The following is a 144,179-nucleotide window of genomic DNA, read 5'->3' on the forward strand; positions in this document are numbered from 1 at the left end:
GACGTTATACTATCACAGATCCAAGATTCATGACAAAGCTAGAGGAGGTTGTGTCCTGCTAGACCCTAAAGGAAATAGATTCTTGATTTCTTGTATATTAGACTTCCAATGCACAAAAAACAATGTAGAGTATGAGGGATTGGTCCTCGGCCTCAAAAAATCCATCGACCTAAATGGAGATTGTTTGAAGGTAATCTGGGATTCTGAAATCATTATGAGGAAGGTTCGCAATACAATTCATTATTTGTCCCCTCACCCCAAGAATTACTAGAAAGAGGTATGGTATTTGATAAACTCGCTTAAATATTTCAATATCATTTATGTTCCTAGATTTAATAGTACCACTGCTAACACTTTAGCTAATGCAATAGCTAGATTCATGCACCTTAGGGACAAATTTTCTATTGAAATTATGTATAAACCAGCAGTGCTTGATGACATAACTAAATTGCATGTTTTCAATGATGAACAATAGATTCTGGAGTTCATGACAAGTGTGGAAGTGTCTAAATATGCAACCATCGATGAAGAAGAACATGAGAGGTCCTACAAGAAGAAGCAGACTCACAGAAAGGAAACCCCATACCTAAAGGGGTGGTCACTTTAGAGAAATTTTTCGACCTACATAATCGTTTTTGAGGCCCATCGAACACCAAGACTCATAGTTCTAATCTCTCACATGAACAGATCAACCTCGAGAATGAATCTAACCCCAAGTGTGTCAACATAGGGCGCGGATGCACCCCCGAAGAAAGACAAAAACCCATTAGCCTATTCAAAGTGTATCATGATAATTTTGCTTGGACATATGATGACCTAAAAACATATGATACTCAAATTATCGAGCAAGTCATCCCTACAAAAGAAGGGGCTAAACCATTTCATCACAAACTAAGAAAAGTATATCTTGCATTACAACCCTTCATCCAGAAGGAACTCAAGAAATTGCTAGATGCTCACATCATCTTTAAGTTCAGACACTCTACTTGCGTATCCAATCTAGTTCTAGTACGAAAGAAATCTGGAGAAATACGTATGTGCATCGATTTTCGAAACCCCAATCAGGAATTAGATAAAGACATCTACCCAATTCCCTCAATGGAACATATTCTCCAAACTGTTTGGGGATTAGAAGAATTCTCCTTGTTAGGTGGCTTCTCTGGCTACAATAAAGTCCTTGTAGCTAAAACTGATCAAATCAAAATAACTTTCAGAACAAGGTGGGGAATGTTTTCATTTGAGCATCTATAGAAGGCTTGTCTAAAACTCTACCAGATATGAGCTACACATCATTAAGAGGAACAATCATATAGGTGGGAAATTTTTGTCCTTCTACCATGTAAGCATTTTGAGGGTTTTTATTGTTGGGGTTCGGCAATGGCTGGGAAGGTAGTTGATTTGTCTTCTGTTGGAATGGAAGTAAGAGTTGAGAATTTGGATTTTGTTGAGGAGGTTTTTGTTGTTGTGGAAATGGAAATGATAGTTGTGGATTTTGATTTGGAAGTTGTGGAGCTTGTTGATTTTGAAAAGATGGAGGATATTGATAAAATTGAGCAAATCTCCCATAAGGATTTTGCATACCTTGTACCCATGATTGAAAAGGATTTTGAGGTTGGGACCAAGGTTGTTGCCAAGGATTCCAATTTGGTGGGGGTTGAAAGTTCATAGAGTTGTTAAACCCTTGATTTTGTTGCCCCTACCAAGGTCTCCTTGCAAAAAAACAGAGAGACTCAATTGAATTTGGATCTTCTTGAAAGACAGCTTTGAGCCTAGGAATTGAAGGACAATCCTTGGTCTCATGGTTTTCTACACAAATCACACATGTTTCTACAACTTTTGCATCCAAGGGACATTCCCTTAGAGCATGTTTCTTCCTACATTTTGGACAAAAGATGGCCAAATCTTCAGTTTCTGCTTTCTTCTTGTTTTGTATCTTAAGGGTGTCTAGTTGCTCACTAAGACTCCCTAAAATATCAATTTTGAATTCATCAAGCATGTTGCCAATCTCAGCCCTACTTGTTCGAAATAAAACTGAGAGGGGGGGTGAATTAGTATTATCAAATTCTTTTCAATATATCTTCCTTATTTATACTTTCAATAATTCTTCAAATATTGATCATTACTTTGTATGTCAGAATCATAAAATAATGAGCAGGAACAAGAAAAGAAAATAGTCACACAAAACAACACCAGATATAAGGTGGAAACCCAATGTGGGTGAAAACCACCTGTTGCAATATGTCTCTATCTTCTTTTAATAAGAAACTCCTTTTACAATGATTTTGTACTGGTGCAGTCCTTTACCAGTACGCAGGCTACAACCTGTAGAGAGCTACAACTCTCTCTCTCGTTTTCCAGTCTCTCCTGGAAGGGAGCTACAACCCCCTACTTCTTTTCTTTCAAGGACCACTTTTCATTAATTTTCAGACTAGATCCAAGAACATCAAAAAAAAAAAACATCAACTACACTTGCATCATCAATCTCTAATTTCACCAAAGCCAACCCGCATACAGATCTGCAAATATTTCCTTATAACTTTGCAGTTGTTCCATACATCAGACATACCCAGATCATAACATGTGTAAAATAAAACATGCATCAATAATTCAGACCCAGATTATTAGATTTATAGATCAAGCGTATGCCACATATCACAGATCAAAATCATATAGAGATACCACTATTCCAGCCTTAAGATTTTGACCCATCAGTAGAACTTATCCTTCTCCTTATGCTCAGGTTCCTTCTTCATTCAAATCCAGATCTGCACCATAACCCAATCACAATATTCCAGATCTAGCACTTTATCAGATATTCAATAATTCGGAAGATGCTTTGTCAAATGATCTCCTTCCTCTTTTATAGCCTTAGTCCTTTCTCAATACCACGGTCCAAAACCATAGGATCAAAAAACTGTTGGACTAATACCATGAACCAACCATGAAAGTGCGTGAGATCAACACTTTTGGATGCAACACCACGGGCCAAAACCATAAGATCAAAAACTGTCGAACTAATACCATGAACCAACCATGAAAGTGCGTGAGATCAACACTTTTGGATGCAATACCATGGGCCAAAACCATAGGATCAAAAACTGTCGAACTAATACCATGAACCAATACTTGGGATCAACACTTCTAACGAGGTACCATGGTCCAAAACCATAGGTTCAAATACCAAGGACTAACTACCATGGACCAAAGGTAATTTCTCCAACATATATGCGCTTTTCCTTGCATGAAAGTGCGTGAACTTTTTCTCTACATGCAATACCACGGACCAAAACCATAATAAACCAATACCACGAACCCAATACTTGGGATCAACACTTCTGATGAGGTACCATGGTCCAAAACCATAGGTTCAAATACCAAGGACTAACTACCATGGACCAAAGGTAAGTTATCCAACATATACGCGCTTTTCCTTGCATGAAAGTGCGTGAACTTTTTCTCTACATGAAATAAACTTTTCTCTGCATAAAAGTGCATGAACTTTTCTCTACATGAAATAAACTTTTCTCTACATAAAAGTGCGTGAAATTTTCTCTACATTATAATTTATTATCTGAGATGAGTGGGTTGCCATCAAGTACAACATATGTATCATAATGCCAACACTACTTACTGATCCAGTTGCAGATTTGTTTGCCTAATGAGAGAAGGATCTCTAGGCCCTTTTCCAGTTTTAGATTTTCCCCTTGAGAGATGGACACATAGCTTTGCTATATCATGAAGTGGAAGTTGAGATATATCTCCTTTTCCCATCATGTTCAAAATACCTATCCATTCATCTCTAATGGATTTTAATAGAAGGCCTTTCAAGGTTTCCTCATCTAAGTTATTCATTTTTGCTTTTTTCAGGTTGTATTGAAATCTTTCAAGTAAATCCTCCAAGTTTTCATCTTCTCTTTGCACCATTTTGAATACCTCATCCTTGTGATTGGTGGGCATACAATAGTCCAGGTATCTATCATAAAATGTTTGTTTCATATCATTCCAAGTCCTAATGGATTGAGTGACTAATCCCATGAACCATTTCAAAGCAGCTCCCTTCAATGTTGAAGGAAACAATTTGAGTTTTTGAGAGTCTTCCAAATAATCATAAGTTCTACACACGACTTCAAACTCAAATAGAAATGTTTCAGGATCCTCATTTTGTAACCCATGAAAGTTTGGGAGGACAGATGGTGAGATTTTTTTCATTGTTGCTCGAGAATCCTCATCAACTATAGGAAATCTGAATGAGTTATCTCCATCCCTATTTCCCCCATTGTTACCTCTACCTCCTCCATTATTTCCTCCTCCTCCTCTACCTCTACCTCTACCAAATCCGTTTACTACTTCCTCTGCCATGATAGTTTCCTCAAAGATTTCAGAGTCCTCTGGTTCCTCTACTAATGGCGAATGAGGAGAATTTCTCCCTCTTCTTCTTCAGGTGATTCTACTTCCTCAATTACAATGTGTTTTCCTGTAGAAGTAGAGAAAGGGTCTCTTCCTAACTCAGATTCGGTGGATAGTGTGGGAGAGTCTCCTAATTCAACTACTGCCTCTTGAATTCCAGGAATCCTAAGGCTAGGAGTGTGAGTTGGAGATGATGGAGGTGTTTCTTGTCTATTCCTTGAAGTATATGGAGTTGTAAAAATTGAACTCTTGGCCCTGGCTAAAAACCTTCCCCTAGAATCTCTTGCTCTATGCATGTAATTTTTTTATTTTTCTTCAAGTCAGGCTAATAATTCTCTTTCTGATCTTCCAGGTCACTCTAGGTGCAAGAAGAGAGCAACTCAAGAAATTATTAAACCAATAACTCTCTTTTCTGATCCTCCAGATCACACTAGGTGCAAGAGGAGAGCATACTTTGAGAAGTTATCAATTTTTACCTTGAAATTTTCTTGTTTTTTTTTAAGAAATTGGCTACCTAGTTTCACTTCCCCAGCAACGGCACCAAAATGTTTGGTCAATTTAGTGTGTCCTACATTGTTATTTAAAATTTCAATCCGAGAGTCGTAAACTGCTGAAGTGAAGTGCACTGTATATGCAAGATAACCGATTTCTTAGTTCTTTGTCGTTTTTGAGTTTTTGGTTTGTTTTTGGGTTTATCTTCTGTTGATTCCCTAATGTGAGATGGCAGAATTGAAAGTCAAGTATGGATGGCCATGGTGATTTCTACAATGATTTTCCAAACTTTAAAGTTCTCAAAAAGGCTGCAAAACTTGTTGTGATGAAATCAATTCCCAAAAGAAAATAAAAATGTACCAAAATAGTGAACTAGTGACAATGAAGCCGAATATCCTTACTGCTGTATAAAAAGAAAATAAAAATTGAACTCAAAGCAATTCAAAGACTGTAAGCAAAGCAAACTAAATCACACTACTTCAACTCATACTCTGACCCCTCACCTTTCGACTCGCTCTAGCTATAGGAGGTAATCATAAACAAATTGAGTAATCTGATATCTAAATTGCAGGAAATGAAATTGCATAAAATGAAACTAAGATTAAACTACTCATTCATACTTCAATCCCTGAAAATGACATAAGTAATCTAATCACTAACTTGCAAGAAAGTAAACTAAATCATACTACATCAAATAATATTTTGATTCCTCACTATTTGAGTCGCTTGGCTATAGGAGGTAATCATAAACAAATGGAGTAATATGATATCTAAATTGCATGAAAGTAAATGAGCAAAACAAAACTGAAAGAAATGACAATGCTGGAATTAAAAGTCAGAAAATAAATCAGCAAAAAGGACAAGATGATTTCATGTCATTAGTCATTAAAATTATGTAAATTGCCCGGTCTGCCTACAAGAACATGAAAGACAAACATTGATCAGTTAACAATCATGAGAAAGCATAAAAGAAAAGATGGACAACAATTAACAGGAATATCATAACAGTGTAATATATACAAGCAAATGATAATAAAAGCAGTAACACAATGGAAGCAAGCAAGAAACTATACAATAGATACAGAGCCTTGGTGTACAGGGGCCCTCTGCAACCTCGGCCAATCAATACTCAGTCACAAATTAAACTTAAGAACGTTGTCTTCTCATATATTAAAGTGCAGTCATAAGATAAAGATATAACACGGCACAGTGGGCTTGTAAAAACAGTCAAGATTACATATATAAAAAGCTAGCTATCAAGCGTATGATAACGCATTATTTATAACTGAAGATACTATAACTAATTCCTAAATTCTGCGCTGCCAAACAGACACGTAAATATCCACGTCCTAAGATCTAGTAGTATGGTAGCCGTGACAAATAAATCTATGGAGTGGTGGCTATTCGATTTGATTCACAGATCGATCCACAGGTGTTAGCACACCTCCGGAGATTGAGGAACTTGCCACACAAAACTTCACATGGTAAAAATAGAGTCGTGCCACCACAAAACTCTTGGTTTAACCACTCCTTTGACCGTCCTTAACCATGGTTGTTTGTGAGTGATTCATCTGAACCAAGGGGACACGCTCCATGTACATGTCATTTGCAGCTTGCCCATGTGGCCGGATTCTCCAGTGGACACCTGTAACATAGTCTTCAACAAAATGGCTGTGGAAAGTGACAAGTTTCCGCAGCTGATTGAACAAAAATCTAAATCAAACAGCAGTCACAAGACATAGTTAGGAAACCATGTTATAAGCTCTTTTTAAACTAATATTCAATGATTTGACAGCTTGGTGGGTCAAGTAAATGGAAAAGAAGGCTGAAAAGGTGTATAGGGAAGATGCAAGTTTGGGACTCAACACAACGGATATCACATTCCAAGATTTAATGGGTCAGATCATCGTGGTCTACCTTGATGTGGTCACCATTTTCTCAAAGAAATTTGATAACCAACTTCACCATTTGAAACAAATTTTCGAATGATCTTGGAAATATGGAATCTCTCTCAACCCCCAAAAAAACATATTCGTGGTTTCTGAGGGAAACATGCTCAGTCACATCATCACCAAAGATGGAATCACCAAAGACCTTGACCGTGTGAAATATATAACACAGATTCCTTAGCAAGCACCTAAAAAGGTATGCAATATTTCCTTGTTAAACTTAATTATCTTTGCAAATTTATTTCATATTTTGCGCAAAATGTCAAACCTTTATAGAATATGATAAATAAATATGTAGTTTCCAAATGGAATCAAGAAGGGAAGGAATCTTTTGATCACATCAAAACAACGATCATTGAGGCTCCTTCCCTTTTTGGCCTAGATTTCAGTATAGACTTCATATTATACACTTTCACCTCAGAATCATCCTTGGTCGCGATCCTCACACAAAAGGATTGTGACCATGATGAACGTCGCATATCCTTCATGAGTACAAGGCTATAAGGCTCATAACTAAATTACTAGGACATCGATAAGTAGGCATATGTAGTCTATAAAGTGGTGAAACACTTTAGACCATACACCCTAAAAAACCGAGCCATAGTAATGGTCCCACACCCGACCGTCAGATCACTCTTCATCTAACAGGAGCTGGGTGAGAGGAGATCTAACTAGATGACCTCCCTCCAAGAGTATGATTTCGATTTCAAACCCTCCCACACCATGAAAGGACATGGACTCTGTAAACTAACCGCTGAGGTAGTAGATCAACAAGTTCCGAAGGAAGATCAATTGGTTTCAGAGGTAGAAGGCTGGTAACATGAGATTGAAATGTACCTGAAGGAAATACTCAGCTCACATGACTCCTCTTTGTGGTACTCTGACATGAGGCAATACCTAGTTTGAGGATCTCTACACGAGACCATGCCTGCCAAGTAGAAGAGAGTTGTCAGGCTTAAGGCTACCTCATATCAAATTGTTCAAGGAAACCTTTTAGGAAACCACCACCTCGGTGTACTGCTAAGATGTTTGGAATATGATGAGGCTCAGGGAGTGCTGAAAGATATACATGATGTACTCGCGGGAGGTCATTATGAAAGTGACACCACTACCCACAAGATCATGTGGGAAAGTTTCTATTGGCCCACACTCTTCAAGGACATGCATGCCTACACTAAGAAATGTGTCATATGCTAGAAGCACACACACAGGTAGGCAATATCTTTTGCTCAACTCCAACCCATAGCAATTGAAGATCCCTTTGAGTAATTGGGGTTGGATGTCATAGGTGAGATCATGCCAACCTCATCAAAACACCACAGGTATATACCCAAGGCCATTGACTATTTCATCAGGTGGGTAGAGGCAATTCCGTTACGAAAAGTCAACGATGATGAGGTAATATCTTTCATTAATCAATACATCATAGACAGGTTTGGTGTCCCAACCTCACTTGTCTTTGATAATGCTATGTATTTTTCATCTTTAAAATTGTATTATTTCACTTTGGAAAACAATATCATGCTAAAGAATTTAGCCAACTACTACCTTGAGGGGAATGGCCTAGAAAAATATGCCAATAAAAACCTCATCTACATCCTCAAGAAAACCCTTCTTTCTCATTAAAGAAACTGGCACAATGCACTCAAAAACACCATGTGGCCTTACTGGGTTACCCCCAAACCATCCATTGGCACATCCCCATACTTCCTGGTTTATGTGAAAGAAACCATATTTCCACCTAACCTATACCTCCTGGCCCTAAACTAGCTCAACAGTCACAAGTCTCCTCATGCCCTACCATTCTGAGTAGTATTGACGCACTTATGAGTTTGGAAGAGGAGAGGCTAAAGGAAAAATAGATATTTTTCATTCACCAAGCTCAGATTAAAAGGTGGTTTGACAAGAAGTGCAGGGACCTATGAATTTAATATGGGGGATTTGGTTCTTAAATGGGATCGGGCCCATGAGCATAGGGGAAAACACACCAAGTTCCAAGCATTGTGGATTGGCCCCTTCCAAATCAAAGATACAATTGGCCAACACACCTTTAAGTTGCAAACCCTAGGAGGGCAAGTTGAACCCCTCCCTTTGAATGGCCAAGACCTTAGGTTCTATTTTACCTAGTAGTCCCAAGGTTGCTAGCCCCATATTGTACCATAGCTCCCTTTTGTTTTATTAGCTATTCATCGTTTTATTTTTCAGTATAATTTGATGTTCATTTCCTTTTAGAATAAAAGTTTGGGATGATAGGTAGAGATTAGAACGACCCTACACATTGGCTTCCACGGATGCTCTATGGAACCATTTACTGAATGAACCTTAAGCTGTGGCCAAGATATAGTGTGCAAGATTGACAATAGTGGGGAACTCAATGGCACACGTGACCTCCTTTCCTTCTCGTGTTAGTTTATCCGAACTACTTGCATCGCCGATGAGTTTGAATTACTCTAGCCCACCTATATTTCTGTGAATGAAGGGGGGACTGAAGAAACCATGTTTTCTCTGTGTCACCTACTGGGATGGATCCTTAACTTACATTGGCACAGTTTCATCTCTGAGTGCATGTTGCGCCCATTGCTGTTCCTGTTCCTCTTGCAACTTATTGGGCTATCTATGTAGCTTCATGTACTTCCTGAGTAGCTACTTCAACACATGCAAATCCTTCCTTGTTCCATCTTTTTCCTTTGCATGATCTTCATGATGTGTCATCACGTCATAGCCTGAGTCTCCAAAGTTGCTTTCATTATGAGTGGATCTACTTGATCTTGCAACTTTGCTCCATGACTATGTTGTTAACAACCTTCCTCTTACATTCACTGCGTTCGCTGCATTCAGGATGCTGCCTTCAGGTGTTGTTCATGATGCTTCTCGTTGTGATGCTGCTACTTGATGTCCTTGTCCATGAACAACTTGATGTCTTCGTGAGCAGGTAAGCCCATGGAAAATTGATCGACTGCATCCCCAAACATGCTCTGAATGGTGTCTTCAACTCTACTCTCATAGACACCATTGCACCTATACTACTGAGAGGCAGATGAATAACTATGATACCTAGAGACATGGAAACACTCATAGCAAGCAATTTGTTTGTCGAAAACCAAAATGAACATGAGAACAGACTTGCAACTACCTGGGTGAATGATCATGAGGGTTGTGCAATTTTGGTCAGGAGGTCGGGAGACCAATTGCCAAGACTACACAAGGCATAGTTCGTGCTTCTGGGAGACTGACTGACTGTTGGAACTGCAAAATGTGCAATCTAGTTTGGCAATTGGCTATTGCGATTATGCAATGCATGATTCTAGCTAGGAAATACTGTTGCCCTAGGGACAGATTTGCGCAAACTTTTGCGCCAAGCATCCATTAACCTCCAAAAATGCACAATTCACTCCAAGAGGCATGTGCTAGGCCAAAATGCACAAATATGGAGAGGAAGGTGAACCATCCTTCTCCAGATTGCGTAATGCAGCCTTGGTGAAGGCATAGGCTAGGACAAGGTTGGCTCGATTCTTGGATGGGAAACTCAAATAAAGTAAGTTGATGAAATGTATGGTGAAACAAATTGATAGTAGAAGTTATTAACAGTGCATGCAAAACATGAATGAAATAATTAGCAAATAGATCAACATGCATGTGGGTGAGGCAGTTCGTCGGTTGGGTGAATGTCCATGAAAAACAGTTTCATGCATGCGATAGTACTGAGATAGAAACAAAAACTGAAACAGAGCTAGGTCAAGCTAGTATACATGTAAATAATAGCAAGTGTTCAAAGAAATCAAGCAAACGTAACTCACACAAGAGAATACACAAAACGCAACAGAAATGCAGCACAAGGCATGGGAATTGAGCTTACCCCAAAACAACTAAGCTGATTGTGTTGACTACTCCTAGATGTGGTATGGGATGTCAGAGCTAAAAGGTAGATGTGAGGAATGACCCCTATAGCATTTGGTTGATGAGTTTTGATAACATCGAGGTTGTGATGCGCATGCCACAAATCTAGGGGAAGTGACACTTGGAGGGATGTTTTTCAATTGTTCCTTGCATGTAACCTCCAACTATTAAAAACAGATCCCTAAAACAAGTGATGCCTTTGCATGCTTCCTTGGGAGAGACAACCCATGCATGCAAGTTTGCTTTTCTCAGTCCTGGAGGGAACCAGTCAACTCAGCTGCACATGCAATGGATTGCTTGACTACTTGAGATAAATGTGAATTCCTAACTGTAAGTTAGGCTGACTACCCAAGGGGATTGTGCAATTTCTAGGCCCAGCAATTGAATCTTGCCCAGATTTGCACAAATCTCGGGCTAAACTCCCTATTGATGGGAAAAATCATGCAAATCCTGCTAGGAGGGTTGGTTGGTAGGATTGTGCAATCCTGGAGCCCAGCAGGCTGTCGGAGGGAATAGTGCAATTCCTGGAGGGAAGGTTGGATGCCCTCTAGGAATATGTAAATTTCACTAGGAAGTTTCTCAACCTACAGCCGGACCAGGTCTGGATGAGTAACCTATGAAGGGAAATGATCAAAATGCGATTAACAGGCTACCTTTGAGCAAGAAAGACATTGAAGCTTGAGCACTTGACGAAGCAAGGAAAGCTTTTGTAAAGGCTGGTAGGGAGGCTCCAAAATAGGCTAAGGAAAAATTTTGGAGGGTGGTTGTAGCCACTACAACACTTGGTGACACACTGATAGAACTCCAGCTCTCTAAAAGACCTTGTTCATGAAAAGAAATTCTAACACCTCCGGAAGTATTGTTTAGCTCTCATCTTATCTTGGCTTCACACTAGCTTGATTTTAAGATGTAGCATCTACCAGACTCTTGGTCGATTAAAACACATTCCAAGCCAAGGTAACACAGTTGTTTCTATTGGGGTTGAGGGGTATATAAGTGCACAAGTAGTATAGTCGTCAGAGTCTAAGTTTCATCTCTGGTGTTGCTCCACTACCAGTAGGCCTGGACAGTACCCCGATGGAGTCACATAGGAACACAAGCATGGCTTTGCTGCTGTGAGCCTAGTCAGTACCCTAGCTGAGTTGTTTGCATTACCTCCCTACGCTAGAAGCCTTTCTTTTTTTTCACCTTACTCATTTTTCATTTTGAAGTTTTTGACTTTTCATTTTTTTTCATTTTTCATTTTCACTATGCATAGCACTTATTCATTTCAAAGGCAGAAGAGGGATCACTACTTATTGAGAGTAGAAGAGGTTGTTCCAACATAGAAATAGTTTAATATATCTCTGATGTGCCTATTAAGGTTTTCCTTATCACCTTACTCTACTTTACTACGCTGACAAGGGTTAACCAAAAAACAATCGACTAGAGAATGTGACAATAGTTAGAGCACAAGCATTGTGTTTACACCAAGGTTCACTTAAAATAGTATGTATTTTTCTTCAGCGTATCATGGACTAATAGTAACAAGTTCATCATACAGAGGCAAGATGACAGATAAACAAGTAGTGATAGTTGTACAAACCCTCTTGTAGTTTACCCATCTCATTTCATGAGTCACACATGGTTTCATGCAAACTATCCTATGAACGAAACACGTGAGCGAACTAACAATCAACAAAGAAAAGTAAGAGTACAAGTGAAAATGAAAGAAAAACAAGTAAACAAACAAGCAAGAAAAAAAACAAGTAAACAAAGCATGTAAGCAAACAAGCATGCAAGCAAACACTACTCCTACTCCTACAGTAATGGTGCAAGGGCCTAATCACATGAAGTGATACTTCCAATGCAGCTGTTATCACAAAACCAGACCTTGATAGGCTACTGATTAGGAAGACTTTGAGTAACTATTTCAAACCAATATTTTGGTTGAGGGTTAGCCTCCTTAACCTGAGAGGGCTCTCTGACTAGGTTTAGGGTTTTTGATTAATGATTAGATGGCTAACTCTAGGAACGAAATGAACATAAGTATAACTTGTTGAATGGTTGAAACTATGATTAAAAAATATTTATTGGGCTATGGAGTCAAAATATTCCTCAACAAAACAACGTTATCAGCCTAACATGGAAGTCAAGGCACTTAGAGTTTAGGTTTATGAATAAAACAATAACACAGTGAAACAACATAGTTTACAAGCATGTGAAGGAAGTTAAAGCATTTTCCAATGAATTATAAGTATCACAAGCTCATACCACAGCAAGTAAGTAATTTTAAAAATCCATAACAACATCACACACATAAACTCTTTGTGAATCTTGAGTAGTCAAATTGATTTCTGCATTAAGTTTGAAAAACACAGAGTCTGCTCACATAACACAGCTTCTTTTGCTAATACAAATGCCAATCCCTTCTCATTCCACCTCTTGCTTCATATATATCTTTTACAATAAGGATTCCATGATCCTAGATCAAGAGAACTCAAATTTTTATGATTGACACATATTCTAACCATAAAACAGATCCTTAAATTCATTTGACAGTTAACTGTCTCTTCTAGAGTCCTAATACAATTAGGAGTAAAACTCCTTATTATGACTAAAACAACCTTACCTAGGAATTAAACATTCTATTTGATAGCTATAACTCCATGAATTCGAATTTGATGAAGCCTTTAACCTTGTTGTTAGATTCTATTGACTCATCCCTTATCTGTCCTGAAAACCATGAACCTGTTTCCTGCATTTATGACTTTAATCAAAGCCTTGTATTTCCCAACTGGTGACACTTATGAAAAAAAAGAGATAGGTTATTGTAGTTGGATATTTTATGAAGAGAAACCTCCTTCAGAATTCCTAAATAGTTTTACATGTGGCCGGAAACTGATCTTTAAAAGGATTGCTAAAACCAAAAAATAGAGTTCCTCTCAGCAGTTTCGTAGCGCAAGTTAAACCATCAATTTCTCCCACCTCATACTGAATTTGAAGAAAATGAAAGACATTTTGTAGTTAAGTATGTTAGGAATAAAAACCTCTTTCCCTTTTTATAAATGAGTTTTCAATTGCTTAGGAATCCCCTTGGAGGTTGACTGTTAAAAAGACTACTAAAACCAGAAAGCAAAATGTTTCTCTCAATGACTTTCAACCATTTTGTAGTGCAAGTTGAGTCATCAACTTCTCCCAGTTCATAATGAATTTGAAGAAGCTGAAAGAGGTTTTTGTATATAGGTATGTTAGGAAGAAGAACCTTTCAATTTCTCAAGAAACCCCTTGGAAGTTGACTACTTAAAACAAAAAAGATATTTTTTTCTACTGAAAAAGGCTGCTTCAATCATTTTGTAGTGCAAAATAGGTTTTTTACACTGTCTACACTACGAAAATGTGGATTTGTAGCTAATTTCAATTTTTTTTCAAAATGAATTGAGATATGACTTCTAAACACAAGGTGAGACTTCTAATACATGGAATAAGGTTGTCAAACTTTGTTTGGAAATGAAATATGACCTTAAAGACTTCTAACCCTATGACCTAACCCTTTAAGCATGAAATGACCTAGATACCCTTTAACACCATGACTAGCAGAAGGGTTTGGAAATGAGAATGACACTACTAAGACTCTAATCCTATCACTTATCCCTTTAAGCATGTGATGACTCAAAACGTATTATAAGACCATGACTAGAAACAAGGAAAACTTTCCAAAGTTAAAAAAAAAAAAAAAAAATTAGGGTGATAACAGTAGCCACCCAGGCATTGGAAGAACCATGTGGATGAAGTCTTCGTCTGCGGGCAACCCAGCTATGCGGACTAGCATACAAGCAATATATAACAATGAATACAACCACACTTCATGTTTGAAAGTGCCCATGGGACATAAGGGAGTGCATGCGCATGACAGACAATCCGTGGACTTGTCATGGTGCTACGTGACACTACATCCAAGTTTGAAGCACAAGCACACTCTTGAATATGACATGCAATCAAATGAAAGAAACAAAGTTAACTTGTGTCACACATGAGTTCTTACAATATAAGACTACTCCAATGCATGAGCAATGGGATCATGCAGTTTGAGTGGAGGAAGTGTGATCTAAGTGTTAGATTTATCTTGAGTGCATACATATGAGTGACGAGGAGCCTTGAGTGTTTGAAAAATTTCTTTATCAGAAGCAAAACCAACCTCAGTACAATGACTGCTTGACGTGAGCATCAGCTCGGACTAATGTGCCTCAATAGTCTGTGGTGTTTTGACTTCATTGACATATGGATCTTCATAGACCAATGGCTTAGATGGATTAACAATGAGTGAATCAACATCATGATTGGATGATGAGGTGAATAGATTCAGAAAATTCAGGATGTTGGTCAACATCCTCATGATTTGACGAATCACACAGAGGGGTATATGAGAAGGAATGATGTTCACCCTCTGCATTTCCAGAAAGAGCATATGAAAGATCAAGTGGATTTTCAATGAATGATTGGCCCTCTCAATTTTTGGATAATGGGCTAACATACGATGTGTCCTATGAAAGATCAACAATGGGTGCATCCATGTATGAAGACACACATTATAAATCATCAATGGCAGGTTCACCAATGATGTTAGGAAAGAATGGAGGGGGTTCGGATGGAAGGGAGTCATCCTTCACTGAGTGTCGATGCTCAAGATCCCACTCATACTATTCATGAATGACAATGCATGTTGGTTGTGCAACACTAACTCTGTAAGTGGGTTGTTCCTTATTCACAACAAGTGGAGAGTCTGGAATGGATGAACACAAGACATCATCATCCAGAGGAATACATGGGTGCAAAGAAGGAGGTCAAAAAAAGGAACGCATATGAGAACTCAAAGGACTCACAACCAAATTTGCACCAAAATTGTGTGGAGTGATGTTTAGAGGGTGTGAAGGATGAACAGGTGTGTGAACATGATCCTCAACATCACATGGCGATGGTGGAATTGTTGAATGAGAGGGAGGTAGACAATCCGTTGAGACAGTGCCTGCTCCCACATGAGATTGCATAGTTCCATCAATTAAGAATGTTGAGCAAGGCTTGATATCAAGCTTCCTCTTGGGACAGGCTGATTTCTTAAGATAGTACTTGAAGTGCTCCTAGAGATAAGAGAAATTCATATGGCTCCTCAGAGCTTGAAACTATAAGTCACGAAAGCACTGCCAAAAATCAATAATGGATTCATGCAAAGCCCTTCGTTGTTGTAACAATTTATGGTCAAGATGGTTTGGATCAAAATGATGGAACATGTCTTCAATAAGATCAAAAAAGTGCTCACATCAGTGCACGATGTCACTTGGTAGGCTGAGCACCTAACGAAATGGGGATTCACAAATTGTGAATGTAAGCAGTAGATTGGCCTGTTCTCCAGTGAACTCACCTTCCTCATAAATCATTGAAAGAAATTTATGTAAGTGCTCAGGCTAGGCCACTTTGCCTTCACCATCATAAGTATGAGTGGACAACATATTGAAAAGCTTCCCTGATATGGAGACATCTTCATGATTTTAAAAACACCTTGGAGGAAGAAGAATGCAAGACTCCATGAAAAATATGCAAAGGTTCAAAACTGGAGGACAGGAGACTACTTGTCATTAGGACCTCCTTCTAGCGCTAGAAATGTTGATTGTGCTGGACCCGCCAACATGTAAAGGGGATCTCCCCAATAAGAAGTCCCAATTTGTCCTCAGGTCATTTGGTGTAGGAGTCCCAGCACTAAGTCGTAAGGTAATGTCTTGACCGCAATGTCACAAAGAGGCAAGTAAAATAACTATGTCAGTAGCAAGGGTGTGACTGATGCAGTGAGTGAAGGAATGAGTATGAGTGTTTCCAACACTTGAAAGGGAGAGGAAGGTGAAGGTGAGTTTGAGTTTAACAAGGATCAGTCCCAACTTGGATAGGGACGCATAACACGAAGGACATGCATAGCTTCCGACAGAGAAGTTGACACAGATGTGGCAGTCACAACATCAAGGTAAGATAACACGAACAACACTCATGGATTAGTTTGAGACGAGTGTGATGATTGATATAACCAGGTTCATGAGAAAGGTCTATCTGATGTCCGACAGAGAAGTTGACATGCACGATGACATCATTAATAACATATGCAATGCATTAACAACAAGATTCATATAATTGCATATAAATTAGTTCATACAGAAGTAAGTTAAACAACATATATCATTAAGGCAACTGGAACAGTGCAACTACAACAAGAACATATGCATGAAAATGTGTTGGCTCTTATTATAAAATAAGTGTAAGTCAGAATCATACAATACACCATGTAAACATGTTAGCCCCATCAATGGAACATTACAACCACATCCACCTGCTCCTCCCAAGAGATGTACCAGCTCCATGTAGTGGAGAAGCCAAGGCGCGTTACAATATGATACAAGCCTTCTAAAATATAGTGTTAGTAGAAGCTTGGCTGACCAAAATCCTCACAATGAGCTATGAGGGACTATTTATAGAAAAGGGTGGGGTGACCCTTAACATTCCCCTTTGTGACAACTCAACTACCCTCATGACTCTTCACCTACTCTATGACTGTTAAATCCAACTCTTGACACTATAATTACTCTTGGCATGACTCAACATTACAATGCACATGTACAAGTGTGAGACAATATGCCTTGAGAAATCCTTGCAAGACATCACTGCCACTCAATCTGCTGTGGTGAGACCAACTCTTTGACATCCTTATGATGGTGAAGCTGGTGAGCTAATGTCAAGCTTGGTCATCTATGATGGTGTGCATGCACCTCATGGTGACATCTTGTTGAAGCGAACTCTTGCCTCCGTTGCAACTAGCGCATTGGTTTGGCCCCTTCATCTAACTCATCTGCTAACATGCACATGATCTTCATGGATACCATTGAACCAGAAACATATTGATGCATAGTGTCCATGCTGATCTTTAAGTGTGTGTTGGTCGTCATGTGCATCAACTTGCCGAAGTGCATGTTTAGCCCCAGTTGGACTTGCTTCTTGTCTTCACCTTGGTGAGTGTGTTGAACGGGTTGGATTGCATGCGTGTGCTCAACAACATGGATGCTACTAGATCCTTTGCATGTTGACAACAACACTTCTCACCAAGTTTTCTATGTGTCAGTTACTGGGATGGATCCTTAACTTGTACTAGCATAGTTTCATCCGTGAGTGCATGTTTCACCCACCTTTTTTCCTATTCCTACTGCAACTCATTGGACTATCTCTGCAGCTTCATGTTCTTCATGAGTTGTTGCTTCAGCACATGCAACTCCTTCATTGTTCCATCTTCTACCTTTTCTCAATATTCATGATGCATTGTCACTTCATAGCCCAAGTCTCCAAAGTTGCTTTAATTATTAGTGGATCAACTTGATCTTGCAACTTTGCTCTGCCTCTATGTTGTCAACAACCTTCATCTTGCATTCACTATGTTCACTGCATTCAGTATGTTGCCCTTAGCTATTGTTAATGATGTTGCATGTTGTGATGTTGTTTCTTGATGTCCTTGTCCATTAACAACTTGTTGTCTTCATGAGTAAGTAAGCCCATGGACACTTGATCGACTGCATCCCCAAGCATGCTCTGAACGATGTTTTCGTCTCTTCCTTCTTGGAGACCATTGTACCTGTACTACTAAGAGCTAGATGAACACCTGTGATACCTAGAGACATGGCTACAATCATAGCAAGAAGTCTATCAGTTGAATACCAAAGTGAACATGAGAACTGACTTGCAACATACCTTGGTAAATGATCATGAAAGTTGCACAATTTCGACCGGGAGGTTGGGAGACAGACTGCCAAGACTGCACAAGGCAAAGTCCGGGTTGATGTGAGACTGAATCACTATTGGAACTACAAAATGTGCAATCCATTTGGGCAATTGGCTGCTGGGATTGCGCAATGCGCGATTCCAGCTGGGAAAGACTGCTAACCCAAGGACAAATTTATGCAATTTTTTGGGTCAAGTAGCCACTGACCTCTAGAAATGTGCAACTCATTCTAAGAGGCCAGTGTTGGGATAGAATGTTCAAATCTAGAGAGGAAGGTGAGCCTTCCTTCTCCAGATTGCCCAATGCAGCCTTGGTGGAGGCAGCGACCAGGCCAAGGTTGGCCTAATTTGCCAAAAAGCAACTGAAAGCATGTAAGTCGATGAATTGCATGGTGACACTAAGTGATAGAAGAAGTGATTAACAATGCATGAAAAACATGATTGAAAGATTCAACAAATAGATCAACATGCATGTGGGTGAGGCAGTTTGCTGGTTGATCAAATGTCCATGAAAAACACTTTCATGCATGCGAAAGTAGTGAGGTAGCAGTGAAAGTTGAAACAGAGCTAGAAAAAGCTAGTATACATGTGAGTGATAGCAAGCATTCAAAGAAATCAAGCAAACAACACTGACACAAGTGAATACAGAAAAAGAGACAAAAATTCAACACAAGGCATTGGAAGCGAGCTTACCCCAAAACAACTAAGTTGAATGTCCTCACAGCTCCTACATGTGGTTGAATGCTACAAGGTTGATGTGAGGAATGAGCTCTAAATGCTACAGTAGGGCTACAAGGTTGATGTGAGGAATGAGCTCTATAGAATTCGGTTGATGAGTTTTGATAACATAGAGGTTTTGACGTGCATCCCACAAATCTAGGGGAAGTGACACTTGGAGGGAGGTTTTTGAATTTTTCCTTACATGTAAGCTCCAACTACTAAAAATAGATCCTTGAAAGAAGGGACGCCATTGCATGATTCCTTGGGAGAGACAACCCATGCATGCAATTTTGTTTTTCTCAGTCCCGGAGGGAACTAGTCAACTCAATTGCACATACAAGAGACTGCTTGACTGCTAGAGGAAAATACGCATTCCTAACTGTAAGCTGGGCTAACTACCCAAGGGGATTGTGCAATTTCTAGGCCCAGAAGCTGAATGATACCCAGATTTGCGCAAATCCTGAGTTGAACTCCCTTTTGATGGGAAAAATTGCACAAATCCTACTGGGATGGTTAGCTGGCAGGATTGCGCAATCCTGGAGCCCAATAGGTTATCAGAGTGAATTGCACAATTCCTAGAGGGAACACTAGCCTCCCTCCAGAAATGCGCAAATTTCACTGGGAAGCTTCCCAGCCTACAACTGGACCAAATCCGGATGAGTAACCTATGAAGGGAAAATATCAAACTGTGATTGAGAGGTTGCCTTTGAGCAAGAAGAAAGTGAAGCTTGAGGACTTGACAAAGCAAGGCAAGTTGTTGTGAAGGTTGGTAGGGAGGCTCCAAAACAAGGTAGGGAAAAATTTTGGAGGGTGGTTGTATCCGCTACAACAAATCACATTATTTAACTCCCTAGCAATATAAACCCAATACACCTTCCTAATTAAGAAAACCTCCACTTTCACTAGATATTGTATGTTTCCATTTTTCATTAACATTTTTTGTACCCCTTTAACTTTGAGCTCCATTTTTCATGCTTTCCAGTATAAAAACCCTTTACCCCTATATATTTCATAGTATACCTAGGGGGGATAGTATGAAGTATAAAGGGAGGTACCCAAGGGAATAATGGGATGGGCCATAGTTAATAAATAAAGTAGTTAACCCGCATCATGTCAGGGACCACAAGTAGGTAGCAATAATCTAATAAGCCTGTCATATTAGATATACAGTATTAAGAAAACCATGGTAATGACCCATGGTATTGTATGTATGAGGCCTATATAGAGGCTAGAGAATCTCCATGGAGAGATGTCAAGGACTATTGTATTGGCAAGAATATGGCTTATGGAGCTTTCTCCTTCCTTAAGGAGTGATTGTATGGTGTTTCCCTACCTCAAGGGTTTGATCAATAAAGAGAAGTATTTTCATGATATATTATTGGGTCAATCTTGTTATTTCTAGGCATATTTTCTATTATCATGTATTTGTAGGTTAGATCTATTACACAGTCAACTACACATCTAGCTCAAAGGCAACATCTATTGTTGCATCCCTAAAATTTCCAACATGGGTTTATGGTTGGTTGAATATATAGGGGCTATCTAGATAAACTATTGGGGATGGATAATAGTAGAAAAAATTTCCAGAGGGGTAGTGTGGGTTAACAGATGATCTATGGATACAACCTTTGTGGGTGGATGCGATAGAAAGGGGGATTGAGGTGAGTGGCAATCAACACCCATGGGTTGTAGTAATAATTGAAGTTACCCAGTGGAGGTAAATTGGTTATGAAAAATTTGGGAAATGTTACAATATTGATGGATAATTAATTGGGGGATAGTCAATGGCGATGAATGATATGTATGGGATAGAGTGGAAAACTAGGGATATTAATGAACTTGCGTACACATTTATAATATTTAACTAGTTAACCAAAATAAGATAATGAAATAAACATTTAAAAAAAAATAATTTGACACATTATTTTTTCTGTGGAAAAATGACATATAATATTGTCCATCATCGGAAAAGGAAATTATATTTTGCATATGCACAACTGCATTCAACAAAAATTTCACCATGTGAGAACATGCCAAGATGCACTACATTTAGAAAAAAATTAAAACCTCGGGGACTACAAAATCAAGGCAAAAAAACTAAAAAGAACTAAGAAACAGGATATGTAGACCCACCAAAGAACCCAAAAATGGAGCACAAGATGAAGCCCAAATGGGAATCCTACATTAAAATGTAGGTTAAAAATTCTAGTTGAGAAACAGAAAAAAAGGCCCAATGCCTACTCGGGACACTCAAAGGGCACATTCCATAGGACAAAAACCTGAGCATAGCAAGGGAGAGATCTCAATGACGAAGAAGCCTAACAAGAATGGTGGCAACCTCGATGTGTGAACTAGGGAACATAGATGAGTGACACCGGCTCCTAGAAAGGAAGAAACTGCCAAGAAAATAAAGAAATAAGGTCATAAGGTCCAAAAAAACCATGACCTCCTCATCACCAACGACCCTAGAAGCATTTATAGGTGGAGCCAAAAAAATGGTGAGAGTGAAAGGACCAGGCAACATCATACCCTAAATATACGAGTTGAGAGGGAAACCCATGATGCCAAAAATGTACCACACACTATTGAAGGAATTGTGAACCAACACCATAGATTCACCTACAAAAATATGTCACAACATACAATCAATGGGATCAAAAACTAGGGGTGACGATAGTAAGGGTTTCCATCACGTCGCCAAACAGTCCCTTAACTCCCAATCTAGGATTTTTTTTTACACATTATATATGGGAAGGGGATGACATGTCCACCCCATGTAGGCCCATTTCCTTTCTTTGTGTCATCGCAATATTAAAAATCATTAAATGAACTGTACAATTATATACAAACTATAATAATGTATAATATAGAATAAAAACATATGGAATATTTTTGAAGGAGTGATAGTTTTAATTCACCACACTTGAGTATGTTTTACACCAAATGAGAAAGGATCACCCAGTATAGTATCAATGGCTAAAAATAGCATTGATTCTTCTATATAGGTGGAGGGAGTTTTATAGAGGAATATTAACTAAAAACAACAAACAACTAGATATATAAATAAAATACACAATACATCTTATATGGTGTGTATGTGTGTGTGTAAAGATAAAGAATGTAAATATGGTTAAGATAATAACCTCCTCCGTAACTTTATGCTACATATTAGCTTCCGTATTACCATAGAAATTATTTCTATAATTTCTACATATATGAGGTTCAAATGAGCTTCCGTGTGGCCTCTATTGCTCAAATTTTGTTGTAGATTTTAATGGTCCAAACCTCTCACAACATTAGCTTTTGGTGGCTCCTGGCATGACGATGCTACTAATATTCCATGCTACAATAGGGTGATTCAACTTGGCCATTAGCATATGGGTTTCCATAAATATATCTACTAATGAAGGATCTTGGTTAGAAGTATTTGGCCATAATTTTATACACTTAGTATTTTTTCTTTCTTATGCATACTCATTACAGCATAATCTCTACCTATAACATACTTGAGAAATATAAAGATACATCTGTATTATTTTCGGGAATCTTATCAAATACCACGAATCACTTATTCATCTAATGGTTTTGAAATGGTTGGTAGGTGTGCCATTCCATAAAGATGTATTCTCTATTTCCTAGAAAATGTTGGTTTATTCTTCCTTAAACAAAAAAAGACAATAAATCTTGTAGTAATGTTGAGATATTTAAAATGGTTTATTTAGAACTGTTCCATAGTGTTTATACATTCTATCCCTATAACCAGAAATATTGGTTGACTGGCTTTGGGCATTGAAGATGGATGATTAAATCGAGTTTTTGAGATCCTATATTAGTGACCCCAAAGTAGCCAAGGATACATTAATTTCATAATTTGGATTTCCATGTTCTTGGTTGGTATTTTGTTATTTTAATTTTTGGTTTGGTGATGGTGGGTTTGTGTTCTAATTAGGTTCCATATTAACCAATTTCATTTCAATTCAATACGGTGATTATGCTTAGGATATTATTTAAGTACATTTTTAAATTTTAAACCAATTTATAGAAATAAAGGAAGAAAAATGCGTTCAAATGTTTCCTTGAAATCCATGAATGAGGTATGTTATTGACTTGGCACTTTATGTACACAAGGAATTAACATTTTTTCTTAATCATACCTCAAAATTTGTCACGCAGACTTGAAATATTAAAATATTAGGGCATAAATGCATAAAATAATGATCACACTAGGAACGTGTGCGCATTCCCAAGAACATGTGTGCATTCCTAGCAGCATGCATGTATTCTTACAAGAACAAATCCTTGATGCCCCTATTACTAGTTTTGAGGCCACCATCTTCGTGTTTCTAACTTTTGGTGTATAGTGACTAGAAGATGAGGGCCATCCTGTTATAACTAGTGGAGATGATAAGGGTAAAGGTGAATTTTTGTATGTAGATGAACATTTGGTACAAACTCCTAGGATATGAGATTGTTTTAGCTAGAGTTGTTACACATGTCTATGGACAATTGGTCTTTGATTTGACAGTTATGAGTAAATAAGATATTTGAAGAAATTTTTATTGCCGTAGAAAGTAATGAAGGGTTTACAATAGTATTTTTAGGGAGAAGGGTTCTTTCTATATTAGAAAATGCATTATATGATGTACCATTGTATAAAAAATCATGTGTAGTGTTTGATAATTCTAGACACTTATCATTGGTGTATAGAGTTTATGGGGTGAATTGTCACTACAAGGAAAGACAATTAGTAGTATCATGACTATTTACTTTTTTCGAAATCAAATTAGTGAGGGATTCATTAAGGGATACCCATATTTGGATTAGGGTTACGGTTAGGAGATGATGGCATTGACACATTCAAAGGAGGGAATGATGTTAGAGGCCGAGTAAAGAAAGAAGGTAAGTTCTTGTAAAGTTTTCTTTCGATGGAAAGGGAGCAAATGAAGGATTGTTACAACATGTTTTTTTATTATAAACATAATAAATAAAGTATAATAATAAATAATAAATAATAATTTACTAATTAAAAGTAAAACAAAACATAACCTTTCACCTCATGACCAATCAATTCATATAAGTGGATAATCATAAGGCTCATTGTAACATCAACGTTATTATCAAATATTCATTACTTAGTATATATTTCATATATTTAGAAAACTAATTTTGTGATTTTTGTGATAATTGGGTTCATTTATTACACTGGTATCATACAAAAATTGATACAACCATACATCATCATACTTTCTTCTTGTTGAACTAAATATTGTGTGCCACTACTATAGCCTTCATACCCTACTTGCCATCAATTAACACCTTGTATCACTATACATTCACATTTCCACTGCAAATCCATACCACATTGTGCATACTATCATCATAGCCACATGTTTTTTTTATTATATATAGGTGTAATTTATTTTTTGTTAACTTCTACACTGGAAAACTTACATAATTTCCTTATCTATTTGACTTTCCCTTAAAGTCATATTTTTCATGTTGGTTAATAAATTGATTCCTTAAAATTTTGAATTAAAAGTTTAAATTTTTTTTATCTTTTTTTAGAAAAGTGAACCCAAAAAAAATATATTATATATTTCACATCAAATTCTTGTGAATGAAACCTTACATACCATTTACAAAGTGAGAAGAAAAGGTTAAGTCTACAACATGAAAAACAAATCCCAATATGGTTTCTAATGACAAGTGAGAAGTAGATGTCAATTGATGTGTAGATGAGGTCAACAACATAAGAAATCATTTCAAAATTTTTGTTGGTTTACAATTATTTTCAATATCAAAATAGGTTTATTTCTACTATAGCAACCCCTTCATAATGTTATCGTTTATTAAATCTGGGAAATTTGTGTGAAGTAATTTCCTATAAGTTGCTATTTTCATAAATAAAATTAATGTAAGTGATTATTTTTTATTTGATAATTGTAACCTTTAATTTTTAGTGTTTACTCTCATTCCCATGCCATAATATAGATCCTTTTGAATTCTTAGTTACATTATGATTTAAAGAGACTCTTTAGCATAAGAACAACATCATCAATGTGGAGAAGAAGAATGATAATTCTTCTAGATAAAGTAGTTCTAGCACAATCAATTTCTCCAAAAAATGTCTCTAACTTGCACTAGTAGAAAATGATGAAATTAGTGACTAGTCGACCTAAAAAGTTAGTCACCACAATTATTTCAAGTGAATTACTAATATTTTTGAGCAATTTTAAGTGATTGAACTAAAAATTACTGATGTACATAACTAATTTAGTCAAGGACTAAAATATATGACTGGATAATAAGAGAGGAAATTAATAATGATTAAATTAAACTACTATTATAGTCCAAGAATAAAAATATGACCAAATAACAATTACAACAAGTATATGAATTATTAATTTACGTTAGTAATTTTTAATTATGTCACCTTGTAAATGGAAAATTGCAATTTTTATGTTGAAGTGTTACATTTTACTACATGGGTCTCTAAATCCATCTGTATTATTAAAATTTAGAGACAAAGGTGTCTCTGAATCCATCTACAGTGTTAAGATTATGAATACTCTTTTGTCTCTAAATTTTAACGCTGTAGATGGATTCATATACCCCCTTCTTTGAATACATCTACAATGTTAAATTTAGAGACAAATGGGTCTTTGCATCCATTTGTAGCGTTAAAATTTAGAGACCCCTTTAAGAGGGTCTCTAAAGCCATTTGCAATGTTAAGTACATAAAAATGACTCAAAATGAATAAACGTTTCTATTCATAACAACATTTGACATTAAAATGACTCAAAATGCACATACATTATCTTGAATCCCTTCTAAAGAAAACTATTATCCATTGTATTGTGAATAAAATGTGATATGAGATTACTTGTGCTATGAAATGTTTTATTTCAATCATTTACTTAGAATAGTCCATGAATATTAATGAAGAGAATTTTCATAAATCATTTTCAATTAATTTGTTGTGCATTACCTTAATTTTGAACATATTCTAGAATATTGGCTTGGTCAAAATATCCTTGAAACATAACATATGATAAAAAATAAATGCTAGTAAAGAAAGAAAATTGCATACAATTTTTTTCTTTCTTCTATTGTATTGTTTCCTATGCTACCACCTTACAATGTTTACTTTCAAATATGTGGTGCAATTTCTAGTTTTATATGATTGATGAGTACAATGCTTAGAGTTTATATAGACTAATTTATTATCTCCTTCTTGGGTGATTGGGTGATATTCTTACACACTCCAAGACAAAAGAGGAGCATGAGTGACATTTGAGGAGGTTTCTATCGGTGTTGCAAGGGAAATAATTTTATGCCAAGTTGAGCAAGTGCACTTTTTATCAAAGGAAAATCCATGATTTGGTTCACAATGGACCCAGGGAAGATTAAATCCATCAAACATTGGCCATCACCAAAGAATATTTTAAAGGTGAGATTGTTTATGGGTTTACCTAGTTACCACATGATATTTATTGTGTTTCTATAAGATTGTACATTCAATTATTTCATTTCAACAAAAATGAGTATAAACTAAATGGAATACAAATTGTGAAGATAATTTTCAATAGATAAAATATTTATTAAGCAATGCACCTATTATAAAGATTGCAAATCCAAATGAGGATATTTTTGTGTGCATAAATGCATGTAAAGAAGGACTTGGTGGACCCCTTATGCAAGATAGGAATTTCATATGAATTGAATTAAATAAAAGAACATGAAATAAATTATGCTACCCATGACTTGGAGCTTACAACTATTATCCATGCATTGAAAATGTGAAGACATTATCTTATGGGATGAAATGTTGAGTCAAAAATAGACCATAGTGGTTTGAAATGCTTACATAGGCAAATTAGATGGTTGGAATGCCCTACTAAATTTGACATTGACATCAAAAACATTAAGGGAAAAAGAGAATAAAGATTTTAATGCACTCAACAAGAGGGTGCATTTAATATATGTTATATCTATTAGCATATACAACATAGACTTAAAAAGAATAATTTTGGAAGATTAGGATCAAACTAACACTTTTTACAAATTAAAGAAGGCTTACAACAAGGTAATTCACACCAAAAATTTAAAGATTACATGCTAGAAGAGGATGGAATCCTCTTGCAAAGGAACACAAGTTTATGTTCATAATTCTCAAGAATTGAGAAATTTAGTGATAAGAGAAATGTGTGATTCATCATATGTTGGACACCTAGGGTACCAAAAAACTATTGTAGGTATAAGAATCTAGTATTTTTGACTTAGTATGAAAAATCATGTGGTTGATTACATAGCCAAATCCATGTAATGTTAGAAGGTAAAGGCTAAACATAGACATCCAACATGATTTATATATCCAATGTCTATTCCCAAATGCAAATCGCAGATTTTTACCATAATTATCATCACCAAGTTACCAAGGATAATAAGGTGAGATGCTTCTGTCATGGTAGTGATGGACAAACTTATGAAAGTGACACATATTATTTCAATTAAATTGATTGATAAAGAATCCAATATTGTGGAATTTTATATAAAAAGGAAATTGTGAAGTTATATATTGAGTTGGGAAAACCTAGAAAACAAAGTGATTGTTGGGCTAACATATATTATAAAAGCGATGGAAGAACATATGTTAAAGATAAGTAAAAATATAAAAGATACATAATATGGTTAGTAATTTGTGTAGACAAAGGAAAAGTTTATAGATAATTTAGATTGGTTGGGCATGTGTTTTTCAAAACGAAGGCTAAAAGGAGCTCACTAAAATTGGGAAGCTACCGAGAATCAGTAGCACAATATTGTGGGCCATTTGAAATCCTAGATAGGATAAGGTTGGTTATATACATTCTTTCATTACTTTCATCCATGAATATTCATAAAAGTGTTTCATGTATCTTTATTGAAAACGTATGTCTCTAATCCTAACCTTGTGATTAATTAGACTATGGCCTAGGTGGAGCACAAAGGGGACTTTTTTGGTGGAGCCAATATGAATCTTATACTAAAAATTAAAAGTTCTCTTGTGAAAAACCATTATCTTGGTAAAGGTCTAGTGGACCTACTACAATCCTAAAGATACCACATAGGAGAAAGAAGAGGCTACGTGGGAGGACTACAAATAGATTTTTGCATATTTTGAGGAAATATGAATGTACATTTGTGCATAAATGATTAAAGACTCCTTTTCTTATACATAGGATTAATAAACTCCATAGCTTGGATATTTCATGTTTGGACAGTGGTTGAGCCCTCAAAGGTAAGTGAGACAACCTAAAGGATTGTGATGGAGAGAAGAGACTACTCTTCCTTGTATCATGTACGTTGAGGGGAGTGAGAGTTGGGAATTTGGAATTCCTATAGGAGTTAGTAAATTGTAAAATTATAGAGTGCTAAAATGTAATTCTTTTTATGTATCTACATGTAAAAACTATATGGTGATGTGCACCAAATATAGTGAAAAAATGTAGGGGGAGGAAAATGTAACACCCCGATTTTGATCGATAGATTAGAAATGTATATTTTTAAATATGATGAATGTCTAAATGCCAAGATATATAATATGTAAAAATGTAGCCAAATATTTCTAGCATGATTGGATTTCGATGGTTTCATTATGTAAGGTGACAAATATGCGAAACACACAATAGTCGGGAGGAGACACCAAAAGACTTTATCCATGATAAGGGTTGGTGTGGTCTAGGCCTAGTGTGTGGTCGTCAAGTGATTTTGATGGATTAGATGCCCTAGGTTATGGTTTCTTAGATCGCATTCTAGCCCCACAATTCATGGACAAAATATCAAACAAAAAAATATATGTAAACATTTATATTGAAAATAATAATATGAAATACATCACTGGTTATAAAATGGACAAGAACATATTCATGGAGGACCTATAATTCGATAAAGGAGGGGGATAAAATGGCTATAAGGGTAAATCAAACATTCCTAAAATCCCATGTTATTAGAATAAATTAATTATCATTACCATATAATCCCCATTTGACTTATTAAAACGAGTCATCGAATGCATTTTTGACGTTGGTGTAAGAGTCATATCAATTAGCTAGTGAAGCATGGGCTAAGTACACTCATGAGGGGAGTGGTTTTATTGAATTCATGTAAGAGGTGGGTAAGAGAGACATATCATCTAAAATTGAGAACATGTGATGAATAAAATTATCTTTTGAATCATCTGAGTCAAAACATGTATAAGAAAGGGAATTTAACTAGAACAAATAACTAACTTTAAAAAAGAAAGAGGTAAAAAATAACCTAGAGTTTTGGTGCATGTTTAACTGTTGTTTTGCATGATTAATTCATCTACGCCGTTGAATTTTAAAATCATGGACAATCACATGAGCCTATATTTTAGACAAGATACATTCATTTCTTTCAAAAGCGTATTAGAGTTGGTTTATGGTAATAAGCCTTAGACTAAGGGTCTAGGTATGTCACTCATCATCTTATTTCTATCTTGTCAAAACCTAGCAATTTTTCAATTAGAATAATAATTGTGATGAAGTTTAATGATATTTATCTCAAACATCCACAAAAACATGCAAAAATATACGTAGACAATACAGAAAGTAAATCCTAAATGAATCCCAAAGAAAAATTATTGGTCCTTATTCATTTGGAATTGGATTTTTTTTTTATAGTTTTATAAAGAGAGCATCAATTGAAGAGTCAATCATTAAATTGGCATGCATAAAAATTAAAGGCTATAAGAAACAACAAAATATGTAACTAACTAACAAAATAACATTTAAGATCTAGAAATGGATGCTTCATGGGAGGTCAACTACCAGTGATGATGCTATGTAGTATACCTAGGGGGGTTACTATGGGGTACAGAGGGAGGTAGCCAAGGGAATAACATAATAATGGGATGGGCCATAGTAATAAATAAAGTGGTTAATCATTATCATGTAAGGGACCACAAGTAGTTAGCAATAATGTAATAAGCCCATTGTATTAGATAGATGATATTGAGGGAACCATGGTAATGACCCATGGTATTGTATGTATGAGGCCTATATAGAGGCTAGAGACTCCCCATTGAGAGATGTCAAGGAATATTTTATGGACAAGCATATGGCTTGCGGAGTGTTCTCCTTCCTTAAGTAGTGAATGTATGGTGTTGCCCTACCTTAAGGGTTTGATTAATAAAGAAGCATTTCTATCTATACTCAGATATTGTTATTTCTTGGGTATATTTGTTATTTATCAGATATATAACAAGTGGTATTAGAGCACTTTCTTGGGCAAAGCAGATTTTTTATTATTATTATTTTTGCAGACATTTTTCGAGGCGGTGAGTTTGTAGATCAGATATGTACATTCTAGTGCAAAAGTTTTAGAATATCATTTTAAATCTGATTTCCTTGCAAAAAAAAACCCAATTTGGAAAGAAAAATTAGCCAAATCGGAGTCCCGTTGAGGGAGATATCGCTAATTTAAAAATCAGCTATGTTGCAGACATTTTTAGGGGCAACGAATTTGCAGTTCATATCTGTATGTTCTGGGGCAATATTTGTAGAATATAATTGTAGATGTTGGTTATTTGTGAAAAGATACCCAATTTGGAAAAACAATTGGACGAATCGGAGTCCGGATGAGGGCGATATTGCTAATTTAAAAAATCACCTATGTTGCAAATTTTTTTTGGGGTGGAAAGTTTGCAGATCATATCTATAGATGCTAGGGAAATATTTTCATAATATAATTACAGATATGGAATTTTTTTGAAAAAATACCCAATTTGAAAAAAAATAAAAATCGGTCGAATTAGAGTCCAGATGAGGGAGATATTGCTAATTTAAAAATCTGTTGTGTTGCAGACATTTTTCGGGGCAGTGATTTTGCAGATCAGATATGTATGTTCTGGAGCAACATTTGTAGAATCTAATTGCAGATATGGATTCTTTGGAAAGAAATACCGAATTTCAAAAAAAAATCGGTTGAGTCGAAACTCGGATGAGGGAGATAGTTCTAATTTAAAATCAACGATTATTTTATAAATTTTTGTGACGACGAGACATTTGTAGCGCAAATCTAAAATTCCAGTGCCTAGATCAGGACTTCTATCATATGGGAAGATCAGGAATGATTATTCCATTTCTGAAAACAGGTCATAATAGGAATTCTGAGCAATATTGACTAGATTGTGGTCATTTCAAATTTGAGTATTTTTCTTCAATATGTTTTAATATATAGTTTAGTATTTTATTTACTATATAAAATGTGAGATTCCTATGAAAATATCCTTGACATATCCTAGGTGTAAAAGTACTACTAGTTAGAGTAGATACTCAAGAGGAAAAATATGGAGCAATGACAAGGGGTGATGGAGCAATATATCTTCACTTTCCCAATCGAGGCTATAGTGAAAAGATTTGGGATCATGTAGTTGGTTGCATTATAATCCAAGTTGATTCCAGAATTTTGTTAGGTCCCTATAATACTAGTGATTCCCCCATTGCTATTGTATTGCCCCCTTGAAGAGGCTAAATTATAATACATTGATCTATCTTTTTATCTTTTTGTGAGTTGGCTTCCTAACATTTGGTATCAGAGATTTGGATTCTAGGGTTTCGCTGCTCCAAATAGGTCACAGTGGAACTTTCAGTATAACGTTTTTTCTGCGATGTTTCAGATGAGAAAAAAAAACCATTTGATATGAAATCATGTTGAACATTGGGCCCAAATTTTAGAGCTTGTGTCACTATATTTTCAAAGATATTATCTGAGGAATTTAGGGTTTTTGGAAGCTCCAGAATTTAAGCTAAAATAGGTCATTGTGGGATTTTCACTATAACTCTTTCACTGCAAAGTTTCAGAAAATAAAACAAAGGCCCATTTTAGAAGAAAGAGGCCTAAACCTTGGCTCCAAATTTCAAATCCTGTCTCTCTGTATTTTTGGAGATATAGTATGAGGAATTTAGGGTTTTCGCAGACCCCCAAATTACATTCCAAATAGGCCATCATGGGAAAATTGTCATAATTGTCTCTCTGAGCATCAGATTGAAATTTCGTTTGAAGTTACAGAAAGAGGACAAACATTAGTTTCTTGTATATATTTTTCATATCCAAAGGTCAAAACAGTGACACATGGAACTTCATACAAGTTCGCTCTTCTGAATAGGTATATAATTAGGTCATCTTGGGAGATTGTGCATAAATATTTCTTAGAGAGTCCAATTTCGATCAGACTGGTGGCATTAGAAAGAGGTAGTAGAGGGCTATGATAGGTCGTGATTTTAGAACTCGAAGAGCTGTAATCACAGAAATACATTAGATTCAATATCAGACTCTTACGAAGTGGAAAAAAAAGGTGTGTAGTTTTTTTTTCAATTTTTGCATAAGCTTGGTTTGAAAATTAGTTTGAAGGAATTCAAAGGGCTTAGTGAAGCATTATTATCGGTAATTGATGCCCCGAAGAAAAAAAATGGAAACACTAGTAAGCAACCTGAAAGCTCTAGCATGACTCATGAAGAAGAGGAAGAAATGCAACATGATATATCAAAATTACAAGACCAAGTACAACAAATTTCACTCGCACGAAAAGTAGTAGAAGCTAAGATGGATGACTTAAATAAAGACGTAGAAGCTAAAATGGATGGTTTAAAGAAAGGCATAGAAGCTAAGATGAATGGCATGGAAGATAAGATGAATGGCATGGAAGCTAAGATGGATGACGTGGAAGCTAAGATCGATGGCATGGAAACTAAGATGAATGATTTGAAGACTAATTTGAAGACAGGCGTGGAAGATTTGAAGACAAATTTGGCAAAGTTTTTACAAGAAATGCTTACTAATGGCGAAAGGGTAGTAAAGGAAACTCATGATGAGAACAAAATAAATGTTAATCATGATTTCATAGACTCTAACGTTGGATCAAAGAACTAGCATGTTCCAAAGATCGATATGAGGAAGTTTAATGGCAAGGATCCTAGAACATGAATACTACAGATGGAGCAATTTTTCGATCTCCATAATGTGAAAAACACACAAAAGCTATGCATTGCAACTTTATATTTGGAACCAAATCAGTTTGTATGGTATCAATGGATTTATTCTCATAAACAAATTGTCACTTGGGTTATTTTTATGGATGAAATGATAGAACATTATGAGGATACAAAAAGAAACACTCTTTTTATCCAATTGATCAATCTCAAACAAAAGGGTTCAATGATGGAGCACATTGAGGACTTCCAAAAATTTAATATAAGGATAAAATATATTCCAGAGGAGCATAGGATTGATATTTTCATTGGGACTTTAAAAGATAACATCCAACATGAGGTTCACCTTTGGGAACCAGATTCATTGGAGAAGGCATTTAGGTTGGCAAGAAAAATTGAAAGAAAAATTATGGCAACAAGGAAGCCTACCACTCACAATCATAAAGATGGAAGTGGTGCTGCCCATAGCCATCCACAACCTACAAGGTTGACACCACAACAATTGGAAGAAAAAAGAGAAAAAAGGCTTTGTTACAGTTATGATAGCAAATACGCTAAAGTCATAACTATGTCGAGAAGAAATCATTTTACATAGATTGTGAAGAGGAGGAAGAAAAGGAACAAGAAATGTCAAAAGAAGAGGATATACAACAGGGAGAAAAAGAAGAAATGAATCCGGCCATATCTTGTAATGCATTGGATGGAATTACCACTCCTCAAACTATCAAGATAGAAAGGCATATCATGAACAAAAAGGTAATATTGTTGATTGATTCGGGAAGTACCCACAATTTTATTCATTATAAGATAGCCAAAGAATTGAATTGCTTCCTATATCCAGCACCAGAGTGTTAAGTGATGGTTGCAAGTGGAGGAGCCATAAATTTCTTAGGAAAGTTCCATAGTATAAAGCTATCCATGGGAGAATATGTATTGAATAGCCCAATGCTTTCCATTCCAATGGGTGGTGCCGATGCTGTACTAGGAGTCCAATGGCTACAATCCTTGGGTACAATAGCTTTTAATTTTCAAGAAATTTTCATGAAACTCTCTTCAGAAGGAAAGGAAGTTGAATTAAGGGGTATCTTAGGGAAACTGGGAAAGATAATTAGCTATAATGGAATGACAAAGCTTCTAAAGAAACAAAAATTAGGCATAATTGCACAATTATGCTCACTAGAGGTTCCCACATCAAAATCATCCATTTCTCCAGATCTCCAAAAAGTCTTGGACAATCATTCCAAGATATTTGAGACTCCCAAAGGCCTCCCACCTATTCATGATCATGATCATGCTATCAATTTGATTCTAGGATGTGTTCCTCCAAACATCAGGACTTACAGATATTCCTATGTCCAAAAGAGTGAAATTGCACGTATGGTTGCAGAAATGCTAGAGGTTGGTATAATTCAACCTAGTCAAAGTTCTTTCTTTGCTCCAGTACTATTGGTTCACAAGAAGGATGGATCATGGTGCATGTGTCCAGATTATAGGGAGCTCAACAAGCTCACTATTAAAGATAAATTTCCCATTCCTATTATTGATGAATTATTGGATGAATTGCATGGATCAATTTACTTCACCAAGTTGGATATTTGTTCAGGATATCATCAAATGAGAATGAAAATTGAAGACATTCCAAAAATAGCATTTAGAACTCATGAGGATCATTATGAATTTTTGGTCATGCCTTTTGGCCTTACAATCATCGGTTATACCTATGTAAGAATTCCCAACTCAAACAAAAGATTCATAGGTAATTGCACACCTCTCCCTTCGGAGGGCACTCAGGATTTCTACAAACCTACCACAGGTTAAGAAGGATTTTTTTGGGATGGCCTTAAATCAGATATTCAAAATTTTGTGGTGGAATGTTTGGTTTTCCAAGAAAATAAAGTTGAAACAATTAATACCCTATGACTATTAAAACCCTTATCCATTCCAAGCCAATGTTGGGAGGAGGTTTCAATGGATTTTTTCACAGGTTTACCAAGTCTGAAGGAAAGAGTGTTATCATGGTGGTAGTTAACAAACTTACCACACTTTTGTGTAGGAATTTATAGGGTAAGTTCCTCAGACAGAACACCAAAGGACACCGCTCACAAACAGATCGCAGATCAATACACCAGTAGTTTTGACGTGGTTAAAACCCTCAAAGAGGGAAACAGTCCACAGCCTGAGCCAACGTGGCCACTTCAGGAAATTTATTAATAAAAGAATGAAAATTTACATAAGCTTCTCTCATGAACGATTAACCTACAAATGACCCTCCATGCTCTTTAAATAGAGATCATGGACCAATCGGGTGTTAAGCCATGGATCAAGTGTCCGTAATACCGAGGAGAGAATGAACCGTTGGATCACTACATATCGTGACCGTCGGATTGTAAGTTACAAAATGTACATAGTAAAGAAACACACTTTACCTAACTCTATACTAGACCAAGTTGTACTTAACTATTTCCTATGTGTCGGAATATCCTAACATCCCCCCTTAACAACAACTTGGGATAGGATTGAAGGATTTACAAACATGACACAATAGGAGAAGGAATGAGGCACTAGAGCCTATCCCCCCTTAGTGACAACTTCCTGAACTCCGACCATAAATTGAAGTTTAGTGAACTTCGCCTCTGTGAGAGCCTTTGTAAAGATGTCTGCAACTTCATCATCTGTTGAACAATATTGCACTTCAAGAACATGGTCATGAATGAGCTTTCTGATGAAGTGCATGTGTAGTTCAATGTGTTTTCTGCGCTGATGTTGGACTGGATCTTTGCATAGTTGAATGGCACTTTGATTATCACACCAAAGTGTAGTTGGATGCTTCTGCTGAAAGCCAAACTCTGATAGGATCTGACAAAGCCACAAGGCTTCCTTACTAGCTTCTACGGCACCACGATACTCTGCTTCTGCTAAAGAAAGAGAAATGTCACCTTGTTTCTTGCAAGCCCATGTAATAGGTCCTGAACCAAGAGTGAACACATAACCTGCAGTAGACTTCCGATCATCAGGGTCACCAGCCCAATTGGAATCAGTGAAACCAACCAATAGAGGAGATGCTTCGGCACTGTAATGAATCCCAAACTGAACTATACCTCGAACATAACGAAGTATTCTTTTAGCTGCTTTCCAATTACTTTCACGTGGGTTTTACATAAACCGAGCAACAAGGCCAACAACAAAGGAAAGGTCAGGACGAGTATGGGTTAGATACAAAAGCTTTCCTACAAGTTGGCGGTATAAGGTAGCATCAACTTTAGGAGAAGTACAAGTGACTGAAAGTTTGACTCCAGACTGAAAGGGAGAAGGGGCTGGCTTACAGTCTTCCATGTGAAAATGGCATAGAATATCACAGGCATACTTGGATTGGGAAAGGGAAATACCTTCCTTGGATTGCAAGACTTGAAGACCAAGAAAATAATGTAAGTGTCCTAAGTCTGTCATTTCAAACTTCCTTTTAAGGCTAGACTTCACATGGTTTATAAGGTTGGGATCACTACCAGTTAGGATAAGATCATCAACATAAAAAACAAGAATGATAAGAGACTTGCCCACTTTCTTGGTGTAGACAGTATTGTCAAAATGACACCTAGAAAAGCCATTTTCTAAAAGAAAGTTATCCATTTTGGCATACCGAGCTTGAGGAGCTTGTTTGAGACCATAAAGGGATTTCTTAAGCTGAAATACAAGGTTGGAGTCTATTTGTATAAAGCCAATAGGTTGTTCCATATAGATTTCTTCATGTAAGTCCCCATGCAAGAAGGCGGATTTAACATCCATCTGATGGACTTCCCATTTGAAAGAGGCAGCAAGGGAAAGAACAAGGTGGATAGAGTTAATTTTGGCAACAGGGGAGAAGATTTCAGTATAATAAATGCCTTCAACTTGTGAAAAACCCTTAGCAACAAGACGAGCTTTATGTTTATCAACTTTCCCATCTGGTCCATACTTGGTTCTGTAAACCCATTTGCATCTAACAAGTTTTCGTCCCTTTGGTAGAGGAACGAGATCCCATGTATCATTTGCCAATAATGAATGATATTCTTCATTCATAGCTGCTTCCCTATCTGGATGGCATGAAGCTTCTGCAAAGGTGTCAGGATCATAATTCACTGAAGCTTGAGCCACTAAAGAAGAGGCTCTCTCGAACTGAGAACGTGTACGTCGCTGATCTGTAGGATCACCGGCAAGATCACCTGCTACATCCCGAGTAGCACGGACCCATTTTGGAAGCTGAGGAGTTGAAGGAGGATCCTGAGAAGGTGGGGGAGGATTTTCATCCTCGCTTTCATCATCTGAAGAAGAAATATTTTCAAAAGTAAAAGAGATAGGGAGAGGTGGCACATCCACCGAACTAGGCTCGCAGGCCAACATATTTCAGCAAACTTTACATCTCTTCTAATGATAACATTTTTGGACTTAAGTGGAATAAGTCTATATCCTTTCACATCTTCAGAATATCCAACAAAAATACATTTTTCACTCTTAGGTTCTAAAGCTTTATGTTTCTTATCTGGAATATGGGCCCATGCTTCACTTCCAAAAACACGAAAGTGACTTACATCTGGTTTGATTGAGCTCCATGCTTCTTCTGCAGTGATATTCTTTAAAACTTTAGTAGGAGTGCGATTTATTATGTAATTTGCATAGTTAATTGCTTCTGCCCACTAATTAAGACTAAGTCCTTTAGATTGAAGCATACAATTAGCCATTTCCTTTAAGGTGCGATTCTTCCTTTCAGCTACACCATTTTGTTGTGGAGTATATGGAACAGTATGTTGCATTTGAATTCCATTCTCAGTGCAAAAGTTGATGAATGTGTTTTTAACATATTCTCTGCCATCATCAGATCTTAGCTTAAGAATTTGATGTCTAGATTGTTTTTCAACAAAGGCCTTAAAGGCCAAGAACATGTTAAATACTTCACTCTTGAGTTTTAAGAAGTTTACCCAAGTGCGTCTAGAAAAATCATCAATGAAAGTTAAGAAATACTTGTAGCCAGAGAATGAAGCAATTGGAAGTGGACCACATAAATCACTATGCATGAGCTGTAAAGGGGTTGAGGCATGCCAAGAGGCACATTTTTCAAAACTATCCCGATGATGTTTTCTGAGTACACATCCGGAACAAACACCATCTCTGCAAGATACCATTGGAAGACCTGTCACCATATTTTCTTTACATTGATTCTGAAGAGAGCGATAGTTTAAGTGACCAAATCGCTCATGCCAAAGTTTTCTCACTTCATCATTATGAGCAACAAATACTGAGGGAAGATTTGATGACCCAAAGTTGTGAAACTTATACAACCTTGTAGAATCATCAGCAATGCCAGTAGCTAAAATCTGTCTAGGATCTCTTAGGTCCTTAATTACAACATCGTGAGGTGAAAATTCAACGATTTTACCTTCACCTGAATGGGTTATCTGATATAAATATAGAAGGTTGCAGGATAAGGTTGGAACGCATAATACATCATTAAACTGACCATTGTCTAGATGAACAGTTCCAGTCCCTACAACACTAAGAGATCTATCATCACCAACATATATATTTTTGGTGTTACAATCATTTAAAGAAGAAAACATGGCTTTGTTTTTGGCCATGTGATAAGAAGCTCCAGAATCAATGAGCCACACATGAGAATAAGAAGAAGAAGATACATTTAGTGCATAGCCAGACCGAGATGCTTGACAACCACATGCAGAAAGTGCCATTCCTGCAGATGAAGTTGAAGTTGAAGATTGCTCCAAATGGATGTTATGCTTCTTCATTGTTGCTTCCAACGCTTCCATCTTCTTAAAGCACTTGGATTCTAAGTGGCCATCTCGATTACAAAAGTTGCAATGCCTATCAATCTTCTTCCATTTGTTTTTATTTGTCTTATCATTTTGTTGAAATGATTTTTCATTTTGAGGCGGAAATTGCTTAGGACCCTTGTTTAGTTTAGGACCATTCCTTTTAGGATACGACCTCTTAGGATTCTTTGAATTTGGTTGCTACTGGACGGCTAACGCTTTCTTAGAAGAGTTTCCAAGATGAAGAAGACCAAGGTGCAAGAGTTTTTCTTGTTCTCTTATTAAAGAATCACAAAAGGAATCAAAGGAAGGGGACTTGTAGGCTTGTCCTTGAGAAATGAAGGCTTCTCTTGTAGAATGGAAGGTGGAAACAAACACAAAATAGACTGGTCCCAACTTAGTAAGAATGGAGTAGATAAGGCTATTATCTTCTTTATTAACCTTAACACCTTCCAAGAGAAGTCTAAGGGTCTTGAACTTGGACAAAAAATCTTCAATGCAAGAAAAATTATTGGAGTCCAATGTAAGCAATCCATTTTCAAGTTGATGGGCTTTTGGATGAAGAAGTTATGGCTTTTTGAAGAAAATTTGATGAAGTCACCGATGAAGTGCGGGAATGTGCGGAAATGAAAAATCCGCCTCCACAAAATGGAGACTTGAACCCAAGACCTCCACTCTTATAAATTAGCTTTGCATCAAGTGAGCTATACAAAAAGTTTGAGAGAGAGAGAGAGAGAGAGATCTACCCCCACAAAATGGAGACTTGAACCCAAGACCTCTACTCTCATAAATTAGCTTTGCACCAAGTGAGCTATACAAAAAGTGAGAGAGAGAGAGAGAGAGAGAGAGAGAGAGAGAGAGAAGCCGGAAACTAAATATTTTCAAAAATGAACCTTGCGGCTCGAAGTTAGCTTTAGCCGGAAACTAAATATTTTCCTCACTGTTTCTGATTTTTCGAGATCACACTAAGGCGCAGCGAAAAAGAGCATACGCATTAGAAAAATCCTTCCTTTCTGTTTCTGATTTGCCCAGATCGCACAGAGTCGCAGGGCAAAGAGCATACGCAGAAATGAAAGGTATAGATCCGATAATAAAAAAAGCTAAATAAACCGAAAACCGAAATAAACAGAGAAAAAATAATTGTAAACTGCAAATAAACATTGTATACCTCCAGATCTTAAAAATGACGCAGCTAGGGCGACCGGAAACCTTTTCGCGTGAAACGAAAGGGTTTCCTCACTGGAACAGATGCTCCCAACACAACAGAGCAGTCCTCTCATCCCGAAAGCAGTCAGAAACAGTAGATCTAGGAAACGGTAGTCGGATGCAGTTCTACCGGCTTCAAATTCGGACCACCAACGGATGCGGCCCTCAAATAGCTCTGATACCATGTAGGAATTTACAGGGTAAGTTCCTCAGACAGAACATCAAAGGACACCACTCACAAACAGATCACAGATCAATACACCAGTACTTTTGACATGGTTAAAACCCTCAAAGAGGGAAACAGTCCACGGCCTGAGCCAAAACGGCCACTTCAGGCAATTTATTAATAAAAGAATGAAAATTTACATAAGCTTCTCTCATGAACGGTTAACCTACAAATGACCCTCCATGCTCTTTAAATAGAGATCATGGACCAATCGGGCGTTAATCCATGGATCAAGTGTCAGTAATACCGAGGAGAGAATGAACCATCAGATCACTACATATCGTGACCGTCCGATTGTAAGTTACAAAATGTACATAGTAAAGAAACAAACTTTACCTAACTTTATACCTTACTCTATACTAGACCAAGTTGTACTTAACTATTTCCTATGTGTCGGAATATCCTAACATTTTGTGCATTATCTCATCCATTTAAAGTGAGTACAGTTTCTATTGCATTGATGGAAACAATTCAAAAGCTATATGGAAACCAAAAGATTATTGTAAGTGACAAAGATCCCATTTTCACTGGAATTTTTTGGATAGAATTATTTTCTTGTCTTGGGACTCAGTTAGCTCATAGCTCATCTTATCATCCTTAATCTAATAGGCAAACTGAGATAGTAAACAAATGTTTGGAAGGATATCTCCGTTGCTTTGTACTCAATAAACAGACATAATGGGTCAAATGGTTGCCTCTGGCTGAATGGTGGTATAACACTTCCTTCCATACTGCAACAAAAATGACCCCATTTATGGCACTTTATGGATATCATCCACCATCCATCACATCATATTTAAGAGAAAATTATAAGGTTCAAGCAGTGGAAGATCACATCGAGCATGAGCAACAAGTTCTCCAACTCTTAAAGGATAGCCTTACCTAGGCACAGAATAGAATGAAATGGTAGGCAGATCAACATTGCAGTGAAATAAGTTTTGATGTAGGTGAATGGGTATTCCTACGGCTACAACCATATAAACAAATTTTCCTCAAGCAAGCTAAGAAGGATAATAAATTATCACCAAATTATTATGGTTCGTACAAGGTGTTGCAAAAGATAGGTACTATGGCATACAAATTGGAACTTCCTATAGCTTCCCGAGTGCACCCAATTTTCCATGTTTCATGCTTAAATAAGGTTATAGGTGACAAGATTCCAAATCAAACAATATTGTGAGAACTTGAAGAGGAAGGAAAAATCATATTGGAAGTTGAAGTAGTCAATGAAATAAGAAATCGACAACTATGAAATCAATCAATTTTAGAGTATCTCATCAAGTGGAAGAACTTACCATTGAAGATTCCACATGGGAGGATGAGAATTTTATACAGAAGCACCTAGAACTACTCAAGTGTTGAGGACAACACCTTTTTGAATGACAGGGGCATGTTAGGTCCCTATAATACTGGTGATTCCCCCATTACTATTGTCATTGTATCCCATATCGTTATTGTTGTTCCCCTATTGTCCCCATATTTTTATTATTGTGCCCCATGGAATCCCACTATTGTTATTTTTGTGCCTTTATGTTATTATTGTTAGGTCGGTTTGGTTATATTGTGTCCCCTTAGAATCCTATATATAGAAAGGAGGTTTTGCCATTTCAATCATCCAAGAATTGTTCATTTGTGTAATATAAAAGAGGTTGCCCCCTCGAAGAGGTTGAATTCTAAGACGTTGATCTATATTTTTATCTTTTGTGAGCTGGTTTCCTGACAAATTTTTACTATTTCTAGACATTTTTTGAATAGTTCTTTTTTAGCTACTTATTCTCATGTGGTACGTTCAGATTGCAACCATGTTTTTCTCCAAATGTTTGCCTATGGCAAGGAAAATTTTGATATTTCTATTAAAAAGAAGAGAAATTATGTTCTTTTCTTTAGTCAGCATACAAACTATAATTTTTTTAAGTTGGAAATAGTATACTTAAAATCTATGTATTTCTAGTAGGATTTAGGAGATTTACAGAAGAATCATGCATAAGATATTGTGGAATGAATTACAACAATTGTAAATTAAAACATTTCTAATGATGGTACCTATGATATTTCTCCATTGACAATAGGAGATGTGGTTGCAATGATAGATATAGGTAAATCTAAAGGAGAGCCCCATGGTTGGCACTAGGTTTTAGACCCCATTGATGGGACAAAGGGTTAAGCCATGAGAATGTGACAGGCACCTATAATGTTCTTTATCCATATTGTAATTCCTTACGTTTTCTTTTGTAAATTTTTCTCGCAAGTTTTCTCTCGGAGATCAAACCATCTTTTCTCTTCATGTCTGCCTACTATCTATTCCCTTCTCATCTTTGTTTTTTTATGTTGCAGGCAGAAAACTTGTAGTCACTACAATTAATGACTAATCTAAATACGACTAAAATTTGGTCGCGTTATAAGGTATTGTAAATTAGCCACTATTGGTCACCAATTGAAAAATGGTCGTTTATATGCAAATTTTAGTCATTCTTTTAGTAATTACTTAGTCATTTTGTACTAGTATTGTCAATGTAAATGCCAAAAGGGGCAAGGGATAGAGAATGCCCTTTCTTAGCTCCTATATTTGAAGTAATCTCCCCTCACAAACCATAAATGTTCCTAAATTTAGAAATAATATTCTTATACAACCTTTCAAAGAGGTTGTCAACTCAAATGGATCCTATAACTCTTTCAATCTATTCCAAATGAAAATTCCAAGCATCATGTCAAATTTTTTCTTATATTCGACAATGAAACACAACATATTATTTTATTATTGTGAAATTTCTCTATAATGACCTTAAGCTATAACTTGGTGGTCCATATTAAAATTATGGCATGTAAAATATGATCATGTTTTACTCATTTTTTCTTGACATTCTAGCCATATCCCAATCCTTTTTGTGAAATTAGTATATATCTCACTTGGCTAGGATAGGGTGTATCATAATATTTCTACAAATAGATGGGTTGCTTAATCTTTTCCTTTTACAATATGAACAATGAAACTTTAAGGAAATGGTTTTGGAAACTGTTGGCATGGGTGTTGTACACATAAGTCAATAATGGAGAAATATCCTGAACTGAGGCTATTTAAAACCTCAAGCCATTTGGTATAGCTACCCTCGATGGTTTTATAGGCTATATTATCCTAGGACACTTTCTTCTTGCTAAGGGTTGAATCTAGGGAAAGTAATTCCTAATCTAAACTAATATAAACTATGGTTATTTTATGCTAAGCTAAACTACTTGTATACTAAATTATAATTGAATAAAATATGACTAAGTAATTAAGTAAATTCTATAAGTTCAAATGAAATCAAATATCCTGGACCTAAGATAATCATGAGAAATGAATATTGGTTATTTTACTATTAACAAGCTAAAGAAATACTATGGAATTATAATTTATCGTTTCATTTAGAAATTAGAATAGGAGAAATATAATATATTAAGTGTTGTTACAAAATAAAAAATATAATACAACATATACAATTTATATTACAACAAATGAAGAAGAGTAGAATATGGCATATTTGGGTCAAAACTAATACATTTATATAAGAACAAAAATCTAGAAAGCTATGTCTATAAAATGAAATGAAATGACACTCTTAAATCAAATTACTAACCCTGGTCACTATGTCTACTATTAAGACTTTGCATTAAGAAATAAATGCAAAAGGTAGAAAATATACTATTTCAATAATTAATTGGACAAGTGTAACATAATGCAAGAAAAATTGTAAATGATATCAACCTTCCATAATATTAACTTTGATTTCCGGTTAATGAATACAATCAATCAACCATAGATAGAAGCAAGGACAAGAAATAAGAATATCATCTACAATGGCAGAATTATCATCGAATTGCATGTAAAGGCTACCATTTCCTATTTCTTCGAAGATATGGAAAACACTCATGGAGATCCAAATTAGAATAATGTGTAACAAATAACTCGTATTAGGACATGAGTTTGAAAAATAATATTCATCTTAAGTGATTGAAAATCAAATCAATGTTGAAATGGAAAAATAAATATAATAAATAGAATTATTTTCTCAAGGAACAAAACCATTGAACAAAAAATATTTATCCCCCACATTTCAATAAATAGTTACAACAAAATAAAGAGGAAAATTATCTGACTATGGAGCATCAAAAGTAAAGAACCATATTGAACACAGTCAAATCTATGTACTTATATTAAAGGATTTCCATAATCAAAACATAACAATAATTCATTGTCAAAAATCTCCCATATAGTACCACAGATATATCCCCTCCCTAAAATCAAGGGGCTTATATAAATAAATGCCCTCGACCTTAGAATCCCAAAGAGAAACTTAAAAATAGTTTTTATAATAATTCACTTATAAAAATAAAGATAACTTCTTCATAGCCCTAAGGGTTAGCTCAGTTGGTCAAAATCAGTGCCTCGCCGTTCGGGAGGTGACATGCTTCATTCTACCTGAATCCCTTGGGGTTAGGCCTTGCTAGTGGGCCACGGGGCTAGATTCCCTTTGGGGTCAATCAGCTCAGATTTTTCCATGGACGTAGCACCACCCGTTGACCAAGGTGTTTGTGAACCACAGCCCCAAAAAAAATAACTTCTTCATATTCAGTCTTTCTTAGTTGAATGAGTAAAATAAAATAACACACGTGCTAAACAAGATTCCTATTCAGGGTTATTAACATGCATAGGGCATTTGAAAGTATCCCAAGTTGTCATATCCAAGAGATTTTTCTCACCAAGGTGGACAACCTATTAAAAAAATAGACTAAAATTAGATAATATGATATAAAATATTTAGATCGAGCTATTACAAAATCTATGATTTTGTAGTGGCCCTTCTATTCCAAATTAGAAAAATAAATAAAACAAATATTGCCTATAATATTTTCACACGCATAGATAAAACACATTGGCTTTTTTCTTGCATAATATCACTCCATTTCCAAGGAAATGGTAACCTTAAGATTATTATAATTTATCACAATGTGAGTATCCTTGGATCTAGTTTTACCTTAAATGCTAAATGCTTTTGTTTGATTGGATTTATCTTTCTCTCGAGCAAAGCCCATAATTTATTTTTTTCATAAAATAGTTGGATAATTTGATGTTCTAGAAGAGGAATAGTGATAAAATATTCTTCTTCCAATATATATTAGTGATTAAATTGCCCGAGTAAGGTTTTATTTGGGAAGAGTCAACACAATCGGGAGTACTGTCGTAATCTGGATAAGGATCCTGGGAATTATACTTATTACTTTTCAAACATGGCTCAGGATGAGTTTCCAAGTATAGTAAGGAAACAACCTTAGGAGGACCCATATGCACGGTCCTTTGGGCTCTAGCAAAGTTTCTTCGCAATGATTTTACCTTAACCAAATCTTGTTTACTTTGACACATCCGAGCAATTTCCTATTCCTATACAGGTTGAACGGGCTCAGTTTCATGCCAAAGATATTCAATACTATGTTTAATATTATGAGCCTTCATTTTATTCCTGGTAGCTCAAAGAGAAGTTAATATTTTAGAAATTACAACTTGGCTTTCCTATGAAGAGGGTGACCTTGACATTTTAAAAGTTGTCTCATAGTCATCCTGCCTTAACTCCTTAGCTAATGGTGGAGTTGAATCAATAGGTTAGGAGGTTAGGTCCATGGTGGTAGAAGACTAACTATGATGGAATGCCGGAGGTTTATCATAACCATTACAGGTGAGGAAAAAATCCCAATCATCATCAACTTGAGCCAGATGATACCTAACTATCATACTAATTAAACCATGATGATAAAAGTACCTCTCAGGGATTTTATTCTCAACTTTTAAATCCTAAGACATTTGAGTTAAATACTTCAAGTGAATATATTGCAGGTTGAGCTTTTATCCTAAAAAATTCATTAATATTTGAATATGACACATAAAAACAACACTATGTCGACCCTCATAGGTTATGTATCTATGAATCACATCCAGCAATCCTTGTCATTTTTGGTTTAAGAAATGATATATGCATACCTTTGACATTGTATTGGAAGTCCTTTTTAGCTAGAATTTTCCTCCATGGAACAATCTTACTTGCAATGTTTTTGGACCAACACTCGCCTTCCAAGGGTAAGTGGGTGGTTACTACCACAAGCTCCAAATTGATTTTTATTTCTAGTTCATTAACATAAGCTCTCCTTCTATTGAAGGGAAAAGAAAAGTATTGAACTAGTTCATCATTGTGACCCTTAAATTGCTACAAAAGTTCCCACCACCCCACTTGGAAAAATAGAGCCAAGCATTTCTCATTTACCTCAACATGTTTTGCCTGAATGAGTTTAGTTTGAACTACTGGTGGCATATTCTTGAGAAACAGTGGTCGGTGAAAAGAAAATAGGATTCTAGGAGCTAAATACCATGAAACCCTATGTTGTAGAACCCTTGGGCCGCAAATGAGAAAGGCTGAAATGGTAAGGTTTAACAAAACCCTCCAAAGAGAACCTTGGAGATCAAATCAATAGATATTGGCTACAAACTCAAGATAAAGAAAGGATGATAACAGAATATGGACGTTAAATTATAACTGAATCATATAAAAACTGGTGTTACCATAGATTAAGACTTAAGAAATAAGCCTCCAGTTCATCGGATAATTGGGCATATAACATGAGATTGCAATCAAATCCTGACACTAATAATAAATTCAAATCTACGAAATGATTTATGAGAATCATATATTAAAATTGAAATTGATAGACCATCACTCAGTATGTGTCGGGAAGGGATATATCATAATTGAAACACACCACATTACTAGTCATAGATCATATACTTTATATTAGGACCATCAATCAAATAAAACATTTGAAAGCATGGGGATCATTGAGACAAAGAATCAACATAGGAAATGATGATAGCATATAAAATTTCCCCATTAACATTATAGATATAGGTTTTAACCCCGTACACAAATTACCTGCATACAAATTCTTGAAACACAAAAAATAAACAATGCGAGAGCATAACACATAAAACACATATACACAGAGATTTTGTCGTGGATCCCGAAACCAGGACTACCATCTTGATTTTTCATTATGTTCCTTTCAATGTTACAATACATATTTATACATCCCGAAGCATCCAATACCATGGAGCGAAAACCATCGCGTCCAAAGCCATCGACCAAAAAACCATCACGTCCAAAACCATGTGTGAAAAAAAATGCACAAAACCATAGGTAGGTCTACCCAAACCCCACAGAGGGGGGTTACCTGCACCCCTCAAACCCCCTATGAACCCCCCCACTATGAGATCGACCCAACGAAGGTGGGGCTCTGGCGCCCCCCCCCCCCCCCCCCAACCCCCTGGTTAACTACATGGGCTAGTCATGGAAAGAATATAACACAACCCAACAATAAAGTGAGTTTGGGGTTGCTACAAAATCTATGATTATGTAGTGGCCCTTTAAACTAACAAAACGTTTTGTCGTTAGGATAAAATTGTAATCAATACCAATCATAACAATCAAGAAAGACAATCCTTATGTTTTAATAAATGCAGGAATTGAATCTTTCAATAAACCATTATGCCATAAACTCAAAATGAAAAGTAAGAGAGTGAATGCAAGAATTAATCCAATACAGAGAAAAACAAGAAAATATTAAAGTTTTAGGAGGGGCCCTTTATTTTCTCGACAACAATGAAGGGAGTAGGTTGGCATCCCAACATTAGTGACTAACTAGGTGAACCAGTTTTGTCTTCTTGAAATCACAAAATAAAGGAATAAAATTTAGTTGCAATATAATCATGTATAAAATGCTGAAAAATCAATTTCTTTCATTTTAAACTATTAAATATTATAGGCGTTCATTCACTCTTTAAATATAAAGGACTTCAATATACATAAACTGAACTAAAAACCTATTGGATTTTATATGTAGAAGAATCCTTATAGATTGTAGAAGTTGGTTAAGTCATGACTTTTAATATCACATGTGGAGCTACTGCTTCTAGTAGGCATTGATAGCCTCAGTTGGTCACCTTTTAACCCAATGATTCATCAATGTCCCATCTATTATATATAGATCCATAGTTTTAGTTAATAAGTTTGTTAAGGATCAGTTGAAGGTAATTGTCCTAGATTGGTAACTAGATAGTGGCAGTGCCATTCATATGGACTAATGGAAGTGAACGAGATGGTTCATGATGAGAACCCTTGTCATTTAGTTTTTTAACTAGAGGCCATTACCATGGCTTGGTGACCATAAATGGTAATGTCACTTCCATTAATACTCATGATCATGGTAGTCCAACTCATAATGAGACCGCATATCACTCAGTTAATTATTTAGTAGCATCAATAAATTATTTTACTTGTATTTTAATCCTTTTATATTTTTTAATTACACTTCGATAAATATTAATCCTTAATGGATCACATAATAGATGCGGAGGTAAATCTACTCCTTAAGAGTATGGGATGGCATGAAAAGTCTAAATTACCAACTTAATAATAATGTTGTTACTAAAATAATTTGTTTACTAATGACTAGAATTCTTCTAAAATGAAATGGGATTAGATAGTTTCTACAATGAAGGAAAAATTTAAAAATAGTTTAAGCAAGATATCTCTTTATTTAAACAAAACTAGAAGAATTTATTTATCAATCAACACATGAGTCAAAAATCATACTATAAAATTTTTCCTTAAAAAATAATTATGTACAGGAAAATTTTGTTGTGGAATGGAAAGAAAAAAATAATATTTAGAAAATACTCAAATAAAAGGCCCAAACTCACACATAGAAAACAAAATAAAATTAGAGAGAAACAATGAAAATACATACAAAAATATATACATAAGTTTCCCAATCGAGATCATGAAAAATATATCTTTCGAATTTTTCCATTGAATGGGAGGGACTCAGGTTGATCCTCCAAAGTCTAGAATGAGAAAGTGTTGGGTCCAATATTTTTTTGAAATAATGAAAGGACCCAACCACAATCTTGAAACTTGGTATGTTCACCCTTGTCTTCATGGAATTTGTCCCATTTTCAGACAAGGTCCCCAAGTTTAAGGTCGCGGTAAGAAGAATTATTATTATCAAACCATGGTTTTATAATTTGATCCAACATGGTTTTATAATTTTATCTTTCTTCTTCTAATTTCAATAAGGTATTACTTATATTTTCCATCATTGATGACTTTACTTCTTGAACATTTTGAAACAGTTGGAGAGAATGCAGAAAAACGTGAGGCAGTAAATGGCCTTTCTAATATAAACCAAAAAAAAAGGTGAATTTCCTATAGAATATTTCGGTGTGACCTTATTAGCCCGCACCACATTGAAAAGTGCAGTATGCCAATTCTTATGGCTTTATGAGATTGTTATTTTAATCATTTTTAGCAAGTTTTTGTTTGATGATTCAACAAGACCATTTCCTTGTGGATAATAGTTTTCTAAGTATATTATATTAGTCCCTTTATCTATTGCATATGTGTCCATTTCATGTGATAAGAAATGGGATGTATTATCAAATAACAGAGGCTCAAGAACACGAAAAATGAGTGATTATGTGTGATTGCAAAAAATCAAAGACTTGATTAATATTTACCATAACAAAGGTGCTACCTCAACCCACCTATTGAAATCATTAGTGGTTGTAATAATGAACTTATGTTGTTGGGATGAGGGGGGACAGACTCTTATAATTATGTATATGCCTCATTGCTAAAATGGAGCTTCAATAGTGATAAGATGAAGAAGGAAAGCATATTTTTAAGTATGCCAACTGTCTATTGGTAGGTTTCACATTTTTTGACAGGGGAATGGGAATATTTAAATAAAGTGGGACATTAATATCCTTCTTTAATAAATTTATGCATAGTAGTTGGTCAACTTTGGTATTCCACCAAGAGTGATGCAACTCCCAAGGGATCCTCAACTCTATTTATCAACCCGGGGTTCATAAAACATTCGAGGTGATAGTGTTATATGCATAGTAGATGGGATTCGACTCATGCCACCGTCAAGTAGGACATTTGATTAATAGTTCTCGAAGCCCATTCCTCCTATAGAATTAGAATGAAAACTAGCTAATGAAGGTGATATTTAGAAGTTATCTCTAACTATGGAAAGGGACATGTTATTAACTTCAACTAGAAAATGCTATTGAATCAATTCATGAAAAGACAAGAGCTACACTACTTGTAGAAAGGAAACTACATTATCTCGCAATCAATCATTTAGGTATCAAATTTACATGCATATAAGAAGCTAATCTACAAACTCATAACTCACAATTATAGGTATCATCTATCTAGGTCACACGTTTTTTATCTATTAATGTTCTATTTGTACCAAATATGCGATAAGGGAACTAATTCTATTATGTTTTGCAGTGAAGGAAAAGGAGGGTTTGGAGTGGCCTAGGAGATGCTCTTGATCATGGAGTAATAGTTGGGGGTCAACATCCTACTAAACTAACTCAAAATTGTAGCAAAGCTTAAAACTAGTGAAGAAACAACCTGCTACAGTTGTGTTACAGGAGGTTGATAGAGGTGCCCTGTACTGCGATAAGAAGACCTATAATGCTACGGCAAGGTTGTCGATAAATTTTGGGAGGTGGAAATAATGGATTCAATGTATGGAAAGGTAGATGGGCATTTAGGTAAATGAATAGAGGGTGACCAAATCCCCTAGCCAATCTCGAAATCTTTTAAAGGCCTTGCACTAAGTGAGATGCTCACAGTGTTCTAGAAAAATGATCTCATGAACAAAAATTTTAGGACATAATTCGTGATTCATAAGAGAAGGTGAGGAAGTCAAAGATGGAGGTGGTGAAGGTGCACTTTCCTGCAAATCATAATATCCTTGCAATCATCACATGCATGTACCCATTTATAATTGACAAAATGAAACAATTAATAGTGGAAAATATGATTTGAATTTAAATGTTATCTAAGCTATGACAAAAAATTGATCTGATCAATAAATCAAGTCCTAAGATACAAAGAGGACATGCAAACAAGGTAACCAACATCAATATTCTTCCAAGAAATCAGAAACATAATTTTTTTGGACTATGCTTGTAAATCCTTCTATTCATGCTCCCATGAGAGAGATGATGTAGAGGTTGCAATCACAAAATTTTGATGGATTATTCTCTAATGAAATGAAAGAAATTAATAAGAACTCTGAATGAAAAAGAGATACAAATACACAAGAGGAACCTAATCCACCAGGGTTGGGCTGAAACCCAAGAGCGTCAACCCTCTGGAACTAACTCAATAATGAATTAATGAGAAACTCTCATTATCATTGCATAAATGTCTAGTACATCACATAATAGTAGAAAATAACAGTGCCAAGTACTTGATTTGAATAGCTACCTAGCTGGAAAAAAAAAAAAAAAAATCAAATCAAATTAGATCTTTTACATGTTTATCTATACAAGAGGGCGGCTACTACAAACTCTATATAAAATAGGAATACTTGTCTCCCTAAACTCGAGAATGGTGGATCTTATTCCTCATTAACTGCACTTGCTTGGCTGCCAATGACCTTGAGTTGCTAAGAGAGATTGTTGTGATCTTGGGCTAATTGAAGGAGTTAAGACATTGACAACCCCCTATAATCTCTCTCGGTTGTCTAGTCAAATCCCCTTCATATAAATCATCTAAAAAATGCTTCATTTCTTGTAATTAAACCATATTTGGCCACTTGATATAGAAAACGTGTTTTTCCCTTATCACTAAGAATAATATAACATAAACTGTAAATAAATGTGATAAGGAGATATAAATATTTGGGATGGCATCATGACCCTTATAATATAGATATTAATAAGCCTCATCATCAACCCGCTAATGAATTTTTTTCTTATCCTCTGAGCAACTTAGTCATCCATGTGCATCTCTTTCATGGCCCCGGTGGCCTCCCTGACATACTAAGATTACTTAGATGGTTTTCCTTCTTAGGGATAGAAATCTGCATCCTTTTCTATTTCTGTCCACTCCTTTTGCTCTTTTGCTTCATCTCTTCCTTCCTGTCGACCTAGTAGCAAGGTTGGACTAAGCTTGAGTCATATCCACTTAGCTTTTAATATTTTCATGATCCTCTTGTACATGGGAATCCTCTCCAAGTCATTCCTTAGCCTTTCAGGGGAGTGATATTCCTTGATCTCGAGGTTGTGTGTTAAGGCATGCAATCTCCTCTAGAAGGCTTGTAGGCCTTTTGTTCCCAAAAACCTGAATGTGTCTTCAAAATGTAAGATGGCGTGTTCCTTGTTGGACAGGTATCTAGGTACCAGGTCATAATCATTGGAGATAATGCTATGATTGCTAATGAAATCCATTGGGATCACTATCTATACCCTGATATATAATGGTTCATTTTCCTCCATTACCATGAGTCTCTGCACTTCCTAAGCTCTTTCCTCCTCATGAGTAATCCATGATGCTAAGGCCATCACCTGTGTATCCTAAATCTTGCACTAGGATCCCAAAACATTATAGCAGTCAGAATGAGGTTGTGTATGTAAAACTTAGCCAATTTTTCTTTGTCCCCCATGCTAGGTTGGTTGTTGAATTCAATGAACTATTTATAATCCTAAAAGGGTGTAGATCCATGTTATGCTAAGGATCTCATTTGGAATTGGATCCATTTTTCTTTGATAAAGAGTGCATAAGACTTGGATGGTTGGTTGCACTATAATGACTCCATGCATAGGCTTGTTATGGCGGTAAGTTGGGTTTCTCCTTCTGCATCTTCTCTTTCAACCACATATTTTATACTTGTAGTTGAACCTTCATTATAGGCTCCCTCATTCTCAACTCACTTAATTCTTTAGTCATTTCAAGGACCTTTTCTTCCGGGAGGCCCACATCCTCTACCTTCTTAGACTTAGAAATTTTCATCCACCTGTGGGTTCTTCCTCTTTCTATTTGTAGCTCATAGAAAATTGGAACTGGGAATTTTTCGGGAATAATCCTCCCTCCTTCAATGAATTTGTAGTATGATCTTAGGTTGGGTTATGGACTAGGCTCCTAGAGCTCTTATAAGTACTCAAATGTTATTAGGGAGGTTTCTACCTCCTGTAGCTATTGTGTCACTTTCTTGATTGGGGACTCATCAATTGTGATGGGAACTCTTTTTGATTTTGTGTTTTATGATTTTTTTGTTAATACATATTCGTTCTAACAATAGTTATTTATGTATGCAGATGTTGGCCCAGCACGCCCAGCTGGCATGTCTCCTATTGTGCGGAGAAACTAGCCTGCAGCTGAGCTTCAGCTAGAGGGTGTCGAGGGAGGGGATTTGATCCAGAAACTTGAGGGGTTAGCCCTGGGGATTCCAGACTATACCCGGCTAGCAGATGTCCCACCGGCGTACCAAAGATATACAGTGGGAGTGCCCACTCGCATCCACCGTCTCTTGAAGTGCCTAGTGCGTGCAGTGACGTGCTATCATGAGCACCACAAGGATTAGACATCTAGGGTTTATTTTCATGCATATTTTTTGAGAGACATGTCGTCTCCGGATGTATTAAGACAAACATGTATATTTTTTGAGCTATGTGATGCACGCTGTGCAAAACATTTCGACACACCCACACACACACACACACACACACATATATATGTGCCTATTTTGGATGGATCTTTTATATGTGATGATGTTTTTATATGCTATGCAGATGTCTAACACAAATGTAATCTAATGTATCAGTTGCATAACAAATGACCCAATGCGAAATGTATTAAATCACATATTTTTATTTTTACACAAGCTTAAAAGCACACATGACAACACATATGCAAACTATGCTTGGGAATGGATTTTATTTTTATGCAAGCTTAAAAGCACACACACATGCAATCTATGCTTGAAAACAAGGGAAACAGGCATGCCCCCCAGCATGATGTCTCAATTCGAGGTACCTGCCCCCCAAGCTTTAGTCCATTGAAAATGGAGTGAAGGTTGAAAACATTGTGATTGCACTCGAATTGCATGAGCTCATGTTTCATTATTTTAACGAGGTTGACACACTTAAGAGAACTATCCTCGTGACACCTAGTTTCATTTGTTAAGGAGCTTGATACAGGATAAGAACTATGCTCCACCAGACCCAGTTTCATTTTTTGAATAGAATTTGTTTGTCATCGTTTCTCAAAGTTTGTTTAATGCACTTTGCCATCAACAAAAGAAAAAATCTCTTTTGCCTTGTATTAGTTAATGAGAATTAGAACTTTTCATTTGATTAGTGATTAGTGATCTTAAAGAAAAGTTTGTTAATTTCCATTAGCTGCATTACGCAAATTCTTTGTTGTTTTGTGATCATTTCGTTTGTGTGAAAGCCCTCAAACCCTCTCATAGCTAGCATTCATCGAATGGAATGACATATTTTGGCATATAGTTTGCATTTAGGAATTTTTGAGAGATTACATACGGTCAGGCCTGAAAACTGAAACCTAATACAAGATCAACCTTAAAATGAACTGAATGAACCTAAAAATGCATTGGAACATAACGCACATTGTTTAGAGGTCTAGGCTAGGGATGTGCTCCGGCGTCATTAAACCTAGTCACTTTTGTTTCACTCAAGGTTGGTTGATTCCTCTTTCTGTGACTCAATAGTGGTCTAGCACGGATTTGAGCTCCCACATACCGTCGAGTATATGGGGAGACCCCACTAGGTTATCATCCTTTATCCATAGGAAGTCGTGTCTACCGCCTTACAAGCCGTAACGCACCGAACACAACAATCGGGAAGATTGACTGCCGTACGGAAAGTCCTTGGTTTTCATATGATTGCCAAGGTGTATATGCAGTTTTACGGATTGTCTGGTAAACCCTTTGCCTAGTTCTCCAGAGTAGTCACTTTTGATCCTTTTCGGACTCCCTAAAAGAAAAGGCTCATCTGAGCACTTGTCACTTCAGGCTCACTAAACATTCGAAGGCGACTAGACTCATCTTTTTGTCCTTTTCTCGACTCTTTAAAGATGAAAAGGTCAAGTTATGTCCTTGCGTCCTAAAAATTTATTCGACTACGTTCACATCTACCCAGTTAGATCTTGTTTGCGTTAGTTTGAGTAGGGTTCTTTTTCGTTTGTGATGGCAATTTTTCCAGAGTTTACCAACCGAGACATCCCCTCTGATGGGAATCCTGGTCATTTCCCTCCTTTTGGAAATGTTGGTGCTCCTTACATGGCAACGTTGTCCCTTCTTCAGTTAACTGTTGGGTTGCCTATTTGGTTGTTCTCAACCTCTCTAGTCCCTACCGTCTCAACTGCTGGTCAATTAGTTCCTCCACCCGAACAACATTATGTTGATTCTAAGGTGGACCTCTCCCCTTCTTCGCCTGTTTCTGCATCCTCATCTTCTACTTTGCCTGGTGAAAGTCTAGATTCAAGTAACCAGGTGGCTAAGAAGAAGAAGAAGAAGACGAAGAAGAAGAAGTCTTCTAAGCAAGAGGTTGAAATTACAACTCAAGTCGAGCCACCTTCTGCTCCTCCGCGGAAGGTTAAATTTCCTTGTAGATTGTGCAAGGATGACCACCTTCTTCGTGATTGTCCTGGAATTCCCAGGATCCTTGAAGTATGGTCTTGCAATTCGGCTCGTCCCTCATCATCCTCTGAGGTTCATGGCGATGCCACCCTATCAACTGACAACATTCAGAAGAAAGGGAAGATTCGAATCCCCTGTAGACTATGTGAGGGCAATCATCCCCTTCACCTTTGTCCGCTCATGGATAAAGCTTCCGCTATTTTGGAAAGTCTTACAGCTTCTTCACCCCAACTTCCTGTTGGTTATCAGAGGCTCTCTTATGACCCCCTCCCTATGGACAAAGAGATTGACTTAAATTCTTCTCTTGTCCTGGCTCCTCTTCCCGAACCAGGCTATGCCAAGCCTGTTCCAGACCAACCATTGGTCGAAAAGAGTGTCGACTCGAGCTCACCACCTGTCGATCACTCTGTTTCGGAAGAGCATCATGCCCATGTTCTTCTCGTCTCCTCAGATTCCCCTGAGTCCATAAATGACTCTCCTACCCCAGCTGCTCCTGAAAGTCCTTCTTCAGTTCCGATAGAGCATGGGGGCATTCATACGATTCCCCCACCAAGTAGTTTGGCCATCTCCTTCGACTGGAGTCACCTGACTGCTTTTCACCTTCCATCCCATGTGCGTTTCCAGATTATAGTACTTGCCTATGATAAGGCAGTACCTGGCACTATTTTGGATGAAGGTGCGTTTATCAGTCTTATGTCGTCCACTACTTGGCATGCTTTAGGTTCCCCGCAGCTTGGGCCGGTCGCACAGAATCTGTTAGCATTTGACGGGGGAACCAGTCAACCTCTAGGGGTCCTCCCGAAATTTCCTATTACCTTGGGAGGAAAAACCATCTATATGGACGTGTTGGTTGTCCAAGGTGCTTTAGATTTCAGTCTTCTCCTTGGTCGTGACTATGTTTATTCCATGGGGGCCCTTGTCTCTTCGCTTTTCCATGTGGTTTTCTTTCCACACAACGGAATAATCGTGACTATAGATCAATTATCGTTCTTTAGTCCCCCGGTGCCTCCTGCGCAGCTGCCACCCCTCTTGGTTTTTACCCACCGGTTGTGTCTGCCCCACCACAGGTCAACTATGTGGCTACCTACCCTGTGCCTGTATCCCATGATGATGTCGTTGCACATAATGTCCTAGGGGCATTGGGTCCTCACTTCCAAGATATTGGCCTTCCACTGGGAGTGACACTCTTGGAAGCAATGACTTCCTGTTCATTATGATGAGGTTTGGTCGGAGCATAGTTCCTTTCCTATGTCAAGCTCCTTAAAAAATGAAACTAGGTTTGGTCTGGTCGGAGCATAGTTCATGTTCCTATGAAGCTCCTTAAAAAATGAAACTGGGTCCTTTCGGAGCATAGTTCATTTTCCTATGTCAAGCTCCTTAAAAAATGAAACTGGGTCCGGTCGGAGCATAGTTCCTTTCCTATGTCAAGCTCCTTAAAAAATGAAACTAGGTTTGGTCAGAGCACAGTTCGCTTTCCCATGTCAAGCTCCTTAAAAAATGAAACTAGGGTCTGGTTGAGCATAGTTCCTGATCTTGTGTCAAGCTCGTTAAAAAATGAAACAAGGGTTATGAGGATAGTTCTTTTCCTATGTCAACCTCATTAAAAAATGAAACAACTCCCTTTCCAAATCGAGTCTCTGATTAAGATCTCGTAAAATCCAAGTCGAGTCTTTCCAAGATCTCGAAAGTGAACCTTCATTCCATCCACTTTGTTGAATGCAATGAAGCTTGGGGGGCATGCACCTCGTTTTGCGTCATTATGTTGGGGGCATGCGAACTTATAACAAGCATAGCTTTTCGTTTCAAGCTTGTGTAAACATGAAACTGAATCCAAGCAGAGTTCTCCATGGTTCAAGCTTGTGTAAAAATGAACCCATACCTAATTCACATCTTCTGATTGCCGCTTTATCCGCTAAATTCTGCTAGATGAGCCTTGGTTGTTTCATTCCATCGCCACCATCTCTTTGGCTGATCATATGCTTTCACTTGGTTGTTTTTCCTTTCCTGAGGAACCGCAACGATGAGTGGTTTTGTTAGCCAGCCTCTTGACCATTATATGTTTTGAGCAGTTCCACCATTGGCGGAACTAGTTGATGCCCTTTATACCACTCGTTCCTCTAGGACGAGTCACCTTTAAGCTCTTTTCTGACTCGTAAAATATGAAAAGATTGCCGAGTTTTTTTTTTTTTTTCCTTTTTTGACTCGTTAAAGAGAATAAAAATGGAGGTCTGCTTTTAGCTCTTTTCTGACCGTCTAAATATGAAAAGATTGTCAAGTTATTCCTCTTGACTCGTTAAACGTAAATAAGAGGCATTCGTCTTTAAACTCTTTTCCGACCGTGTAAAGACGAAAAGATTGTTGGGCCCTTGTCATTTCAGACTCGTTAACGGTTATGAAACGACGTGATTTCGGTCACTTTTTTACTTTTTTAGGTTGAAGTCACTACTCATGAAAAGTACTCCTCGATCGTAATGGTCGGGCGGTTCTTTCGATCATTGTTTTATACTTTTTCGGACTCGAGAGACACAACTTTACGAAAAAGGACACCTCTGGAGTTTCCTTTTTTGCTGTCTTTTCAAACTCTCTAAACATGAAAAGACGTCGAGTTTTTCCTCTATTAGGCTTGTTAAAACTTGATGACATTGGATTCTGTCGAAATGACTCTTTACAAGCGTATGCTATCCCCATCAAGCTTGTTGATAAAAATAACTGGGGTACTCGCCAGAAATGGTGGGGAAAAATGGAACCACAATCATTGTCGTGTCGGCAGTATGTCGCTCTTGAGCATGGAACTTGTCTGCATTCGTGTCTGGGTGGGGACATCTCATCTTGTTTTTACACTTGCCTCCGTGGGTTTGGGTTATCCTGTTTGACCTCATCTGCTCATTACCTCGTCACCATGACCCTTGATCATTTGATGTCAAATATTGCTAAGTCCACTGTCGTGCCGCCAATATGTTCAAGAGAAGTTGACCACTGCAGAATACTAAACCTCCCTCTGACACCTCACACAAAACATCTTATCCTTCTCTATCTCGTGTCGATGATGTGGGAAACATTATGGCCCACCTTCAATCAAGATCAATTCCTGTCGACTTCAGCTCCTTATCCAGGAAGTTGACCTAAAGCCTCCCTTAAGGTGCCTTGGAGTTTGCATGCCTCAATGGCAGGTTCTTTGTGTTCGACGTGAGGTTTTCATCATTGGCCTCTGATCGAATGATTCTACGGGTGTTCGATGCTTGGTTGAAGGGAAAGTACCCCTAGAGTCCTTTGGGCTGAGACTCTACCAGACTGAAAATTGCTTATACAAAGAAACACACACACACAGCCATCTTTTTTACTTTTAAGCAAATTCTAATGTTTAGGGTACATACCTAAGGTCCTACGTCCGAGAAGACCGTTAGGGTGCAAACCCTTCTTGGAGTTCCCTTCTTCTTTCTCTGACCTGCAAGACAAACAAATCAAAGAACACAACAGTACATGTATAGAAGTTTATGTATAAATCATCTTCATGCTATAAAGTTAGTTATAAAAAATCTTTAAGTAACCACTTTCATAAGAATTCAACACAAGAATCTCATAAGCATAAAGAAAGATTATTCGGGAACAAAGACGTGTTTCTTTATATATAAAGGCAAATAAAGTACATATATCGGAAAGATATCACCTGAACACCTTCAGCAGGCTCCAAGCAAGCTTCCTCCCGGATTCGTTCCAGCCTCCAGCCTTCAACAAGAGCTCCTTCCAAGTCTTACTCAATGATGATGTCAAGGATGAATGATCACCAATACACATGGAAACAAGGGTTTCCTATGCAAAATGGGGGAAGTGCAGGATGCACCAAGGACTTCAGACCTGGTCTAAGGGAAAAATCTCAGCATAATAATCTTGCTCTCCTTTCTCTCTCCCCTTGGCCTTCCCTTTGATGTCTTTTTATACCCTCTCCAAAGTAGTTTTTTAGTTAGGAGTTGGTTGGGAACAGTTGGGCCACGGGCACTAACAGGTGATCCAGCAGGTAAACCCGCGATCACCGCCCGAAAAAGAGGAAATTATATTTTTTTAAGTGTTTTAATAGATACACGCGGGTTGGGTATGACAGACCCGCGTGTACACGCGTTTAACACAGGGCAAAGTCGCGTACAGGGAATAAAACACTGTTTTTTAAATTTTTGGACCAGGTCTGGAAGGAGGGGTTGCCCTAGGCCATAAGTGCAGCATCACAAACCATAAGAATGAGATTTGGAGCTATAACAGATGCCCCCTAATGTATGAGGTCAGAAGGGGAACATGATGGCCGAAATACATTAAGTAAGTACCAGGAAAGGAACTCTGCCGAAAAACCGAGGAGGACTTCACCAGAATTCAGCCTGCCAAGCCACCGAAAGGAGATCAGAAAGAAACACTGTCTGAGGCGGGCATACCCATGCTCAGGAAAAGTAAAGCATGTCCGCATATCAAGTACAAGCGGATCCACTAAGTATACAAGTATAAATGACTGTAAAATACATAATGGATCATCTGACCATAATGAGTAAGTACATGTCTGAATATCACATATAAAACTGTCAATGATGCTGAAAGATGCAACGGATCACTGAAATCAAAGACTGATCCCATAAGGTACCAACTGAACATGATGGAATAGGATGGTACTACACTGCAAACTCAGGTGCCAGCATATAGAATGTCGCCATGACTGACTGCAACATATAAGGTGGAATGGTATCAACTAGCAGCAACAGGAGCAACTGTCAAGTGAACCAATGAATGCTGATACAACCTGAGGTCTTCACCGACCGCCGTGGTACATTTCTACACCATGGGAATAAATGATCTGAAGTCGACCATGTGAGAAATCGTTTGATTACCGATCATTGATGTATACCGTTAACAAACGCGAGACTACTCACCGATAATGATAATGAGCGTCAAGGTACCCAGTACAATCTAACAAGTGTGAATAGATGAGCTGAAGTCGAACACCTGTAAGAATCTATCAATCAGGAGACAATGATGGTTTCCCACTGTCGATAGCGAGGAATCTGCCACTAATGACTGCAAACCCCAAGGTACTGCCAAATGGACTCTAGATCTTTGCCCCAGAGCAATGAGTCGGAGTCGATAGGGAAAGATCCGCTAGAAGGAAGGCATTAAGGCATCCTCCATCAATCTAGCGCGAGTGTAACCCGTAGGCCAATAATGTGGAAGGAATCGGACGAAAAAGATGTAGTAACCCAACCGAAGTACGTTTCCGGCGTACACAAGATGTGGCTAGCGCACGGCAGAAACCCTCTGAACCAACCAATAATGAAAGCTGACACAGAGGCGAGGTATCCACCAATAGGGTCAAATGGAAACCAAGGTACTGCACGAATCCCAATGTGTGATAATGTATGCTGATGTCGAACACAAGGGAAACCACTCAGTCAAAGACCCATGATACTGATCGATGCTGAGTACAAGGTGACCTATCAATAATGAAAATAGGGCCAGGGTGCGGTCTCTAGGTCTGCCCTCAGAGCAATGTGTCGTCGTCGATAAGGACAAGACCCGCCAGCAAGAAGTCAATGGGGACCTTCTCAAACCGGCACGAGTGAAGGACCAATATAACTGATGTGATGATAGACATGACACTGACAACCAGGGATGGCCGACTGAAAAATGAGTCAAGAGACACCGCAGAAAGGCCGACTCAGGCTAACTTCCCTTGAACAAAAGCACGACTCAATGTGACTATGTGGCAGCATATAATGAATCTGTATAAGTTCGTCATGCAGGAGGCACGAACGAACCCTCCATATGATTGGAAGAGATAACCAATCGGGGGAGAACTGACTCGATAACAAGGTTATGGCTTACCTAAGTCAAACTAAATCCCACCCATGCGGAGGAGACTTTGTTTTGAGTGCTTTGTTCAAGGGCGACACGACTGACTCTAGCTGCCAACAATAAATGGAAGTAATGTCCCTGTTCCCGCTCTTTTTGGAATATTTAATTTTTTTGTCTTTTTCTGATAAGCCGGAAAAAGAATAAAAGAATGCTATGGTACAGTGGAAAGAACGAGTGTCGGTGAAACAGATGCTCTAGTTCCTGGGAAAGGAACGTTCCTATGCTCAATGCAGGGAGGTGAAAAACTGGTCAGTGACACTCAGAGGTATGTCCCTTCCACGGATCTGGGTATGTCAAGCTGCCGAGGTCAAGGGTATGCAAGGTTGATTTTTGCAGTCGTCATGGTCAAAAGTGGGCTTAAACACGAGTCCAAGTGAAGCCGGCTATAGGCCAAAAGGTGCAAATGGTCAACATGCAATGCAGAAGTACAACTCAACACACATAGGAGCCTCTAGGGTATAAGGCCAGAACGAAGCGAAGAAGCAAGGAAGAATGAGTCTTCAACGCATAAGTCATGGCGGGACTACAGAGGACTCCCGAGCCTACTCAAAACGAAGCAGCATGGGCAACAAATGTCAGTGAGGTGCTAACTAGGATGCCCATGTAAAAGGATGGCTCTACCATCATGTCATGATTTAAAGAATCGGTGAGTGAAAATGGCTTGCGAACCATAACATGATGGGGTCGACCCTACGGCAGATGTATCGGTCAAATGGAGGCTAGTATGCATAATGCAACGGAAAAATGGTGTCCCTAACCTATATGCCAGTGAGAACACGATACCTGCCATGACGGGTCAGCAGTCATGGAACCGTCTCGAACCGTCGAAAAATGTCCAAAATGTCCTGAAAAACAACTCAATCTCGACATTCCAAGCTCCCAAGTTAAAAGTGACATGAAACCAAACAAAATAAAATTTTGAAAAAATTTTGCATTTTCAAAACTTATAAAAAGAAATTTTGGACTTACCATTTTCACCGTTTGACTTGGAGAGCAAATTGTGGAGCAAAAGGAGCAAACTTTCCCCGTGACTTATTCAACCGTTCAAACTTGCCGAAAACTTCCAGGTAAGCACTAAACTTGTCTTGCAATCAATTGTGATAGTTTTTAGGAAGTTTAATTAATGTTTCACCGTTATATTTTTGCAAAAAATTGCTCTGCGGCGTACACGCGGGTTGGATGTATATAAATCGCGTATACGACGGCCCTACACGCGACTGTGTATAGGGTAAACCGCGTGTGCGCAGCGAAAAATTTTTATACGAAAAACTAATGGATGAAATTGATTTTTTCTTCCAGGATGACTCTCACATGGCGTGAAAGAGAGCACTCAGCTGTAGATAATGAAGTTATGGAGAATGATGAGGCATTAGATGCCTTACGGGGATGCGGATTGTTAAAATTCTTCAAGTTGCCGAATATGAAAGCAAATGTGCGTCTGCTCGAGAGACTTATTGATTACTGGGATGTCGAGGAAGAAGCTTTTATGATTGATCAAATGCCACTCAGGATAGAAGTGGAAGATATATATTTCATCACGGGCCTTTCCCGAAGGGGAGAGGTAGTCCACTCCCGGGGCAGGACCCGGAATAGTCTCAGCGTAGACGACTATGTACAACTTTACTGCCCAGGTCATCGGAAGGTCGGGAGTCAGATCTCGATCCCACACGTGGCGAGTTTGTCACTGCGGATAATCCTGTTCACCATAGCTCGAGTGAACGGGTCATCTTCGCTACATCAGGCATCACGAGTAAACATGAGCGTAGCAGTGGACTGTCTCACCACGGTGTTTGACTGGTGTACTCCTCTACTTGCCAACATGAAGGAGCAGCTTGCTTCTATCAGGAAGGGACAGACCAAGAACTTTGGGTATGGAACCATTTTATGCACATTTTTCTTTGAGAAGGTTCCTGCACTCCGCCCCAGGGTAGTAGTTCCCATCAGTAGTCCACGTGATCCACGTATGGGCCGGTGGGCTGACTTGATGAAACGTCTGGGGGGTGGGGAAGTGCCCAGGAATGCATTCGACGACGACTTTTTTGCTTGGTGGGAGCAACAGATCATCGCCATAGACGACTACCCCTATGCTGGATTGGATTTCCGAGGAGATCCTGACCTAGTGCTGCCACCAGATGCAGCATGGGGCGAGATCGGTAAGATTTTTTGATTTTTATGATTTTAGGATTTTTAGGATTTTTCAAGCATAATGATGAACTTTGAAAAATATATTTTTTTTTGATGAGATTCAAATGACTGATATGATGATCATGTTTCAGACGTTGGGCCTGTGCGACCAGATGGATTCCCACGGCACGGACGGCGTGGCCGAGGAGCTGAAGAGGCGGCTGCGGATGCGGAAAGGACCCTCGCCAACGTCCAGCGACACTTGGCGAGATTGAGCTATCAAGTACCGATGGCCGAGATAGAGGACCTTCCTCCAGATATGCAGCGTCATGTGGTTGGGATGCCACGTGACTGGGTTCGCGTTTTTCGGCGCGTGGCCAATGCTATAGTTAGTTATTTAGCTGCTCATCCAGAGCCGAGGCATTAGATATGCCTGACATGATTATGGGCATTTGAGTCCCAATTTTGTATATTTTTGGACACACATATGTACACTCGAGACGCTATGTGATATATATATATATACAGTTTGACTTTTTGATGCGTGATTTTATGATGATGAATGATTGATATGCCAGTCTAATGCTTGATTAGCGATAGAATCAGCTAACCAATTTTGAGATCTTGGAATGTGCAAATAATTAATGTAAATAAATGATCTTTGCAACAACCTCACCCTTAAATATTGGCGATATAATGATGGATCTCTAACCCGATAAATGTTATTTAACTGAGACACTATCAATTGAGAATCAAGATACACTACCAACGAGTCGATCCCATGAGAGATTGCCTCGGATAATAAATTGATAACAGCTGTATACTCGGCCATATTGTTTGAAGCAGGACCGATACACACGCCTCTCGATGTCATCAACTGACCAGTTGGGTAATAAAGTACCCAAGCTGCGGAAGCAAGATTCCGAGTGTGCCGACTAGCACCATCGGCGAATCCAAAATAAACCAAATCATCCATCAACACCTGCCAAAGCAGACCAAAAGTGCTGATATCAGAAAAACGCTCGATAAGATATGTACAAATATACATAAAATACAAAGAAGCCATTGCCTGGTAAAACTAAGCAAAATACTTCTTTAAATAGAGCCCATTTCGGGGCTCCGCCAGCTTGTTTCCTTCGAAATCAGTTAACTCATACGATCCTTTTTCTAAGACTCGTTTGATAATGAAAGGACCGTACCACATAGGCTTGAATTTGCCTGCCCCCAAGGCGTCCTTATCTTGGTCATAGACCAAGACAAGGTCACCTTCAGAAAAAACACGAGGTCTGACAGACTTATCATACTGAGTTTTGACCCTTTTCTTATGGGCCTCATTCGTCGTGGCGGCATCTCGACGCTGCTCATCGAGATGTTCCAGATGAACTAGGCGCTCCTCGAGACTCGAAGTCTCAGGAAGAAGCTCGACAGCCAATTTCAGAGATGGAATTTCACATTCGACCGGAAAGATAGATTCCACCCCGTAAACTAACTGAAAAGGAGTAAAACCAGTAGCCGTTTTAACGGAGGTTCGGTATGCCCAAAGAGCCGGATACAACATAATGTGCCAATTGGACCAATTTTTATCGATTGTCCATTGGAGTATCGTCTTAAGAGTTTTATTGACCGCCTCGACCTGTCCATTGGCCTGAGGATAGTAAGGAGACGAATGCTCTTGACGGAAACCTAATTTAAAAGCCAATTCGGACATTAGCTGATTTTGGAAATGACTGCCATGGTCAGTGACAATCTCTCTTGGGATACCGAATCTTGAGATAACTTGATTGAAAAGAAACAAAGCTGCCGTGTCACTGTCGTTCTTATAAGTAGGCATGGCTTCAGCCCACTTCGTGAAGTAGTCTACAGCCACGATAATGTACTTGTGATTTGCCGCTGAAGGCGGATTACAAGTCGTAAAATCAATACCCCACTTAGTAAAGGGACCGACGGTGACAACGGGAAAAAGGGGAGCTGGATGCGCGCGCATCTTGCGAGTAAAAATTTGACACGGGTGACAGCGTTTTACCGCTTCCACACAGTCCTTAAAGAGTGAAGGCCAAAAGTAGCCGGCACGTAAGATGCGCTGGGCTGTAGCAAGCCCGGATAGATGACCACCACAAGCTCCACTGTGGCAATCATTAAGAACAGACTCTGCTTCCTCTAAGGTTAAACAACGTCGAAGAATTGAATCAACCCCTCGACGGTATAAAGTGTCACCAATGATAACATAGTTTTTAGCCAGGTGACGTAACTTGCGACGTTCATCCTTGGAGGAAGTAGAGGGAAACTTCGAAGTCTGGAGATAAACAATGATATCTCCATACCAAGGGTCTTGTGAAGAGATGAGGAATATATGTTCGTCGGGTAAACTTTCCTCATAAACAACATCCTCTCCACAAGGAAGCTCAGAAATTAGCTCCGCGAAGACCATAGATTTCTTAGACTTGGCGGACAAGAATTCGAGGTCGAATTCTTGTAAAATGACTATCCATCTATTATATTTGCCCCCAATCACTCGCCTACTGAGGACAAATTGGAATGGATTGACCGCCGCTAAGACAAAAGTTTTGCGTAGCAAAATGTAATGACGGAGCCTCTGGACAGCATGGACTGCTGCCAAGGCCAACTTCTCAATGGGAGAATAGCGGAGTTCAGGGCCTATCAAGCCTCGGCTCAAATAATAAATCACGTGCTCGACAAGAGCATCGTCTTCCTGAACTAGAACCATACCAATGGTAGATTCTGCTGCAGCGAGATATAAAAGGAAGTCTCTACCGTAATCCGGTGGACTCAAAAGCGGGGCAGAGACTAATGCCTTTTTCAAAGCATCAAACGACCGCTGCGCAAAGTCGTCCCACAGGAATGGAACTCCTTTCCGTAGCAAACGCATGAACCCTTTAGTGATCTCGGCATAGTTTGCTATAAACCTTCTTAAGAAATTGGCCTTCCCTTGAAGACTTTGAAGTTGACGAATTGAAGACGGGGGAGGCAACTGAACTATTGCCTCAACCTTGAAGGGATCAACCCGAATCCCTTCATTGGAAACTATAAACCCTAACAACCGACCTGATGTAACCGCGAAAACGCACTTATTAGGATTCAACCGGATTTTGTAAAAACGACATCGCTCAAAGACTAATCGAAGATGACTAGGATGATCAGTTCTCTTTCGAGAACGAGCAGCGAGATCATCTAAGTATGCCTCGATGATATGTTTGATGTCGTGGAAAGCGTAAGACATGGCCCGCTGAAAGGTGGCTCCAGCATTTTTAAGACCGAAGGGCATCTTTCGATATGCAAAGGTACCCCAGGGACATATGAAGGCAGTCTTATGCTGATCCTCAGGACGAATAGAGATTTGATTATAACCTGAGAAACCATCCATAAAGGAGAAAATCGCATTACCCGCACACTCGTCAATAATTTGATCAATAAATGGTGTGGGGTAATTGTCTTTTGGACAAGCCTTGTTTAAGTCCCTAAAATCGATGCATACGCGGATTGTTCCTTGCTTTTTGTCCACAGGGACTGGATTCGAAACCCAATCCGTAAGAGGAACAGGGTATATAAAACTTGCCCTTAGCAGCTTCTCAACCTCAGCTTTGATAGCCGCTGCTTTCCTAGGGTTAACCGGCCGAAGCCTTTGACGAATCGGTTTTGCGTTTTCGTACGTCTTGATCTCATGTTGGACTATAGAAGGATCAATGCCGGGCATTTCCTCATAAGACCAAGCAAATACATCACGATATTCCTTGAATAGGTCGGTGTAAATTTGAATTTCTTCAGGGGAACACTCACTTCCGATGAAGATATTCTCGATGATGTTAGGATTTTTAGAGATGTTTATAGGTATCGTTTTTGAGATTACCGACATATTACCTTCAGCACGTGTGTGTGTTGGAGCCAAAGGGTTCGATACCGTACAAACATCACTACCAACGAGCTCGGAGAATCTAGATTCTACTTCCTGCAATGGAGGAAGAAAATATGAGCGATGGTGTAAGTCTTCCCAAGGTCGATCTATACCCATCATAATTTCGAGGATTGCTTCTTCAGAAGGTAGAACCGAATCTAAGCAGTCCAAGGCAGAGTTAGAATCAAAGCTCCAAGCGGGGGCCACATGACCATCTAGCTCCTCTTCGGAAAAGGGAGTAGAATGGTTATCTGCAGAGTCTACGATAGCCTGATATCTAAGCTCAGCTGCAGATATAGGAAACGCCATTCCATTAACTTGCCCTTCAACTAATGTGGTCGTAGGTGAAGGCAAGGTCCAAGGGTCGGAAAAATGATGAGTTCGGAAGAACCCCTCTCGAGAAGATTCCTTGGATGATGAAATAGCATTGATTCTTGCAAAAGGAGAGGGAAGATCAAACGTACCCATCAATGAGGAATACATCCCTACTCCTAAATTCTCAGTCGGCGGGCGAGGGTTATCCACCAAAGGAATAGTAGAGTCGGAGTTTGCTTGAGGATCGATTGGAGCATAGTCCAATTGATCAACCTTAACAATTTTCCCCTCATGAGGAAAGCAAATGACACGAAACAGAGTCGAAACAACGGCTTCCATCTCGTACACCCAGTTCCTTCCTAATAGGAGATTGTAGTCTAGGTTAGCATCTACGACTTCAACTTCGATATTAACGACCTTCCCTCCAACACATATAGGAAAGGCCGGGATAATCCCATGCGGCTTGTGAGAATGGCCATCAAATGCAGTTAAGACGGTTGGTGAAGGAACAGCCGAAGGTGAACCAATAGCCTTCCAACAAGACATGGACATGACGCATGTGGAAGCTCCTTCATCTATAACGGTGCGAAAAATATTGATTTTCCGGTATGTTGACTTTACTTGAAAAGCCATATGATGAGGGAGTCTCTTTTTGACACTTGACATGTCAAAAGAGAGCACTAGAGAGTTAGCTGAATCGACTGCTCCAATGGCGGAGAGTAAAGCACTTCTCTGAGACGGACACGACTGGAGAACTTCCAAAGCGGACATAGCACATGGGCTTTGAGCCAAATCCTCCACAATGGAGTAATTTTGAGCAGCTCTAGCATTGGGGTTAATTGTCGCGCGTTTGGCGGAACCTTTCGGTATCCTAGGTACAGTCTCAACAGGAGGTCGCTCAATATGAAGGTCATTACTTCCGGGAACCGTTTTATCCTTGGATGTTTCGGCTTCACCATAATCACGTGACCGAGTAGTCACGTTAACGTTTGAACCCATCATAAAAACATTTGATGCTTTTTCCCCTTCCTGGTTGCCCCCTGAGGAGGTACCAAGATTCGAATTTGCGCCAGCAAGAAGTTGCTGCCCTTGGGGAAACGGGTTAGTCAACACAGCTTGCGAACTAGAAGTCCCTTGCTGTGCTAACAAGCGCTGAGCGTCTTCGATTCTAGGGCAAAGATGAGTTAGATGGTCCCCACTGCATAACTTGCAAGGAAACTTGACTTTCTTTCTCGACTCACCCTTACCACCACCAGCGTTGTTGCCGGATTTATTTGCATCGGGCTTCCCATCCGAGTTCTTCTTTTTACCACGTCCTTTCTTTTTCCCATTGGAATTTTGATTTCCTTTGGGGTTATCGGATTGGACGGCGTTAATGGAAGAATTTTGGGAAGCAGGAGGATTAGACATTGTGACTTGGTTGTTAGGAGCAGTTTGTAATGACAACTGCTGCAATTGATTCAACAAGTTCACTGTAGTCGAGTCTACAGACCCCACGATACCATCCGCATGCGGACCTGGCTTTGGCTTAGCTAAATCAACCTTAGATCCAGGAGCATCTGGCAAGTACTTTTGGAGGATCCCGGACTGAGAGTAGATCAGTTCTAACTGCTGGGCCCTGAAAATGGCTTGCTCCTCAGAATAGACCCCAGACATGGAGACATCCTTGGAGATCTCAGGTTGCAAAGACTTCAAAAACCACTCTAGACGGTACTCCGGAGGGATTTCGGCTTTAATGAGCCTTTTTCTCCATCTCCATTCCTGTATGTGATCAGAAATGTGGGTTGCCTTATCCTGACGAAAGGTAGCCAGAAGTTCAGTTCCGGCATCATAGCGGACAGGCAACTGAAAGTGATTCAAGAAGATATTAGCTAAGTCTGCGAACGATGTAAAGCTGCCCCCTGGCAACTCTATGTACCATTTAGCCGCATTACCAGTCAAGGTGCGCTGAAAAAGTCTCAACCTAACCGAATCTTCGATGAGGGAGTTAGATGAGCACCACAAATGGAATGTGGTTACATGATCGCCCGGATCTTCACCACTCTTCCCTTCGAATTTTGGGATGTCCGAAGGGAGTTTGGTTGGGACCGGAGGCCAGGCTGGATTGTATCTGATAGGGTCGTTCGTTAGCTTAGTGAGATCTGGCAAGTTTAACGTTGCCAGAAATGGAAGCCTAGGAGGACCTAGGGGATTCCACCCAGACTGGGCAGAACTCCCCAAGTTCTGAAAAGATTGTCCTGGGATTTGAGAGGCACCAGGCTGCCCCAAGTGACCAGTAGAACCAGCTGAACCAAAGGGCAAGCCTTGTGGTCCAGCAAAATTCGGAGTTTGACCAACTCCTGCCGTATAAGCTCCATAGCTTGCAAAGTTTCCTCCTATAGAATTGTAAGGAGTCGATAACCCCTGATATGGGTTCCAAGCCGAAGCGAGGGGAGGAATACTTTGAAACATGCTAACCGTGGAATACGGCCTACTTCCTTGTTGGCCAATGAATGGATTCGCAGTTCCTGCGTTACTAGCCCCAGGGTTATTCCAACCTTGGAAAGGATTGCTGCTTTGTCCTATTGAAGAAAAAGGCATGGATCCTACCGTTGGGTTGGAATGTGGAATATGACCACTTCCAAAAGGAAAACCCTGGAATGAAGCCGATCCGCCCATCATGGACGTAGCGGCATTGAACGGAACTGACGGAATACCCTGTGATTGGGTGCCAAAAAGAAAGGAACCAGTACTAAAAGCATTGGTTTGGGCATTTCCACTCGTGGACGGAATGGAGGTAGACCCAACCAAAGATGTGCTAGCAAACGATCCGAACAAGGAAGCGGAGGGGATGGAAATGGTTCCTCCCCCTTGCACCGATGTTGGGGTTTGCATAGTCGCAGCACTCGTGGAAGCCATGCTTCCAGTAGTGATCATAAATGGTAAGCGCGTAGCGTAACCTGGACTTGCTGGCCTATATAATGGAGGCCCCACGTATTGCAATACGTCTGGGTAACTAGATGGTAGCGGAGAATTTGGAATCACTAATGATTCTGAAAGTTCTTCTACCTCTACGTTATCCTCCGCTTGAAAGCGAACTTGAGAAAAGACTGGAGCGTCCCTCTCTTGTTCAAAAGTACCAGGCCTTGCTTGGCCGCTAATATCCCCGAGAGGAGGATCAATCCCCGATGCGTCAGCCGGCGTGGGACGGACCCCACCGGTAGTATTCCCTCTGCGCCTTCTAGGAGAAGGCTCTAAACTAGGTGGCGAGAGACCACGAAGTCTTCGAGACCGTCTTGGAGACCGGTCAGCCACTTTGAATTTTTTTAAAGATCTAACTAAAGACTCAAAAAAAATTAAAAGCTAAGCCGACTAGGAGCACAGAGCACACAGTATAAAGTTCCTAAAGATACAGCCAGTCAAACAACTTTCAAGTATTTCCGCTCCGGGTGATTGAGACCGGACACCAAAATACGAGAAAGTGAATCAAAGGGCCTTCCGAGGATAGTCTGGGATGATGAGGGCCCAGTCCTATCAGCGAAGGTATCAGAGGAAGTTACGCTGACCTCCTAACAACAGTCTGCGCCGGTGCAAGCCCCCAAGCTTCGCAAGGGTGCCCTCCGGAAGTACTGTCGAGAGTGATACAACGTCGACCTCAGGTGCCACGGGATTCCCCTCCGCAGCCACCTATGCAGATCCCTATGAGAGGCGACTATGGGTACCAACTCGTCGCAGAAGCCAGGCGGAACAGTCGTGAGGTAAGTTCGGACAAGTAGGAGAGGGGGTATCTCTCTTCCCTGTCTTCACAGACCCTCGTGCTTAACTCCCAGATCCGGAGCTTTCCTGGTCTCCCTAATGCTATTGGATTTACTCTCTTTAATCAGACTCTTATGTTTGACGTTTTGTGTGGCCTTGGAGAGTTAACTCTCCACTCGCCTAATCCAAGGCCCTAAAATCCTAAACTTGTTGGTGTAATAACTAAAACAAAAAGTTCTAGTGGATTTTAATTAAGCGCTTGATTTTATTAGGCTGTTCTTTAAGTCAAAGGTAATGGAGGTGAAACTTGTGGTGTTTTATGGACGCAAAAGAAATTAATAAAACCTAGCTACATGCACATGCACTTTTGTTTTCGATGAATAGCAATTTCTATGAGGTTCAGAAGGCACTTGTAATATAAACAAAAAATTTTCCTTTTTCTTTTCAGACTCCACACTCACAAAAACTAACAAAACTAAATATGCCTAAAAAGAGATGCAAATCTTTCCCTAATGCAAGAACTAAATGTGGATGCACGATTCAAAGACTACTCGAAAAACAAAGAAGGAAAGTTGCTGCTTTACCAAATTTTGTCTTGCCACTGAAATGCTTAGATAGAAGATGATTTGTTACTAATCATTTCGTCCAAACAATAAAAACAAGTTTTAAGATAAAAAACAAAGCACTTTCACTTCGCAAAAAAGGAAATCAGATGAGAAGCAAGTTTAAGAAAGCGAAACTCAAAAACTTTCAAAAGATTTTCTTTCAATCAAACCAAAAAGTCTTTTTCAAAGGAAAACTCTCAAAAAAAAAACTGACACTAATGATTGATAAACAAGCCACCAAACACTTTTGTGAATTGACACCTTCCAAATGATGAGAACTCAACAAAAATAAAATGTGTTCGAAATCGCTTTTGACAATCAAAAGCAGCAATGAAAGTCCAAGAAATCAAAAGACAAGTTTCAAGGAAATGGTAACAAACAACTTTCCCGAAACGAAGGAGAAAATGGTCATAAAAATGATTTCGTTAAGCAAACACAAATGTCATGAAAACAAAATGGACACAAATATTTTAAGACAATCTTCCCACTCTGCCGAAACAGAGCAATCAAGATTCTTAAACAGAAACCTTGTGTGTCAAAAATCAATGACGCTTGCAATCAACGAAAAACAAGACTAGCACTCCTAGAGAGAGTTCGAAACAAGATGCCCCCTGTTAAACAGAGAACTGTCACTGGGAATTGACTGCTTTAAACTGACCCAAACCACCAGACAGACATTCAGCCAAAAGAAAAATTATAAATCTTGAAAATTATGTGATATACGCGCCTGCAATTATTTGCAGAATGCGTGTACACGCGACTGTAACTAAGGAAACCTGCGTATACGCGGGTTTACTTAGTGCAACTTGCGTATATACGCTTCTGTAATCCAGAAAAAGTGCGTATATGAAGTGTTTCAAGAAAAATAAAAAACACAAACTGAAAAACTGGAAAAGCTTGGAGTTCAAGAAAATATCAAACAGTCAGAACCAACAAACAGAGGGACTGAGCCTTGATTGGCTTGAGGACTACCCAAACTAGGAACAACAAGAATGTTGTCCCCAGTGGAGTCGCCAATTCTGGTTGAAGGGAAAGTACCCCTAGAGTCCTTTGGGCTGAGACTCTACCAGACTGAAAATTGCTTATACAAAGAAACACACACACACAGCCATCTTTTTTACTTTTAAGCAAATTCTAATGTTTAGGGTACATACCTAAGGTCCTACGTCCGAGAAGACCGTTAGGGTGCAAACCCTTCTTGGAGTTCCCTTCTTCTTTCTCTGACCTGCAAGACAAACAAATCAAAGAACACAACAGTACATGTATAGAAGTTTATGTATAAATCATCTTCATGCTATAAAGTTAGTTATAAAAAATCTTTAAGTAACCACTTTCATAAGAATTCAACACAAGAATCTCATAAGCATAAAGAAAGATTATTCGGGAACAAAGACGTGTTTCTTTATATATAAAGGCAAATAAAGTACATATATCGGAAAGATATCACCTGAACACCTTCAGCAGGCTCCAAGCAAGCTTCCTCCCGGATTCGTTCCAGCCTCCAGCCTTCAACAAGAGCTCCTTCCAAGTCTTACTCAATGATGATGTCAAGGATGAATGATCACCAATACACATGGAAACAAGGGTTTCCTATGCAAAATGGGGGAAGTGCAGGATGCACCAAGGACTTCAGACCTGGTCTAAGGGAAAAATCTCAGCATAATAATCTTGCTCTCCTTTCTCTCTCCCCTTGGCCTTCCCTTTGATGTCTTTTTATACCCTCTCCAAAGTAGTTTTTTAGTTAGGAGTTGGTTGGGAACAGTTGGGCCACGGGCACTAACAGGTGATCCAGCAGGTAAACCCGCGATCACCGCCCGAAAAAGAGGAAATTATATTTTTTTAAGTGTTTTAATAGATACACGCGGGTTGGGTATGACAGACCCGCGTGTACACGCGTTTAACACAGGGCAAAGTCGCGTACAGGGAATAAAACACTGTTTTTTAAATTTTTGGACCAGGTCTGGAAGGAGGGGTTGCCCTAGGCCATAAGTGCAGCATCACAAACCATAAGAATGAGATTTGGAGCTATAACAATGCTGGCTCACTGACTCGTACGCCGTAGATTGTACCTATAGTACCTTGAGTACCATTATCATTATTAGTGGTACCTCTCGTGTCTGTTAACAATTTTCATCATTGACTGGTAATCAGACAATGTTCTTGCATGTTCGACTTCAACTCCCATATTCGCATGCTTGAACTTGGACTTTGTTCGGGTCGAGATGGAGCGCAAGACCCTGGATTTTGTCTGTTGAGATCCAGGTTACGATTTTGTGGATTATTATGATCATTACATGACTCATTCACTAGATGGCTGCGACCATGCCTGAGTCTACTTATCGATCCTTACTGGATGGTTGCGCCCATACCTTAGATATGGATTTTTATGTACTTTGCTATGGATGGTTGCACCCATACCACATACATCATGTACTTGAGATATCAGTTGTACTTCTTCATGCAGGTTCTCCGGCGGCAGTGTTTTCAGTTGGCCATGTTCTTGTAAAGCATTTCACCCCTCTCTCTCTCTCGGGCTTCATACTCTAGGGGGCATCTGTTACACAGTAATTTGTCACCATCCCTGTTACCTCTTCTCCCACACATTGGAGGACTTATTCCAGGACCTGTGAGAAGTGACATAACCTGAAAGCACTTGCATTGTATCCCCTTGAGTATGTACTTCATATGCCCTGAAGACACCTTCTGCAAAATACCCATAAAAATAGCCCTTTTTCCATTGGTGTAGTTCCCCTTTGTATCACTCGTGCCAATGGGGGAAATCCTCCAAAGAGGGTGCGCTAGCTAGTGCTCTGTCTCAGAGTCGCACTCGCACCAGCCCAGCTGGGTAAAGTTTTTAACAAACCAACTTACAAAGGTTCTTCCTAACCCACTCATGAACTGAATCTATATTGAGTTGGGTCAGTTTGGCTTCGAATCTCCATAGGAGGGAAGTAGTTCTCCACCTCTCATGGAAGCTTCTTTGTGATAAAGCCAATCCCATGAATCTTGTGGATGACCCTAACTCCTTCTCCTCTATCTATAAAAGCTTGTCCTTTTTCCTTTGACAAGTTAGAGTCTCCAAGTTCTAAATTCTAAGTCTCAAAGTTTGAGAATTGCCAAGTTCATGCTACAAGGGGTCTTATTCATTCCCACGAGGCTAAATCTTAAGTGACGAGATTCTTATCCAAGTAACCAAGGAGAGAGAGGCTTGTTCCCCATTCCCAACAAGCTTTGCAAGGCATGTGTTGCTGATCACCCAGCCAAAGGAGGATTTGACGTCAGAACTATGGTTGTATTCTTCTTTGTTTATCAATAATAGACGACTATCATTATGGTTCCACTCTTATTGTATTTATAATGGTGATTGAGTTATATCCTTTCTGACTGATATATAGTTGCATCTATTGGATTTTATGCTTGTGTTTGTATCGTTCTTTGCATGTGCAGGTGTCTGTTCATGAGGATCGTGGGGATTGTGACCAGTCGGCGCAAAGGAACGGGAGCGTCGACTCTTCTACAAGTACTAGCGTTGGAATCCAGGTAGGCCCTCATCATCGGTCTTTAATTTACAATTAGGAACCTGCGTGTTAGCGTTGTTTGATTGTTGCTAGACCCATTTGGGCTAGTAGGGATCACCTCTGTCCGTAGTGGAGTCGAGGGAAAATTTTAAGAACCCCCCCTAAATTTATAAATATAATAAATGGGCGAATCTCCATGGTATATAGGAAAAATGGAAGGCGATTTTATCAATAATATAATATGTATATATAATTTTTTGGCGAATCTCTCACCAGGCATGGTGAATATTTTACTCAATGGTGAATATTTTACTCAATTATAAAATCTTGTAAGATCTTGGTGAGTCTTTCACTAAATAATAAAACTTTGTAAAGTCCTAGTGAATCTTAGCATAGGCTACATGCTGGTTTAATTCCCCCATTTAAATAGGCTACATTCCAGGTGAATACCATGGGTCAATACCATGTGCCATTTTGGTGAATACCATGGGTCAATACCATGTGCCATTTTTATTTTTATTAATTCTAATATTAGGGTTAATAATGGTTTTTTGCATGGTATTAATAACAATCTATTCCATGGTATTTGTCCCATAGTATTTTGGCCATAGGTTTCACCTAAATATAACCCATTTTTTGAGTGTTCGTAAATATAAGGTGACTTATGGAGTAAATATAAAAAAATGTTTTATTTGTTTACCATACCTCTCGTTTATTTATATTTTTATTAATTTACCATACCTCTTTTACAAATATGGTATTTGGCCCATAGGATTTACTTAAATAAAACCTCTTTCTTGAGCCTTCATAAATAGAACGAGGGTTATGGACTAAATATAAAAAGAGGTTTTATTTATTTACGATACGTCTAGTTTATTTATATTTTTATTTATTTACCATACCGTTTGAGTAAGTATAAAAAGAAATTTTATTTATTTACCATACCTCCACTTTACTTATATTTTTATTTGTTTACACCGTTACATGTATATAAGGTGACTTATGGAGTAAATATAAAAAATGTTTTATTTATTTATCATACCTGTTTGAGTAAGTGTAAAAAGACATTTTATTTATTTACCATACCTCCACTTTACTTATATTTTTATTTGTTTACACCGTTACATGTATATAAGGTGACTTATGCAGTAAATATAAAAAATGTTTTATTTGTTTATTATACCTCTCATTTATTTATATTTTTATTAATTTACCATACCTCTTTTATAAATATGGTATTTGGCCCATAGGATTCACTTAAATAAAACTTATTCTTGAAAATGGGTGAATGGATTCACTCAAATAAAACCTATTCTTGAAAATGGGCGAATGGAAGGTTGTAAGTCCTAATTTCAAGGGCTAAATTTACCTTTTTTACCCTCTCCCTTAAAATAAGGTGGGCTATTTGAGGTGATTTGTAAAAATGTACTATGATACAAAATATTCGCCTAATAAAAATTTAAAACCCCTTAATTTCCCCAAAGGGCGAACATTCGCCCCTAAAATTATCCTTGGTGGAGTCACCAAATTGTTGTGGAGGAAAATCCACTCTGCGGACAGAGGCTCTATTTATACTCTCCCTTACCATGTGATCCCTCCGCGAGTTGACTCTATTACTATTTCTTTACATGATTTTTGGGTGGACTACCCTTTGACTCAACCTACTATAGTTTTCACTCCGCACTTTCCGCAAAGTCTTTTACCCTACTATTAGCCAAAATTCCAGGCTTTGCACCCCATACTCGTTTCATGGGGTTTGTGCTACCCAACAGTCCCCCGACACAATCATCATGACTCATCCCAAGTCACTTACTGGTGTGGCTAGATGCTCCGTTTTGGCTTAGCGGTTCACCTTTCGTTGAGTGGTGCTCATCATCGACTGCTCTTGCTTTGTCTCTTGTAACACTTTTCTGGCTTCAATGTTTCTACCATATCTCGCAACCGATGATGCTCATTCTACTCTACTCAGTTAACACAGAACACCCCCTTCGATGATTTTAGCACCAGTGAGGGAGCCGCATACAGGACCTCCTAGTACCACCGTAGCCCATTCTGACCGACGTATATTCTCTTTGCATTGCCCACTGCAACTTGTGTTGCAATTTTGCAAGATCCTGGGTACTGTCTACCAAATCCCACTCATCGGGAAGTATTAGAGGTAACTTATTGACTGCATCTCCACCCATGGTCACCGCGTGTCCATCCTTCTGTTGTTTTGTTGTAATGCGCCATCCTGCCCCCAGGCGAGGCAATGGCATCCAGACCAATTCTACTTTGCATTCCCTGTTTCCTGTTACATCTCCTACTAGTGACACTGTAGCTTGAGAGATACCCATAGTTGTCAATACTAGAATCCTTAGAGAGTCCTACCCCTTCTTCGGCTAGATTACTACCTTCGGGTGCATGCCGAGTGCAGAGATGATGAACAACTCCATATTTATTTCAAAGCATAGGTTGCCTAGCAGACTCCCCATGGTGATTTATAAACCATGCGAACTTCAAATTCCCAGATTGCCACTCATTCCAGCTTGTGTAACCTTCCCATGTGAAATATGTGGTCGATCATTTCATATCTGGCTTGTACTGTGGCTCTTAATTTCCCGCCACCCGCTCCCATTTGCCATAGTGCAGTCATCTTGCCACGAACAGTGGTATTAACGATCATCATCCCTTGGATCGGTGCAACCATGTTGCTCTGTTCGTGGAACCACGCCCCTGATTGTTGGCCAATTGTATACGTACCCTGATACCCACACATCTTTCCCCCATACTGCTTTATTTTCCCTCGCTCTCTTTCAACTGGTTGGAGCAGTGAGACTCTCCATGGAATGGTTAGTCAGGTGGTCAGCCTACCTATATAGAGCTTCAACTGACTGCCATTCACTCTACACAGGAAGGGGTCTCCGTTGAGCTTAGCCAGCTGAACTATGCCCCCATTAGTTACTTCTTTAATGACATAAGGCCCCAACAAATGCATACGAAGCTTACCTAGGAATTTTTTAAACTTACTATCATATAATAATACCATATCATCCTTCTTGAACATGCGCACCTTGATATGGAGATCATGCCATGCTTTATCATGTTGTTTTGTACCTACTGATGAAATCCCACCGGAAATCGTTCTTTGTCTAGTTCGTTGAGTTGTGCGAGCCTTTCCTCCAAAGCCCCATGATCTGTAATTCTTGTAGCTACTACAATCTACAGGCTAGGAACGATATATTCCATAGGCATCATAGCCTCCTTACCATAGACTAGTCGAAATGGTGTCTGGCCTGTCAACTTTTTGCACATGGTTCGATATGCCCATAGCACAGTAGGGATGTGAAAGTCCCAATCATTTCATCGTGCATTGTAGATCTTAGTCTACGCGGTTTCCAAAATTTTGTTGAATGATTCAATGGGCCCATTTGATTACGAATGGTATGGCGTGCTCTTTTGGTGATATATCTGGAATTCCTCAGTGAGTGCGCTGAAGGTTTCATTCAAAAATGCATTCCTCGATCACTCATGAGAATCTTAGGACACCCAAACCTGGTCAACACATTCTCGAACAAGAAATTTTCCACTGTCGTGGTTGTGCAATCTTTAACTGGCTGTGCTTCTGCCCATCGGGTCAAGTATTCGGTCCCAGTGATAATATAACGCATGCTCGTCTTTCCCTGGCGGTTCAATAGGCCTGACGAAGTTGATCGCCCATTTCTCAAATGGTTGTAGTGTTACTTGTGGCTAGAGTGGCATTTCATCCCTTTGCGATGGCTTGCCTATTCATTGGCATACATTGCAGGCCTGACAGTATGCTTTTGAATCTTGATGTAGGGTGGGTCACCATAACCCTGTGCAAAGAACCTTCTGAGTTGTGGCACAGCTCGCATAATATCCGCCAACAACCCCTCCGTGTGCTTCGGCAATGATCTGTTCTCGTTCAAACTCTGGTACATATCTGCATAATATCTCATCATGGCCCATCTTGTAGAGATGGTCAGCAATCACAGTGAAATCTGCTACTCGTGTCAACAATTCCTTCTTTTGTTGCACAGAATACCCTTGCGGTGCAGTGCTGGTAGTCAAAAGATAGATTATATCTTCAAAGTAGCCATCCACATTGCGCACTGCATACAAATGGGTGTTCGGGAGTCCTTCTTCTAGATTCATGGGTTCCTTGCCCGTCTCAATCAGGGATAAGTGGTCTAGACCCGCATTCAGCCATCCTGGCTTTACAACAACCTCAAAATCATATTCTTGAAACAACAACAACCATCGACAGATGCACCCCCCCAACACAGGCTTATTCATTAGGTATTTTAGTGCAGAGTGATCAGTATACATCTTAAAATGTCCTCTAAGAAAATAGTGACAATACTTCTGGAGTGTGTACACCATTGCCAATCCCTCTCGCTCAGTAGTGGAGTAATTCTTCTCGGCTTTTGACAACCTTCAACTTGCAAATGCAATCGTGTGGTCAACTCCCTCCACGCCTTCCTGAGTAAGTACTTCTCCTAACGTGATACACGATGCGTCGACATGCACATGGAACTCCACGTCCCATTTTGGAAAGATCAAGATAGGGGTAGATACCATTTTTTCCTTCAACAATTCCATTGGAGCCGTGATCTGGGTGTAACTTTTTATGAACTTTCGATAGTACCCCGTGTGTCCCAGTGTAGTGCGAAGTTGTTTGACACTGCACAGTGCTTGCAGACCTAGTATGACAGTGATCTTTGTTGGATCCACCATCAGGCCTTGCCTAAAAACTACGTGACCCAGCAAATTCCTGAAAGGAACAAGGAACGTACACATCTTTAGATTGAGCACAATCTGCTGTTGACGGCAGGTATCCAGCATTAATCTTAAGCTCTCAATATTAATGAGCCCCAGAAATGGCTAACTATATGGGATCATTCTGCCTATTATTTTCATTTAATCCACAATTCTCAATAGTTTTTTGCATGTTTTTGGATAATTTATGTCAATAGAGTGAATGGGGATGGTCACTTTGCCATGTAGTCTAATGAGAGTTTATTGCAGATTTTTTGGACAATTTTGGACAAGGACTAGGAATTTATGAGAAAAATGATAGCCAAACTTGAGGAAACAGGAGGACTATTGGGAGTCCCCAATTGTATAAATTAGAATGCTTCAATCCTCAATAGGTTAGCTATCTCATAGTATATTTTTGCACTTTTATGCAACCTTGTACTCAGCGCATTTTCAAGCTCTTTTTGAAGACAAGTTTGTGATGTAATTGCTATCTTTTGATAAATGAAGAGGAACAAAGATTTGAATCAGCACTGATCTTTTCTAGAAGGCTAAAGCTCTTGGGTTAGGGCCCAACCCAACTGTCCAACACATCCTTTGTGTATTTATATGCTTTTGCTTGCATTCATAAGACAATTTCTGTTGTTTAGGTTAATCTTTCTTTATTATATTAGGTTTCTTTTGATGGTTAGAATAGTTGTTTTTGCTTCAAGTTTCTTAGGTAGTTTGCTACAGTAATACAAAAATATCCAAAAAGGCCACCAGCAGGTCTTGATCTCCTTTCTCCCTCCTTGGGACCATGATTTGAGGTCAAGGCATTACTGCTGCCACCAAAAACACAGTGTTTGCTCTTCCAATGCAACTTCTAGTGTGATATTTCGAGTTGGATAAGTTGACATTAGTTTGGATTCACAAGCTTGGATCATTTCATGTTCATTTACCATGGTTTTCTCACATAATTTTCTGTTCATAAAGTTTCGTTCAACATTTCTGGTTTTAGGTCAGAATTAGGTTAAGATAGACAAAACTCTGTTTTTCGTTTCTTACTTTGGTCAATTTTGAGAAGTAAGTGTGCAACTCTCTTGTAAAACATTCCAGCTTACCATTCCTCCATAACACAGCCTGTACCCATTCATTTATTAATATTTCCCCACTCATCCACCACATTCCGCCAATCTGCCCTAATTTTTGCATTTTTCCATAAAGTTGCTCTTTTTCCCTTTCGAACAAATCCAACCATCTCCTTCAGCCCTGATCCTCATTGGCAAAGTTCTAGGCCCCTCAACACCTTCATAAAACCTTCATCTCCCCTTTACCATCATTTTTCCACCTTCAAACCTCCAAAAAACCACTTTTGGCCTCCTCCTATAGATCCTACTGTAGAATCTCTTGTAGATCCCTTGCAACCTCCTGTAGAATTTCCTGCGAGTGATTTTTCAAAGTCTGATCGAAATGGAAGTCTCCAGAATGGTGATAGAGACTTCTTAGGACCTCTACACACATTCCTCACCATCTACAAAAGCAAACTCCATCCTCCTTTGCCACCAAACCTCTGCACAGTCACAGCTAGTTAAACCATAAGCATAATAATTCCACATAAAAATACTCAAAAGTACAAAAAGATGATTTCTTCTCATTTCTCTTCAGAAGTAGCTTAAATAAATGCAATTTACCTTGTCAATAATCAATGGCATTCATTTCAGTAGTTTCCATCTCTTTTCTTGCACAACTAGGGTTTGCTAGGGTTTGTGTTTCATTTCAGTTTTCCTTCTCTTTCTGCAAGTATAATAGCCCCTGGAAAGTTAGTTTCTTTTCATCACGGTTAAAGCTTCTTCTGATAACTCATAGAATTTGGCTTAGCATCCTAGTGAACTTATGCTAGCTGATTAAGTGACAGCCTGTAGTAAGAGCTAGTACTTGTGCATACAACACCGTCGCTTCCAAGTTTGTTACGAACTACTGGGTTGATAAAAGTAAAGAAGGAAGCCACAGGAGTTGCAACATTATTGCTGCAATACTAGAGCTCACCCCTCTTTTTGGCACCATTGTCGGAGAAGCGTCAGAGTATTTTGTGATTACTGCTTTTCTTTGATTTTCTACTGCAACATTCTACTAAGTAGTTTATTTCAGCAAAAGTAGAGTAGTTGTTTCATTTCCATTCTACAATTTCAATTCTGCAAAATTAGATTAGACATTTCCTGCTTTCATTTCAATTTTGAAATTTCATTTCATCAAGCGTAGATTAGACATTTCCTATTTTCATTTCAATTCTGCAATTTCATTTCAGCAAGCGTAGATTAGACATTTCCTGCTTTCATTTCAATTTTGCAATTTCATTTCAGCGAGTGTAGAGTAGGCACTTCCTGCTTTCATTTCAATTCTGAAATTTCCATTTCCGAAAGGCTTATTTCAGTTAGTTGCAATTTTTTGTTCAATCCATTTCATTTTTGTAGGTACAAACAGAAAAAAAAAAAAAAAAAAAAAACACCCAAAAAAAGAGATTTCCTTTCATGCCTCGTAGGAACAGAGACAATTCAGGAAAATTCCTACCCAACACCCCCACCACATCACTGAGTCACCCTTCTCTCCTCTTTGGTGGTATTGATCTAAAAGAACCTATACGTGAACCTCCAGAGATATACGAAGATCCTATAACAGAAGAAGAGCAAGAAAACATTCCTCCTAAGACCATGGCTGAAAACATAAACATTTGAGGAAATGGGGAAAGAATAGAAGGTGCCTTTCTTATCCGAGAGAACAATGGGGACACAAAAATGAAAAACATAAGCCCTTCAGCCTTACCTCACTTCCATCAATTGACTACTGAAGATCCCGATACCTTCTTGTTTGAATTTTTTGTTCTTTTTCGAACCTATGACTATGCAGAAGATGAAAAGAAGTTGAAACTGTTTCCTTCTACCCTCAAGGATGCAACCTTGCGCTAGTTCATGGGGTTACCTGGAAACAGTATCACAACTTGGGCTCAGATGCAGTAAGCCTTTAACAACAAATACCGAGACTATTATAGATCAAAGGATACTAAGGAAGAAATCTTCCGAACGACCATGGGAAGTGATGAATCTTTAGAAGACTATGAATAAAGGTTTCCACTCAATTATAAAAGGGCCAGGTGCACAATTGACCCCGAATCTATGAAGTTGGTTCTGCTCAGAGGAGTCGCTGAAGACCTTCTAGATACCCTCCATTTTCTGGTTGGGGGAGACAACTACCAACTACCTTATGATGACATAAAGACTGTGTTGAGAAACCATTCCAGGTCAGCAAGAAAGAGAGGTAGGGGAAGTCAACATTTAGCCAGTACATCCTCATCTAGTTCATCCCTTAGAAATGAACTTGAGAATTGGCTAGAAGATTTCAAGAGTAAGGTGAGGCAGACTCTTGCCATGTAAATGGATACCTTCCATATCAAAAGGAAGCAAGAGGAAGCCGAGAGGGCTTTGGCCATCTTTTGTCTTAGGTGCACTAGAAAGCATCCTAGGAATGAATGTCCATTTCACTCTATAGAAGTGTGTTTAATTTGTGAAGAATACCATCCTACGAATCAAGGTCCTTCCTTGCCTAGATCAAAGCTGCATATCAGGCGGCTAAAGGAGCCACTAAACCACTCTATTTCATGAACCAAAGGAGGCCACATGGACCCAGACCTTACCAGCAGGGAATGCAAGGGACATCCTAGAACTATTACAACCCCAATCAAGCCACGTCTATGCCTTCTTGGGGTCCCCTTGCTCATCCTTCCTAGTCCACACCCTCTCCTTGGTCGTATCCTCCTCAATACGAGGCTCTGATAGTTGCTCATTTGTTTCACTCTTATGCCTAGCCATAGCCTCAGCGGAATGCACCTCATCAGGGGTGGAGGCCCTAGTACAACTCTCCTTCCACTCTTTTGCCTCCACCACCTGCTCAACCACAAACATTACCTCCTGCTCCACTAAAACAACACCAAATACTTGCTCAATCGAACCCGAACCCTAATAACAGACAGGCCCAGCAGGTATATAGTGGAGAAACAAAATGCCTGTTACACTAAAATTTCTCACCATGACTATCTATAGTTAGTATGGCTCTATCAACTGTCATACTATCCTCCTTGGTAAGTCTCATACCTCTGCTCCTCATGTCAAACTCCAAGAAAGAGAGAAAGTCCTTAAAAAGTCAATTAACTCTAGTTACGCGGTTTCTCTTAGCCTTACCTGCGTGTACGCACCTCCAGTTCATAAAACCTGCATACTTGTACGCTCTGTATATAAAGGGGTGGGTGCGTACTTTTGTAAAGGTCAAAAGGCGCAAGTTTCACTTCAAAAAAGTTACTTGTGGTCATTTCTAGAGCATTCTAGAAGATGGTTTGACGTGGATTGAGCGCCTCCAGATGGTTCATGCATCCCAATAAAAGAGGAACTTATCCCATGAAGAGGGGAGCTATCCCATTGAAAGAGGGGCTTATCCCATTCATGGTGGACCTGATTAACTTCCTCCAAAGCACTATAAATACAGGCATTGGGCCAGAGGGAGGAGAGGTTGAAAGCTGAACATTCCTAAGGGTAGATGCTGTTGAAATTAGGACTCCCTTTTAGAGCTTGAGAGGAGAGATTCCAATCCTTTCTTAGCTTCATTTGGAAGTGGGTGAGCTGATCAAAGTCAAGGAGAACTCTTGCTGGACCCTAGGAGGGACCTGCACAACACCAAGGCGCTGGTTGTAATGCTTTCTTTTGTTTCCACTTAATACAATTAAGCTCATTTTTCTCAACAAGTTGTTATACATAATTTGTTTCATATACTCCTTGGTCTTTATGATGAATATGTTTTATTTTATGAGTTATTCAGGTGCTATGTAATCGTTTGCTTGTTAGTGAATGCAGGTTTCGAAGAGAAGGAGGAGCTCATCCGGATCGGAGAGGCTGGACTGCTACAAACAGCGTGGGACTAAAGGTATGTTTTAAACACCTGACTACTTGTATTCTAAATGCATATTTAGGGAAAGATAGTGTTTAATTGTCTTGTTTGTCACTAGAAAGCCTTAGCTTCTAGGGAGGTCGGTTTTGTCCGCAAAATTGACTCTTTCCGCATGACAAAATGGCGACTCCGCTGGGGAACTCCATGATTTGAATGATTTCTCCTTTGTGTGAAACTTTGATTTGAGAAAAGTCGTTTTCTTTCTGGTTTTTGGCTGTTTGACTGTGCATTTGGGTGGAATAGCTTAGGGTTAAGTTAGATTTTATTTTTTCTTGGTTTTGCTAGCAGTACGCACCCTCTGCGTTAAGCACAGTGCGTACTTGTACGCACTGCAGCTTTGTACACAGAGCGTACACGCACCTGTGCAAACAGGCTACCTGTGTACCCTGTCAAAATTGAGAAAATTTCAATTTTTTCCTTTTTGCCTTTTAGATTTTGTTTATAATTTGTTTTTACTACCCAGATCCACTGGTTACCTGCCAGAAGTCTTCACCTAAACTTGGTTCATCAGTGTCAAGAGTTTTAGTGAAATTCATAGAGGTTCTAGCCCTAGGGTTTGATTTTTGTATTGGTCCTGTAGTGACTTTGGCTTTAGAAGTTGTAAAACCTTGGATATCCCTGGTCTTTTCAGTCTTCTTAGGAGTCGGACCTTTCATAGAATCCACCTTTGTGAGAAACCTACCTTTGTGTTGTCTCTTTGCAGAATCTCGAAAAAGTTTGTTGATTAAACTGTGAATTTCATTCTTAAGAAAAAGAACAAAAGATTTTGATTTTTGTTTTTGACTAGTTTATGATTCTGCATGAACTAGTCCTTGGTTGCATCATGACTGAGTAAAACATCCTGGAATCATACTTTGTAGGCTTTGGCCTCATTAGATTTGCTTTTAGGTGATTTTCTCTTAGATTTGCTTTTAGGTAAAATTGATTTGATTGTCATAGATTTTTAAAATTTGATTTTTGATTTTTATATGCTTTGTTAATATAAGGAAAAAATCCAAAAATCTCTTTTGAAGAAAAGTTTGTTTTAGTAGCATTTGAGTCTTTGAAAAGAAAATGAATTTTCGTGAAATAATTAGTGGTCATGTGTTGTATGCTTTGGAAAAGATAAAGAGATGTTTCTTTGATTTTCATTGCCAAGAAAGTTGTCTTTATATCAATTTTGCATTCTCCAACTCTCTTAGCTAGGGAATTCATTGAAAAAGAAAATTAGTATAAATCATCTTAGGTGCATCTTTTTAGTGGATTTGAGTCGAGTCTACACACCATCAGTTTCACCTCCGCTACCTTTTGTCCTAAAGAAAAGCCATAAAAATTAATGCTTAAAGTAAAATCAACTTAGTAACTTTTTATTTACTAGGGCTCTGAAACACCAATATAGATCAGGCTAGTGTCTTGGAGTAGGAGAGTAATTAACTCTCCAAGACAGTAAAACCAAACAAGTAGCTTATCTTGTGGTAGGATAAATCCAACTGTTTCATTTGTACTCTGGGAAAGCTCCTCTTAAAGGAGAAGCACGAGACCGTGTCCGAACCAGTGAGGGGATCAATCCTCCTTCATTGGGAAAGACGCCAGATACACACGTACTACAAACTGTAAACCTCGGATTATTATCGAGGAGCCTGGGGTCACTTGTCGGTAAACCTTGGATTATTGTCAAGGAGCCGGCAAGGGGATTGAGCTTGTTACTTTGCCCTTGCGTGCTATCAGGTCGTAGACTGTTCCCCCAGGTATATTTGTTGTTGTTGGTAACCTTAGTGACCATTATCTTTAGGATTCTACCCGAGGTGACGGTGGAGGGAAGATCCCACTGTACCTGGAGCAGACGTCGGCTAGATTCACTTGGATTTTCTCGGGGGTTCACTTCACTCGAGATGGTTAAAGTGGAGGAACTTGGTCCAGTCTATTCATTAAGCAGGTTGTCGGGGTAACTGTTCCACCCACCACTTCTGTACTAAATCCGGCGATGTTGGATTTCATCACCAACTAGTGCTTTCGGTCCAGAAGGTTACTGTTTGTGTTTGGTTTGATGCCCTAGATTCTTTAGGCGTGTGATTCAAATTTGTTTGATTCTTTAGAGACTTTAGGTAGTTTTCTTTGAGATTTTACTTTGTTTGCGTGTGCAGTAGTTAAAAGTTTTAACTGTGGCTGAATTACCGAGACAGTCCCGTAGACTTCGGGGCCAGTCTCCTGAGATTGTAACCGTGGCCGATTTGTTGAGGAAGTCCTGTAGACTTCGGGGCCAACCTCCTGAAGATGTCCCGGGTCATTACGAAGGTTTGAAGGTCCTTGTAACTCCTAGTGGCAATAAAGTAGGTTCACCTGAAGAAGGAGAGTCTTCATTGGCAGTTCATCCTAATTACCAAAGTCTAGAAACAGGTTATAATCCTGAAGCTATTGCAGTTTCTGAGCTTGCTGGTAGTTTTTCATCTACTAGTGATATAGGCGAAGAACCTGAAATATCTGAACCTGTTACTCCAACTTCTAGTGTTCCTGATTCACCTAGGGTAGAAAGAGTCATCACCGAAAATCTTCCTTCTGGTTTGATAGCTATTGAAGAACTTGCTCCAGAAGAAGATATAGGCATCCCTATCCCTGAAGATCAACCTACTATTGATCTAAGGGAGCGTGAATCCATTTTTTACAGTCCACCTAGAAGTACTACTTGGTATCTTTCGTTAACTAATTACTTGGACAACTCAGGGTCAAGTTTTACTCCACCTCGTACTCCTTATCCATCCGGAGGTATTTATACTCCTGTAAATATGTCTGGTCAGTCGTCTATGTTTACTCAATCTCCTGAATCTTTCTTGTACGGCGGTCCTTCTGTTCCTGCTGGGTATCAGTCACTTTCTGGTACTTTTGCGGGAGCATCTCCTCAACCCATTGAACATGGGTTATTAACTGGAAACAATGGTAATAAACCGTTGGGTGTAGGAGACATTTACATGATGTCAGGTTCAATTCCCAGTTCTCAACCTCAAGGTGGCCAGTTACCGCCTGGGGGGCAACCTCAAGGTACACAAATTGCGTCTGGGGGGCAACCTCAAGGACAGTACGTACCCGTGGTATAGTACATTCCTCAAGGTCAACCCCAACCTCAATATGTACCCCAAGGTCAACCTCAGTATCAATTTATACCTCAGGGTCAACCCCAGTATCAGTACTTACCTCAAGGGTATCTACCCCAAGGTCAGTACTCGAATCAAGGTTATCAACCACCCCAAGGTCAATCTTATGTTCAAGGTATGGGAAATGTACCTTTCAATTATCAATCCTATCCTCAATCCGGTTATGGATCTCAATATCCTCAACCTGTTATGGGTCAATACCCCGGAATGAACATAGTGTGGGATCCATCGCAAATTCAATAGGTATTGTAGCCAAGTGTACAGTTGTCATCTCAAACTGGACAACCTTTAGTTTCTGGTTCACCCCAGCAACCAGTCCAGTCTAATGTTCAAACTTCTGTACCTTTGGTAGTTTCTCAGTCTGGGCCTATTGCACCTAGTACTCCATCTCAAACGACTGCTGCAACTACTGCAACATCTGTTCCATCCACCACACTTACTTCTGGAGTATCGACAGCTCCGGTTTCTACTGTCTCTGCCACTACTCCTCAGACATCTTTACCATTGTCTGGATCCACGATTCAAACTACGGTTCAGATGCCTGTAGGACAGCCTGGTTTAAGTACGGTTGTCACTAGTCAACCACAATTCTCTTATCAACCGTACTAGGTGCAGTACCAATTCGGGCCTGCTGTCCAGCAGCCAGTTTACCAGTATCAACCGTATCCTGGGTACACTTATCAACAACCACAACAACCCTAGTACGGTCCGGTTAATCCTGGTTTTTCGGGAGGATACAATATCCCGAATGCGATTCCTATTCCAAGTTATCTTGGATACCCTCCTCCTAGTACTGGTCTTGTGACCCAGATTTTTAGGGATCCTAATCGGCAATTACCGTTTATCGCAACATTGGATTTACCAGACTTGTTGCGCCTAACGAACGATCCAATAAATTATCTTCCGTTTTGGCCAGCAATGCCAAATAAGTTGCCCAGTGACATACCCAAGTTCGAAGGTAAGTCTGGAGAGGACCCGTCAAATCATGTGATGACTTATCACCTCTGGTGTGCCTCTAATTCCATTTCTGATGATTCGATCCGCTTACGTCTCTTCCAGCGTACTCTCATTAGTCTCCTGGACAAGTGGTACATTGAGTTACCACGGGCCTCTTTTTATAATTTTAGCCAGTTAGCTACCTCGTTCTTAACTCATTTTCAGTTGCCGGTCAGATATGATAATGGCACGGAGTTACTAACTTCATTAAAACAATCGACGTCCACTTATATTTCCGATCATATTCATGAATGGAGACATCGAAGGCGGTTAGTGAAAGTTTTTATCCCGAACCAAATCTTAGCTGAATGGTTTGTTAAATCATTATTACCGAAGATTACTGAAGACGTAGCTAAGGCCGGAGTAGTTACTGAGGAGCAAGTGATTACTCAAGCGCAGTACCTTGACTTAGTTTACACTCAGTCGGGTACGTTACACGAAAAGATCCCAGATCTTCCAAAGTCAAATCAAATCGCTGCTGCTCCTTCGGGATCTCATGCTGCTGATGGCATGATTGGTACGGTGAATACTAAAAGCAAGAAGAAATCTTCAAAGAATTCTTCTCCTATTATAACCTTACCCGACTCCCCGATAGGAGATTCTTCTGCAGAACTTTCCGCCGACATTCACGCTGTAGAGTCATCTACGGCTAAATCAAAAACCGGTGGAAAGAAGAAAGGCAAGAAGAAGAATAAAGCAGACAAAACTCCAAAGGAGAAAAATGAAAAAGCGGAATCCAATGATGAAAAACGCAAGCCTCGTTATCCGTGTCTTATTTGTGAAGAAGAACACTTTACAAGAGATTTCCCTCATCGAGCCGAGGTTGCGAAAATCGTCAAGGGTTCCCAAATTCCTGCTGTCTTGAAGGACCCATTTCCGAAAGATAGCAAAATGATAGGTTCTTCCTCGAGTGCCACTGAAGAACCCATATTGATGATGTCTCATGTAAGGATTGCGACTCGGTCACACGATTATGGTAGTAAAAGTCCTGTTGATGGATCGAAAGAAGCAGAATCTTCTCAGTCAAATCCATCAACCTCAGCTCCCAGTTCCGATCCACTACAGATCGAGAAACCTAACCCTGACTTAGTAGTCAAACCGCCCGCTAAGGGTGTACTTCGAAGGTCTACTTTCAATCCACATGCGAGAGCGGCCCAGAATTACAACATTGTTGAGGATTTAGCTGTTTCACCCTCAGCAATGTCAGCTTTAGAGGTGCTGCAATCATGCCCAGCACAGCGAAAATTACTTTTGTCGGCTATAGGAGCTGTTGATGTTCAGGACCCGAACCTAATAATCTTTGATCTAGAAAATAGTACACCGCGTTTGCCTCATCAGATGGCTTTCCAGATCCCAGTGATAGTAAAAAATAGGCCTATTCATCGGACTGTAATTGATGAGGGAGCTTCCACGTGTATTATGTCGATACAGTGCTGGAGATCGCTTAGTTCTCCTTCACTAAATCAATCCTCGACAATTCTTCAGGCCTTTGATGGCCGTGGGTTTCATCCTTTTGGCATTCTACAGGATTTGCCTATAGGGGTTGAAGGAAAAACCGTTAATCTAGATGTGGAGGTGGTTGATGCCCCTCTAGACTACAACCTTCTCTTGGGTCGAAGTTGGTCTTACGCTATGACAGCGGTCGTTTCATCGGTCTTCAGAGTAATAAAGTTTCCACATAATTGCAAGATCGTAACCATAGACCAGCTGGCTTACTTTTCATCTGACCCAACCTCTTCAGAAAGTATCCAGCATGTCGGTAAAACGACTATCCCTTATAACGATGTTGGCGTAGGATTAGTTAAAGATGCCGATTTACTGGGAACTTTTCCTTTTCCTCCAATCAACGTCATGTCTTCGTTTGCATCCATTCATATGATTACATCAGATACCATTGTTTACGACGATCCTTGGATCGTTCCTTCTAAATCTGAAATAGACTCATTTGGTAATGTTATGCCTTTGAGTCCATATGAAATTGCCTATGAAGCCGTGCAATCTTTTACCGACCCGCGTTCAACCAAAATCGACCAAATGAATGTGGTCCGTGAGGAATCACTTTTCACCTCAACCTCAGAATTAATAATGTTTCTCGAAGTTGTGTCATCTGACAAACAACTTTGTGAAGTCCTGTGTGTAGACGATTTACCATGGGAAGATCTCCATCATAGATCTTCGTTTTTACCTGAGGATGATCGTTTTGAAAACGATTTCTCATCAATCTTTACAGCTGAATATGTCAAGGAAGCTCAGAGTCCAATGAAACATCCTGATTCAGAGCTGAATTTGGGAAACATCTCTCGCACTGTTCCCATTGACATTTCAGTCAAGCCCGGAATTGTTGAGCACATTCATATAGGTGCGTCATGTTCAGATGACGAAATTCAGATATACAAGGCCCTATTTCAAGAATTCCGCAACGTGTTTGCCTGGTCCTATGAGGAAATGCCAGGAATTGATCCCACAATTGTTGTCCATGAGATTAAGACTTACCCGGACGCTAAACCCGTCCAGCAACGTTTGCGTCAGATTCACCCACGAAAAGCGGCGGCAATTAAAGCAGAAGTTGAGAAGTTGTTGAAAGCAGGTTTCATTTATCCGATCCCGTTAACGGATTGGGTATCGAATATTGTTCCGGTTAACAAAAGATAGGGAACAATAAGAATATGCATCGACTATAGGGATATCAATCGTGCTTGTCCCAAGGACAACTATCCAACACCCTATATCGATCAAATAATTGATGATTGTGCCGGCAGTGAAATATTTTCCTTTATGGACGGTTTTTCCGGTTACAATCAAATCAATATTCTACCTACCGATCAACCAAAAACGGCTTTCATTTGTCCATGGGGGACATTTTCTTATTGCAAATTACCTTTTGGGCTTAAGAATGCCGAAGCCACTTTTCAAAGGGCGATGTATTATGCGTTTCATGACATCAAACACATTGTGCAACCATATCTCAATGATTTGCCCGCTCATTCATTACATCGAGCTGATCACCTTGTCCATTTACGAGCAATTTTCATGAGGTGTAGGCATTATCGTATATGGTTGAACCCACACAAATGTGTCTTCTGTATAGAAGTGGGACGATTGCTGGGATTTGTAGTTTCAAAAGCCGGCATTCACGTCGATCCCTCGAAGGTAGAAGCTATCATCAAATTGCCTCCTCCTTCAAGTCTTCGCCAACTCCAAAGTTTGCAGGGGAAAGCAAACTTTTTACGACGATTCATTCCTAACTACGCCGAGGTTACAAAAGGTTTTACACGGTTGTTGAAATAGAACGCTCAATTCTCTTGGGATGAGATAGCTCAGAAATCTTTTGATGCACTTAAACACGCGTTGACCCATGCACCGTTGTTGCATCCTCCCAACTACAACCAAGATTACTTTTTGTACCTCGCCGCCTCCCATTCCACTATTGGAATGGTGTTAGTTCAAGAAGATGAATTCGGAACGGAACATGTGATATATTATCTTAGTAGGACATTAAATCCCACTGAGCTAAAATATTCGCATGTGGAGAAATTGGCATTGGCAGCCGTTCAAGCTGTCCAACATTTTCGTCACTACATTTTACTCCGTAAAACTACAGTCATTTCGGATTGAAACCCTATGATCTACATTTTAACTAAACAATTGCTAGGGGGCAAGTACTCTAAATGGATCGTTATCCTGCAAGAGTTCGACTTGGAGTTTGAAAAATCTAAGTCTAAGAAATCTTTAGTTTTTGCAGAGTTGATGTGTGATTTCCCGCGTGCTGACACGGAAACTGTGGCAGAGGAACCCATTGCGGATGAATATTTGTTTCTTATCAGCACTTTCGATCCGTGGTTTGGAGATATCATCATCTATCTCTAGACCCAATCCTTTCGGCCCGAAGCTTCAAAGTCAGAACGTCGGAAAATTTGATTCCAGTCCCAACAATACAAAATTATTGGAGATACTCTTTATCGCCGTGGGGCAGACTTGGTTTTCCGACGTTGCTTAACTCACGAAGAAGCTGAAAGGGTTTTAAATGACTGTCACTCTGGAGCGTGTGGCGGTCATATGTCTGGGTATGCCACAGCCCAAAAGATATTGCGCACTGGCTACTTCTGGACGTCCTTGTTTAAAGACTGTATTATTGCGGTCCGGAAATGCCACAACTGTCAAGTGTTTGATCGCAAGATGCGCGCACCACCTGCTCCTCTTCACCCTATAATTGCCGTTGGTCCTTTTGCCAAATGGGGCATCGATTTTATTACATGTAACCCTCACTCGGCCGGGGGGCATGCGTATATCATCCTTGCAGTTGATTATTTTACTAAGTGGGCCGAGGCGATGCCTACATTCGAGGCTGACGGCAAGACAGCTACAATTTTGGTTGAACGCGGGTCGGTAAAAACGAAGATCTATGATGGAGATCTTCCCATGGTAAATCGTCTACACACAGGACTTCACAAAGTTGTTCGTCAGATGACACAACTTCGGGAAACGTTATTAACTCCGAGGTTGAGGTGAAAAGTGATTCCTCACGGACCACATTCATTTGGTCAATTTTGGTTGAACGCGGGTCGGTAAAAGACTGCACGGCTTCATAGGCAATTTCATATGGACTCAAAGGCATAGCATTACCAAATGAGTCTATTTCAGATTCAGAAGGAACGATCCAAGGATCGTCGTAAACAATGGTATCTGATGTAATCATATGAATGGATGCAAACGAAGACACGGCGTTGATTGGAGGAAAAGGAAAAGTTCCCAGTAAACCGGCATCTTTAACTAATCCTACGCCAACATCCTTATAAGGGATAGTCGTTTTACCGACATGCTGGATACTTTCTGAAGAGGCTGGGTCGGATGAAAAGTAAGCCAGCTGGTCTATGGTTACGATCTTGCCATTATGTGGAAACTTTATTACTCTGAAGACCGATGAAACGACTGCTGTCATAGCGTAAGACCAACTTCGACCCAAGAGAAGGTTGTAGTCTAGAGGGCCATCAACCACCTCCACATCTAGACTAACGGTTTTTCCTTCAACCCCTATAGGCAAATCCTGTAGAATGCCAAAAGGATGAAACCCATGACCATCAAAGGCCTTAAGAATTTTCGGGGATTGATTTAGTGAAGGAGAACCAAGCGATCTCCAGCACTGTATCGACATAATACACGTGGAAGCTCCCTCATCAATTACAGTCCGATGAATAAGCCTGTTTTTGACTATCACTGGGATCTGGAAAGCCATCTGATGAGGCAAACGCGGTGTACTATTTTGTAGATCAAAGATTATTAGGTTCGGGTCCTGAACATCAACAGCTCCTATAGCCGACAAAAGTAATTTTCACTGTGCTGGGCATGATTGCAGCACCTCTAAAGCCGACATTTCTGAGGGTGAAACAGCTAAATCCTCAACAATGTTGTAATTCTGGGCCGCTCTCGCATGTGGATTGAAAGCAGACCTTCGAAGTACACCCTTAGCGGGCGGTTTGACTACTAAGTCAGGGTTAGGTTTCTCGATCTGTAGTAGATCAGAACCGGGAGCTGAGGTTGATGGATTTGACTGAGAAGATTCTACTTCTTTCGATCCATCAACAGGACTTTTACTACCATAATCATGTGACCGAGTTGCAATCCTTACATGAGACATCATCAATATGGGTTCTTCAGTGGCACTTGAGGAAGAACCTATCATTTTTCTATCTTTCAGAAATGGGTCCTTCAAGACAGCAGGAATTTGGGTACCCTTGACGATTTTCGCAACCTCGACTCGATGAGGGCAGTCTCTTGTAAAGTGTTCTCCTTCACAAATAAGACACGGATAACGAGGCTTGCGTTTTTCATCATTGGATTCCGCTTTTTCATTTTTCTCCTTTGGAGTTTTGTCTGCTTTATTCTTCTTCTTTCCTTTCTTCATTCCACTGGTTTTTGATTTAGCCATAGATGACTCTACAGCGTGAATGTCGGTGGAAAGTTCTGCAGAAGAATCTCCCGTCGGGGAGTCGGGTAAGGTTATAATAGGAGAAGAATTATTTGAAGATTTCTTCTTGCTTTTAGTATTCACCGTACCAATCATGCCATCAGCAGCATGAGATCCCGAAGGAGCAGCAGCGATTTGATTTGACTTTGGAAGATCTAGGATCTTTTCGTGTAACGTACCCGACTGAGTGTAAACTAAGTCAAGGTACTACGCTTGAGCAATCACTTGCTCCTCAGTAACTACTCCGGCCTTAGCTACGTCTTCAGTAATCTTCGGTAATAATGATTTAACAAACCATTCAGCTAAGATTTGGTCCGGGATAAAAACTTTCACTAACTGCCTTCGACGTCTCCATTCATGAATATGATCGGAAATATAAGTGGGCCGAGGCGATGCCTACATTCGAGGCTAACAGCAAGACAGCTGCAATTTTTGTATTCAATTACATTATTGCTAGGTTTGGTGTCCCACAAGCGATAATTACTGACCATGGGCGCCATTTTCGAAATGTTATGATGACAGAACTTACATGCCAGCTTGGTTTGCGTCACGATAGCTCAACTCCTTATTATCCACAAGCCAATGGTCTGGTTGAGTCCATCAACAAAGTTTTAGTTATCATGATCCGACGAATCATTGGTATTCATCGGTCGAATTGGCACAACATGGTATTTTCCGCGCTTTGGGCATACCGTACCTCAGTGAAAACATCAACAGGGTTCACTCCTTTCCAACTAGTTTATGGTTTGGAAGCTGTGCTACCCATTGAATGCGAAATCCCGTCACTTCAAATGGCTGTCGAATTACTTCCAGCTACTTCCGAAGAGGAGAAGCGTTTATTATACTTAGCTCAATTAGATGAGAATCGACGTGATGCCGCATTGGCAATCGAGACTCATGCAAAACGGATGAAAGCTCAGTATGATCGAAATGTGACCCCTTGAAATTTTTCGGAAGGAGACCTAGTGTTATTATATGATCAAGCTAACGATAAATTAGGTGCTAGAAAATTCGTTCCTATGTGGCATGGGCCCTACATTGTTAAGCGAAAGCTAGCAAAAGGGGCCTATGAGCTGGTTGACTTTGACGGGGACTCTTTGGGTAAACCCAGAAATGGACTTTACCTAAAGAGGTATTATGCTTAAATGATGGGTGTGGAGATTTTAGTTAGGTTAGGTTTTTCTTTCTAGCTGGTGTGTTTGTTAGTTTAGACAGTGTGCTTAACTTAGAAAGTGTGTTTTTCGTCGTTATTCTGCTTATCTTGGTTTTACGCTTGATGTTTGCAGATGTCGATGCCTCTCCACACATACATTGTATTTGCTGACGGTGCTTGTCATAATACACGGAATATCTCTTCCGCAGCTTGGGTTATCTATTCGCCCTCTGACGAGTTAGTTTCTATGCATGGGGTGAGCCTCGGTCAAACAACAAACAACATTGCAGAATACAGTGCAGTGATTGAGTTATTGTCTGAATCTATTTCATTTGGGATTCAGAGTTTGATAGTGAGGTTAGATTCTGAACTCATTGTATTACAGCTTAATAGAGTGTATGCCATTAGAAATCCAGTGTTATTAAGGTTATTTTTGAGAGTGCGTCTCTTGGAACGTGAGTTTGATTACATTGAATATCAACATATTCCAAGGTCTTTAAATACATTAGCAGATGCAATTGCTTCTCGAATGTTAAATAGACATTTGCAATAATCATACATGTAAATTTAAAAACATTTTATCATACATGTTTAACAAGATAAGTCGGTAATAATGATATATATATAGATAGGAGTGTGTCAAAAATACATCGTCTTCGACCATAGGTTGCAAAACACCTTATGATCAGCAAAAATGATAAGTACAAAAAACCAAAATGTCACATGTGTCTACAAATACGACCATCTAAATCACTGGTGATGATCTCTATACGACACCACTGCACGAGACACCCTACACAAGAACCTTCTAAAAGGTCCTGGGACTCCGACTACATAGCGCTGAAGCCTGATAGGAATATCATCTATAGTAGTCTCTGGTATATCTGCCGTCAGACGATCTAGGTCTTGTTCCAACTCAGCTAAGGTCTCTGTAGCCTCGTCCTATGGGACCGGTGCCGGTGCAACTGGTTGTCTCCTCTCGAAAGGCCAGAGATTGGCTGGATGCCGTGGGCCTACATCTGCATTTTGAAAATTGTCACTGTCAGTTTTGAGACGATATAAAAACAAAAAAAAATAGATAATTTAAAAACTTGTGAAAAATGAAGTACCTGTGTCATCCCACTGTTCTCTCGGTGGAAGAATCATGTCCGGATCTCCACGAAAATCAACTCCGGCATAAGGAAAATCCTGTATCGAAAAGACCTGGTCCTCTAACCAGTGAAAGTACTCCGGAGTAAATCGAACAATCTCTGTTCCCTCATCAAGATGACGGGCCAGTACCGCAACCCATCGCATCAATTTAGGCTCTCGGGGAGGCCCAACCTCAACAGTGAGCTGCTGTGGGGTCAGCATCGGAACCCTCTCTAGGGAAAAACTCACAACTAAAGGCCCATAACCAAAAGTCTTTAACTGTCCATTTTTTGTCCTAGTCAGTTGGCCCTTTAAATTGGCCAACACAGCATCACACCAGTTGAAAATGGTGCCCTGATAGCAATCAATCGCCATCCTCATTTGGGACCCGGTGGCAATGTGCAAAGCGGAAGCTCCGCAAAGTCTGGTAACTGTAAAGGCAATTACCATAAGTTCAGGTCGGGATATCTTTTTAATCTCTATCCCCCTCTCCTGGTTTTGATTATTACACCACTCTAGACGGAGACTAGCGATGGACTGGCCACCCGGCCTAGTCCCGGACAGAGTCAAGTGTTCGCCTCTCTTGGGCAAACCAGTGAGAAAGTAAATATCTGAGGGCTCTATCTCGAGCTGGTGCCCTCCAATGTAAAAGCACTGATCCTGAACATTCCACCTTTCTACCAGCCACTCTAGAAATCTCACCTGGGCCCTCATGCCAAGTATGGCCCAGTATTTGTAAAGACCGCATGCCTTCAAAGCATCAATGGACAGTTGATGATTAATGGCGGCCAAATCAACATCTTCGTGCTCTCTCTCGCGCCAATCAAGCATGGTGGGCAATCTACACACCAGCAAACATCCATTAGAATTCATAAAATCAAATTTTATTGGTCCAATTTGGAGAATTTGGGGTTTGTAAACCCTTTGCGCAGAGTACGCACCCCGCCTTTAGGAACAGGGCATAGGTACGTGGGTTCCTTTAAGGTAGGCTACATACGCCCAACATTTTCTCAACTGAGAAAATGTCGGGGTACGCAGGTCACCAGTGGAGCACCTGCGTACCCCGAAAGCGGACCTTGAAACCCCAAAGCCTCCAAAAAATGAAACTAGGACCTAAAAATAAATTCTAAACGGATGAAAATGCAAGGGAGGATGTTGTAGAATACCTGATGAGACAACGTTCGATTTCGACGGTTGGATTCTCCGCAATGTCCACGGGAAGTTTCTTGCCAAAAGCCCTTTTTCTCTCCTCAACAGTAAAATGGTAAAAGCCCTTTTTATAGGTTTTTTGAGTAAATAAATGTTAAATTTGTTTATTTTCCACCGTGAAAAGGTATTTTTCAAAGTATTTTTATCTATCTTAAATAGGTATGAGTAATGTGTTGGTTTTTGTGCAGGATAAAAGGATTTTCAGGGAAAGTTGTCATTTTTCACAAACAAAAACATCAGAGTCATCTTTTAAGCCCTTTTCTGACTCCTAAAACATGAAAAGATTGCCGAGCGTTTCTTTTACACTCGTTAAAATGGAATTAAAAGACGGTCCCCTTATAGCCCTTTTCTGACCATAAAAACAGGAAAAGATTGCCGGGTTTTTGCCGTTTCAAACTTGATATTGGAAATAAAACGACGTGTCCTTGATCGCTTTTTACTTTTCAGGTCAAAGACACTAACTATGAAAGTACTCCTTGGTCGTAAAAGATCAAGCGGTTCTCTCAAGTATTATTTTATACTTTTTCGGGCTTGGGAGACACAAATTTACGAAAAAGTTCAACCCTGGAGTCTTCTTAAGTTTTTCAGGCTCTCTAAAATTGAAAAACGCCAAGTTTCTCCTATACTGGACTCGTTAAAATTTCACAGTAAAGGACCTGTTCGATTACAAACAGGAACGAACCACTCCTTCTTAGGGTTCGAATCTAAACTAAGTTGGACTCATCCGAAGGATGAGCTTATAATCAAGCATATGTTATCCTCCTCAAGCTTGTAAAAAATAAAGAGGTACTTGCTAGAAATGGTGGGGGAAAAGAGAGGAAAATGAGTCTATTTGTTATCCTTTGTCTCAGAAGAAACCTTATCACCACTCTTGAACACGACACTTTTCATTCACCTGGGTTGGGAAATCCTTTGCCTCACAGTTGATTGAACCACATTGAAAGTCTTCAGCCGGGTATTAACTTTGGGTCAAATGTCACCAAGCCATCTGTTGTGTCGTTATGTGTTCAAGAGGTCACTGCAAATAAACCATTCATCTACAAAATATCTGTCATCCATATTGACCATCCCTGAGTCAGTCCTTACAGCTACATTTCTTCAACTTGATTTATTATTTCGTGTTGTGGGCTTGCCTACGACGGATCGCTTTCTATCGACATCAGCACATTATCTAGAAAGATGATCTAGAAATCATCAGTACCTTGAAATCTGCATGCATCAATGGCAGATTTCTCGCCTTCGATGACAGTTTACATCATTGACCTTCGATCGAAGGATTCCGTGACATGTTCGACATCATCACATTCATTCACATCTCATGGATTGTACTGGGTACTTTGAGAACCATTTACATAACTGGTGGTCTCTCTCACACTTTTTAACAGTTTACATCATTGACTGGTAATCAAGTGGTTTCTACCATGCTCGACATCAACTCATTTATTCGCATGGATAGAATCGTACTATTTCGGGAAGTAGAAATGAAGACCCTGGATCTAGTTTCCACCATCCAGGCTGCAAGGAGTTTTGTATTCATTGTATAGTAGACTAATTATAAATAGATGGCTGCGTCCATACTGTGTCTACATGAGTCTATGATGATGATGTACTGTGAAATCATTCCTGTATCAGAGCAGTAGTTAGTTTGTTAGTTAAAGTTTTTGATCTGAGTATGGGAATGCCTACCTCAGCGATGATATGATCTCATACATGTATTTTGTGTTGAATACTTGCAGGTTCCAACCGGGCTCTCCACAAGATAATCCTTGAAATGATAAAGTACTTCACCCTTCCTAGATGATATGAAACCCTAATCTACTACAGGCTTCGCACTTTAGGGGGCAATCTGTTACACTAAAATTTGTCACCATGACTATCTACAGTTAGTATGGCTCTATCAACTGTCATACTATTCTCCTTGGCAAGTCTCATACCTCTGCTCCTCATGTCAAACTCCAAGAAAGAGAGAAAGTCCTTAAAAAGTCAATTAACTCTGGTTACGCAGTTTCTCTTAGCCTTACCTGTGTGTACGCACCTCCAGTTCATAAAACCTGCGTACTTGTACGCTCTGTATATAAAGGGGTGGGTGCGTACTCCTGTAAAGGTCAAAAGGCGCAAGTTTCACTTCAAAAAAGTTACTTGTGGTCATTTCTAGAGCATTCTAGAAGATGGTTTGACGTGGATTGAGCGCCTCCAGATGGTTCATGCATCCCAATTAAAGAGGAACTTATCCCATGAAGAGGGGAGCTATCCCATTGAAAGAGGGGCTTATCCCATTCATGGTGGACCTGATTAACTTCCTCCAAAGCACTATAAATACAGGCATTGGGCCAGAGGGAGGAGAGGTTGAAAGCTGAACATTCCTAAGGGTAGATGCTGTTGAAATTAGGACTCCCTTTTAGAGCTTGAGAGGAGAGATTCCAATCCTTTCTTAGCTTCATTTGGAAGTGGGTGAGCTGATCAAAGTCAAGGAGAACTCTTGCTGGACCCTGGGAGGGACCTGCACAACACCAAGGCGCTGGTTATAATGGTTTCTTTTGTTTCCACTTAATACAATTAAGCTCATTTTTCTCAACAAGTTGTTATACATAATTTGTTTCATATACTCCTTGGTCTTTATGATGAATATGTTTTATTTTATGAGTTATTCAGGTGCTATGTAATCGTTTGCTTGTTAGTGAATGCAGGTTTCGAAGAGAAGGAGGAGCTCATCCGGATCGGAGAGGCTAGACTGCTACAAACAGCGTGGGACTAAAGGTATGTTTTAAACACCTGACTACTTGTATTCTAAATGTATATTTAGGGAAAGATAGTGTTTAATTGTCTTGTTTGTCACTAGAAAGCCTTAGCTTCTAGGGAGGTCGGTTTTGTCTGCAAAATTGACTCTTTCCGCATGACAATGCCCAACCTATGTTGTGGAGATTCAGGAGATTAACCTACAATCTGGGAAGTTTCTCCTAGATAGCCAACCTCCTCACAAGGAGGATGCGGAAGAAAAATAGGAAAGTGAACAAAAATTCACTCCACCCTTTCCTGAGAGACTAACTGGAACCACATAACTGACCCCAGAAGAAACTGAACTTCTAGGAGAATTGAAAGAGTTACGTGTAAAGATACCGCTTCTCCAAGCCATAAAGAATGTGCCTATATACAACAAGATGATCAAGTAGAAGTGCTTCAGGCACCCAGGCAGGCGCAAGAGAGATGCCCCAACTATCAATGTCATAAGACAACTATCCGACCTGATGTTGGGGCAAGTGATCTATCTGAAATATCTAGACCCTGGGAGTCCTGTAGTCGATGTCAACATCAATGGCACCATAATCCCCCATACCTTAATTGATCTAGGGGCTACCATTAATGTGATGACCAGGGACACTATGCTCAAACTCAACCTTCAGGTTTCCCTGAGAAGGACCTCAATAGTACTGTCGTTAGCAGACCACTCCACCGTGACCCCTAAGGGGATTGTGGAACATGTAATGGTCTTTATTAATTCTTGGGAGTACCCTATTAATTTCCTAGTTCTCTAGCCATAGGAAAAGCTCACCGAGTATTCTCTCATCCCGAGAAGACCTTGGTTGGCTACTGCAGATGCCTACATCAGTTGTCGAGTTGGGAACATGACGATCGAGAGCGGGCATATGGCAAAATAGCTAGTCCTATATCCTCCTGCCCAACCTCTGTTAGAACATGATCTACCCCTCTGGTTGGAGGAGGAATATGAGGATGAAGTCTATTCCGCACCATTTTGTACAGTAGAGGCTACCATGGGGGGTCCACAAACAGAGGATGATCTTAATGAGAACTTGATTCAGAATCCACTCCCCATTGTGTTGCCATTAGAAGAATTAGTGGAAGAAACCCAATCCAATCCTTTAGTTGATCTCTGTGTGGCTGATCTGACCTCTCTCTGAGTTAAGAATGTGGAATTTGGCCCAGAAAAAACCTTGAAGATCAAATCATCCATATCCACCTCTCAAGAGAAAGAACTGTGTAGCTTATTGAACAATATCACTTGGATTCTTTTGCTTGGAGCTATAAGGAGATGAAGGGATTCCACTCTTCAGTCTATACTCATCACATTTACATTAAAGAAGATTGTAAACCAGTCAGGCAACCGCAAAGGAGGATGAATACAACCCTTAAGGACATTGTCAAAGAAGAACTGCAAAAGTTGTTGGATGCAGGATTCATCTATCCCATCCCTGACAATGAATGGGTTTCTCCTTTTGTCCTAGTGCCAAAGAAAAACGAGAAGTGGAGAATCTGTGTATATTATCGTGAACTAAACAAGGCCACCAAGAAGGACCATTTCCCTTTACCTTTCACAGATCAAGTGTTAGATGGCCTAGTAGGGAAGAAGTTCTTCTCCTTCCTAGATGGGTTTAGCGGGTACAACTAGATCCAAATCAGCCCGGAAGACCAAGATAAGACCACTTTCACTTGTCCTTGGGGTAATTTTTCCTACCGGGTCCTTCCTTTTGGGTTGTGCAATGCTCCCACCACTTTCTAGAGAGCAGTATTGAGCATATTTTCTAAACTGGTGCATGATTCAGTGGAAATCTATATGGATGACTTTACCCCTTATGGTTCTAACTTCGAGGAAGGTCTTACTAACTTGGGAAAATTTTTAGCCAAATGCATCGAAATGAACCTGTCCCTCAGTGCTAAAAAATGCGAATTCCTGATGACTGAAGGGACCATGCTAGGTCATACAATTTCTCACCAAGGGTGACAGGTGGATCCCAACAAGATTGCTATCATCCAAAGGGTCCCACCTCCTTAAAAGGTAAGAGATGTTCGGAGTTTCCTGGGCCTAGAAGGGTATTATAGAAGATTCATTAAGGATTTTCATAAGCTAGCCTCTCCGTTGTTTGGTCTTTTGGGAAAAGATGTTGAGTTCATATGAACTAACAACTGTCAAGAGGCTCTAGATACCTTGAATGGTAAACTGATAACTGCCCTAGTTTTGAGAGGTCCAAACTGGGCCCTACCTTTCCACATTCACACAGATGCCCCGAACAAAGCAATAGGAGCCGCCTTAGTGCAAGTTGAGGAGAAGTTGCCTTATGCCATATATTTTGTCAGTAAAAACCTATCCAAGGCTAAACTAAACTACACTGTAACCGAAAAGGAGCTCCTAGATATAGTCCATTCCCTAAATAAGTTCAGACACTACATCACCAGCTATCAAACATTCGTACACACTGATCATGCCGCAATTAGGTATTTGATGAATAAATCAGATGTAAATGCTCGTATCATTAGATGGTTACTTTTATTGCAGGAATTTGATTTGACCATTGTTGATAAGCTATGTAAGGAAAATGTTGTCACTGACTTTCTGTATAGACTAGATCTGCCTGCAGGTGAGAAGAAATAGTGGATGATCAAATGCCAGATGAACACCTATTTTCTATTTCAGTACTCCCTCCATGGTTTGCTGATATAGAAAATTATTTGGTTTCAACACAGTTTCCACCACATCTGTCCTCAAAAGAGAAGAGCAAGGTCATGAGGAAAAGTTCCCCATTCACCTGGATTGGGGGCAATCTTTTTAAACTTGGCGCGGATCAGATTTTGAGGCGATGTGTCAGGCAAGAGGAAGTTTTTGACATCCTCCTAACCTGTCATGATGGACCCTGTGGGGAACACTTTGAAGCAAAAAGGACTACCTTCAAAATTCTGCAATCAGGTTACTATTGGCCCACTCTTCATCACGATGTCAGGAGATATATCAACCAATGTGACCGATGTCAAAGGATGGGGAAACCTAGTCCAAGGGATGAGATGCCCCTACAACCTCAAGTGACTTTCAAGCCATTTGAGAAGTGGGGCATGGACTTTGTGGGTCCTATCAACCCTCCTTCAAAACAGAAATCTTACATCATTGTGTGTACTGATTATCTGAGAAAACGGGAAAAAACAAAGGCGATAAATGTAGCAACACAAGAAAAAGTAGTTGAGTTTTTGAGGGAAATATCTTATACAAGTTTGGCTATCCAAGAGAGTTAGTCACAGATCAAGGGAGTCAGTTTACCTCCAATCTGGTTGAAGACCTACTCACACATCACAAGATTAAGCACAAAACTTCCACCCCTTATCATCCACAAGCAAATGGACAGGTGGAAGTCACTAATAGAGCTTTGGAAGGAATTTTGACTAAGGTAGTGAGAAGCAGCAGAAAATATTGGGCAGATCGATTGGTTGAGGCCACTTGGGCCTATAACACCACCTGGAAAACAATCACAGGGTTCATACCCTATGAGTTGGTCTACAGGAAGAAGGCTTTGCTATGAATAGAATTTGAATATAACACATTGAGGATGGTAGATCAGCTAGACCTAGATCTTAGCCATACACAAGAGGAAAGGTTACTTCAGCTAAATGGATTGGATGAGCGGAGCTTGCACACCCTTCTCCACTCGGAGGTAGTCCAACTTCAAAGAAAAATATGGCATGACAGACACCTCAAAGAAAAACAATTCCAACAAGGAGATTGGGCACTATTGTATGATTCAAGATATAAAGATTTCAAGGGAAAACTGAGGACAAGATGGCTCGGACCATACATAGTAGAAAAATGCAATGAAAATGGTTCAATCTTGATTCGGACCATTGATGAAGAAGCCATCCCCATGCTTGTCAATGGGCATAGGGTGAAGATCTACAGGAAGCCCCTTTCCAAGCAGGAATTCATTGAGAATTTGGGTAAAACAGTGTTGGTAGTGGAGCAGGTCCCTGTCTCCACTCCACCCACACCCTGAGCAAAAAAAATAAAAAATAGAAAAAGGAATAAAAGATCCTTAGGTGAAAACCTCTTGGAGGTAGCTAGGGTAGACAGTGAGGGTGAAAACCTCCTCGAGACGCTCCAGCTATCTCATTAAAAAACAAAGAACAAAAAAAAACAGAAAAACCTAACATTTTTTAATGCATTGTAGGTTGCAAGAGGGTTACACAAGAGAAAACATGGCCAGGCTGCATACAACCTTGATAACTCATTCCTCCATCGCCATTGTCTTTTCCCAGGCTTTAGTCTCATTTGTTATGAAAATTTTGCATCCTATAGGAAGCTCTGTGCATTATACATGAGGCTCTTGTAGAAGCTATAGAAAGCCCAAAATCAAGTTCAAAGAAGAATCTGAGGGCTGGAAATTTGTCTAAAAGGCCTGTGGACCTTCCTGCCACCATCCATCTACCTAACTATCCATTCCATCCCTACACACCCACACTTCCACTTGCTTTTCTTTCCCTGCACAGACAAATTCGAAAATTATGTTTCCTTCATTCCTTAAACAAAAAAATGATGATAAATAAAGCAGCAGTGTTCTTCACTTGTTCCTACCTGATGTCTTGTAGTTGTTATTCCTTTCATTCAAAGCCCTCCTCAGATGTATTTTTAGCCCTGCTCAACCATTAGCCTGAAATTTTAGAGGAAGAAGCAGCTACAGGAAATACTGCAGGATTCCTGTAGCAGCTGATCCCTTTAAAAAACAAGCTCCAGAGACAGGGTTAGCACAGCCAAGATGCATGCAACATGCAAGGACCAGAACCTGATCGAAAAATCACTAGCATAAGCCAAAGTCCGAGCATTCAGAGCACCATTAGCAGCAGCAATGAGAAAATGAAGTGCCAAAGTCCAAACATGCAGAGCACAGCAACGACTAACAGGTAAGTGGCTAAACCTATTCCTCGATTGCATGAATATTATTTAGGAACTGCATGAACTATTGGGATGGTCACAATTAAACGGAATCGGTGGCCAACTAACTGGCCACCTTCATTCACTTCAAAATAGCCTCGTGGAGTTCAAATGGGCCTCATCCAATTCAAACCACAGTTCAGATATGCAGTCAGCACACGTGGCCTGTCAACTTAAGAAGGAAAAATCAAAACCTGTAGTGGTGGTGGCGTATAATGGGAATAATGGAGGTGATGGTAGTTAGGCGACATGAAAAACCATAATGACACTGGCATAGGACCAATGGTCCGGATGGGGATAACATACCCATCTGGCCACCTCACCTTGTCACCGCAGATTACGCCATCACCTTAAGTACAGTGTGGTCTAAGCCTCCACAATCTTCTTTCTTCAATTGCATCGACGAGTTCTCGAATGCAATACTCACCTACCACCTTCAAAATAGCGAACTAGTTGTTTTCTGCCAGTTTTTCAAAACCCTCTTACCTATCGGGTTCTACAGGAGCACTATTGCATTCTACAGGAGCAGGAACACTGTCTACAGGAGCCTTTCTATAGGAAAGCCAGAAAGCAGCTCTGCAGAGGAAAAATTCAAAAATTTTGTCAACTTTGAGCTTGAAAAGAGGTAGGCTCGGAAATTCACTCTGCTTGTGATATATCTACACAAGGTGGTGGATTAGAAGTAAAGTATTGGAATAAAAAAGGAAAGGAAAGAGAGCTTAAAAGTTTGCCTGTGTTTTCCTGAATTCCATACAGTGTCTCAATTTTCTTCTCTGTGCTCAAAAATCTGTTTTTTTTCTTTCCTTTCCAATATTCTCCTAAAAGAAGGGATGCAACCATAGAAACCAAGCCTGTGAAAAAATGAATTTGCAAGTCTGTCTACTCTATGAAAAAACATTGTGTTATATATTCTCTGTTTTGTCAAAGTATTGATTTTTTCCAAAATCCGAGAAGCAAATTTAGGTTGAAAAGAGTTTGAAGGGAGGGAAAAATTGCAAATTGATGTTGTGAAAAAGAAGAACACGAGAAATTCCCTCTCTAGTTTTAGAAAAAAAAACAAAACTTAGCTATCCCTCTATTTCCAGTTTTGAAAATTGTTGCCTTCTTCCTCACTTGAGAATTTTCAGAAGTCACTAAACACCGTGCCAGGAGGTTTTATTAGAAAGGAACCTTTGAAATACAACAAATTGCATGAGCACCCTGAAGTGGTGTCCCTCTTCACCAGCACAAACTAGATGTCTTTCTATGAGAGAATTCATCGTTATGACGAAGAGGTGACTGAGGAAATTTTATTGTCCTTAAGACCCCATTCCAAAACACATGCTACAGTCAGTTTCAGGGGTCTGACCCTAGAGCTTACACCAGATTTTATCAGTAGAATCACAGGTCTTCCACTTGGGCTCCCCTTGAGCAAAGAAGTAAAACCATTAGGATAGGTTGCTAAAAAGACAATTTTTCAGCCTCATGAGCATCTTGTAGAAGATAAGAATGGGGTCAGAAGGACAAACTTACCTCCTCCATGGAGTGAGGTCAGCTACCAGATCATGAAATATATCTCTTGTGAAGGAAGATTCAGTATCTTTATGGTTATCACTTCAGGTTATTACATGAAGTAAGATATGGGATGGACCTATCTGTAGCTAGAAAACTCAATCTCCCATATTTCCTCCTCCAATATTTGATAGAATGTGGCACCAAGTTGAATGCAGGGGTTCCAAACCAACTGGCCCACCATGGGCTCATCAAATTGTTGGTATAAGATGCCCTACACACATACACCATCCCTATAGCTTGGGAAATTTTCTGGAACATGTCTAGAGGAGACAACATCAAAACTCTTACTGATGAACTTAGTCCATCCGGTAGTGAAGAGGAGGACCAAAAAGAGGAACTTGAGAAGGAAATTCATGAGAAGCCATAAAATATTCAAATAGAAGAAAAAAAATAGGAAAAACTAGAAGAAGAGGAGAAGCCGGACAAAACCATAGTTGAACCTAAGGCAGGAAAGAAAACAACATCAAAAGCAGAGAAGAGGAAGAGAACAAAAGCTGAGAAAAAGAAGCCCAAGAAAGCTCAGAAAAAGACTGCCACAGAAGAGGCAGAGACTCAGCAAGAAAAGGAGAAGAAACCACCAGAGACAACAGAGGCAAAAGTAAAAATATCAGACTCAGGAAAAACTGCAGAGGGTGAAGAAGAAAAACACCAGGAGGAAATATACCCTGAAACACTGGCAAGGGAAGCAACAATTGTGCTCGTTGCATTAAGCACTCCAGGTAAGCAAAAGGGAAAAAGAAAAAGACCGACGTCAATTTATTTCAAAGCCAAGAGGAGCACCAAGATTAAAGTGGGCAAGCCCCAGCCACCATCAAAAGAACCCATTACCATTGAGGATGCACCTACTATAGCAACAGAGGAATCTCCATCCAAAATCTCTATCACCTACGAGAGAGGGAGTTCGAAGACCTCCACCTCAAAGGAAAGGATCAAATTGATGGACTCCAAAGTAGTCCTATAGGAGGCACAAACATCTCTACAGGAGACACTGGCCAAGCTTAAAGAAATTGAAAAATTGGAAAAGAAGGAAGAAGAACAGTCACAAGAGGAGGGTAAAGAGAAAGAAATACCTGAGCCAAGCCCTCAGTCTAATTTAGGCTCCTATTACAATCTTCTAGAAGATGGGAATATCATCCCATAAAAATTCGCAGTACCTCTTTTCTTCGAACTAGAAAGAAAAGGGTCAGGACCCACACCTGGATGAAAATTGCTAAATCTAAAGGAGTCGAAGATATAGGGCACATGGAAAACAAGTTGAGAGAGTTGAGTAGGGAGTTGGGCATGGTAAGGCACACAAAGAGAATTAGAAGGGCACAACTATAGGAAGAAAATGAATTGTTTAAAAAGAAGTTACAGAAACATGAACCTCAAGGGGGAGACAAGCTGCCAACCTTGGAAGGATAACAACAACAAGAACGACCCCTAGCAGATAGTGAAGTAGCGGAGAAATAGCAGCAAGAAGAAGAACCATAGACAGATGTTGTAACGCTGATGAAACAGTAGCAAGAAAGAGATTCTCAGGAAGCAACTGAAGTGCTGATTTTGAAAAAGTAGTTGCAGGAAAAGAAAGCCCATATGGCCTGCATGGCCAGCTGGGCAATGGAGGCCTTGCAGTGCAGACAACTAACTAGATCCTATGCACTATATCTCAAAGACCAGTGGCTCCAATTCCAGATTAAAACATTGGCCCATAGGGGCACAATCCCATTTCAAGATTATGTTCAGTTTATGGATATATGTGATCATAGTTCGGTGGAAGATAAAGCCAAGCTAGCAGAATTTTACCTACACAATATGGCACTTCCTAACATGAACTTATCGGATCCAAATGCTGCATTGGGAGACCTATAGCTCATGGCTATGGCTTCCTGGATGAGCCATGAGGGAAAGAGAGTAGTGGAAATTCAAAAGATAATGGAAAAAGAGCTAAGTGAGCCCCTGATGATAAGGGCAGAACCAACAGAACCATTGGCTATCATCTATGCCCATGAAAACCTTACAGCCAATCCCCATGTTCTCCTTGATTATGTTGACTGGAAAGCACAAGTTATTGCTCATTTTGAAGATATGGAGAGATTGTTTGGCGATGACTGCCTTCATGCATGCATGAGGAGGTGGAATACATTGACACATAGCTTAATATTGGGGATTATCACTCCCCAAGCAGAATGAGAGAGACCATGAGGAGAGTACCCCTATACAAACACACAATGCAAAACCTGAAAGCCAACTAGATTGGTCTTAAGTTCAGTCCTCCACTACTATTATGACTGTTGGAAGGAGTTAAGGAGGAGGAAGAACAGGAATAATGGGAGGAAGTGGATAGGCAAGTGGGTTTCCATGATAGAGAGGAAGACATCACATTAGATGCTTGGGATGTCAGGGAAGCTGTTAAAGCTATTAAAGATGAAGAACTGGATTAGTTTCTCAGAGGATGAGCAAGCCATTCAGTAGGGTGTTGATGATGAGCCCCAGAAATGGGTAACTATATGGGCTCATTCTGCCTATTATTTTCATTTAATCCACCATTATCAATATTTTTGTGCATGTTTTTGAATATATTTATGTCAATAGAGTGAATGGGGATGGTCACATTGACATGTAGTCTAATTAGTGTTTATTGCAGATATTTTGGACAATTTTGGACAAGGACAAGGAATTTATGAGCAAAATGACAGCCAAACTCGAGGAAACAGCGATGAGGACTCATATAAGCAGTGTCTCCTTCATTAATGACCCCTTCCTCGAATTCTTCATCAGCAACTCAGAGTACAAAGGCCCACATTGATGATTCCAAGGGGCAGCCGAGAAAGTCAAGTAGGGCTGCTATTATCTTTAGTTCTAGGCAGTCGAGTCCCTTAAGTTTTGGAGGACTATTGGGAGTCCCCACTTGTATAAATAAGAAGGCTTCAAGCCTCAGCAGGTTAGCAATTTCATAGTATATTTTCGCACTTTTGTGCAGCCTTGTACTCAGATCATTTTCGAGCTCTTTTTGAAAACAGTTTTGTGATGTAATTGCTATTTTTTGATAAATGAAGTGGAACCAAGTTTTGAACCAGCACTGATCTTTTCTAGAGGGTTGAAGCTCTTTGGTTAGGGCCCAACCCAAGTGTGTAGCACCTTCTTTGTGTATTTATATGCTTTTTCTTGCATTCATAAAATAATTTATGTTGTTTAGGTTAATCTTGCTTTGTTAAATTAGGTTGCTTTTGATGGTTAGAATAGTTGTTTTTGCTTCAAGTTCCTTAAGTAGTTTGCTAAAGTAATAGAAAAATATCCAAAAAGGCCACCAGCAGGTCTTGATCTCCTTTCTCCCTCCTTGGGACCATGATTTGAGGTCAAGGCACTACTGCTGCCACCAAAAACACAGTTTTTGCTCTTCCAATTTAAATGCTAGTGTGATATTTCGAGTTGGAGAAGTTGACATTAGTTTGGATTCACATGCTTAGATCATTTCATGTTCATTTACCATGGTTTTCTCACATAATTTTCTGTTCATAAAGTTTTGTTCAACATTTTTCTGGTTTTAGGTCAGAATTAGGTTAAGATAGACAAAACTTTGTTTTTCAGTTCCTGCTTTGGTCAGTTTTGAGAAGTAAGTGTGCAGCTCTCTTATAGAAAATTCCAGCTTATCATTCCTCCATAACATAGCTTGTACTATTTCATCTCTCAATATTTCCCCACTCATTTGCCACATTCCGCCAATCTGCCCTAATTTCTGCATTTTTCCATAAAGTTGCTCTTTTGCCCTTTTGAACAAATCCAACCATCTCCTTTGGCCCTGATCCTCATTGGCAAAGTTCTAGGCCCCTCAACACCTACATCAAACCTTCATCTCCCCTTACCATCACTTTTCCACCTTCAAACCTCCAAAAAACCACTTTTGGCCTCCTCCTATAGATCCTCCTGTAGAATCTCTTGTAGATCCCCTGCAGCCTCCTATACAATTTCCTGCGAGTGATTTTTCAAAGTCTAATCAAAATGGAAGTATCCAGAAGGGTGCTAGAGACTTCTTAGGACCTCTACATACCTTCCTCACCATCTGCACAAGCCAAATCCATCTTCCTTTTCCACAAAACCTCTGCACAGTCACAACCAGTCAAACCATAAGCATAATAATTCCACATAAAAATACTCAAAAGTACAAAAAGATGATTTCTTCTCATTTCTCTTTAGAAGTAGCTTGAATAAATGCAGTTTTCCTTCTCTTTCTGCAAGTAGAATAGCCCCTGTAAAGTTACTTTCCTTTCATCGCAGTTAAAGCTTCTGCTGAGAACTCATAGAAGTTGTCTTATGCTCCTCGTAAACTTGCGCCAGCTTATCAAGTGATAGCTTGTAGTAAGAGCTAGTACTTGTGCATACAACACCGTTGCTTCCAAGTTTGTTACGAACCACCGGGTTGATAAAGTAAAGAAGGAAGCCACAGGAGTTGCAACATTATTGTTGCAATATTGGAGCTCACCAAGTATGTTTCTTAACCAGGCCAAAGACAGTCCAATTCTTGAGATAGACTTCCAAGAATTCATGTATAAATTCCTTGAATGCAGTTACCACAATGCGGGAAAATATTACCGGCGCATTCTTCAGCCCAAATGTCATCACCATATACTGAAAACAACCCCATTCTATAGCAAACATTGTCTTACTTCGATCTTCCAGTGCGATCCTGATCTGATGGTATCCAAAGAATCCATCTGTAAAGGAATACACTTCTTGTCCGCCCACATTTTCTAAGACTTCATCAATAAAAGGTGCGGGAAATGGATTGTTAACACAAGAATCATTTATTTTCCATAGATCCACACAAATGTGGATCTCACCCTTCTATTTCTTCTCCTATACCACCATCAGACTTACCCAATTGAAATCCTTGACTGGTTCAATGATCCCGGCTGCCAGCATCTTGTCCAGCTTTTCTCGTACTTTTGCTTTGTATTTTGGATTCAATCGGTAAGGTCACTGCTTTACTAGCTTTGCGTAGGCTTCATGTTTATCTTCATCATTCCTAGTTCGCCCCAAATCCCTTTCAACTCCGTAATCTTAGTAGGGAAGAGGTCTCGATACTCCTTGAGTAGCTCGATGACCTTTTCCACAGTAACATTGTCCCAGTAATCTCCAAGCGTAGCATACTTCGGTTCTTCCTCTGTTAAGATATTCATTTGCTTTGTTTTTAATGGCACTGCTACTTCGGGATCTTCTATTTCGGGGCCGCGCACTTCTTGACTTCCTTCAGATTCTAGTATATTGATGTCATGCAGATCATCCTCGTCTCCTTTTGCTTTTACATTTTAACATTCCAAGGCCCAGCTCAGCTATCGTGACCAGTTTGGTTGCACGACTTCTTCCGGTTCAAGAGGAAACGTGAAAATTGTGGTCTTTACTAGCTTTAACGCGTCTTCCACTGTATCCATCCATTGATCCTCAAAAAGAAATGTTGATATAAACCTTTCACGCAATATATCCCACTCACCTATGCCACGTCGAAGCTTTGTTTAAGTATACCAATTCCTTGGGATGGCATCTAAGGTATGATAAAATAGGTGCACCCATTCTGGTTACGGCTCTTTGCCATAGGCTTTGGTCCATTTGCTCAGATGTATGTGTGGATTTTCTCATCCATAATATTTCTTTGTTAGTTGGAGTGCTAGCTTCCCAAATCATATTTACATCATGCACTTATAGCTTCGCCAATCTGCGAAAGTGCCTTCATGTGTACCCCACCATCATGCCAGTGTCACACACAATGCCCATTTGAGCACATTAAATTGCTGGTACTCTGGTACTACACTATCAAACGTCTCCAGGAATTAATTTACTATTGTGAGCCCTTCATACACTGGTAGTTTGCAGTCTTGAGTTTTAACGTAGTACATGATTTTGTCAACATATTGCAGCTTAAATCAATTGCCCCATTCATTCCATTCTTCCATTTCTCGTCTTCTTCCTCCAAATCATCGGTGTATGGTTCTGTGTAACCCTGTGAAATTCTCTGTTCCTCCATTACCTTACCCTTTATTAGACTTTGTGCAGCAATTTGGTAGATGCAATCCAATTCTTCGTCCCTTGGTGTGGGTTTCCCCAACCTTTGGCATTGATCACATGTATACCATCTTAAATATTGGTGGAGAGTCAACCAATAGTAGCCAACTTGTAAAGATTTGAAAGTTGTTCTAATGGAAACAAAATGACCCCCAGAGGGCCCATCATGGTAGGCTTAGAGGATGTAAAAGACTTCCTCTTCCCTAACACATCTCCTTAAAATCCGATTTGGTCCCAGATTGAAAAGATTGCCCCAAATCTCCTTAAAAACTTTCCCTTCTCCCTAGATGACAAATTTGGAGGAAATTTTTGAGTAACTAGGTAGTTGGCTATGTTAGTAAACCAAGGAGATAGAAATGAGATAGAAAATAGGTGCTCATATGGAAGCTAATCATCGACCATCCCTTCATCTAAAAGAAAAATAATTCTAGATAAAAAATCTACAACTACATTTTTTTCCTTGCTTGTCCATGATAGTCCAATCAAATTGTTGTAATAATAACAACCATGTAAATATTTTTTAGAAAATATATTAGGCCTATTTATTTGAATTCATTCTCTTAGGATTTCAGTTACAAATTGTTGTTCTTGCCTACTATTAATTTCTTTTAAAATGAATATTTCCATTTTTGCAATTAGTTTAGGATTTGATTTCATGACATTCACTCCTTTACATCATATCAACGAAGGAAGGACACATTGTATGTTGCAAATATAATGTTGACACCTCTTAGGTTTGTACGAATCTCGAGTTGATAGTTTAACTTGGTAGCCTTGGGAGTTGCAACATTCTTGATCAATGAAAGGAAAAGGGAAATGGTATTTCTTTGTGGCCTTTTTCAATTCTCTATAGTCCACATAGATCATCCACTTCCCATTATTCTTTAGGACTGAGATCAGAGGGGACACCCACTCACTATTTGAGATGAGGTATATGAACCATGCATTGAACAAATTTTGTAACGCTTACTTTACTATGTCCTTGAGGGATGGGTTCATTCTCCTATGAGGTTGGCACATAGGTTTTCATCCCTCTTCGATGTAGATGTGATGAGTACAAATTGAGTGATGCACCCCCTTAATTTCTTTATAGTTCCAAGAAAATGCATCTAAGTTCTCTCTCAATATCTTGCATAATTTCTATTCTTGGTTGGTCAAGAGAGAGGAGTTAATCTTCAAGGCTCTAGATGGCACAAATTATACAACTTTGACATGGGCAAGACTTGGGTCAACTTATCATAATTAAGTCCAAACACTACCCTTAGATTCTTTCACTAGTTCATCAAGAGGCATGATATTGGGGGGTTGGCTCTAAAGGATCTAGTTAATGAGGTCATCTTCATTAGGTTTCCCCCCTTCTATAAAAACACCTATTGTATAAATTGGGTAGGATGTTGTATGATAAAATTCATCTTCACCCCCCTCTTCTAGCCACAAGGGCAGGTCACCAATTGTTTAGGCAAATATTCATTCTTAATGGTCATGTTCCTAGCCCTGCAACTAATGTAAGAATTAGTAGTGACTAACCATGGCCTTCCAAATATGAAAGGATACCAATTTAACTTGTCCTTGGGCTAGAGAACTAAGAAGTCAGTAGGATACTCCTAAGAGTCAATTGTGACCATGACATCCTCAACAACTCCCTCACGATCTACTGTAGATCTATCTACAAGTTGTAGCACAATAGTGGCAAAGCTCCTTAGAGATTTAGGTTTATCATGGTGCCTTTAGTTATCACATTGATGGAAGCCTGAAGATCAATAAGGGTATGAGGTACAATGATGCCATCAATGTGCACATCTACTACTGGACTTCCAAGGTCTAAATATTTTGGAAACATCACTCTCCCCAGCATTAAATTAGGTGTTTGAAACATTTCTCCTTGATAACCTTATTATATGTGGGAGCATCCTTAATAGCCTAGAGAAAGGGTATTTTAACACATAGTTTCTTCGATTCTCCCAGAAGTTGAATCTGTTCTGGTGTGTGTTAGCTAGGGTGGATCAATATCTGAGGAAAAGGAGGTGGATTTACATGAGGAAGGTTCCTTTTCAAGCTCTGAAGTATCCTTTTCCCTTACACCATGCATGCCCTACTAATATGGTCGAGGTCCTTGAGGTGTCCTTTAATTTATAAAGTAGAGCTACTCAGACCCACCTTCAGCACCTTGCTATACAAATTTTGATCCAGGAAAAGATGGGAATTTATCTGTGGCATGGTTTTCCTCACAAAATGAGTAGACCTCTATGAGATTTAACGGACATTCATTTCTGGGGTGCCTTCTAGTGCATTTAGGGTAGAAAATAGCTAGGGCTCTCTCTGCTTCCTCTTGTATCCTCTTGACCTACGTGGTATCCATTTTCAAAGAAAAGTTATGCATAATTTCACTTTTAAATTCCTCCAACATGTTCCTAATATCATTCTTGATGGATGTTTGTTGTAGCTCCAAATATCACCCTTTGTATTTGTGATGCTTGGTTTATGGCCTAGGGCAACCCCTCCTTCCAGACTTGGTCCAAATATTTTAAAAACAATGTTTTACTCCCTGTATGCTACTTTGCCCTATGTTAAAAGAATTTACATGTGGGTCAGTCTATATCCAACCCACGTATATGTGTTAAAACACTTAAAAATTTTAAATTTCCTTAAATATGGGCAGAGATCATGGGTTTTACCTGTTGATTACCTATTAGTTACTGTGGCCCAACTGTTCCCAACTGTTTCCCAACTAGAAAATTCATTTCGGAGAAGTATAAAAAGACTTCAATGGGAAGGCCTTAAGGAGGAGAGAATATATAGAATTACTATACTGAGATTATCCCTTGATCAAGTCTGAAGTATCCCTGTGCTTCAAGCACTTCTCCAAGTTCAGGAAACCCTCAACATGTTCCTAATCTCATTCTTGATGGATATTACAGAAGGAGAGGAGTTCAGCAATCCTTGGCTAGCCCTACCCTTCTTTCTAGTGGCCCTAGAGTGATTCTTGAACACATTTTTAATGTATTAATAGGATAACTCATAGATATCTCCCCATGGAAACATGTTGAGGGTCTCCAACATGTTTTCCTTGATCCATCGTAGAAGAACTAGTTTGAGTGATTAAAGATAAAGGGTGCATCTGGCCCTCCTATAACTGAGTTGAATCTCTCCTCATAGTCTTCTATGGATTAATTAAGTCCAAGAGTCATTCTAAATATTTCTTCCTTGGTTTCTTTGGACCTATAGTACTCCTTGTACTTTTCATTAAAGGCTTATTGCATTTGAGGCCAAGTACTGATGCTACCCTGAGATAAACCCATAAACAAACACAATGTTGCATATTTAAGGGTACAAATGAATAAATTAAACATTTTATCATCATAGGCATAGTCATAGGTCCTATAGACAACAAAAAAACTCAAACATGAAGCTATCAGGATCATCAGAGGTTAAGCCATGAAAGTGTGGAAGGACAGTAGGGCTTATATTCTTCATTCTAGCCTCTATATTAGTCTCTATGATTGGGAAAAAATCATTATTCATGTTTTTAGCCATAGGTTGGGTAGGTTAAGTGGCCTCTTCTTCTTCCTCAATATGTTCTTCAAAGATTTCAGGTTTCTCACCTAGAGGGTCTTCTAACTCCACTATAGTTAGAGAGGGAAGTTGATAGTCACCGAAGAAGAGTGGAGGTTAACTGCTTGAGGGTGTGGTGGTGTTTGGTAATAATTTTCCTTAAGTATCTCTACTCCTACAAGGAATGAAAGAAATTTTTTCTCTTTTTCTTTTATGTTACCTTTTCAAATCTATATGCAAAATAGAAAACAATACTTAAGCATAAATAACATCTACCTAGAAACCTCCTCATCAATAGTGCCAAAAAGTGGTGAGCCCTGGTATTGCACCAAGAGTGCTACAACTCCCAAGGGATCCTTAAATCTATTTATCAACTTGGGGTTCATACAAACTTTGAGGGGACAATGCTATATGCACAATAGATGGGATTCCACTCATGCCACCCTCAACTAGGAAATTTGATCAATAGTACTCCAATCCCATTCCTCCTACTGAATTAGAAAGAAAAATTGCTAATGAGGGTGAAATTTATAAGCTACCTCTAACTATGGAAAGGGAAATTATATTAACTTCAACTTGCAAATGCTATTGAATCAATTCATGGAAAGACAAGAGCTACAATACTTACAGAAAGAAAACTACATTATCTTGTAATCAATCATCTAGGTATCAAATCTACTTGCAGAAAAGAAACTTACCTACCAAATCATAAATCAAGATTTGATGTATCATCTATCTACCTCACACTTTCATATCAATCAATGTTTTATTTGTACTAAATCTATGATAATTGAACTAACACTATTTTAGCTTTTAGTGAAGGAAAAGGAGGGTTTGCAGTGGCCTAGGAGCTTCCCTTGATCATGGAGTCATAACTCAGGGTAAAAATACTACTAAACTAAGTCCAAATTGCAACAAAGGTCAAAACTGGTGAAGAAACAAGCTGCTACAGGTGTGCTACAGGAGGCTACTACAAGTGCCTTGTATTGCTACAAGAAGGCCTGTAATGCAACAGGAAGGTTGTCGACAAAGTTTAGGAGGTGGAAATGATGGATTCAAGGTATGGAAAGGTGTATGGAGGTTGAGGTAAATGAATGAAGGGTGAATAAATCCCTAGCCAAACTTGTAACCTTTTGAAGGCTTGTTTTGCACTAAGAGAGATGCTCACAATGGTATAGGAAAATGATCTCATGAAAATAACTCTTAGGACAGAATTTTGGATTCATAAGGGAAGGTGAGTAATTCTAAGATGGACGTGGTGAAGGTGCCCTCACATGCAGATCCAAATAGTTCTATAATCATCACATGTATGTACCCATTTATCATTGACAAAATTAAACAACTAATAGTGGAAAATATGAGTTGAATTTAAATGTTATCTAATATATGCCAAAAAACTAATCTAATCAATAAATCAACTCCTAAGCTATAAAAAGCACATGCAAAAAAGGTAACCAACATTAATCTTCTTCCAAGAAATCATAAACATAATATTTTTTTGGCTATGGTTGTCAGTCCTTCTATTCATGCTCCCATGAGAGAGATGAGGTAAAGGTTGCAATCATAGATTTTTGATCGACTGTTCTCTAATGAAATGAAAGAAAATAATAAGCACTCTGAACTAAACAGAGATAAAAATATATAAGAGGGACCTAAGCCACTAGGCTGGGCCCAAACTCAAGAGCCTCGGCCCTATGGAACTGACTCAGTAATGAACCAATAAGCAGCTTATCCTTATCATTGCATCAATTTCTAATACATCAAATAATAGTAAAAAATAACCGTACCAAGTACTTGTGCTTAATAGCTACCTAGCTAAAAACATGAACAATTTCATGATTATTTCATAACTACACTAGATAAACGTAAAAAAATGTAAACATAAATTTAAAAATAAAAACTATTTAATATTTAAAGTTCCATCTATTGATTTAGAGAAAATGATACACAACTTTCTAGTCCATCTATTGATCTAGAGACAATGATGACAACTTTCATGTGTAACAGTATCCTTAAAAACATCTTTCATTTATGAGAATATGATAAAATATAAAAATATTTCATTTATTACAATATGATAAATATTTCATTGGAAATTGAGGTAACTTCACTTATCAACCTAATTATTATGATAAATATTTTAATTAAAAGAAATATTACGTAGCCCTATCAACCTAACTAAACCTGACACACATACAATGGATTATTCTATCACATGCACTTTAATAATAAATAAGTCATAGAGTGACTTATTAACGAGCTCATGTTGTCAAGAGAATCGTTGAAAATGAATAGATTTAACATATGAGTAGGCCTTTGGGCAGTACAAATTTCTACATTTATTGGAGGTTTCCATCTTTCAGTACACACATCTACCATAGAATTACTGCAACACAAAACCCACTAAACATGTGACATATTTGTTGAAAATAATACTGAGAGGGGGGGTGAATCAGTATTATCAGAACTATAAAACTTTTTCAATGCTCAGAAACATATGCGCTACTTTCGTTAAGTGAATCAGCGTGTATACGCAACTGTGTCTAAAGAAAACAGCGTATAACCAACAATCTTATAATTCAGTTAATTTATCTTCAGTTAAGTGCATAAGGACATTATTCACCATATTAAGAGTAAACAGATGCAGTAGAACAGATCACACAAAAACCACACACATGAACACCATGATATAAGGTGGAAACCCAATGTGGGTGAAAACCACCTGCTGCAAGTCGTCTCTATCTTTCTTTAATATGAAACTTCAGTTTACAATCTTTTGTACTGGTGCAGCCTTATACCAGTACGCAGGCTACAACCTACAGAAGGCTACAACCTTCTCTCGTCCTCCAAACTTCCTTGGAAGGGAGCTCCAACCCCCTTTGCTCTTGTACTAGCCAAGATACTAGTACGTAGGTGCTGGCCTACAATCTTCTTTCTTTCAGGTACCACCTTTCATACATTTTCAGACTGGATATTCCTGAAGCACAACATTACAATCTGAAGACCACAATTCATTCAACTTTCACAATAGATCATTGAAGCACAAAACATCCAATACTAGCATCATCAATCACTGAACCACTGAAACCCTGTCAATCACCAGTTACCAGAACACAGAGCAGACTACAGAACTCTGCAATAACAGTCAGACCCAACTGTAAACCCAAAATCAAGCTTCAAAAGATATACGCTACTTTAATGAGAGCAAACCGCGTATACACGCACTTTTACCGAAGCCAACCTGCGTACAGATCTAAAAATAAATTCTCTCAACTTGCAGCTGTACCAGACATCAGTTAGACCCAGAACATAACATTGCGTCAGTATGCAGATCTAGAAATACGCATAATCAACCATATCATAATAGTGCATTTCAAATCATTAGATCCCGATCTATCCTTAGATCTAGTCTTCCATCAACCGAAGTGATCTCTCCTTAGCTTAGATCAAGCAACCCAGAACCTGCATACCAGATCTCTTTCTTTTTCAGATATTCAAGCCTTTTCAAAAGATGTATTTGCCTAATGATCTTCTTCTCCTTATATAGCCTTAGGCCTTGCTCAATACCAAGGGCCAAACCATAGAAATCCAATACCATCAACTTAGAAACTAGGGATCAACACGTCTGTCGAGATACTTTGGTCCAAATACATAGGCTCAAGTACCGAGGACTAACTACCACGGACCAAAGGGAAGCTTCCCGACATATACGCCCTTTTATGTTCATATATCTGCGTGTATACGCGCCTTCGTATATATTTAACCTGCGTATACGCGACTTAGTATGCATATAGACGGCGTGTATACGCAACTTGGACTTAATTAACCTGCGTATATGAGATTTCTCTTCATTCTGTAGTCTGAACAGAGATCTGTCATCAAAGAGAGTTGCCATCAAGGACAACACCTGTATCATAGCGCCACACCTGTGCCAAAATGCCAACAATCTCCCCCTTTGGACTTGATGGCAACCTCAAGATCCTTAGAATCATTCTCCCCCTTTGTCATCAAGGGCAAAGGGCTGTGCTCCCCCTGAGTACATGCTGATACCTCTGCTTGGCTGTGCTGAATCATGCTCCCCCTGACTGTAGGCCAGATCTGCAAAAGATGTTCTTCAACAAGAACCAAGACTTATACACCATAAGGGACCTTCCTATCACCAAAAGACTCAATTCATACATCCATACTCCCTACCAAGAGGGGACACATCAGAAACAACCAATTATATTACATCATTCATCCCAGGCATAGTGGGGAAACCAACATAGGCCGTTACATGACCTTGACACCATAAAAGAGATATCACAAAAGAGATACATGACATAGAGACAACAGATCTAGACCAAGACTTATGAAAGTCATCAGCAGCATCTGATAAACATCTTTTAGATCAGCAACCAGGATTTCTTTCTGAGCTCCTTCTCCTAAAACCAACAACCAAAACATCTAAATGCCAACAATGCTTTATGAGACTTTTAAGCTGCTCCCCCTGAACCTGTGCCTGCTGCACCCCCTGAAACTGTGTCTGAAGAATTCAGACCTTTTCAAACCAGAGTTTGCCCTTGCTGTTCAGAACTCCATATACGCGATTTATCCTGCAAAACCAGCGTATGTACGCGGATATACTTTCTGCAAAGTGCGTACAAAATACACGCGACTTACTCCACATAAATCGGCGTATATACGCGTATATCCCTTACGTAACTTGCGTATACCAACTTTTCTGTAGAATAGACAAGCTTTAACAGCAGGATGAAGCATCAACTACTCCCAGCTTTTGTCTGAGATATTCAAAAGTTTCCCTGGGCAGTGGTTTTGTGAGAATATCAGCAAACTTGTTCCTTAGAAGGAGCATACTCCAACTTGACCTTCTGCTCAAGCACTTGTTCCCGAAGAAAATGGTACTTGATTGGTATGTGCTTGGTCTTTGAGTGCATGACTGGATTCTTTCAAATGCTGATTGCACTTGTATTATCACATAAGATAGAGACTGGTGGAGTGCAAGTGATTTGAAAGTCCTGCAAGGTCTGCATCATCCAAAGAAGTTGTGTGCAACAAGATGCCGCAGCCACATATTCTGCTTCAGCTGTAGACAAGGCAATCGAACTCTGTTTCTTGCTGAACCAAGATACTAATCTGGAACCCATGAAGAAAGCACCACCACTTGTGCTTTTCCTATCATCCACACTTCCAGCCCAATCTGCATCTGTGTAAGCATGAAGAGTGAGATCTGTATTTCTAGGATACCATAAGCCATAGTTTTGGGTCCCTTGAAGATACTTGAAGATTCTTTTGACTGCCTGAAGATGAGTTTCCTTTGGGTTGGCTTGAAATCTTCCAACAATTCCTACTGCATGTGTAATATCTGGTCGGGTACCTGTCAAATAAAGCAAACTCCCAATCATGGATCTATAAGTGGGTTGGTGAACTGCTGCTGATTCATCATTTGTACTGAGGCTGCATCCTGTAACCATGGGTGTACATACTGGCTTTGACTCTTCCATGCCATACTTCTTCAAGATCTGCTTGAGGTATTTGGTTTGAGACAAGAAGATACCTCCTTCATTTTGTTGGATTTGCAATCCAAGAAAATATGTCAATTCTCCAAGTAGTGACATTTCGAATTCTTTCTGCATAACCGAGGCAAAGTTTTGACTCATAGTCTCTTCATTGCTGCCAAAGATAATATCATCTACATAAACAACAAGAATTAGCAATTTGTTATTTTCAACTTTTATATAGAGATTGCTATCTGCTGATCCTTTTGAAAAGCCTTGTTGGTGAAGATATTTGTCCAACCGATAGTACCAAGCCCTTGGAGCTTGTTTGAGTCCATAGAGAGCCTTTTTCAATCTGCATACAAGGTTTGGATCATTCCCAAGAATGAAACCATCTGGCTGCTCAATATATACTTCTTCTTCTAAGTCTCCATTCAGAAAGGATGATTTCACGTCCATTTGAAATACCTTGAAGTTTTGAAAGCTTGAGAGAGCAAGGAACATTCGGATAGCCTCAAGTCTTGCCACAGGAGCAAAGGTCTCTTCAAAATCTATTCCTTCTTGCTGCGCATACCCTTTACAAACAAGTCTGGCCTTGTTCCTAATTACTTCTCCATTTTCATTCAATTTATTCTTGAAGACCCATTTTGTTCCTATTACATTCTTATCTTTTGGTCTAGGAATTAATTCCCAAGTGTTGTTCTTTTCAATCTGCTCAAGTTCTTCATCCATTGCTTTGACCCAACATTCATCTTTGCATGCCTCTTTCACATTTCGTGGTTCAGTGGAGGAGAGTAATGCCAAATAGCTTGAAGCTTCTGCAAGTGTCCTTCTTGTTTGTACTCCTGCTTCTTTCTGCCCCACAATCTGAGATTCTGGATGATTCTTTTGAACATATCTGGATGGAGTCTTCTCTTCTATTCTTGTCTGCTCCTCTGGTTCTTCTTGAGGTTCTTCTTCTTCTTGAGGTTATTCTTCTTCATCATTTCATCTTTGAGGGTAGCCTTCATCTTCTTCAATGTCTTCATGATGAACTTGCCTAGGAATATATCCCTTCTCATCAACCACTACATCAATGTTGTCAACAATTCTGCCAAGTCTTTTATTGTAGCACTTGTATGCTTTGCTATGTGGAGAATAACCAAGAAGAATGCCCTCATCTGCTCTTGGTTCAAGTTTGCCAAGTTGCTCATCAGTATTCTTAATATAACATTTGCTCCCAAAGATTTTGAAGTGCTTCACCGAAGGAGTCTCACCACTCCAGAGCTCATGAGGTGTTTGAGTGCTGTTTACTCGGACATTTGTTTTGTTAAGAATAATAACCGCAGCATGTGCAGCTTCACCCCAGAAGGTTGCGGGAGTACCTGATTCATCAAGCATAGCACGAGCCATTTGTTGGATTGTTCTGTTCATTCTTTCCACAACCCCATTTTGCTGAGGAGTTCTAGCTGTAGAGAATTCTCTTCTTATCCCATGTTCTTCACAGAAATCGAAAAATTCGTTTGAGGTAAACTCCCCACCTCTGTCAGATCTGAGGCACTTAATTTTGTGTCCTGATTCATTTTCAACCAAGGCTTTGAAGGATTTGAATTTTTTGAATGCTTCATCTTTGTGCTTCATGAGCCCCAACCAAACAAATCTAGAGAAATCATCAATGAATAATATCAGATATTCTTCTCCTCGAGGTGTCCTCTTCCTAAATGGACCACATACATCTGTATGGACTAGCTCAAGAGGCATGCTAGCTGATCCTTCCTTCTCTGGAAAGTTAGTTCTGGTTTGCTTTCCAAACTGACAAGATTTGCATATGGTATTGTCTGGAATTTTGATATCTGGAAGACCACGAACTGCCTGATATTTGCATGCTTTCCTTATTTGTGAAAAGCTTAGATGCCCCAACCTCCGATGCCATAGCCAATGTTCATCATCCTTGCTTAAGTAGCATTGTTGCCTTTCCTCAAAGATATATAGATTATTTGGAGTCCTTCTTCCTTTGATCACTGTTTTACCTGTATCAAGATCGCGAACACAACATCCATTTGATCTAAATATTACCTCAGTTCCTTGATCGCACATCTGACTGACACTCAGAAGATTATGCTTCAATCCATCAACATATAAAACATTTCCTACTTTGACCTTCTCTTTCAATAGAGCAACACCTTTTCCTTTTATGGCTGCAGAGATATCGTTCCCAAAAGAAACTTTCTTCCCCTTTTCTAATGCGGTATATGACTCAAGCTTTTCTTTGTCCCCTGTCATATGCTTCGAACATCCGCTGTCAATGTACCATAGACTTTCTTGACCTTCTACATAAAAGGCTATCCCACATCTTTCTGGTTGTGATTCTTTTATTCTCCATGTTCTAACATTTGAGGTTTGTTCCTTCTGAGTTGTCTTCCGGAACCTGCTCCTGCATTCAGAGTCTTCATGACCAAAGTTATTACAAATAGAGCATTCAACTTCATTTTCAAGAACCGAAAAGTTGTTATAAGTCCTTTTCATGGTTCCAGTCATTCTCCCTTGCTTTTGAGCTTCTCTAGTCATGATTGTTTTGTAGGCAACACATTGAGCTGCTTTGTGACCGAAGTTATGGCAAGAAAAGCATTGGCCATTAAAGAAACTTCTGCGATAATCAGATCTATCATCCAACCGATTGTAGCTTCTATTCATTCTTGGAGCAAATTGGGAAGATTTTACCTGTGGCTGATTGTAGCTTCTGTTTGTCCTTAAGGCAGTGTGTCCCCGAATTTCTTGATGGTCTTTATTTGTTCTTGAGGTAAACTGTCCCTGATTCACCTGATGACTTTTATTTGGCCTTTGCTCGCTTCTCCTTGCTGCATCAAGATAACTTTTAGAGGTAGAGGCTTGAGATGTTTCTCCATTATATCCAAGACCTGTCTTGATCAGAGGAGATCGCTGCACATTGATAATCTCATCCAAGGTTTCAGATCCTTTAACAAACTTAAGATTAATTGCTTTGGTTTTCTCAATCTCCTTTCTAAGACAAACAATCTCACTTTCCAATTTTTCAAGATGTTCTTCCTTTTCAGCTAGTTGACATTGTAGAGAATCAATAATAGCACTCTTCTCTTCTAAACGAACTTTGAGATCTTTCATTTCTTCATAAAAGCCTTCTACATCTATAGCATCCATGTAGTCATCATCTTCAAAAGCCATTAAAAGTTTATATCTATTACCTTGTTCATCTTCATCACTATTTGAAAGTCCATCACTATCTTCATGAGTGTAGTAACTTTTCTTCTTTTCATATTGTTTCTTGTTCCATTTAACAGGTTCCTTTCCCTTGTCATTCTTATCTTTGTGAGGACATTTGGCAGCATAATGACCTACTCTTCCACAAGCAAAGCATTTAAAAGGTAACTTACCTCTGAACCTTCCAGAACCCCTTTGAAGATTTCTGACGAAATTTGATTCCTCTTCTTCATCTTCTGGCAGGTGACTTGCTTCATAATAATCTCCTTTGCCTGAAGCCTTGAAGGCAGCTTCTCTTCTGTCTGATGGACCTCCCTTTCTCATTTCATAAGCAGTTAGAATTCCGTGAAGCTGAGACATAGTAAGAATTTGCAAATTTTCCTTTTCTTCTATGGCAGACACTTTAGATTCAAACTTGGGGGACAAAGATCTTAGAATCTTTTCAACCACAATAGCCTCTTTTATTTCTTCACCCAAGTTTTGCATGCAATTGACAATCTCATCTACCCTAAGGAAGTAGTTAGCCACACTTTCATCATTATACATTCTGAGAGTCTCATACTTAATCCTGAGAGTTTGAAGTTTAGCACGCTTTACCTGATCGTCTCCTTCATAGCTCGTGACCATTTTATCCCATATTTCTTTTGCAGATTTATAGTGCATTACCTTCATGAATTCTGATTGAGAGATGCATCCCAATAGAGTATTGACTGCTTTCGCATTTGTTTCATATTTCTTTTTCTCGACTGCATCTGTAGGAGTAGCTGAAGGAAAAGTGTAGCCTGTCTCTACGATGTTCCAAACTTCTGTACCAAGAGATTGAAGATATGCAGTAACTCTTACCTTCCAATAATTGAAGTTTGTCCCATCAAAAACCGGTGGCCTGATTGATGCTTCTTTCTCGTAGTTGCTCATGATGAACGATCTACCTTCAAGCGGTCAAGATTCTCTGAAGGACCTGCTCTGATACCAATTGTTGAAAATAATACTGAGAGGGGGGGTGAATCAGTATTATCAGAACTATAGAACTTTTTCAATGCTCAGAAACATATACGCTACTTTCGTTAAGTGAATCAGCGTGTATACGCAACTGTGTCTAAAGAAAACAGTGTATAACCAGCAACCTTATAATTCAGTTAATTTATCTTCAGTTAAGTGCATAAGGACATTATTCACCATATTAAGAGTAAACAGATGCAGTAGAACAGATCACACAAAAACCACACACATGAACACCATGATATAAGGTGGAAACCCAATGTGGGTGAAAACCACCTGCTGCAAGTCGTCTCTATCTTTCTTTAATATGAAACTTCAGTTTACAATCTTTTTGTACTGGTGCAGCCTTATACCAGTACGCAGGCTACAACCTGCAGAAGGCTACAACCTTCTCTCGTCCTCCAAACTTCCTTGGAAGGGAGCTCCAACCCCCTTTGCTCTTGTACTAGCCAAGATACTAGTACGTAGGTGCTGGCCTACAATCTTCTTTCTTTCAGGTACCACCTTTCATACATTTTCAGACTGGATATTCCTGAAGCACAACATTACAATCTGAAGACCACAATTCATTCAACTTTCACAATAGATCATTGAAGCACAAAACATCCAATACTAGCATCATCAATCACTGAACCACTGAAACCCTGTCAATCACCAGTTACCAGAACACAGAGCAGACTACAGAACTCTGCAATAACAGTCAGACCCAACTGTAAACCCAAAATCAAGCTTCAAAAGATATACGCTACTTTAATGAGAGCAAACCACGTATACACGCGCTTTTACCGAAGCCAACCTGCGTACAGATCTAAAAATAAATTCTCTCAACTTGCAGTTGTACCAGACATCAGTTAGACCCAGAACATAACATTGCGTCAGTATGCAGATCTAGAAATACGCATAATCAAACATATCATAATAGTGCATTTCAAATCATTAGATCCCGATCTATCCTTAGATCTAGTCTTCCATCAACCGAAGTGATCTCTCCTTAGCTTAGATCAAGCAACCCAGAACCTGCATACCAGATCTCTTTCTTTTTCAGATATTCAAGCCTTTTCAAAAGATGTATTTGCCTAATGATCTTCTTCTCCTTATATAGCCTTAGGCCTTGCTCAATACCAAGGGCCAAACCATAGAAATCCAATACCATCAACTTAGAAACTAGGGATCAACACGTATGTCGAGATACTTTGGTCCAAATACATAGGCTCAAGTATCGAGGACTAACTACCACGGACCAAAGGGAAGCTTCCCGACATATACGCCCTTTTATGTTCATATATATGCGTGTATACGCGCCTTCGTATATATTTAACCTGCGTATACGCGACTTAGTATGCATATAGACGGCATGTATACGCAACTTGGACTTAATTAACCTGCGTATATGAGATTTCTCTTCATTCTGTAGTCTGAACAGAGATCTGTCATCAAAGAGAGTTGCCATCAAGGACAACACCTGTATCATAGCACCACACCTGTGCCAAAATGCCAACAATATTTAACAGTTGATCCACCCTACATGATATAAGGAATCCCACCCCCACTATTTTCATGGTGTTGATACAAAATGTTGTGCACAATATTGTTGGCTTTGTGGGGCCTGACCCATGTTCAGAATTAGTTAGCCAAACAAATCCCTACATACTGGCCCTTTCGTCATCAACCCGTGAAGCATGGACCAAACTCTCACCTAAAGCAGTATGGGGGGATGTTGGAACCAAGTTTCCGAACACTGAGATGATCGTGATGTCAGTTTATACCCTTTGTTCCTACTTTAGAGTAGGTCACTAAGCTTTAGGGCTCTATCAGTCTACCCCTTCATTCCTCCCTTCAGTACCTCCACGAAGTCATATGATTTCCCTTCGTGCGGCCTTAACCCACAGTCCAGGTACTTTCGCACTGCTATGACCACGTATTGTATAGTTTCCACATTATCTTAAGTGTTTTACTTATCTTACTAATCAACCACAGTTAGTGCTGTGTAAACTAATATTGTTACTTGCGTTCCATTAACCCATACATTCACATACATTCATGCATCACATTAACATTGTAAATTAAACCCAAAACATAATATAACCAAATGCATTAACAAGAGATAAATACAAATATTTTGCAGAATACTTCTCTTTATTGATATCTTCAGATTAATACAGACTTTATCTACCCTATGCACACAGCTGCAGGGGTCTATGCACTCAGCTATAGACTTCCACCCTAAGCCTTTGTGCACTCAGCTCCGGAGCATCTACCTACGCTAAGACCGAAAACAGTTAGACTTCTCTACCAAAACTTCAAAACTTGTCTTTTTACTAACTACTTAGAGCTTACTTACTTAGATCATTTTTTTACAATCCCATGGTCCACAGACCATGGGTGGATATTTACAGTTGACTTGACACTTTACAAAATAAGGGTAGACAACCCTTTATGGCTATTGACACCTTCGTGCTCTGTGACCACAAAATGTGGAGACTTTACAACTATATTCCAAAATTTTTCCCAAAACATGGGATTTTAGCCCCACAATTGTCCTTGGGGGAACCCACTCCCTACAGGACCCCAACAAAAGCATGGTGAAATTCCCTCGAGTCACTATAAGGGCGCGAATATCTTGGCCCAACGACCACCCCCCTCGACCTGTATGACGGCAACCCTGACAATGCACTGTACAGTCACCTGCTTCGCTTCTTCAACCAATGTCTCTATCACTGGTCCAGAACTATCAGCATGAAGCTTTTGCTGAGTTCCTTGTATATTTGCAAGCTTGGCTTCAATAGAGGTCGTGAGTGAATAAGCCTCCTCCAACCAGGGCTTCAAACGCACCTTCAACAATACATCCTTATGATGCGCTGCATCTACTTGTTCTTTCAATTGTTTGGCATCCTGCAGCTTCACCAGTCTCTGTGTGAGAGTGCTGGTTCATGTTGTACCCTTTACTTCGTCATATCATTGTTGCAGTTCCTACGTTTTTGTCTCTAGATGTTTTACATTAGTGTCCTCCTGTAGGCTCATTAGGACCTCGAACGACTATTCAAAAAGTTGTTTGTAGTCTACTACTATATTGTCTACCGCCGCTATCACCTTTGTGACAGCGGTTGCATGTTTCTCCTTTACTTTTGGTGGATTTGAAGGTTGGGCCTTCAACTATAGATCTACAATCTCTAGGTTCAGATCCAGCTGAATCCTAGCCAACTCTGTGCGAGTGTTGCACAACCTTGTAACGAGCTGGTAGACGTGCACCTTGACTAGTTCTTCCTCAACAATGGCCAACTTCGGGACCATTGGGCATGCCTCACTCCATCCTGTAATATGTGGAGTGCCTTGCCAGGGAGCATTGCCAAGTTTAACCCCACTCCCTCGAGAGCATTAATAGTGGGTCTATCAGCTTCATTTTTTGTGGTCAGTGCTCCATCCGATAGCACTATCACTCAGGAGACCATCGCTCCCAGCATCTCAGCAGCTTCTAAAGTATCGATAGTGAGGCTGGTGGACACCGTGCTAGCCTGTCATGCACGGGTCTATAGCTCTTGCAGACTTGTCTGGATGGTCCCCAATACTAGTTTTTGTTGCTTCTCAAACTACTGTGGTGCCTCTATGGTGACATCCTGCACTGTGTCTCCAATGTCATGAAAATCACCTTCAGTGAGGGTGATTGGGTCTAGCGATGCCTTAGTGGCCTTGGATTTCTTCTTTGACCCCACTTTCTCTTGTTCCCTTAGATGTTTGATGCAGTCCAACATCATTTTTGGGTCTACGCTATGCTTCTATATTTGCTCATGTGTTTTTTCCTCTGTTTCAAGTGTAGGTGACCTTGCGCCCTTTCAAGAGCCACGTTCTGTTTCACCTATCTACTTTTCTATTCACTGGGTGGCATCATGCCCTACCTGCGCCCTTTCAATGGCCCCCTTCTTCCTCTTCTTGGATAGCTACACCATCTTGAACTTATCCTCCTCCTTTTTGTGTTGCACGGTGGACTTGCTCGACCCCACCGCCAAGTATGAGGTAGTGCGCCACTCTGTTGGCCAGTGATCAAGTGATGTATCAATCATGTCATCCATTGCCAGGTAAGGCAAGTCATACCATGTCATTTCAGGGTCCTTCCATGCCCTGATTGATACCTAGTGAAAGTTTACCTTGAGCTCTGTGTACCCCTGCAATTTGTATAACACAGTAGGCGACCACTGCAGTTTGCGATTGATAGCCATGCAGATGTTCATTTCCATCAAGATCCAAAAGATCTTGTTGTCCTCGATGCATTGAGCATCCTTGGTTACCCACAACAAAGCATATTTTTCTACTTTTGGTAGGTCTGGCTCGACTGAGGGGAATTTACTATCTTTTGGTAGCTCCCAGGCTACCAGCACAATATACAGCAAGAGCGATGCATAGTGGAAGGCCTTGTTGAGCTCCTATGCCTCGCGACAATTCACAAGGGACTCACTACCGAGATAACATGTCTAATTAAACTAGAATCCTTTAGCACATTGGGCTACAAGAGAGACGAATGGTGCCGACACTTGATTTGTGCAACACTTCCTCATAACCTTTCTTGCCAAAATCTGTGTGGCCACCTTAACTGCAGGGTCGCAGATTCTTGAGATGGCATAGCCTCGGAGCTTCTTCACAAGCTTGAATTTCTCCTTAATGGCCTCCACGAGGGCTAGCTTGCCACCTTTCCTACCAAACATCAATGCTGGACTTTCCCCTATGTAGGGCAGCCATGTGATCCTATGGATCAATCTTTTGGTGATGGGTATCGGCTCCTCCAACCATAGACACCCATCACACACCAAGCATAGTAGCTACTTGATGACCAATACTGTAATGGGGGTGTGATTGTAGTGTGGCACCCATATTATGTTGAGCAAACTTGCCTTCTCTACTCCCCTAAGCCACTTCCATGGTTCTAATGCAACCATCTTGGTGGTTGTGTCAATAATGCAGCACATTAGCTACTATGTCGCTAAATGCAGGAACTTCTCATGGTCAGCTAAGTCTCAATCTTCTAGTTTTAACAGAGAAAACCGCCCCAATTGTGGTCCTTCAAAGACAATCCAATCCAATAGCAGAGGGGTTTGCAAGTGGACCTTACTCTCATCAGTGTCCTTTGGCACCTTGTTTGGGAAGTTTTAGTGTCTACAGATAAACGCTTAAACCCCTAGGCTAGTAGCTAAGTCTAGAACAACAATGCAAAGCATTCTCCACTTTTTTTATGACAAATAGATTAAATAATAGGTAAAGAAGCCTACCTAAAGCTTTCGCTTACTCCTTATCTCCCTTGACCAATTTTGTCGCTCCTTTCCATACTTAATCCGCTTGAAGAGTACCTGCACACAAACAGAAGACAAAAACTGATCAAAGAATGTGATAATGATCTATTGATTAAAGACATAGTACACATATGAAAGCGTCAATGAATAAGACAAACATATGGAAAAATCTTCGAACACTTTATTAATAAAGGAAGAGTTACAACCCAATTTGCTTGATTCAATATCCCTCCTCCAGTTCAATCCCATCCTCTCCTCATAACAAGCAAGACATTTTGACATCATTGCAATACTTGAAATCAACTCAAGTCTCATACTAACAGCATCTCCCTATAATTCAATGATTTTTAGCCTCTCCAACCCCTGATCACTTAGATGAGTGGTCTTTTTGTAGGTGAATTAAGGAAGTTATGCCATAAATGGTGATAATGAATGCCTTCCCAAACTTAGGATTTAGTTCCATGGAGTAAGGGATAAAGGGATTGATGTTCCTTAACTCCCTACCTCATCCAAATTCAAGCCCAAAGGAGTAGATAAGATTGGAAAACTTCTAGATGCATCCAATGGATAAGAATATTCCCAAACCCCAATGCAATTTCACTCAAATTCACCTAGCGTAGGCCAAATAGGGCTTAAGTACACTACATAGCACCCTAGCAGTGTACTGGACTACACTGCAGTGTGCCCTGATGAAGGCCAGCCTACGTTGATCTTCTTAGAGGCAGTTTCTGGATGATTTCAATAATGGAACTTCTTGGGAAGCTAGGCATTCTGATGGCTGACTTCTTTAGGGCATGTAAAAACTGAATTAGGGTTTGATGGGCCCTAATAGTACTAATTTGTAAGTCGGAGTTGATATGCCCAAATGGATCAGTAACACACCTCCGTCTTGCCCTTTTGTGGAGGTACATACTCATGCAACTTAGTGATAGCGTCAGCACCCTGGAGTTCAACTTCCTCCGCTTCTACCCCCAAGTCCTCATCATCCATCGGGATGTCCTCAATTTCTTCCTCCTCCAGCTCCAAGTTAATGGCTTTTCCCTTTTCCTATGCGATGGGCTTGTCCTCCAGTGGGTTTCTTCTCAGTGATGCGCACATCAGTATCATAGTCTGCTTTCCCTTCTTGTCCTTCGCACTCTCCTTGGTTGGGTTTGGCTTTAGTCTAGGCGTCTGTGGTGATTTGGGAACTTTAGCTAATACCTTGGAAACCTCCGAGGTAGCTCCCTCTACCTCCCTAATAACTTTCGGCACAGCCCCCTCAGTTGTCACTGCTTTGGAGTCCATAACTTCTGTGAGTGTCGACATGACACTATGCAAAAACTCTTGTGTCTCCTTTGGTAACGTCTCAAATACTAAACTGGTTAGCAAAGCTTCGAAGTTTTCATGGTTCATGTGCACCTAAGAGCTCAACATCTCAATTCTCAAAATGCCAGGTGTTTTCTGTTGGGCCTCCACATGTAATTTATAGGCCATTTTGAATTCATATCTGACCGTTCCCCCCACATTCAGTTTATTAATGCCAGATTGGCGACCAATTGCCAAGGATATTACCCATAAAGTTTGTCTAAAATGTCAGTCGCTCTCTCCATTTGGCTGCATTCCTACCGTCAAATCATGAACAATGACTTTAACAATCACTTTTTGGCTATCATGTGTGATTTATCCCTGGGTAGTACAACTCCCTTTGCATTTTCATGAACCCTGTGACATTTCTTCGTCCAGCACAATCCTCCAGTCACACAGTTCCCCAACCTGAACTGTGTAGTTAATAGTCCCGTGGCTCCTTTGAGCTGCCTGGACCACTAAGACTATGCTACCCTCATATCATCATCTAGCCAGATCACCGGTTTATGGCTTCAATCAGCTGCCATTCACCTTTCCTGGGAAGGGATCTCCATTCAATTTAACCAACTGAATTGCTCCACCATTGGTAATCTCCTTAATGACATAAGGCCCTAAATAGTGCATTCTAAGCTTCCTTGGAAATTTATCAAACTAAGTCTCATATAACAAAACTTGATCATTTACCTTAAAGGTGCACAGCTTGATGTGTTTATCATGCAATGTTTTTTTGTGCTTCTTTTGGACCTGTTGGTGAAATCTAGATAGAAATTTGTCTTCCTCAATCTCAACCAAGTATTCAAGCCTCTCTTCCAAGGCTTCGCGATAGGTCATACCCCTATGTTCCGCTATGCATAGACTATTCACAATGTATTCCATGGGCATCACTACTTCAACACCATATACAAGCAGAAAGGGTGTCTGTCTAGTCAACTTTTTGCATGTCGTCTAATAGGCCCATAGAACTGCGGGTATGCGTAGGTCCCAATCACTTCATTGAGCATTGAAAAACTTGGTCAGCGTGTTCTCCAACACCTTATTGAATTCTTCCACTGTCTCGTTACCCTGTGGGTGATAAGACATGCTTTTCTAGTGATATACCTGAAATTCCTCTGTCAGCGTGTTGATTTTTTAGTTTAGAAATTACATACCATGATCACTCATCAAAATAATTGGACACCCAAATCACGTTAGTACATACTCAAAGAGAAACTTCATAGTGATTGCACCTGTGCAGTCCTTCATAGGTTGAACCTCTGACCATTGAGTCAAATATTTAGTTGTGGTGATAATGTATCACATTCCCGTCTTCTTCCCTTGGGGCTGAATGGGTCCCACAAAATCTGTCGCCCATTTCTTGAATAGTTGCAATGTCATCTACGGGTTCAGAGGCAGCTCATCCCTCTACGATGGCCTGCCAGACCTTTGACATAGATCACACGCCTTATACTAAGTTTTTGAATCCTGATGGAGGGTTGGCCACCACAACCCTACACGTAGAATCTTCTGTGTGGTCTCCCTTCTTGCATAATTCCCTCTCGCAGAGCCCCCATGAGCATCTGCATAAACTCCAATACATATCATCGCAATACTTCATCAGTCCCCATTCTGTATAGATGTTTGGAAATGATAGAAAAGTTTGTCGTGTGTATCACTAAGTCCTTTTTCTGCTGGACGGTGTAACCTTTTGGGGCATTTCTTGTTGTTAGGAAGTGTATGTTGTCTTCAAAGTGACCATCCGAAACATGCACTGCAAATAGCTACATGTCTAGCAATCCCTCCTCCAAATTAGTGGGCTCTTCCCCTGTTTCGATGTGCAACAGATGGTCTGGTCCTGCATTCAGTCATTCATGATTCAAAATAACCTCAAAATCATATTCTAGGAACAATAACTACCACCTATGGATTCAGCCCCTAACACAGGCTTATTGACCATGTATTTCAATGCGGAATGATCCTTATAAATCTTAAAATGTTCACCCAGGAAATAGTGTCTAAACTTCTTGAGCACATATACCATGGCTAATGCTTCGCGCTCGGTGGTGGAATGGTTCTTCTAAGCCTTGGATAACCTCCTTCTTGTGAATGCTATAGGATGGTACAATTCTCCTCCACCATCCTGTGTCAGTACTACTCCCAGTGTTATACATGAGTTTCTACATGTACATGAAACTCCTTCCAGTCCAGGAAGACTAAAATCAACACGGTGATATTTTTTCCTTTCAATACATCCAAGCTCTTCTGATAGTCCTCATTCCAACAAAACGTGACATCCTTTTTCAACAACTTCTCCATAGGCATGGTGATCTAGGCATATCCCTTGATAAACTTTCTTAAATACCCAATATTTCCTAAGGTTGCACACAATTGTTTTCACTCCTCGACGCCTCCAACTTAGGTATCACCTCGATCTTCACAGGATCTACCATTAGTCCCTATCTACAAACAACATGACCCAACAAAGTCCCAAAAGGAACACAAAATAGGCATTTCTTCCGATTGATCGCAATCTGGTACCTTTGACAAGTATCTAGCATCAGGCGCAAACTTGTCAAATGACATTTTACTAGCCCAAACATAGTCCAATAATCAAAGTACACCTCCAGAAACTTATTAATGAATTATTTGAATGCAGCAATGACTATATGTGGAAAAATCACAAGTGCATTCTTCAATCCAAAGGGAATTATAGTGTATTAAAAGCATCCCCACTCAGTCACAAAGGTCGTCTTGCTTCTATCTTTAGTCGTGATCTTAATCTGATAGTACCCAGAGAATCCATCATTGAAGGAGTACACTTCCTGGCCACCTATGTTATCCAATACCTCTTTAGTAAACGGAGTCAGGAAAGGACCATGTATGCAAGCATCATTCAACTTCCTAAGATCTACGCATATCCTTATTTCATCCTTCTTCTTCTTTTTGTATGCCACCATTGGGCCTACTCAATTAGATTCTTCTATGGGCTCAATGATGCCTGCCGCAAGCATCTCGTCTAGCTCTAATCGGGCCTTCTCCTTATACTTCGGATTGAGACGGTAAGGTCTTTTCTTAAATGACTTCACGTTGGGTTTTAAGGTGATCTTCATAATGCCCAAGTCTACTATTATCCCCTTTAGCTGCATAAACTTGGTAGGGAACAAATCCTAGTATTCACGGAGTAATTCAGAGACCTAATCTACCGTCGCATCATCCAAGTGTTCTCCAATATTCGCAAGTTTGGGCTCCACCTTCGTACCAATATTTTCCCATTTCATGTTTAGTGGCGCGATCATATAAGGATTTTCAATCAGCGGACCCTCGACCTCACGGTGACCCTCGGCTCTAGGGATATTAATCTTTCGTGGATCCTTGTCTTCTTCTTTAGTAGTCATGTTATAGAATTCCAGTGCGTGGCTTAACTGAGTAGTCCAATTGGGTTGGATTAGATCCAAAGGATCCTACGGTATCCTAAATATTGGTATTTTAACTTCCTATAGTGCTTCATTAATACAGTCAAACCTGTCTTCAAAGCTACACGTTATTATGAATCCTTCGTTCAAAATATCCCATTCACCTATGCCATGGCAGAGCTCTATCTCCAAGTACCAGTTCATTGGGATGACATCAAAGGTGTGAATAGTAAAAGTGCACCCATTCAGGTTGGGGCTTTGCTCCATAAGCCTTAGCCCATTTGGCCAAGTGTGCATGGGGATCATCCTTCCCGTCATATTTGTCTATCATTCGTACCTTCAGTTTCGCAAAGCATGTTCTCATCATCCTCCTACAGTCACGCCAATCATCAAAGCTACCCTTGTGCGTACCCCACCATCTTGAGGCGGTAGCACGCAGTGCCAAATCCAAAGCCTAGAAGCGCTACCTTTCTGGTACGACCCTCTCAAATGCATCCAAAAATACATCTACATCATTTAGTCCATTGTAAGTGGGAAAATCTCTTACCTCTGTCGATACACAGTGCAACAATCGGGTCATCATGTTACAACTCACCATGGTTACTTGATGTAGTTGATTCTATCAACGCTCTAATTCTTCATCAGAGTCTGAGGTCCAGGAACTCTCCTGATCCCATGTAATTCATCCATTCACTGTCATATTCACCCAATCTTGGTCTCGTGCTATTATATTATATATGTAGTCCAAATCATCATCGCTATTGTAATCGTGGACTAGTTCAGTATAGCACGATCCGTCAATAGGATCTAGGGGTACTATTACAAGAAGTATTTCTTTTCAAATATCATCTTTTTCTTCTTTAGTTTGATTACCCTGTTCATGTCAATAGCCCAATCAATGCCAAGGAGCGTAGGGTAGGGGTTGTTGTCATCCACAATTTCTATCACCGCAAAGTCATCAAATGCACTTGCACCTTCAATATCTACAGTTACTCCTTGCAATCATCCCATGGGGATGACCTTCTATTGATTTTCCATCCTTAACTGAATCAAAGACCACTGCAACATGGGTCTCCCCATATACTCCAAAGTAAGCTTTGGTAAAACATTTGCGTCTGACCCCAGATCCAAAATAACCTGATCCATTTCATATTCTCCTATCTATGTGTCCAGTCTCATCTCTCCTCCTATCCTTGCTTTGTGCTTACCAATATTTCGTGTCACGTGCGGTTCAGCCAGAGTGTTTCCAACGTATCTATTTATAAGCTCCTATAAACCCTTCACAGCCTTGTTGTCACACAAAAACTTCATGCAGGTCTCTCAAAAGGTCGTAAGCATATAAGGGCCCATTTCCTAATCAGGCTTATCCCTGCTCCCTGAGGTAGAGGCCTCAACGAAGCTCTTCTTTACTTCCATGAATGTTTCGCATGTGTGCTTCAAATCAAATTCAACCTCCTTCACTGGAGCTTTGTGAACCCATACGTTGTCTTCGGGTTGTTTCCCTTTATCATCGCCTATTGCAATTCCACTTTGGAGCACTATATCCCATTCAGATCGTCTTTGTCAGGCTCAGCCATCATCATCTATAAGTTCTGAGTTGGCTGAGGTGGTAGCACCCCCCTGTCACATATCCTTGTTATCAACGTAGGACAATCCTCTGTCTCATGATCAAACTAAGTACAATATTTGCTTGACAGTCACATTGGGTTAGTGCATTCACGAGCATAGTGTCTTGGTCCTTCGTAGTTGTAGCAGATTAGCTATCCTTGACCTCTGCCAGGTACTCCTCCGCCTTGGCCTCATCTGTGCCTTTACATTACTATTCGTTCCATCCCAGTGCTCTGGTCAAGGGGGTGCATTGCTACCTAAACTCTATAGGCGGGTGTTCTGTCCATCATTAATTCGTAACTTTGGTAGTTATGCTCATCATGCCCTAATGACCTACAGAATTTGCAAAACAATTGTTGCTATGTTTTTACAAACCTCTACAACAAATGGAAATTATCAGTTGTATGTTTCCCTACTACCTGACATATAGCTCACCACAACATAGGCCCCGCGCTCGGTCCTGCTTAGGCTTCCCGCCTCAAAGGCATCGGTCATCCTCCTGCAATATAGTTCACAAAGATCAGGCAGTGGTCATTGTCATTCCCCTGACCCTTACATTTCAAGTGCCATATCTCTTTGCGCACCTCCAGTCAAATTGTTCTATCCTGCTTGAAACTTTTCATTTCAAGACAAAGGTTTTACAACTACATATGGATCTACTGAACTCCTAGATTCGATTCTTGCATCGGTGTTTCATGTAGTCTTATGGCAATCTCCAAGGCCTCTACCTGAGTCGTTATCTTCTGTTGTGACATTGCAACCCTTAGGTGTGGCAGGAGCAAACCCACGAACCACTCATGGTGTTGTCCATCTGTTAAGTTCATATTGGCTTTGCGGATTTTACACTTCAACCTCTGATCCAATTCCCAAGGTGTCTCGCTTGGTTTCATTATAATTTCCTTGAATCGCAAAAATCGATTGCGCCTCAAATTTAGGCCTACTGAACTCTTTATTCAGCATGGTCTGGATCTCTACCAATCCAGCGTTTGCATTATCATTAGAGTACTTGATGTACCAATTTAGTGCATGATCCTGCAAAGTGATAACCAATGTTGCCTTATTCATGTGATTGTGTGTGATGCCCTGAGCTTCCCATACAACTTTCACGATGAACCAAAACTGGTCCACGTCCTCATTTCCAAAGCCCTTAAACAAAGGTAGCTTCACTGAATTTTCCATGTTGAACTACGGTGGAGGTGGTGGTGGTATGGATGAAGTCGCACGTGACGGTGGTGAAGTTGGAGGTGGTGTAGCTGGAGGTGGCAATCGCGGGAATCCACGTCGTATTAATTGAACTACACTTCGCGGAGAAGCCTGTCCTACTCCATCTTTGTCACACAATGGAGGTGAAATCAATGGACTATATTCAAGACCCTTTCTTCCTTTGTTTCTGTAAGTATTTCCACTTCTCTTAGCTCTAAACATAAAGGTAGTTGCATAACGTGTTTTTCACATTATAACATCTTAATCCAAGTATTTAATTACTTCAAGTACTTACCTTGCGGAACTTTGAAAATGTGTCACTCCGCCTCACTGTAACTGACTGAGGTATCGACCGCGAATTCAACCACAAATTCTCCTATGATGTGATCAATCCAATGATCTATAGCACGAGTGAACTTATCCTTAGAGGTTTCTAGTCTTTGTACTAACTCCAAGGTCTGGACAATAGGACCATCAAGTCTCCACCTTCCTTGGCCATCCGCTAGCTTCACGATCCACTCATATAACTCAACTAGAAAGGAACATAAAAATATCTCATGGATCTTTGTATACAAGTACATGTCTAGCCACTTTTCCTTTGTCAGTCGTGGATTTTTGTTCTCCGGCACCGCGAATTCATGGATCTTCCTATCTAACCAATATTCTACCTCTTTCTTAGTTGGATTCTAGTGATACGACATCACACATCTCTTATGTAGATTCTGGGTCGCGACAACGGATCCATTTTTTGGCTTCATGGGGCCTAACCTAGGTTTAGCGTTAGTTAGCCAAACAAATCCCTACACTACTGGCCCTTTCGGCATCAACCCGCAGAGCGTAGCCCAAAGTCTCACCCGAAGTAGTAGGGGGTGTTGGAAGCAATTTTCTGCACCGTGAGATGGTCGTGATGTCAGTTTATACCCTATGTTCCTACTTTCGTGCAGGTCACTAAGATTTAGGGCTCTGTTAGTCTACCCCTTTATTCTGCCCTTCAGTACCTCTACGAAGGTGTACGATTTCCCTTCGCGCAGCCTTAACTTCCAATCCAGGTACATTCACACTGCTATGACTGTGTATTGTATAGGTTTCCACGTTATCTTAACTGTTTTACTTATCTTACTAATCAACCATAGTTAGCACCATGTAAACTGATATTCTTACTTGCATTCAATTAACCCATATAGTCACATACATTCGCGCATCACATGAACATTGTAAATTAAACCCAAAACATAATATAACTAGATACATTAACAAGAGATAAATACATAGAGTTTTCATAGTACTTCTCTTCATTGATATCTTTAGATTAATACAAACTCTATCCACCTTGCCCACACAACTGCAGGGGTCTGCACACTCAGCTCTGAGATTCCACCCTAGGCTTCTATGCACTCAGCTGCAGAGCCTCTACCTATGCTAAGATCTGAAACACTTAGACTTCTCTACCAAAACTTCAAAACTTGCCTTCCTACTAACTACTTAGAGCTTACTTACTTAGCTCCTTTTATACAATCCCATGGTATGCAGACCATGGATGGATCTTTACAACAATTTTACACTTTACAAAATAAGGGCAGACAACTCTTTATGACTCTTGACACCTTTGCACTCCACGACCACAAAATGCAGAGACTTTACAACTTTATTCCAAAATTTGTCCCAAAGCATGGGATTTTAGCCCCAAAACTATCGTTGGGGGAACCTGTTCCCATCCGTTCCCAACAAATATTGTCGTACAATAATTCTTATAAGGATCTTCCTTGGAATTTAAGAGATTTTTCAGCTCTATGATTGTGCAGCTATGCTTCACTTCTGTCAGGGTTTGTGAAGTACGGCCTAGTAGGTCCCATGGTTGAATTTCCTCATGAGTTCACCGAAAGCACATTTTGAGTGCTCATGGAATGTTTCCCTGGCCAAGTACTTGAAAGGTTTCTTATTATGTTTTTCCTTTTGCTAACATAAAATTATGGGTTTTGTTTCCCACGAAGTTCAAAAGATTGTAATCTAAATATGTCTCTAAGAACATGGTACGATTTGGAAATTTTTAGGTTGCATCTTCTAGATAGCTCTTATTTAAAATGTGGTGCAAAACATAGAAAAATGGCTAAAATTACAAATATCGGTTGTTGAGTAGACTGCACAATCCTCATGCAATAAGGGTTTTTCGATTTCAGATTGCAAAATTTGAAATTAAGAGGAGTTTTTCACGAAGTTGAATGAACATATGGATTTTCAATGACAAATAGAGCTATATAGCCAAGTACTTGAGCTCAATAGCCACCTAGCTCAATTGTTTCCTCTTTTTGAAAGTATGCACATGTGGTTTCTTCATATTGTTACACATGCAATTCTACTAACATCACATAAGTAAAAGATCTTGGTTAATTCCCATAGCTAAGAGGATCTGGATCAAGTTTGGTATCGGAGCAGTCTTCTAGCTGATGTGAATTGCCAATCTGAATGATAACCAAAGATTGAATGTGCAATAAGAAAAGATAAATATAGGGTAACACAGATCTCTACAAGGCTTTCTATAGGATGACAAGCATGGTAGATATAATGCATGTAGATTATGTGGAGAAAATGGAAAAATCATAATAGGAGAAAGATAGAGAAGATGATGATGCTCCATCTCCATCTTTGAGTGAATATTATTCTTCTTCATATTCTTCTGATCATTCAAATCAAGAGATCAATTAGAGCCTTAAAGCAGAGAATGCTAAACTGAGGAGACTTCTACAAGAAGCCAAAGAGGAGAACCACATATTGAAAATTCAATTACAAGCCACATAAGAGGCCTTGGAAAAGTTGAAGTTCAATGAACATTTAGTGAAGCCATCATCACCTCCTTCAAAATCGACAACTAAGGTAAACAATGTTGGTAGTTCTTCAATTTCATTTTCACATGATGATGACGATTTCTGTGTTTTTGGAAACCACACTACATCCATTGGCTCAAGATTAATGAAAAATATGGGATATGAAAGAAAGGTCCTAGGAGCTAATGAGCAAGGAATTATGAATTCCATCCAAGTGGTGGAATTACCAAGACATGTAGGATTGGGCTATGTCAGAAAGGAAGAGACAATCGAATCTTCAGGTGATAAGTTCGAGACAATGAAGGGAGTTGAGATTACATCATAATCCTCCATTGATCATAATTTACAGTTATTTCCAAATGGAAGTGAGCATTTGAAGAAGAGGGATAAAGTATGGTATAAAAAGAATAAGTATTCTAAAGTTATTTTTGATTACAAGAAAATTGGTAACAGTAAACAAAACTTGTGGCATATAAAATTGTGTAGCTTTTATGGCTTACATAACCATGTGGTCACCAAGTGTTGGAAGAGAAT

This window comes from Pinus tabuliformis, chromosome 2_1 (genome assembly GCF_031772625.1).
Source record: "Pinus tabuliformis cultivar Carrire ecotype Pingquan chromosome 2_1, CPIR1, whole genome shotgun sequence".
In the NCBI taxonomy this organism is placed as follows: Eukaryota; Viridiplantae; Streptophyta; class Pinopsida; order Pinales; family Pinaceae; genus Pinus; species Pinus tabuliformis.